Here is a 144,179-nt window from a genome sequence, read left to right on the forward strand (position 1 = left end):
TCTGCCTATGTCTCTGCCTCTCTCTCTGTGTGTCTATCATGAATAAATAAACAAAATCTTTTTTAAAAATAGAGCTACCCTATGACCCAGTAATTGCACTACCAGGTATTTACCCAAAGACACAAATGTTGTAATGCAAAGGGGCACCCGCACCCCAATATTTATAGCAGCAAAGTCCGCAATAGCCAAACTATGGAATGAGCCAAGATGTCCACTGACAGATGAATGGATAAAGATGATGTGGGATATATATAGTGGAATATTACTCAACCATCAACAGGCTGAAATCTTACCATTTGCATCGACATGGATGGAACTGGAAGGTACTATGCTAAGGGAAATAAGTCAGTCAGAGAAAGACAATTATATGGTTTCACTCAAGTGTGGAATTTAAGAAACAAAACAGGATCATAGCGGAAGGGAAGGAAAAACAAAAAAGATGAAATGAGAGAGGGAGACAAACAGTAAGAGACTCTTAGCTAAAGGAAACAAACTGAGGGTTACTGGAAGGGAGGTGTGTCAGAGGACAAAGTAAATGGGTGATGGGCATTAAGGAGGGCACATGATGTAATGAGCACTGGGTGTTATATGCAATGAATGAGTAACTTAGCTCTACATCCGAAACTAATGATGCACTATATGTTAACTAATTGAATTTAAACTAGTTTTTTTAAAAAAGAGGAAAAAGATAAACAAATCTTTAAAAATATACATAATTATTACAAAAAATACACAGTATTAAAGAAGATAGTAAATCTTTAACTTATACAAATATCTAAGTATTTTCACATTTTTAATGATATAATCGAGTATCTTTTGTGAATATACATTTTACATAAGGTTTCATGCTGGAATATGCACACTGTTCCTGATCAGGACTTTTTACTAATGACTTCTTCAAAATCTTGATTGTTGCTATTAATGAGAAATGCTTTTTTTCTCAAGTAGAGGTAGGTACTTGTAAATGGAAAAGAAGACCTTTTTTATTAGCCAGAATTTCTATTTCATTATTGAAATAATTTAAATCCAGTTGAACATTTTAATACTTTAAAAATACTTATTCTTTCTTCAAGTTATTCACAGATGTTACTCTACTTATTTCAATTTTTTCTTTATGATTCAAACTATAATAGCAACATTACCAGGGGATGATTTTTTTAATAAAATAATTTTTATTGGTGTTCAATTTACCAACATACAGAATAACACCCAGTGGGGGATGATTTTTTTTTAACCTCACTTTTCCAAAGTTGAATTTTTGCTTTGAAAAGAAAATCAAATCTTTGTCAGTGCACATTAATCTATTTTCACATGGCCCTTCCAAATTTTTTTTAAGATTTTATTTCTTAAAATTATTTATTTGACACAGAGAGACAGAAAGACAGAAAGCACAAGCAGGAGGAGTAAGAGAGGGAGAAGCAGGCTCCTCACTGAGTCAGATGTGAGGCTCAATCCCAGGACCTTGGGATCATGACCTGAGCTGAAGGCAGACACTTAACCCATTGAGCCACCCAGGTGCCCTAGTCCTTCCAAGTTTCTTTTCTTTTTTTTTTAAGATTGTATTTATCTATTCATGAGCGACACAGAGAGAGAGGCAGAGATACAGGGAGAAGCAGGCTCCCCGCAAAGGAGCTCGATGTGATACTCGATCCCAGATCTCGAGATCACACCCTGAGCCGAAGGCAGATGCTCAAGGGATGAGCCAAGGATGGTGCTGAGCCACCCAGGCATCCCTTCAAGTTTCTATAAAGTATATTCAGGGACCAAAAAAAGACAGCTAATATTTTTTTCCACAATCTACCAGGTGAGAATGCTTCATGGAAAAAAATATTTTGATTTTTTACTTACAAATTTTTGAAAATATTCTTTCTTTGGATCAGCTCACACACTTATGAAACAGTAAACCATAAACATTAGGATTATGTTCTAATCCTTTGTCTTAAAACAAAGATAAAAAAACAGGTGGGATGTTAGTACCTTGTATTTTAATTAGATCATCATACCAACAGTACCATTCCCCATGGAAATCAGATCAAAAGGCAGACTCTTACAGATAAAGATTCCTCTGTATAAAACAATAAATAAAACAATGTATTGGGCAGCCCAGGTGGCTTAGCGGTTTAGCGCCGCCTTCAGCCCAGGGCCTGGTCCTGGAGACCCACGATTGAGTCCCACATCAGGCTCCCTGCATGGAGCCTGCTTCTCCCTCTGCCTGTGTCTCTGCCTCTCTCTCTCCCTTTCTCTCTGTGTGTCTCTCATGAATAAATAAATAAAATCTTTTTTAAAAATGTATTACTAGAATCTCAGGGTTTTTAGAACAAACTCTAGATGCAAAGCCTTTACGTGTCCTTATCACTGTGGTCTCACTACACAAATTTATTTGTTTCAAAATATTCATAAAAATGTAATGCATGATCCTGGATTGGGTCCTTTTGCTATAAATTACAGACATTATTAGGAAAATTGGTAAAGTTTGAATGAAATATGAGGATTAGGTTGTAGTGATATATTAACATTGATGGTTTTATTGTGATTATGTAGGAGAATGTCCTTATTTATAGAAAGCACACGAAAATATTTAAAAGTGATGGGTGTGCAACTAGGTCTGCAACTTGCTTTCAAGTGGTTCAGGAAAAGAAGTTCTCTATATTGTTCTTGCAATTTCTCTTTAACGTTGTGATTGGTCCATAATAAAAGATAATTAATAAAATATTTTCTTGGATATTTTAACCTGGAAGCATCTGCTTAGCATTGTTGCTTCTCTTGATAATTTTCCATACAAATCAGACATTTAGCCTGAGGAATGAGGGCTTGTAGGGCACCCAAGTCCAAACTTTTTTTTAAAATAAATTTATTTTATATTGGTGTTCAATTTACCAACATACAGAATAACACCCAGTGCTCATCCCGTCAAGTGCCCCCCTCAGTGCCCGTCACCCATTCACCCCAACCCCCCGCCCTCCTCCCCTTCCACCACCCCTAGTTCATTTCCCAGAGTTAGGAGTCTTTACGTTCTGTCTCCCTTTCTGATATTTCCCACACATTTCTTCTCCCTTCCCTTATATTCCCTTTCACTATTATTTATATTCCCCAAATGAATGAGAACATATAATGTTTGTCCTTCTCCGATTGACTTACTTCACTCAGCATAATACCCTCCAGTTCCATCCACGTTGAAGCAAATGGTGGGTATTTGTCATTTCTAATGGCTGAGTAATATTCCATTGTATACATAAACCACATCTTCTTTATCCATTCATCTTTCGATGGACACCGAGGCTCCTTCCACAGTTTGGCTATCGTGGCCATTGCTGCTATAAACATCAGGGTGCAGGTGTCCTGCCGTTTCACTGCATCTGTATCTTTGGGGTAAATCCCCAGCAGCCCAGCATCATTTATTGAAGACACTGTTTTTCCCTATTGTATATTCTATATTATCACCTCCTTTGTTGTAGATTATCTTTTTTTTTAAAGATTTCATTTATTTATTCATTTATTCATGAGGGACACAGAGAGAGAGGCAGAGACATAGGCAGAGGGAGAAGCAGGTTCCCTGTGGGGAGCCCAATGCAGGACTTGATCTCAGGACCCCAGGGTCATGACTGAAGGCAGACACTCAACCACTGAGCTACCTAGGCGACGCTTTTGTTGTAGATTAATTGAGCATATAAGTGTGGGTTTACTTCTGGGCTCTCCATTCTGTTCCATGACTGCTCTACTTCAAAACTTCCTTTGAACTGCCCCCACCAATAGTTGATGACAGCAGATAACTTCTGTGGGGCGGAATGCATGTACACACCTGGTCAGACGGCTACAGCTCTTGGAGGGAGGGTGTGCAACAGCTTTGGCAGCATGTTTTCAAATTAGCCAAGCACAAATACTCTCACAAAGGCTCACCTGGACATTATGTCTTCAGGCTAATAGAGAACAGGTGGGGCTGTCTTCTCCTTACAGGAGGGCAGTACTAAAGGATAAATGCTGTGGGAGTGGGTGACTGAAGACAAAAAGGAATATACGACTTCTTTTTACTTTCTCTTTCTCATTTTATTTATTCTCTATTATCCACACTCCCGTTCCTCTCCAAACCCTGCCACATAGACATCTCTTTGAATGTGTTTAACCTACATCTTTTTGCTTAGTTGAGTTCTTGTAAGATGTGTATTTGGTATGTACGTGCATGCATTTTTAACTTATGTGAATAGTGGTTGGGTTTTTTGTTTTGTTTTGTTGTTTTAAAGATTTTTTTAAAGCAACCTCTACACCCAACATGGAGCTCAGACTCACTATACCCTGAGATCAAGAGTTGCATGGTCCTCCAACTGAGCCAGACAGGCACTCCGTGAATAGTATTTTGGTTTTTTTTTTTAAGATTTTATTTTTCATTTATTTATTTATTTTTGCTTTACCAATAGTCTTTAATAAATTTCAGGGTACATATAAAGTGCAAGTTATAAAACTTATGCCAGAAAATGAAATGAAGGATTCCCTTACCTATTTTCTTTTTTTTAATAAATTAATTTTTTACTGGTGTTCAATTTACCAACATACAGAATAACACCCAGTGCTCATCCCGTCAAGTGTCCCCCTCAGTGCCCGTCACCCACTCACCCCCACCCCCTACCCTCCTCCCCTTCCACCACCCCTAGTTCGTTTCCCAGAGTTAGGCGTCAATAGTATTTTGTTATATGGTTTAGTTTTTTCTGCCCAGTGCTATGTGCTGGAGATCATCAGTATTGCTCTGTGTATATCTAACTCACTGATCTAACTGCTGAAAGGCTATAGAGTGCATTCTTCACTATTTCCCTTTGCACTCCCCTGTGATGGGCACCCAGAATGCCTCCCTACCATTGCAAACCACACCATAATGAACATTCTCCTGCATTACCCTTTATGGATCTGTGTGAGAATTTCTTGAGTCCACGGGGGTAATGAATTTGACTGTGTACTGCCACATTCAGCAATGGGATGACTGCCAAAGTTTCTACAAGTGCATGGGGGTCCCTATGCCCCTGCATTCCCACCACAGGATTTGGCACGATTCAACTTTTTAAAATGTTGAGGGACCTATGAGACCTTAAGTGAAATCTCATTGTAGTTTTGTCTTGTATTTCTCTGATAACTAATGCATTTGAGCATCTTTTCTTCTGCCCATTAGCTTTTTTTGGATTTTAATTTCAGGAAACTGCTTGTTCATATCCTTTATAGACCTGTTTGTGGAGGCCCCTCCAGTGTTTTCCCTCTCTATGTGGGCTCCTTTCATTATCCTGATCCCATGGGAAGGCTGGATCCTAACCAAGGCTTCTGTGTGGTGCCCTTGTATTTTCATACAAATTTTAGGATCAGCTTGTCAAATTCTGAAAAAAAAAAAGCCTGCTGAGATTTTTATAGGTATTATGTTGAATCTATAGAGCTGTTAGAAGGAATCGACATGTTAGCAATACTGAGTTTTCCAATGAGTGAACAAGATATTCCTTTCCATTCATTTTGTTCTTTGTTCTTTCTCTTAGCAATACAGGTGTACACGTCTTTCACAGATTTTGTCAAATTTATTCCTAATTCACATTTTTAGATATGAATTTTAAACTGGAACTGGAATTTTAAAAATCTGGAATTTTAAAAATCCTTATGTCTAGTTGTTCATTGCTATATACATTTGGTATAATAATTGTTTTATGTATATTGATCTTGTATCTTGCAGCTTGCTGGATTCATTTATTAGTTCTAGAAGGGCTTTTTGTTGCTTTTTTGGTAGATACAATTGGATTTTCTACACAGATGATCATTTCATCTTTAAATACAGTTTTACTTCCTCCATTTCAATCTGGGTGCCTTTTACTTCTTTTGCTTGCCTCATTGCACTGGTGAGAAGCTCCAGTACAATGTTGACTAGAAGTAGTGAGAATGGACACCCCTGTGTTATTTTTGATCTTGGGGAAAAAAACATTCAGTCTTTCATTACTAAATATGATGTTAGATGTGGGATTTTTTAGATGCCCTGAATCAGGTGGAAGAAGCTCCTTTTCAGTCTTAGTTGGCCAAGTGGTTCTTTTCTTTTTTAATCAGAAATGGATATTGGGATTTGTCAAATGCTTTTCTGCATTATTGCAATGATCATATGGGTTTTTCTTGTCTTGGTTTATTGACATGGTGAATTGCACTGATTTTCCAATGTTAAACCCACCCTGTATTCCTGAGATAAACCCCACTTGGTCATGATATCCTATCTTACTAATATACTGTTCAATTTTTAAAAAAGATTTTATTTATTTATTCATGAGAGACACACAGAGAGAGAGGCAGAGGGATACAGGCAGAGGGAGAACCAGGCTCCATGCAGGGAGCCCGACAAGGGACTCAATCCCGGGACTCCAGGATCATGCCCTGGGCTGAAGGCAGGCGCTAAACCGCTGAGCCACCCAGACTGCCCTATACTGTTCAATTAAAAAAATTTTTTAAATGAAGTTCGATTTGCCAACATGTAGTATATAATGTTCAATTTGATTTGATAAAGTGTTAGTTAAAATTTTTGCATCTCTTGAGGTACCTAAGTGGCCCCGTCAGTTGAGATTCTGACTCTTGATTTCAGTTCAGGTCATGATCTTAGGGTCATGGGATCAGACCCCATGTCAGGCTGGGTGTGGATCCTGCTCGAGATTCTCTCTCGCTCGTTCTTTCTCTCTCTCTCCAAAAAAAAAAAAAACCCATTTTTTGCATCTCTTGAACTTTCACTTTTGATACTGTTTCTTCAAATTTGCCTCACCACCAAGTACTTATCTTCAGTATGAACCCCTCGTCCCGTCCAAATCCTCCAGATCTTGTCTGGGATGGTTACTAAGTCTGAGACTTTTCCCAAACTCAGAGAGGGTCCCAGAAAATTTAAGACAGAGACTGAAAGCATTTCTGATTGGCAAGTCCTACCTCTGGAAGCATGAATCAAATCCTGGCAGCAGCCTTGCCCCTCAACAGATGCAGGTTCTCAGTCTGAAGAGCTATCACACCCTTTAAAGCCTCTCAGTACCTGACAGGTTTGTTCTGAAAAGAAAAGCATTATTAAATGCTTAAGAAATCCCTTGCCCTGAAATAACGCCTCACTGTCACTGTTCCCCCACTTGGTATTGCTCTGCACTAAGGAAACAGCCAATATAGGTCATCTTCTCAAGAGGGGTCCACCCTTAAATACACTACTTCCTGTCTTCCCACTGAGGAATCCTATCCCATTCTACCTAATGAATTTGATATCCCACACCCTCAGGTGCCCAAAACACTGCTTCAAATTCTTGACTTTGTGGTTTTTGTGAATGACCTTTGTCTCCAAGACACTGGGAGAACACACAGGACAGGATACACTCTCTGCTTTTCTCATTGCACTAAAGAAATTCTACTTCGGGATGCCTGGGGTGGCTCAGCGGTTAAGCGTCTGCCTTTGGCTCAGGGTGTGATCCTGGAGTCCCAGGATTGAGTCCCACGTCGGGCTCCCTGCATGGAGCCTGCTTCTTCTTCTGCCTATGTCTCTGCCTCTCTCTCTGTGTGTCTCTCATGAAAAAATAATAAAATCTTTAAAAAAGAAAAAAGAAATTCTACTCCCTTCAAGCGCAAAAGTAATGATGGTAATAATAGCAAACACATAGAGAGCTGGACTTGGACTCACTGTGTGTCAGACACTATTCTAAATTAACTCATTTAATACCCTCAACCACCCTATGAAATAAGTACTGTTATTACCCTCATTTTTACAGGTGAAACTACAAATAAAGAAGTCCCCTGCCTCCCCTATGAAATGACAGATCTGGAATTTGATTCCAGGCAGTCTGCGCCAGAATCCACTGCACTACTAAGGTCTCGAGTGACAGAAGTGTGGCACTGTTCTGTACTTGCACACTAGGAGAGGGGCCCCTTCCCACCCCTACTATTTATACAAACTCTAAGACTTCAGAATATATCGTGTCTTTGGAATCTCTGGTGCCTCAGGTCAAATCTGACATCAGTGAGTTTCCCACTGCTGCTGACACCCAAATATACATATTTGGAAACAAAGACTTGGACTGAAGACTGAGGATTTAATGTCCTCAGAGTGACATGAAAAAATACTGCATTCATGAAGCAAGATCAGGAAGCTCTAAAAAGAAAGGTTCATCCCCTCGGTATTCTCAGGCCCTAGAACATGGCCTCTCAACAAATATTCACTGGAACATTTATCAGATGATCAAAATTATCAGGAACAAAACAGGACTACCTGCTACTACCATATACTCAACCTTGTCTTGGAAGCTATAAAGGAACAGTAGGGCAAAAAAATGAGGTGACTGGTATAACACTAGAAAAGCAGAGATAAAAAACCTATTTGTTGCTGATATTATTTTATGCCCAGGAAGCCCAAAAGGTTCTGATGAGAAAAATGCATTAAAATGAATATACTCATGAGGTGGCTTATAAGTTAAATGTATAGAAGTCAATAACCATTATCTATTTTAATAATTGCCTAGAAAAGCAATGGGGGAACTTTTTCCATTCATAAATAAAGGAACATATAGAGAATGACAACAAAAAGCTTTTAGCATCAACTCTGGGAAACGAACTAGGGGTGGTAGAAGGGGAGGAGGGCGGGGGGTGGGAGTGAATGGGTGACGGGCACTGGGGGTTATTCTGTATGTTAGTAAATTGAACACCAATAAAAAATAAATTAAAAAAAAGCTTTTAGCATCAAGCAATAATCAAAGAAGGATCTTCAAAGCATCCAGAGAAAAAGGACACCTACAAAAAAAAAAAAAAAGATCAATCAGACAATAGCAGACTTCTCAACAGCAATAATGGAAATCAGAAGACAATGTCATAATACCTTCTAAGGGTTTAGAGAGAAAAATATAATTTAGAATTGAGTACTCAGCAAACCTATCTTTCAAGAAGAATAAAAAAATAAAGGCATTTACACATTTACAGATAAATACAGTTTGAGGCAGTTTACTGTGAAGAGATTTGCACTAAAGGATCTTCTAAATTATATACTTCAAGAAGATGGAAAATCATCCCAAAAAAGGAAGACTAAGGTATAAAAAGGAAGCTGAGCAAATAAAATAGTAAACAAGTATTCAAATGTAAACAAGCACTGTGTGCATAAAATAATATTATTAACGTCTATTCTTTCAGTATGTTAATAGCTTCCTTAGGAAAGAAAGCACTAAAATAGTGAACAACAATAACATGTAAATTGGGAGACAGTGTTTCATGAAGTCCTTGTATTGTTTGGGTGGGAGATTACAATACTGGTTAACTGATTTTAGATTAAATACATATGGTAAAATTTTAAGACAAACCACTAAAAAATCTTTGGAAGGACCAATCAAGGAAAAAGAGAAAAGGCACAAATAAGTAATGTGAACAATGTAAAAGATATGGCCGAAATAAAAAAAAATAAGAGAATACAATTAATTTTATAACTTAGATGAATTGGACCTATTTCCAGGAAAATTCATTTATTTATTGGATGAGCCCACTCTACCCTTAACCAGACAAATACAGTAAGTGACCAAAGATGCAAAAATCCTAAACAATTTATTAGCAAACCAAATCCAGGGTGAGTAAAAAAAAATAATAAATAAATAAATAAAAAATAAAAAAAATTTAAAAAGATTTACTCTAACATGACAGGGTTGGGTCTAATTCCAGAAATGCAAGAGCAGTTTATCATTAGAAAGTCCCATTAACAAAGTGTCCCCATGACTCTGAGGGAGAAGCTCAGTCCTCTTTGTCAGCCCTAGGGAGAGGGGTAGCTGAGAAGGGGACAGATTTCCTGGGGAGGGGGTCTCTGAAGAGGACAGGCTGGGGAGAGGCCTGGAGCCTGTGAGAACATATTATACACTGCTATAATAATATATACACATGGCAACTCTGAAGTAGAGGCACTAACCTCCTTTTGAAAATGTAAAAAGTAAGGCTAAATGAGGTTAGAAAACTTGACCAAGGTCACAATGCTACTAAGTAGTCCAGCAGCAATCCAAATCAAGGTTGATCTAGATCTATGGCTCATGTTCTCCACCACTATGCTGTTTTTCCTTTACTGTTGACTGTGGTAGACATTCAATAAATGGTGGCCATGTGCCAGGTACTTGACATATGTTCTAACAGACACAAAAACTGTCCAAGGTAGGGGCACCTGGGTGGGTCAGTTGGTTAAGCATCTGACTGTATCTCAGGTCAGGTTTTGATCTCAGGGTTGTGAGTTCAAGGCCAGTGTTGGGCTCCCTGTTGGACATGGAGCCTACTTAAAAAAAAAAAAAAACTGTCCAAGGCATTAAACTCATTTTACTGATGAGAAAACTGATACTTGAGAGGATTAGTGTAAGGTCACACAATCAAGACATGGGGGTTCCTGGCTTGGAAACTGGGCTTGCCAGACTCCACAGCCCACTTGTCCTAGATTGTTACAAGGTGTGAATGAAACCCAAGTGGAGATGAATCTCAATGTTTGAAGTCAAGATAGGCAGGCCCTCTTCACTCCTTGAGAGATGAGGGTCTCTACATCACGGTTAGTGTCAGGAGTCAGAAAAACTCCTCTCCACAGAGATCTCTCTACCCATAGAGCTGAGGGAGACCCTAATCTCCAGGAGAGTGAGAATGACTCCAAACCCAGGGAGGTCTAAAGGAAGCAGGTCACATCAGCAGTATGGTCTAGATACGGAAGCCAAGGACATTGGAAGCTAGTATGGACAAGCTCATGGGAAGTCATGTCTAACCAACTTTTCATTACTTTTCTGAAGAGTTTGAACACAGTATGTCAGGAGGGCCACAAACTCCTCATATCCGGGTTTTAGTGTTAGAGTATCTTAGATGATCTCATGGACAGGTGAACAGTAAGTGTAGTTAGGCAGGTTAGTGCATATCATGCTGCTTCCTATCTTTGAGCCTTTGCCCATGCTGTACCACTTGCCTGGACTGCCCTCCTCTCCTCTTGTTAGTCATCCAGTAGATTATTACTCAACTCTTTAAAGCTCAGTTCATATGCCATCCCTTCTAAGAAATCTTCCCTGGTCTCCTGACTTGGGTCCTATATTCCTCAGAGACTCTCACGTCTATTGTACCCACTGTTACTGCACTGGCCACACTGAATTATGGTTCTGTGTCTGGGGACATATCCTGTTCTTTTCTGGGTCCTCAGTGTAGAGCAGGAGGCCTGACATGTAGTAGGTGGTCAGTTGATTTTGCTCAATTAGACTTATAACTAGTTGGATGGTTACATTGGTAGTGACTAATGAATTCATGTTGGTCTGGAGAGGGAAATCTCCAGTGGCGTGCTACAGGGCCTTGTTGTATACTGATAGCATTCTGATGAAATCAGTGGGTGACCAAAAAAAACTAAGGGAGTATGTTACATATTAGACAACAGAATTAGTATCCCAACAGTCATGGGCAAGTAGATACACTGGAGCGACATTGGTCCCAGGACCAACGAGTTTAGGGGAAAAGTCAGGACTGAAACCTCACAACCTATTGCAACCTTGACAATGGAAGAAAAGGAGTTTTGGAGCTGAAACTTAGCTCCCCATGTTGTCCAGCATTATAACAGTACTTACTATGTTCCAGGCTTTGTACCAGCCTCTGTACCACCACCACTTCCAGCCCAGTAACAGAAAAAGTCTAATGGGGGTGATTGGCTCGACCTGGGACCAAGAAACAGTTTCTCACAGAGCAGGGAGAGGGGGATCCTAGCTGGGATCAGACGGCTCAGTGAGAGCTGGGGTTTTGGTTTTCACCAAGTAATAGGCAGGCATGACAGTGCAGTGGTTTGAGGGCTGTTTGAGAAAGAGGTCCACCTTCAAGGCCCTCAGGGCAGAGAGCCAGTCATAGAGAACATGGGCCTTTGTCACCACCCTACCAACCAGGAGCTTGCTTCTCCAAAGAACCCAGGAGCTATCCTTACTGCTTCTTCAACCCTCACCCTTCCAAACAATGACATCCATGCTCCTTAGCATGGTATGAAGGGCCTTCATGACTAGCCTCATTCTCAATGCATTTCCCAATCATCCACATTAATTATTTAATTAGTTAATTAATTCAGTTTATTCCATAAATATTTATTGAATGTCTACTAAATATTACTATGCACTGTTCTTCTTGGAACTGGGGATACAGTTGTGAACAAAACAAAGTCCCTGCTTTGTGGAGCTTACAGTCTACTGGGAAACAACAAACACCAATCACAATAAATAAATACAAAATATATCAGGGAGTGATCATCACTTCGTACAAAAACATAAGACATCAAGTAGGATAATGGGGTTAGAAAACACTGGTGAATGGGACTAGTTTGGTCAGGGAATGCTTGTCTAGGGAGGTGACATTTGAGCATACGGGAAGTGGGTGGGAAACTCATGACATTATCTGGAAAGAAGAGTGTTGCAGGCAGTGAGAACAGCAAGTACAAAAGCTCTGAAGGGGGAGGGCACCTGACATGTTTGAGGAATATCCAGGAAGCTGGGGTGGCTGGAAAAAAAGTGAGAAATGGGAAGAGTAACAGGATAGGAGGTCAGAAAAAGCATGGGGACCAGACTGTGCAGGCTTTTGGGCCATGATGAGGGCTTTGACTTTTATTCTGGGGGAGCTGGGAGCAGGGAGAATTTCGAGCAGAAAAGAGACATGAACTGATACAGATTTTAAAAGGAATTTCAAAGAATTAGTAATACTAAGCAAAAGAAAAAAAGATGATTACTAAGAAAACAAAAAGGCATACAACAAAGGATCTATAATTAGAGTGTACTGTGTGGTTTAGACGTGAACAATAATTATAATGTCATACTTACGCAAACAATGATTATTGGTTGAACAAAATAGTATAAAATTTTTTTTTAAATGAAAGATGCAACCACAAAGATGAGCAAGCAACAAGAGACTATGAAGGATGACAAGGCAGATTAGAAAGCGAAAAATATGCAGCTTGTACACGTGAAAAATATACTTACTGAAATAAAAAACTCAGTAGTCAGATTAAGCACACAGAGTTGACAGAGCTGAAGAGAGAATCCATAAATTGAAAGATATATCTGAAGAAATTGCTTAGAATGAAATGTAGGAAGACAAGGAAATAGATTATATCAACAAGACATTATGAGATATGGAAGATACAATGAGGCTCAAAATATGACTAACTGGATTCTGAGAAAGAAAATATAGGAAGGATGGAAGAAAGGCAATATTTGAAAAGATAATGGCTGAGAATTTTCTAGAAATTATGAAAAACATGAATTCAAAAGCATGAAGCACATTTTTAAAGTAGAATAAAAAAGAAATACATGCCTAAACATGTTAGAATGAAACTGCATACCCTCTGCAGATCCCCCTCTGAGAGAGAGTGAGAGATAATTTCTTAAAAGTAGCTTAAGTATAAGAAAATAAAAACACCTACCAAAAATAGCCATTAGACAGCAGACTTCTAAATACCTATAACAAATTGTCTTTTAAGAATGAGGATAAAATAAAGACATTTGCATATCACAACAACTGGGAGAATTTAACACCAAGAGACCTGTTCTAAAAGAACATCTAAACATTGTATTTATGATAAAAGAAAATGATCCCAGAATCATAGTCTGAGATGCAAGAATGTATGCATGTAAATCCAAAAAAAATACTGTCTATATAAAATAATACTAATGATGATGCAGAATCTGTGAGGTTAAAAAAAAGGAACAAACTAACATACTCAAGACAATAGCATGTGGCAAAGAGAGGAATGATCAGAGATGAAGTTTCCTGCATTCTTCAAGAGGGAGGTTAAAATACAATTTCCTTTAGACCTTGTAAGTTATGCATGCATGGTAAAAGTTCAAGGATAACCACAGAAAGAATTTTTTAAAAAAGAATGCATAAATAAATTTCAAACAGTACAGAGGAAAAAAGTGAATAAGAAAGCAAATAAACAAATCTCCAAACTAAAAAACAGGCCAGAAAAAGAAAAATGAAGCATAGAAAAGGTGGTGGTAGGAAATAGAAATAAAAAAAGTATGATGTTAGAAACTAGCCCAAATATATCATAGAAAATGTAAACAGACTAAACTCACCCATTAAAAGGGATCATCAGATTAGATTTTTTTAAAAGGGTCCAGCTATATGTCATTTTTAAGAGATATTCAAGGATAAGGGTATGAGAATGTTGAAAAATGAAAGGATGGAAAATTCTTCATCACACAAATCCAAATAAGAAGAAAAGCTTGTGTTGTGTGATTAGATAGACTTCAAAAATGTGTTATTGAGAATAGAGAGGGTCATTACATATTTACCAGGAACGTATAACAATTCTTCATTTGAATATTCCTAATAAAATATCCTCAAAATATATAAAAATTGTTAAAAAGAACTCTAAGGAGAAACAGACAAATCCACCATCATAGTTGAAAATTAGCACACCTATTACAATTATTGGCATAGCACAACCAAAAAATCAGTGTAGAAAATTTGAATAATACAATTAACAAACTTGATACTAAACATAGGTGGAACTCTGTGTTCAACAATTAGAGAACACACATCTTATAAAGCACATAGGAAACATTCAAAAATATTTATCATGTACTTAGCCACAATACAAGTCTCATAAATTTTAGAGTTGCTACCACACAGACTGCATACTCAGACCACAATCCAATTACGATAGATTTCAATCACAGAGAGATACATTAAAAATTGCCCGCACATCTAGAAATTTAGAAACACACACCTCTATATAACTCACCAAAGAAGTAACCATGGTGGAAATGCTGAAGTACTCGGAACTGAACAATAATGAAATGGGACATGTTTGAATGTGTAGAAAAGTAGTATTTGGAATCTACATCCTTAAATGCACACACCATGAAACAAAAGAGGCTGAAAAATAATGAGCTCCATGTCCAACATAAGCAATTAGAAAAAGAACAACAGAATAAATCCAAAAAATGTGGACGGAAGTAGGTCAAAAAAGATGAGAGCAGAAATTAAAGAAATAGAAAACAAAGACACAATAGAGAGGAGTAACAGGGCCAAAAGTTGGTTCTTTGAAAAGACTAATAAAATGGACAACCCTCTGGTGAGATTGATCAAGAAAAAAAGTGAGAAGGCACAAATAACCAATATCAGCAATGAAAAAGGAGACATAGTTACAGATTATACACAGCAGAGGACTTTAAAAGGGGGGCCTTTATGCCAAAAACTCTGAAAGTGCAGATAAAATGGACCAATTCCTAGAAATTGATAACTTACCAAAATTGACTCAAGAAGAAAAAACAAATCCTGACTAGCCCTCTGGCTACTAAAGGAATTAAAGAAGTAGGTAAAACTCTTCCTAGCCTAAAACAAACACAAGAACAAAAAACAGGAGGCTGAATTTTCCAGTCGATGTGTAGATCACGGGTAGGTGAAAAGGTATTGGATCCCCTCAGCCCTGGAGGCATCCACGTAGGACGTAAGGCAGTGGAGAACCTAGGCAGGCCAATTCTCTCTATGGGCAGCCTCCTGTGGAGATCTTTACAGGGTGGCCCTTTGTGAGACAAGGCCTGACAAACCCCTCTACAGTTCCCGTAGGTAGTGAGCACGAATGAGTAACATCCAGCACTCAGCTACTGCTCTGTGGTAAATGTGCTAAGCAGAGTCAAGGAGGAGCTCTATCACTTGGACAGCCTCTTCAGTAGCCAGCTTCTGTAGTCTTCTGATCACTGAGGACAAGAGGGGCTGTGGAGCTGCTGGAGGAGTCTGTGTCCCAGTTGCCAAGAAACACCACACACAGCCCAAGTTGTGACTGGCTGGTGCAGGGCTGGGTGCAGGGAGGCCAAGCAGGGGTTGCTGGAGGGTGTAGCTCCAGGTGGTAGCCCTGAAACTCTGTCTTCACGAATACCAGACACTTCTATCCGTTTGTAGCTGATGAGCCCTTTTAATGGTGTCCAAGCTAGCTGCAGGGTGATGGTTCTAACAGTGATGCATGTTCTGCAAATAAGAGCTTCATCATTATTTCAAAATAATTAGGATGAAAGAGTTCAATTGGATTCGAAATCTAATTACACTGTCTCAAGAAATTTTAACAATACACTTGGTCAGTGAAACAAAAAGGGCTGATACCATTTCAACTGTTAAACATTTTTTAACAGGTTTTAAAATTGGCTTTAAATACTTTATTGCTTAATTGTACAAAGGAAGATTTTTGTTGAGGATTCAAATCTCTGTTAAGGATTTGAAGAACACATTAAAAAGTCTTGATTGGGATTTGTGTGTAGTCACTTCAAGCATAAAACCTGACATAAAAATAAGCATGTTATGGAAGCAGATGTCAAGTTTCTCATTTAAATTTTTGGAAAGATTTTATTTAGAAGTTTAATATTAAGTCAATGTTAAAAAGCAAAACACCAGGGAAAGATGGTTTTATAGGAGAATGTTACCAAACAAGTCATTCCAAAGTCATTTAGCATCTTCCAGAATATTGAAAAAAGGGAACACTAACTCATTCTATGATACCAGCAGAACTTGAGGCCAAAAGCAAATTATGATAGCAAAAGAAAGGAAAATTAAAGACTGATTTTACTCATTGACACAGATACAAAAACCCTAAACAAATATTGACAAACTAAATCTGGTACTCTATAAAAAGGAAAAGATCATGACCAGGTTGTGTTTAAACCAGAAATGCAAAAGTAGTCTTCCATGAGGAAAATCCATAAACATCATTTACCGCATTATTACATTCCTGGGGGGGAAAACCCCATGATCATCCTAAGAAATAGAAAAGGTAACTGACAAAAAAAAATTCAACACCCTTTTGTGATTTAAAAACAAAAATAGAAACTTCTTAGCATAGTGACAGGTGGGCACTTGCTTGAATCTGATAAAACCCAGAGAAATCCACAGCAAATATCATTCTTAATAGGGAAAAAAGTTAGTGGTGTTTCCTTGAAAATACCCAACAAGAGACGGATGACCATTACTGTTTTTTCTCTTGAACACTGTACTGGAGGTCCTGTCCATCTCAGTAACACAAGAAGAATAAATTAAGGGCATAAAGAATGGAAAGGAAAAAAACAAAATGATCATTATTTATAGCTGATATTGTTGTCAACATAGAAAACACAAAAGAATATACAGACAACTTAGAAGAAACAAGGGCTCCTCGAGAAATGGTCAATTCTAAGGATGGAGCAGGAAAATAAGATGAGTAGGGAGGATCTTATAGTGCCAAAGCAAGGAAGACAGTGCTAAAAAACAAAAGATGGAAGCATGTCAAAGGGACGCTGTAGCCAACCTGAAAGAGCCCCCAGTGGCCAAAGTTAGAACAATTTGAGCAACAAGACAAATGACAAAGGATTGGACTTATAAGTCAAATTCTTAAATAAATATGCAAGCGTTCATACGGATACAAACAGGCAACTGGGTACAAAAGCAAATGGGCAGGTAAATAAACAAATGAGAAGAAATAAATAGTTTTTACAGAAGAATTCCAAATACTACATGTAAATGCACCCCCCTTTCAGAGGGGGGGGCTTAAATCCTCTCCCTCTCCTTGAAGGTAGGCTAGATTCTTCTAAAGAACAGAAAATAAAAAGGGAAAAATAACAACTTCACAGCGGAGAAACTTGGTGAACACTGTTTTAACCGGTGATTAAGGCCAACATTGGTGATGTCATAGGGATATCACATACCTCTGATATAATGTGATGAAAAGGCCACTTCAACTCTATGGTATTCTTTCCAAAAACAACCCCAGTCTAATTATGAGGAAAACTTCAGACATCCAAACTGAGGGACATTCTACAGTACGCTTCAAAACTGTCAAGGGCATGAAAAGCATGGAAAGACTAAGAAACTGTCATAGACCAGAGGACAACAGAGGTGACAACTAAATGCAATGTGGTGTTTTGAACTGGATCCTAGAACAGAGAAAAAGACATTAGTGGGAAAACTGATAAATCCATATAAAGTGTGAAGTTTAGTTAATCATAATATACCAATATGGCTTTCTTAGTTTTGACAAATATACCATGGTGAGGAATACACAGGAGCTCTCTGTACTATCTCTTTACTTACTTTTCTGCTGTAAAATTAGTTAAAAATAAAAAGTTTGATTAAAAAGTTAAAGGTTAGCAAGGTGAATGGTTGTAATATTAATATAAAAATCAACTTCATTTCTATACACCTGCAAATGAGATAAAACATGTTAAGTAACAAGATCTCCTTTATAGTAACAACAAAACCATAGATACCAGGGAATAAGCCTAACACAAGATATGCAAGTCCTTATGTAGAGAATTAGAAAACTATACCAAGAGACATTCAAGAATTTATTTAAAATGAAAGGTATATCATGTTCATAGCTAGGAAGACTCATCTTCATAAACATATCAATTCTCTTCAAACTGATCTAGATTCATTGCAATTCCAATATTCTTGTAGGACATGACAAGATGATTTTAAAATGCGTTTGGAATAACAAAGGGCCAGGAACATATGATATTCCTGAAGAAGAATAAGATGGGAAGACTTTGCTGTACTAAATGTCGAGATCCTTTATGAAACCAAAGTAATTAAGGTAGTGTAATTAAGATAGTGTGATACTGGTTCAGGAAACAAAAAGTTGGCCAATAGCAGAGATCTCATAAATGGAACAATATAAATATGGGACTTTGGTGTATGACAGAGATGGCACTTCAGATCATTAGGTTATCAGTGTGGAAAGTAATGAAACTGGCTCCCTTGAGGCACCTAGGTGACTCATTTGGTTAAGTGTCTGCCTTCAACCCAGGTCATGATCTTGGGATTATGGGATCAAGCCCCTTGTCAGGCTCCCTGCTCAGTGGGGAGTCTGCCTCTACCTCTCCCTCTACCCCGCCCCCCTGCTCATGTTCTCTCTCTCAAATAAATAAAATAAAATCTTTAAAATTTTTTACTTATTTTTTATTTTTTAAAGATTTTATTTATTTATTTATTTATTTATTTATTTATTTATTTATTTATGAGAGACACAGAGAGAGAGGCAGAGACATAGGCAGAGGGAGAAGCAAGCTCCATGCAGAGAGCCCGATGTGGGACTTGATCCTGAAATTCCAGGATCATGCCCTAAGCCAAAGGCAGACGCTCAACTGCTGAGCCACCCAGGCTTTCCAAATGAAATAAAATCTTAAAAAAAAAGAAACTGGCTCCCTACCTTATATCTTTATACCACACAAAAATCAATTCCATTTGGATTAAGGACTTAAATAGGGAAAAAATGCTTTTAAACTTTTATTTGAAGAAAATAAAGAATGTCTTTATGATCATAGGTTAGGTAGGACAACACAAAAAAGTGTGCTGGCTATACAGAAAAGATTGAATTTTTCAACTCAACTAAAAATAGGAATTCCTGCTCATGCAAAGACACCATAAAGGAAAAAAAAGCCACAAACTGAGAAAAGATATTCAACACATATAATTGGCAAATGATGAGTATCCAAATGATCGACTCCTACAAACCAATAAAAATGATAAAAATACCAATTTTAAAAATAGGCAAAAGACATTAGCATTCACTTCACAAAATAAGAAACATGAATCGCCAATAAACATGAAAAAAATCTTCAACCACATTAGTGATTGGAAAAATGCTAATTAAGTCCACATCGAAATCTCATTCTACACTCACTATAATGACAGAAATTAAAAAGTGGGACAATATCAAGTACTAATTAGGGTGTGGACCAATGGGATCTCTTATAAATTGCTGAAAGGTATATAAATTGGCAGTCTTCAGATAGGAATACATTTTGGCATAATACTGTCAAGCTGAATGTTTACATTGCTACTAACTTAATTCTATTCCTAAGTGTATACATTAGAAAGATGGGTGTGCATGTGTAGTAGGAGACATGTAGGAGACAACGCACAAGAATATTCATAGTAGCACTCTTCCTAAGGGCAAAAAGCTGGAAACAATCCAAATGTCTATCATCAGATAAACAGATGAATAATTTGTTTTATGGTCACCCAATGAAATATTATACAGCACTGAGAATGAATAAGCTAGAGTGACACGCAAAAACACAGGTGAATCTTTGAAACAATAATGAGTGAAAGAAGTCACAGAAGAGTGCATACAATATGATGCTATTTTACAAAGCCAAATAAATAATCTATTCATTAAACATTTCCACAAATATGAAAAACAATGTATCAAAAAGAGCAAGGGAACATTAAACATAAGACTTAAGAGAATGGGACTTTATGGTGGGGGATAGGGGAGACTAGGACAGAAAATGACATAGGGATAGACACTATCATTAATGTTGCTTTTGGGTGGGGTTGTGACTTCTTCAATTTTCATCATATTATTTCTTTATAACTCATGTATATAATTTTTTATTATATATCTAATATATTTTTCATGAACAGAGAATAGAAGAGTAGGAGGAAGTGAGGAATGACAGCTCTTTTGGAGAGTTTTGCTGTTAGGGGAACAGGGAAAGTTAGTTGCATGGGGATGTATGATGAATACGGTTTTAAATGTTTTTAAAGATGGCAGCAATAGGATATTAATGGAATGACAGAATAAGAGCTTTGGTGAACTGGCTTTCCCTTTAACACAATAAAAATATGGGCAAACCAAGTAAAATCAACGATCTCAAAACCTGCAATTAATGAAAGACACAGAATGACTTGGAAATCATCTAAGAGAAACTACAGAATCTTGGTATGACAATGGGTTCTGTGACATTTTAACTTGTAGCTAATTCCATCCTCCTTCCCTCTCTAGCTCAGTAGTATATAGTAGGCAAAGGCTGACTATATTGCAGACAGCAGAGAGGCCCGACTGCTTTGGCCAGGAATTTTTTTTTAAAGATTTTATTTATTTGTTTATGAGAGACACACAGAGAGAGGCAGAGACACAGGCAGAGGGAGAAGCAGGCTCCTCGTAGGGGGCCTGATGCGGGACTCGATCCCAGGACCCCAGGATTATGACCAGAGCCAAAGGTAGATCCTCAACCACAGAGCCACCCAGGTGTCCCTTTGGCCAGGAATTTAAAAGGAAATCCCAGAGAATGAGACAACCATAAGAAACTTTGAAAAGCTCTGATACATTCCCAGGTATCTAAAGGGCTGTGCACATATTCAAAGCTATGCACATGCCAAAAAAAGAGCTGGAAAAGGAAAGGCCCCAAGTCACTCACTTCTGGCTGACTGTAAGCAGAGTATGAAAGTTAAGGCTGCCTTTTAAACTGGCTAAAGTTTGAAAGCATGCTTTCTTGCACAGATCCCCTTGGCAAAGGGTGGAAGACATGTGGACAAGACATTTTTTTAAAGATTTTTAAAATTTATTTATTCATTCATGAAAGACAGAGAGAGAGAGAGAGACAGAGAGAGAGAGAGAGAGAGAGAGAGAGGCAGAGACACAGGCAGAGGGAGAAGCAGGCTCCATGCTGGGAGCCCGACATGGGACTCGATCTCGTCTCCAGGATCACGCCCTGGACCAAAGGCAGGCGCCAAACCACTGAGCCACCCCAGGATCCCCGTGGACAAGACATTTAAAGGAAATCCAACCAATCACTGGCTGACCACCAAAGTATATTTACACAGGTGTGACCTCCTAGCAATCCAGGCTTAAAAATAAAAACAAGAAGTTTTTAAAAATAAGCTAGCAGAGAACTCAGACCACATAGTGCAAGGAATATAGAATCCACTGAATTAGTTGAGAAAAGTAACTGGACAACTAAACAGCAATAAGGAAAATAACAAGGATAACCATACATACATACACACACATTCACATATTCCCAGAAAAACAAACCTTGAGGGTTTGTTTTATACCAGAGTTGTTAGAATAGAGTATCTAAAATGCCCAATTTTGGGGGCACCTGGCTGGCTCAGTTGGAAGAGCAAGCGACTCTTGATCTCGGGGTCATGTGTTCAAGCCCCATGTTGCATGTAAAGATTACCTAAACAAATAAAAGCTTTTTTAAAATGCTCAGTTTTTGACAAAAAATGATGAGATATGCAAAGAAATAGAAAAATATGTTACATGTACACATAAAAAAAGCAGCCAAAAGAACTTTTCCCTGAGGGAGTCCATGTTTGGAACTTAATAAACAAAGACTTTAAATTATTACTATATTTTCAAAGAAATAAAAGAAAGTATATCTATAAGAATTAAGGAAAAGTTTGAGAACAATGTCTCACCAAAGAGAGAATATCAATGAAGACGCAGAAATCACAAAAAGAATCAAATAGAAAATCTGGAGTTGAAAAGTATAATAACTGAGCAGCCTGGGTGGCTCAGCAGTTTAGCGCTGCCTTCAGCCCGGGGCATGATCCTGGAGACCCGGGATCGAGTCCCACATCAGGCTTCCAGCATGGAGCCTGCTTCTCCCTCTGCCTGCTTCTCCCTCTGCCTGTGTCTCTGCCTCTCTCTCTGTTTCTTGAATAAATAAATAAAATCTTTTAAAAAAGTATAACCAACATATGCATAATGGGAGTACCAAAAGAGCAAGAGGAAGAGAAAGCGCCAAAACATTGCAAAATTGATGAAAAACATTAATCTAGGGGCACCTAGGTGGCTCAGTGGTTGAGCATCTGCCTTTGGCTCAGGTCATCATCCCGGGGTCCTGGGATCGAGTTCCACATTGTACTCCCCGCAGGGAGGCTGTTTCTCCCTCTGCCTGTGTCTCTGCCTCTCTGTGTCTTTCATGAATAAATAAAATATTTAAAAAAAAACAAAAATATTAATCTGTACACGTAAGAAGTAAATGCAAGTAGAATACGCTCAAAGAGATCCACAACTAGACATATCATAGTGCAACTGATGAAAGCAAAGACAAAAAGAAAATCTTGACTACAGCAAGAGAAAAATGACTTATCACATATATGGGACCCTCAATAAGATTAACAGCTGACTTCTCATCAGAAACCATGGAGATCAGGGATCCCCGGTTTGGCGCCTGCCTTTGGCCCAGGGCACGATCCTGGAGACCCGGGATCGAATCCCACATCGGGCTCCTGGTGCATGGAGCCTGCTTCTCCCTCTGCCTGTGTCTCTGCCTCTCTTTCTCTCTGTGTGACTATCATAAATAAATAAAAACTTAAAAAAAATTAAAAAAAAAAAAAGAAACCATGGAGATCAGAAGATAGTGTGATGGCATCTTCAAAATATTTACAGAAAAAGACTATCAATTCAGAATCTCTGTATCTAGCCAAACTGGTTCTTCAAACATAAAAGATAAGATAAACAAAATCTGAAATAATTTGTTGCTAGCAGACTTATCCTACAAGAAACGCTACTTTTAGGCTTAAATTAAGGGACACTAAATGGTAACTTGAAATAGGTATTATGAAAGTATTTTTGTTTTTAACTCTTATTTTCCTATCTGTTTTAAAATACAACTGTATAAAGCAATAATAATAAAACTGTGTTGATGGGCTTATAATGTAAGAAGGAATTCATATGATAATAACACTACAAAGAAGGAAAGAGGGAACAGAGGCATATTAGAACAAAGTTACTTTTGAAATCAGAATTAATTTGAAATAGATTGTTTCCAGTTAAGATCTTTTTTTTTTTTTAAAGATTTTACTTATTTATTTATGAGGGACACAGAGACACAGAGAGAGGCAGAGACACAGGCAGAGTGAGAAGCAGGCTCCATGCAGGAAGCCTGACGTGGGACTTGATCCCAGGTCTCCAGGATCACGCCCTGGGCTGAAGGCAGCGCTAAACCGCTGAGCCACCGGGGCTGCCCAAATATCCAGTTAAGATCTTAATTGTAGTCCCCAGGGCAACCATTAAAAACCTAAAAAAATATAATTAACAAGAAAATTTAAAAGTTAAGGTAAAAAATACTTAACACAAAAGAAGAAAGGAACTGAAGAACAAAGGAACAGAAAAGACAAATGACAAACAAAGCATATATTAATTCTTCACAAACTCTTCCAAAAATAGAGGAGGAAACACTTCTCAACTCATTCTATGCAGCCAGTATTACCCTGATACTAAAACCAGACAAAGACATCACAAGAAAACTATAGACCTATATACTATATGAATATAGATGTAAAAATCCTCAACAAAATACTAGCAAATGAAGTCCAACAGTGCATAGAAAGTATCATGTAGGGGATGCCCAGGTGGTGCAGCAGTTTAGCGCCTGCCTTTGGCCCAGGGCATGATCCCGGAGTTCCGGGATCAAGTCCCACATCAGGCTCCCTGCATGGAGCCTGCTTCTCCCACTGCCTGTCTCTCTCTGTCTCTTTCTCTCTCTGTCTTTCATGAATAAATAAATAAAATCTTTTTTTAAAAGTATTATGTAACACGACCAAGGGTGATTTATTTAAGGAATGCAACATTGGTTTATCATCTGAAAACTAACCAATGTAATATACTATATTAATAAAGTATAAATAACAGATGATCATCTCAATAGACACAGAAAAAGTATTTCAAAAAAATCCAACATCCATTCATAGCAAAAAGACAACAGAAAACTAGGAGGTGAAGGAAACTTCCTCAACTTGATAAAGGATATCTATATAACACCCACAACTAACATCACACTTAATGGAGAAAGACTCAATACCTTCTAAGATCAGAAGCAAGATAAGAATGTGCACTCTTATCACTTCTAGGCATCACTGTACTAGATAGATCTAGTCAGGGCAATTAATCAAGAAAAGGAAAAGAAAAGGTATCCAGATTAAGAAAAGTAAAACTGTATTTGCAGATGACATGATCTTATATATAGAAAACCCTAAGGAATCCACTAAAAAACTATTTGAACTAATAAGTTTAGCAATGTGACAGGACATAAGATCAAGAAACAAAAATCAAATATATTTTTATGAACTAGCAATGAACACTCTGGAAGTGAAATTAGGAAAATAATTCCATTTATAATAGTAGCAAAAAGAATAAAACACCTAGGAATAAATTTAACAAAAGAAGTGCAAGATGTGTACACTAAAAACTACAAAAACACTTCTGAAAACAATTATTTAGATCATGTTCATGGATTGGAAGGCTTAATATTGTCAAAGGCAATACTTCCCTTTTTAAAATATTTATTTATTTATTCATGAGAGACACACAGAGAGAGGTAGAGTCACAGGCAGAGGTTAGAAGCAGGCTGCATGCAGGGAGCCCGATGTGGGACTTGATCACAGAACCCCAGGATCACCCCCTGAGCTGAAGGCAGATGCTCAACTACTGAGCCACCCAGGTGTCCCAAAGGCAATACTTTCTAAATGGATATACAGATTTAATATAATCCCTATAAAAATCCCAGCTGTTTTTCTGCAGGAATTGACAAGCTGATCCTAAAATTCACAGGGAAATGCAAGGGACTTAGAATAGTCAAAACAGTCTTCAAAAGAAAAAGTTAGAGGACTCCCATTTCCTGATTTCAAAAGTTATGACATAGCTATAGTAATCAAGACAGTATGGTCTGGCATACTGACAGACCTACAGATCAATGGAGTAGAACTGAGAATCCAGAAAATTAACCTTTACATTTAAGATTTATGGTTAGTTGACCTTTGACAAGGGTTTCCAAGACAATTCAAAAGGGGTAAAAATATTCTTTTCAACAAAAGGTACTGGGACAACCAGATGGCCATATGCAGAAAAATGAAATGTGGACCTCTGCCTCACACCATACACAAAAACGAACTCCAAACGGATCATTGATCTAAATATAAGAGCTAAAACCATACAATTCCTAGAAGAAAAAGCAGGAAGAAACCTTTGTGACCTTGGGTTAGGGAGTGCTTTCTTGGGCTATGATGTAAAATACTCAAGTGACAAAAAATTGACAAATTGGACCTTCCTCAAATTAAAAACTTTTGTGCATCAAAGGACACCATCAAGAAAGTCAAAAGATAACTCACGGAATAGGAGAAAATATATGTAACTCTCATATCTGACAAGAGACCTGTGTCCAGAACATATAAAGAACACTTACAACTCAACAATAGGACAATCTAATTTTAAAAGGGCTAATGATTTGAATAGACATTTCTCCAAAGAAAATACTCAAATAGTCGATAAACACATGAAAAAATGTTCAACATTATTAGTTATTAGGGAAGTGCAAATCAAAAACAACGAAGTACCCCTTCATACTCGCTAGGATGGCTATAATGAAAAAGACAGACGGTAAAAAGTGTTGGTGAGGATATGAAGAAATTGGAACCCTCATACATTGCTGATGGGAATTCAAAATGGTGCAGGCACTTCTGCAAACAGTTCCCCCAAAAGTTAAACATAGATTTACCATAGGACCAAGCAATTCCCCTTCCTAGGTATCCACCAAAGGGAAAAGAAAACACACGTCCACACAAAAAAAAGACTTGTGCAGAAATGTTCAGAGCAATATTATTCAGAATGCCAAACATGGAAACAACTGAAATGTCCATCAGCTGATAAATGGATAGAATAAACAAAATGCAACATATCCATATAATGGAATATTATTTGGCAGTAAAAAGGAACACTACATCAATAACATGGATGAACCTCAAAAACATTATGCTGAGAGAAGTCAGTCATAAAGACCAATATATTATATGATCTCATTTATATAAAATGTCTAGACTATGGGACGCGTGGGTGGTTCAGAGGTTGAGCATCTGCCTTCGGCCCAGGGCATGGTCTTGGAGTCCTGGGATCAAGTTCCGCGTCAGGCTCCCTGCATGGAGCCTTCTTTTCCCTACGCCTGTGTCTCTGCCTCTCTCTCTCTGTGTCTCTCATGAATAAATAAATAAAATCTTTTAAAAAATAAAAATAAAACGTCTAGACTAGACAAATCAATAGATAGGGACAGAAAGAAGATTAGTGGTTATCTATGCGGGGATCAGAGGAATGTGGTGGTGTCTGCTAATGAGTAGGAAGCTTCTCTTTGGGGGGCATAAAATGTTCTAAAATTAATTGTAGTGATGGGTGCAGCAATTCTGCGAATATACAAAAACACTGAACAGTATCCTTTAAAAGGGCAAATTTTGTGATATTAAATATATCTCAATAAGGCTGTATAACAAAAAGATGGGAACAAGAGCAGAATGTCTGCGTGCTAATGGGAACAATCTCATAGAGAGGGGGAAATTGATGAAGCAATGTCTTCAAGTAGGTATAAGAGGGTGGAATCTAGTGCCAAAGTAGAGGGACTGGATTTTTGTGACAGCAGGGCCAATTTATCCGTAATAACAGAGAAGAAGGCAGAATCTGTGAATACAGATGCTGTTTGGTGGTGAGATGTGATGATGGGAATCTATGCAGGTTTTCTTCTGATGGTTTTAATCCCTCAGTCAAGTAGGCAGCTTGAGCAAAGGATGGAAGAAGTGGTAGCAGGAGATTTGAAGACAAAGAAGATAACAAAATAGTCAACCAGGAAGATAGGAGAGTGAATAGCCCAGGGAAGAGCAGTGGAGCCAACAGAGTTGGATTTAACCAGGACTGGGGTTCTGCCCTATAGATGGGCTGAGGTACAGAGGGCCAAGGAAGTGAGGATGTATGCAAGGGAATGATTGCCATGATGGACCTTGGAATCGAGGCTAGCTAAAGGAAGGACACATGAACAGGGAGGAAGTAAAGGGTAGTGAAAATTTTCCATCTTGGTGGTGTTGAGGGATCATTGGAGTTGAGGGGTCAGAGTACAGAGTACACTAGAGGATAAGAAGCACTGGCTGGATGGCAGGATGCCTGAAGCAGAGTATGGAGGCGATGCAGTCATAGGTACTGATAAGAGGGGTTAAAACTGTTGTAGAGGGTGGCTGTGGGAGGGTTGAAAGGCAAAAGCGTTAAAGGAAAGCAGATCACAGAACTGAGAAACAGGAACATTGGAAGGATCATCTATGAGGATATTAAACTACCCAAGAAGTGGGACTGGGGTAGTGTTCAAGAGTGTCAGTGAGCTGACAGCTAAATTCTAGGAATGAAGTATGACTGGGGCAGGTATGTGTGTATGTCTGTACCTGACTATAACACAGACGGGTGGGTAATGGTATAATGTGATGATCTGAGATTTAAAACAAGGTGGTTGTGGGATGCCTGGGTGGCTCAGTCGGTTGAGTGTCTGCCTCGCAATTTTGGCTCAGGTCATGACCTCAGGGTCAGATACAGTCCCATGTTGGGCTCCACCCTGGGTGTGGAGTTTTTAGAGTTCTCACTCTCTCTCTTTCTCTCTGCCCCTCCCCCACTCCCTCTCTCTCTCTCAAAAAACAAAACAAAACAAAACAAGGTGGTTGATATTTACATAATCTTAAAGTATCCCCCACAAATTACTTATTACAAAGGAAAAAAGAGGGGGATCCCTGGGTGGCTCAGCGGTTTGGCATCTGCCTTCGGCCCAGGGCGTGGTCTTGGAGTCCCGGGATCGAGTTCCACGTCAGGCTGCCTGCATGGAGCCTGCTTCTCCCCCTGCCTGTGTCTCTGCCTTTCTCTCTGTCTCTGATGAATAAAAAAATAAAAAATATTTTAAAAAAGCAAAGGAATAAATAAAAAATAAAAAATAAAAAAGCAAAGGATAAAAGAGTAACCATACTGGAGAAACCTGGCAGACATCACCTTAATAAATAAATAGTCAAAGTGAATAAAACTAGTATCAAGACAAACTGAAATCGTGTGCTTTTTGATATAAAGCACCGAAGACACATCTCTTCTGTGGTATTCTTGCCAAAATCACATAACTTAACTATAATCACAAAGAAACATCAGACAAACCCAAATTCTGTAAAATAGTTGGGCAGAATGCTTCAAAAGTATCAAAGTAAAAAAAAAAAGTATCAAAGTCATGAGAGACAAAGACTAAAGAACTGTCCCAGATTGAAAGAGCCTAAGGAGACATGACAACTAAATGCACTGTGGAATCCTGAATTAGATCCTAGAAGAGAAAAATTATATTTGTGGGATAACTGATGAAATCTGAATAAGTTCTATACTTTCATTAATAGTATTTTATCAAGATAAACTCTCTAATTTTGAGAATTGAACAAGAGTTGAATAATTTATTAACACTTAAAGAATCTGAGTGAAGGGAGATATGAGAATTCTTTGCCTTATTTCTACAACTTTTTAAATCTGAAATTACTTTAAAACAATTTTTTAAATTCTTTTTTATTTATTTTATTTATTTATTTATTTATTTATTTATTTATTTATTTATTTATTATAGACAGAGAGAGAGAGAGAGAGAGAGAGGCAGAGACACAGGAGGAGGGAGAAGCAGGCTCCATGCTGGGAGCTTGACGTGGGACTCGATCCCGGGACTCCAGGATCGCGCCCTGTGCCAAAGGCAGGCGTCAAACCGCTGAGCCACCCAGGGATCCCCCCCCCTTTTTTTTAATTCTAAAAGGAAAGTTGTTTGAGGTGGGAAGAGAGAAAGTGGGAAGATGAATTCAACTGAGGACACCTACCTTCACCTCTTGGCCTCCTGGCAAGAAGGATATGAGGGGCTCCTGGTGAGCAGCGTGCTCAGGGGAAAGCCAATTTCTATTCGAGCAATGGTTCTCAGCAGGGCCATAGACAGTCAAGGAATGTTTGGGGGCATTTTTTATTATCACAGTAATTGGAGATCACTAGTGACATTTAGTGGCCATGGACCAGGAGTGCTCAGTATCCCACAGTGCACAAGACAGCACCACACAGCAAAAAAATTGTACTGCATCCCATACAACTTTAGAATGTCCCACCAGACAATAATCTCAGTGAAAAACCTGTTCATTTCACTCATTTATTCATTCAACAAACATCTATCGAGAGTGCCTATTAGAGGCTAAGCACTGTTTTTAGGTAATAGGGGTACATCAAGCACAGAAAAGACAAAAATCTCTGCCCTTCTGGAGCTTACAGTCCAGTAGGAGAGTCAAACAATAAACAGCAAACACAATGAAGGTGTTGATGATACATTATTGAAGAGGGTGAGGAGTAGTATGGAAAAAATAGGTTGGGGTATATCTTAGGAGAGAGTGGTAATTTTAAACAGTATGGTCAGGGTAGGCCTCATTGAGAAAGTGACATCTTAATAGAGACCTGAAGGAAGTGAGGTCATGAGCCTTGTACATATTTGGGGGAAACGCATTCTAGGTCCAGGGGATGGCCCAGTACAAACACCTGAGGTGGAAGTGTGCCTACAATGTTCAAGTATCATAAAGGAGGCTAGGATGGGTAGAATAGAGGGAACAAATGGGGAGAATGGTAGGAGAGAAGGTCAGAGAAGTTATGGAGGCCGGACCATGGATTTTAATATGTACTGACTTTTCCAGAAATTCAACAAATTGAAGGAGGATTGCACTTTGTTTAAAACTTTATGAAGAATTATTCATGACATGGAAAATCACATCATCATGGTTTCTAAGTCAGCAATCAACACATATGTGTCACATTCCCAGATACAAGTATCATTACATGCAAGACCATTCGTTATGTCTTCTAGTAAAATTATATTTTAGTCTTTACATATTGAAACACATATTGTTTTATTAGAAATTACTCTTCCCTTGCTTCCTTCTTATATTACAATTAGGACATTACATTGGTTGGGGAGGGATTATGTGTGTAGGCAGATTATGTTCTCTATGCACTTCATTTCAGAATAGTGAAAGAATCTCAAAATATAAATTATAAAAATGGAATGTTGGGTCCAATAGGTATGAGAACCACTAAAGCATGACAAGACAACAAAGAAATTGTTCAGAAGCCAGAGTGAGGATGAAGATTTCGCTGACGCCTGATGGTGAGTTCCAGAAGGCCTGGTTAAAGAATTTCAGGATGGAGACAGAAAAGAGGGAATTCAGGGCTGTGTGGAGATGTAACTAGGAGAATCCTGGTCTTCTGGTGGTGAAAAAAATTATAAAGGATAAAGGGCCTGGTTCACTTTTTCATCTAAGTTGCTTCCCACTCTGGAGGTCTCTGCCTGTTTAACACAGTAAGGTGAGGAACAAAGAAGGTTCTCTCTACAGTGAGGCCAGAAGCAGACCAAGGCCAGGCTCCATTCCACACCCCCCCACACACACACCACAGAACAGTCTAGAGCCCCAGGCTAAGCTCTAAGGCCTAACTCATTGCTATAAACAATGCACCTCTAATCTGCTTAGAAATGGGAAAGAGACAGAAAGATGAAAAACAGGAACAGAAAAAAGAAGCATTCAGAAAGAAGAATCAATGAGAGTGGGTCAGAGACAGGGAGAAAAAAAAAGCCAAAGACCGAGAGAGATTTTTTTTCAGTCACGACAGTCATGATTTATTGAAAATGTTCTAGGGGCCCGGCACAGGGCAAAGTGATGCACATATATTCTCTCAGGTGGAGATTATTAGACTCCCATTTGACAGATGAGGAAACTGAGGCCCATACAGGTGATGCAGATGGCTCAAGGTCTCATGGTTTGTTTTAATTGGCAGGGTCAGGGTTCAGCCTTCTAGGTCTGAGCTGTCTAGTATGTCTCAGAGAAGGAAACGGGGAGAAATACAGAGACACACAGAAAGATGGAGAGGGAGAGGAGCGGCAGAGAGATGGAGACTTACAGGCATGCAGATGATCACGTGAGCTGCAGACCAGCACAGAACCCTTTCCCAAGAGACAGGGGTGGGCATGGGTAATGAGCTCCGCGGGGGTACTCACCTGGTTGTTGTCTGGGGCTGCAGGGGCACTCGCCATCCCTTTGCTACCCGCACGATCCTCCGATACCCGCTGACCTAGGGTTAAGAGGCCGCCCAGGTAAAAGCTCGCCCAGGCCCCACCCCTCATGCGATCCAGCCCGGCCTCTTTCCCTCACATCCCCAGCCCCCGTAGCGTCATAGCGTCTCACCGTCTCACCAGACACCTCCTGCCCTCCGCGCCACCGCTGCCGAGGGGGAGCAGATTCAAGGGGCCGGCGGCTGGATCTAGCGTCCCTCCGGCGGGCTGGAGAGCTAGCGGGGGTAGCAGGCCTCCACGGCCACTGACCGCTCTCGGGCTCCCATTGGAGGAGTGCGCTCCTGCCTTCTCTGGGATTGGCTGGAGGTGGAAACGTTTTAGTTTTACCCCTCAGGCAGAGATCCAGGCCAAAGAAAACTCCGCCCCCTTGGGGGTCTCTGATTGGTTTATGAGCCAAGCCCATCCTTTTATAGGATTGGCCAGGAGAGGAGGACTTGTCATTGCCTTTTGCCAGTCTGTTTGACAGGGCTTCGGGAATTAATTGGGAACACGCAGACGCGAAGCCCAAAGTAGGCTGGGCGCGAGTCACTCACTGAACAATCGTTGATCCTCGGCTTCTTGACGTCTTACTCTCTGTAAGCCACCTCGTGTAAGACAAAGCTCTGCTAAGAGACACTTTATCCGCCACCTGTAGGGATTTCTGAGCCAGATTTCTTTTGCTCAAAATAAGCGTAGTTCCTAATTTCATCCCTGGAGAATGAGGTGGTTATGGGGGGCTGGCCAGTCACCCACCAGCCCCTGCTGCTAAGACATTGGTCAAGTGACAACCTTGCTAGGAGCCTCTGTTTAACCATCTGTGACATGGGAAGATACTTTTAAAATCTTTCCTAACAAGGCCGTTGTGAGGCTTGAGAATACACAAAATAATTGCCTGGAGCATATATAGTTAAGGTCTCTCCTCTTAATTCTTGCCTTTCCCATTGTTTCAGAATGAGGGAACTATGGCTCAAAAAAGCAAACTGATTGGCTTGAGGTCACTCAGCAATAAGACCCTGAATAAAACCCAAGTCCTGTCCTCCAAAGGAAAGCTATTTAAGAAGGAAGGAGAGAGAGGAAGAATATTTCTCTTTTTTAAAAGATTTTTATTTATTTATTTGAGAGAGAGAGCATGGGCACAAACATGAGCAGGGGAAGGGGCAGAGGGAGAAGCAGGGTCCCCCTGAGCAGGGAGCCTGATGCAGGGCTTGATACTCAGGACCCTGTGATCATGACCTGAGCCAAAGGCAGCCACTTAACAGACTGAGCCACTCAGGCGACCCAGGAAGGACATTTCTATTATCAGGGGTTCTTACTTTGGGTTGATGGATTTCCAATCCAGTCCAGAGACAGGGTTTGGAGGGGTGCATGAATTTGGATGGGAAAAATATACACATCTTTATTTACTCTGATTGAAATTTAGCATTTTTTTCAGTAAAGAATGTAACATAGTAATAGTACTTGTGATTCTGTCACCAATAGAAATCACAGATTTTTTCTTTTTTTAAAAGATTTTATTAATTTATTCATGAGAGACAGAGAGAGAGGCAGAGACACAGGTTTCCTGCAAGGAGCCCGATGCAGGACTCAATCCCGGATCCTGGGATCACATCCTGAGCCAAAGGTAGACGCTCAACCGCTGAACCACCCAGGCATCTTGGAAATCACAGATTTTCATATCGCATTATAGATGTTGTAGATCTGCTGAAATATCATGTATCTCACCTCTATTTTAATATTATGATAGTCATTAGACCCTCCACTAAATCTTATGATTTAAGGGATTAGTGAGGAGCATATATATTATCATAGCACATATTTGCTTTTTCCATATTTTAATAACTGTATTTCAATATAATCAGTTTCTTTTGTAACTCTAGGTATTTTATGTATTTAAAAGACATTGTTTTCTAAAGAAAGGTCCATAGGCTTCACCAGATCATCAAACAGGTCCATGGCACAAATTGTCTTAAACTCTGGGAAGGAAGATAGACCTGGTTTATCATGTTTCTTTATTGAACCCCTATCACCCAGTTTAGTATTAGATACACAGTAGGTGTTCAATAAATGTTTACTGAATGAGTGGAATTCCTCCCCAACCACCCTCCAATCAACCAAGAGAGCCAGTGCTGGCACTCTTGGTCACCTGGGAAGGAGGGATTTTGCCGAATCTGGTTTTGTCCCTGCCAATATGCCTTTGTTCACAGAAGTGGGTGGAACTTTAAAAGTCTGGTCCCAGGAGAACCTGGTCCCTGGGAACCTCACCTCCGGGAGCAGGGCCCTCTGCTGCAGAGGAGTGGTATAAGTTGTGAAGGATACAAAGACAAGTAGCTTCACCATGGGAACAGGCCCTGGGGCTCATTGCACCCTTGACTCCTTATCTTCCACCTGGTCCTCCTGGTTTCTGTTTAGGATCCCAGCAAAGGGGGCCTGTCTTCTCTGGTCTTCTGCAAAGACTATATTTTGGAGTTGGATGTGACCTTAAAGACCTTTGAGAACAGCTCTTCCTTTTGGAGGCCAAGACTCGGCAGGACCTGAAACCACACCACACAGTGAGGAGTGAGGACACAGGGAAAAGATGTCACTCTAGGTAAAGAACGTCTCCTCCCGTGCCTTAACACAAAACATGAGCACCCTAGCAAACTACATTAGAATCCTAAAATGGGCTCCTAACAGTGTTCCTGAAGCCAGAGGGTGGGTCTCTGATAGGGTGAGGGAAAAGGAGCCTCAAATGCCAGGATGAGGGGCTGGGGATTTGATTAGGGAGCAGAGAGGAATCAGGGAAGAGCATGATAAGGGCCAGGCTTCAGAGGTCTGCTTCAAGACTAGTCTCCATCTTGGAATCCTAGGCAGGTTGCTTCTCCCAGGCTGGTCCTCCAGTAAGATTAACCTAAGTCTGAAGATGGGAAAACTCAGGCCCTCTAGTGAGGGTGATGGAATCATTGTGAGGCAGAGCACACTGAAGGAAGGATACCCAGGCCATCTGTCTCTCAGATTGGCTGGGATCCTCTTGCTAGGGTGACCTCTTCTCCTGGCCAACTCAAGGCCCTTCGCCCCTGCTGTTGTCCCCACGATGTCACCACCTGCTCATTGGGACTGGCTCCTGATACTGCATGTAGGTATCTCCTCCCTCTGCACAAGATGCCTTTGACTCAGGATCCTGCACTCTGAGCTCTGGCCCTGAAGCAACATGTTTTCCTTTCCAGGCCAGAGTCTCCTCTATCCATCTCTGACAGTGCAGTCCCAGGTCAGAACCAGATGCATCAGGATCTCCCCCAAAACATTTATCAGAATCATGAGAGTATATCCAAGATCTGGTATTCCAACTATTTCATAGAGGTGGCCCAGAGAGGGAAAGGGCCTTGCCAAAGGTCCCACAACAACCTGGCAGTCATCCCTGATGCTTCTCAGTCCCCTCTTTTCTCATATCTAAAGCCCATTGGTTCCAGCATCTAAAAAGCTTTCATAGACAGGTTTCTCATGCAGAATTCCAATTAATTTATGTAGATTCTTCCCCCCTCAAGGAGATGGAGCTTAACACCCCACTCCCTAAGCATGGGCTACATTTAGTGGCTTCCTTGCAAAGAGTAGGGTATGGAAAGGGGGTTGGGGGTGGGGAGGAGTAACTTTACAGTGGAAAAGCCTGACATAGACTATTACCTCGGTCAGGTGATCAGAGTTAAAATCAACAGTGATAAGGCATATTGATAGCATGTACCCTTGATATGAGAATGGCAATTTCCTTCTGTGGTCTTCCTTCCCCAAACCCATAACCTCAATCTAATCATGAGAAAATAAACATCAGACAAATCCCAATTCAGGGGCATTCTACAAAATATCTGACGAGCATTGCTCAAATGTTGATGATTCCAGGGAAGTCTGAGAAACAGTCAGTTAGAGCCAAGAGGAGACTATGGAGACGTGACAACTAAATGTAACATGATATTCTGGATGGCATCCAGTAACAGAAAAATTACATTAAAAATTAAGGAAATCTGAATAAAGTACGGAGTTTAGTTAATAATAATGTATTGAGGGACACCTGGGGGGCTCAGTGGTTGAGCATCTGTCTTCCACTCAGGGCATGGTCCCGGGGTCCTGGGATGGAGTCCTATATCGAGCTCCCTACATGGAGCCTGCTTCTCCCTCTGCCTATGTCTCTGCCTCTGTGTGTTTATCATGAATAAATAAATAAAATCTTTAATAATAATAATAATGTATTGATATCGGTTCATTAATTATGACAACTGTACTATACTAATGCAAGATGTTAACAATGGGGGAAACTGGCTGTGGGGTATATGGGTACTCTCTGTATTACCTTCACAATAACTCTATAAATCTAAAACTTTTAAAATGAAAAATGTATTTTAAAAAACTCCCAAATCCACCCATTATACCTCTCTCACCTGAGGAATAGCGTCAACTTCCTCATTGCTCTCCCTCCCTCCAATCCATTCTTCTGGCATCCAGCAGGGGGCATTCTCTAAAACTGAAATCTGACCGTGTCTGAAGTCTTCCATTAAAACATGGGCGTTGGATGGAAAATTCGGAAGGCATATTGCAGAAGGCTAATCTGGGTATTTGTATAAATTATTTTTATGAGCTACAAAGAATCTGTAGGTATTTCTGGTGTCTGCCGAAATAAAGGTACTGTATCCAAAATCTAAAACTTGGCCTTTCCAAGGTCTGCTTTCAGACGCCCACCTCCTGACCCCAACCACCCCCTCCCCAATCACACAGCTACATAGTAATTTCCCTTTGCTTTTCCCTCTCTATGCACTCTTTGGCTCGAGCCATCTTTTTTTTGCCTTCTCTTCTAAGCCCAGTTCCTGGGATCCTGCACCCTCTCTCTAAAACAAGAGTATTCCTGCATTATTAGGATGTAAACGTCTCAACAGATTATCATTTTTTAAATACTACATGCAAACAAGAAAAATGGATTCCAACGCCTTCTCACGCCCAGCTCACACCAGGCCTGAGGAAAGGTTTGACGCACGATAAATAAAAAGATGAATCACTGAACAAATGGGTATTCTAGGGCGCAGGGTATTTGTGCGCCTGCGCGAGAAGGGGAGGCGTGGGAAGCTGTTTGCTACCTGCCGGGGTCCACTGCAGCCACTGGTAGGGGGTGGAGCTTTCTCAGCCTCGCCCTGCCATTGGCCAGGATGGTCCGCATTGGTCTGACGCAACACCTCTGCGGCCTGCAGAGTTCTCCCCTCAAAAGCTAAACAGCCCCCACCCCCCCACCCCCCCACCCCCGCCCCAAGCACACCACCATCTTGCAGCCCAGCACGTAGAAGAGACAGCGATTTGAGGGTCTGTGGAAGGGAAACTGGTCCTCGGGATGGCTCGCCAAGCGGGACAAAAGACTGGAAGCAGCACTTTCAATTTGCTCAGAATTTTATTAGGATTAGGTTCACAAGGAACAAGGAGGGGCTTCTGGGGGAGGGGGACAGGAATACCGCAATGACAAGCGGCCTTGTATAGACACCACCAAGGCTGGCTGGCGGGCTTGCGGGCACAGCGTGGGGGAGGGGGCGAGGGACGGAGGGAGAGGTTTGGGAGAACAGGGTGGCAGCAGAGCCCCCCAAGGCCACAGCGGCCCTCCCCGCTTCGGGATCAAGGGTGTCCACTCCACACAGCACGAGGAGGGGGATAGAGGGGCCCTGACCAAGGCATCACAATAAATACGTGTAGCAGCACACAGAAGCCTGCAGGGGAGGAGGGCCAAAAGGAAGGGGGAAATCCCCCTTTCCCTCCCCCCGAAATAAGAATTCTGCAATTACTAAACCATAAAAATAAACTTTAAACCCGTGTACGAAGTCGGTCACCCCCCAGAAGTGCAATGTGGGGCCGCGCGGCCCTAGCTGAGGGGGAGGGCAAATGGGGAGGGGGGAGAGGGATACAGAGAGGCAGCCCCTGCAAAGGTAAAATGTTTATCCAGTTTTGCCCCTCTTCCCCGGGTTGGCCCAAACGTTCTGGACCTGAAGCACCTCCTCCATGTCGGGATCTTCAGAGTCTTCCCCTCCTTCTGAGTCTTCTTCAATCCCCTCCTCCTCATCACTTCCTTCCTCATTATCACTCTCCTCACCTTCTTGTTCGCTGTCTGCACAGGGGGAGAGAGGCAAGCAAGGAGGGTGATTAGATGAGCAGGTAGATGTCATTCTTTTTTTGTTATTTGTCTAAACAACAGAAATTTATTTTCTCACAGTTCTGGAAGCTGGAAGATACCACTCTTCCCGGGGAACAGAGCCCACAGCCAGGGCTTTGGGGACCTGGAACACTAGCCAAGCACCTGTTTGGAACAAACACCACTGTGTGCATCTGCGTGTGTGTGTGTGTGTGTGTGTGTGTGTGTGTGTATACTCAAGCAAGTAGGGGGTGAGGGAGGAGTAGGAGGGAAGCAGAAAAGCAGGGTGGGCTCAATGCCTCTGGCCTATCAAAATTGATACATCTCTGAAAGTAGCTTTTTCTCTCCATGTAATGTGTCAATGTGTGTGTTTTCCTGAGCTCTGACCTCAGCTGAATAAACCTACTGTTCATTTCAAGGCAGCTCCCCCGCTTCTTCTCCATAGTCTGATCCAAACAGACCCCAGTCTGTCTTCTTTAGTCCAATTCCCCACCCCCACTCCCACTCCCACTCTGGAGCTGGGCAGATAGCTCTTCCTCCCCTTCTCTCAAAGATGCCATCCGGGGGCAATTCCCTCAGTTTCCCTACTCTAACTGAATACATGTCTAGATTGAATCTACTCTTATTCAGTGCCTCCTTCCTTGCCTTTGCCCTCAATGGAAATTTGCCAGAGAACCCATGGCCAAAACCCCCAGGAATGGTTGGCCTTCCAGCTCCTTCCATCTCCCCCAGGAGCCTGCCTCTCCAAAGTCAGCCTGCCCACAGTCTGGCTCAAACATCTTCTTGCCCACACTCCATCGTCCCCTTCCTAGCTAAGGTTTGACTCCATTGCCTTGCCCCTTGCTCATTACCTCCCCCTACCCCACTGTGGTCTGACTCTGACCCCACTAATCCATTGAAACTAATCTTGCCAAGGTCACAGATAATCTGTTTAGTTCCAAATCCAACGGACACATCCCAGTCCTCATTTACCTAGTCTTTCAGCAGCACTGAACACTGCTGACAATCCCCTCCTTCTGAGAACGCTCCATGACCCAGGTATTTTCCTAATTCTACCCTCTCAGAGCCTCAGTTTCCTCATCTATAATAGTACCTACCTCATAAGAGCTGCTGTGAGGATTAAATGAATTCATAAAGTAAGTAAATCACTTAGAATAGTGCCTGGCACATAGTAAACACTAGGATTCTGCTCTGGCTTTACCCCTTTATTTACCTCTTCTGACTTCCCAGACATATAATCAATCACCTGCCTGGGCTACCTATATCTTATGTCCAACAAGCCTTTCCAACTCCATGTTCCTGCCACCATGTCATTTCCCATCCTAAGAAATGGCACCTCTGCTTGCCAGTCCAGTCATCCAGGCCAGACCAAACCTGGTAGTCACCTTAAATACTGCCTTTTCCCTCAAACCCCATATACAAACCTTTCTTAACATTTCCTAAAATGCATGCTTCAGTGAATAGTGAACAATGGCTTCTGTGGTCAAGAAGTTAGGGAAATGCTGAGATCCACAATATTTAAATAGGTTTCTCATAGCAGGACTTTTCAGAGCCTTTAAGGTACTAATATACACGTCACCCTACCTGACTATATTAATGTATGCAGTATGTTCCCAACATATCTGACTACTGGACCTGTTTGTGAGAAGCAGTTTTTAGGACTGGTGAAGGATCCTCAGAAGACAAAACAAGCCTGGGAGTTCCCTGAAGCCCTGGGCTGGGTGTAGAGTGTGCTAAATTATAATGTGTTTGCCATTTTTCCCCTTTCTGTGTGTGAACTTGTCCTCCTTTTCTACCCACCTTCTCCTTATCTCTTCAGTTTTCATGTATCTTTTGCTCTGTTACAAGTATCTACCCACCACCTACAAATGGTATTTGTTTCTTTGGTTCTGTTATATTTGTCAGTTAAAGGTTCCCTAGCCTTGCTTTATTTAACAAGCAAGTTGCACAAAATGCTTTTTCTTTTCTCCACAAGAGCAGACTGTACTCATGCCTTGATACCCTGACCCTGGCCAGCTTTTCTCTGTCTGAGAAGACTAAGGAGGGAAAATAAGAGGGGCTCTAGGCTCACCTTCCTCACTGCCCTCTTCTTCTTCCTCCACTGATGATTCTTCAGAGATGTTCTCTACCTCATCCTCATAGTCATCCTGTTTGTTGCTGTTATCTTGATCCTTGTCAGGGTCATCAGTGTTATTCTTGTAATCTTCAATGTCTCTGTCGTCATCGTCACTGCCTTCATTGTCACCTTCATTGCCATCATCATCACTGCCTTCGTTATCGCCTTCATTGCCGTCATTATCTTCATCATCACTGCCCTCATTGTCTCCCTCATTGTCACTGTCGCTGCTGTCCTGGTTGTTGCCGTTGCTGCCATAGTTGTCACCTTTGGGGTTCTCATCATCACCATCAGGGTTCTCATCATTGTCATCAGTATTCTCTTCATTGTCATCAGTGTTGTCTTCAGGGTTCTCATTGTTGTCATCAGGATTCTCTGATGACTGACTGTTGTCAGTGTTCTCACTGTCATCAGAGCTCTCATTATTATCAGTGGTCTCACTGTCATCAGGACTCTCGTTGTCAGTGGTCTCATTGTGGTCAGGGCTCTCACTGTCACAGAGGCTCTCGCTAATGTCAGTTATCTCATTGTCAGTAGTCTCAAAGCAGTCGGTGGTCTCCATGAAGTCAGAGATCTTGATGTCATGAATGGTCTCATTGTCGGTGATACCATCACTGTCTGAGGTCTCGCTGATAATGTCTTCCATTACATGATAGTCATCAGAGTCTTCCAGGATCACTACCTCACACTTGTCCCTGTTTTTACTGTGGAGAAGCCTGGGATTGAGTATAGGGTTGGTGGGAGGCAGGGAAGACACAAAGGTAGTAAGTAACTGGGGAGGCAGTAGGCTATGAGGAATCCCAGGGATGAGGTTAGGGTGGGGAAAGTCCCATTTCTGCTCCTGACTGACTCAAGCCAATTACACCCCATTTAGGGGCATCATTCCCCACTTGCAAAATGTATTGGACCGAATTCTCTCAAAAGTCCCTTTGGCTCTATAACCTGTGTGACACTAGCCTAATCTTCCTCCCATCTCTAACAAAGCACCTCTCAGCCACCAACCCCACTCACCTTTCTTCCTTTTCTTGCTTCTTTCTGTTTGCCCTGTAGCCCCCTTCTCCCATCATGTAGTAGCGCAGAGGGTTAACCCACAGGTCATTTTTGATAATCTGTGGAAAGAAAAGTGGGGGAGGGGAACAGAGTTACGAGTACAAGCCACAAGGCCTACTCCCAATTCCCCAGTATCCAGAGGCAAGCCTAGCAAGGCTTTCTCTGGCAATGCCAGGAGGGGCCCTACCTCAGCAATCCTGTCAGCCTCTGGGAGGCTATGATTTGAGAACCAGCTGAAGAAGCTGTGGTTGGTGTCCTGGTTCCTGTGCCTGCGGGCCTGGGGCTCCTGGCCCCGGTGCCAGCGGATTGGGGTTGAGTGAGACACCAGCCGGCCTGGGGGAAAAGGAAGCTATGGAGAAGGCTGTGGACAAGGACAGATGGGGGTGGGATGTGGATTTTCCCTATGATTGCCTCTTACCTGAGCGGTTGCGCTGGAACTCCTTGACAATCACCATGTTTGTGAAGTAGGGGTTTGTCTGGAAGTACAGCTTCATCTTGTAGCCCATGGAGATATGTCTGAGATCCTGTACCTGCTCAGGGTACAGGTAACATTGGAATCCCCACCGCACCAAGGCCCCTCCCACCCAAGCCCCCTCACCTCCAAAGGCCAGAGTCCTTGCCCGATCCTAGTAAGAAATATATCTTTGGCCTGACCTGCAGATTGGTCAAGTAGCGGAAAATGTCTTCATCTCGTTGGTTGATCAAGATTGAAATTTTGGGGTGGTTGAGGAACTGATGGAGGGAGCAGTTTAGGTCAAGGAGTGACTGTTCAATGAGAGAAGGAGGGAGGGAAGGCCAGGCAGGGAAGAGCAAAAGAGAGGCTGGAGCAGAATTTCTTCTGTGTTCATGAGATGTGTGTAGAGCAAATGGTCATGGGACATAACCCACATTTTTCTTCCCATGTGGTGAACCTGTGTTTATGCAACGTCAAACCTCTGTATTAGGTTGCCTTGCCTTGGCTCATATTTGCTGTATGTCTAGGCGCTAAGGGTCTCTGTCTCTGTGACATTGTGTCCCTGGGAGCTGACAATTTGTATTCAGGAAACATTGTGTGCCCGTGAGCTAAAGGCCCATACCCAAGTGATGTTACACCTAGTTGCTTAGGGCCTGTAGTCACATGATGTTGGTCATTTTGGTGTTACATGTCTGTGTCCACATGATACTGTGTATCTGGGTCTGAGGGTTTGTGTCTAAGTGATGCTGTGTCTGGGTGCTGAAGACCAATAGTCACACGATGCTGTGTCTGCATGCTGAGGATCTGTGGCCACATAATACTGTGTATGCGTGAGTTCCGACAGCTTGTGATCATGTGATACTTCGTAGGAGAATGCCAAGGTCTATATCTATGTAATTCCACCAGGAAGTTAAGCTCACATGTTCCTAACGTGTTGCATGTACGTATGTATGTGCCCCAGAGATAAGCTTTTCACCAACAGTGAATGAGATTCTTCTTACTCTCTTCTTCCCTTAATTTAACTTCTTGATCTTCAATTCTAGGTACCCCTTCGCCTGAGCCTTTAGGGGCTCCGGCCCCTTTCTCTCCAGCTAAGACTGGGATCTCCCTAATATCTAAGCAGAGATCTAGCCTTGCAGAGCCATGTGTGACTTAGGCACCCTTTCTGGGCAATTTCTCTGTTATGTGCCCTTCCCCTCCCTCTTCACCATCTCTGAGTCAGTTTATCTTCTCTGTGCCCCTCCCCTCCTCCTTTCACCATCTCTGGTCTAATTTTTCTGCTGTGTGACCCTCTAATACCCTCCCCATTTCACTGCCTGCGATTCATTTTTTTTATATTATGCTTCTCTTCTCCCCTCCTTCCCATCTGTAGTCCAGTTTTTATGCTATGTGACCCTCTTCCCCCTTCATTACCTCTAGCCCAGCTTCTCTGATGTTTTGCCCCTCTCCTTCCATTCCTCCTCCAACCAAATCTAGTCATTTTTCCAAAAGGGGTCCACCCCCACACTTTTTCTTTCCCCTCCCCTTCCCACCTCCCCCCTTTTTTGTCATGGGCTCTTGGTCCATGAATACAGATGACAAGGATACTGCTTTGACCCAGAAGCCTGGGATATGTTGGATGATGAGGTCTCTGCGCTCCAGGAAGGGTCTTCGCATCTGGATGAACTTGCGCTTCAGACGGAGGAAGGCCTTGCCTGCTTTGATGTTCACCGCCTCCAGGTCCAGTTGAATGTTTTCCAGTGCCTGCAGGATGCACTCTATCTTCTCGGCATTCCTCTCCTTCTTCACCTTCCTCTGCTTCCTCTTCCTCCTCCTCCTCCTCCTCTTCCTCACACTTTCCTTTTCATCCTCGTCGTCATCTTCCACTAAGATGATAGCCTCTTCCTTCCCCCTCGGGCCAGCTAACCCCTGGTACTCCCACTCTTCTGCGCTACAGGTTTCTAGGGCCTTCTCTCCAGCAAAACTGCTGGGCTCCATAACCTGAAAGTCAATCTCCAGACTTCCCCCAGAAGCCTCCGAAGGAGAGAATGTTTCTAGGCTCTCCGTGGGAGGGGGCGCCTCCCCGTACCCTGACTCCATCGCTGGCTCCCAGCCGGGACCCCCAGCACCCAGGGTGAAGTATGCGCGGATCCCTCCCTCCTCCAGAATGACATAGGGCGGCGGCGGGGGCAGAGTGGGGCCCAGTCCCACCCCCCTCATGTCAGCCAGCACCTGTGCCGCCTCGGTTTCCTCCCGGAGCCTCGGGCGCTGCTCTGGTGGAGGCAGGGGCAGTCGCAGGAGCGGAGGCGGCGGCGGCGGCGGCGGCGGCGGCAGCTGGTCGAGCTGAGTGGGCTCTGAGCTACTCAGGCGGCGGGCCTTGGCTGGAGGCCCCTCATCCTGGCGGTCCATGGTGACCGCGCTCACAGCTCAGGGGATCGCACTGGCTTCTTCGTTCTCAGCCAGGCCGCCGCTGCCTGTCACACCTGAAGCCGAGCCGCAGGACCTCACGCCACCAGCTCAGCTCACAGCCTCGCTCTGGCGTTCCCTCCCACAGCGCCTGCCCTACTCCCTCCGCGCCAAGCGCCCAGGACCCGCCCCCTCCCTGATGTAAGGGACCGTTCTGTCTCTCCATTGGCTGCCAGCCGCCGCCGGTCGCTCGCGCTCCCTCGACCTCTGCCCGCTCTCACGCAATCCGCTTGCCAACACCACACCTCATCGCTTTCCGATTGGCTTCACTTGGGCCTGCCAATCATCGGGCTGAATGCCCCAGCGACTAAAGGGAAGCTGCTGGGCGATTGGCTGCGAGGAAAGCTGAGGGAAAGGAGCCCCTCTCCCTCACCCAATGGGAAAAGTACCAGTGGCTCTTAAGACCAAAAAACAAAACAAAAAAACAAACGCAGGCTCTGAGCATAATGTGCTCAAACAAAATTGGGAGAGCCTCGCTGTCGTCTTCCCCCTTCTCTGCCCTCCCCTCAGCAACTACGCACTTCTTAAATCTGCCCTTTCCCCTAGCCCTGGCGTTAGCCCCTGTGGCGAACCGTGATGTGGCCCCCGGAGATAGGGTTGCCCTAAAGGAGCCTGGAATTTAGAAGGCTAGGACCTATGGTTTGGGGCCAGGTTTTGACGTGGCGTTTTCATCTCCGCAAAATGGCTCTAGAAATAATCGCACACAAAAAGTAACTTTCTCTGCGTCATTAAAATGATTGCGATTCCGTTCATCTGCTACATTTTTCTAGGACTTTATATCTCTTCATCCACTGAATACTTGGTCTCCTTCCAATCTTTTCCTCACCTTTTCCCCAGTGTATGATGTTTTTAATTGTATTTTAAATTTCGGGGGGCCAGATGGATGGTCTTTCCTGAGCCATGGTGGTAGGGTTCTGGCTTTAGGTCTGGGATTCACACCACGGGTCTGCTCCTTACTTTGTAACCCTAACCACATCATTGCCTCTCTCTGAGCTTCAGTTTCCTTTCCTCTAAATTAGGCATCCTTAAGACATGTAGGAAACTGCCCATTGTAGCCTTTCTGTGGTAGCATAAAATTGGAGGCAGCTTAGAGACCCATCACCAGGGGAATGGATAAGAAAAATGTGATATATGTAGAAGATGGACCACTAGAATGAATCAGATCTACGTGCAGCAACAAGGCTGGATCTCTCAAAAACTGAATGTTGAGTGAAAAAAGAAACAACAAGATTTATAGTACAATACTGTTTATGTAAATTAAAACACATAACAATACCATATATTTTTCACAGATACACAGATATGCAAATAAACACATGAACGGTGAATTGGAAGGACATACATTAAATACACGAGAGTGAGTGCCTATGTGGGAGAGGGGATTGGATCAGTGATGGGTGATGGAGGGTATGAAACAAAACAAAGAATAAAGGGGACTCGCATGGACCAACGATGATGTAGTGTGCCAAGAACTGAGGAGTAGGGTCAACTCAATTCTGTGCACCTGAGAGAATAAGTAAATAAATAGTAAAGTGAGTGCCCAGGGAGCAAGCTAGCTGGGTAGACTCCCGGGCTTGGCTTTCCCCCACCCTGTAACATGCCTCCTCCGAATTTAGTCAAAGCTTATACCGAAGTTCCAGCTGTATACAGTGGGAGCCCTCTTCAGAAGGGCTCTCATCCCAGACTGAATAGCCCCTCCAGAAGCCATTACTTTGTAGGGGGCATTTTCTAACCTCATTAGTTCCCCCTCAACTGTGATCCCCAAATCCCAGTCTCTATTCTCCAAAGTGGTCCACTTTTAGGAACACCTTGTGTGCGTTTTGGAGAGGAGACTGATACAGAAGTTGGAATGGTACCTGGGGGCTCCAGGCTTTGGGAAGAGGTGGGGTTCTCAAGTATCCTGTCCCCCGCGTTCGTGTTCAGAGCCTGGGCCACAGGAGGAAGATTTTACGAGATGGAAGCCCACCCTCTTGCTGCATACATACGTACATTTTAAAAATTCTATGCTCTGACCACTCTACTTCCTACTGCAGGCACATACTTTCCTTTGTCTTCTTTTAATTAGGTACATACGTGTGTGTGTGTATGTGCTATACGTCTCCACATACAGGCATTTGCTCACATGTGTGCACCAGGCAGTGGTGCCTTCCCACACAAAGTCACACAGAAACAGTCCCATTCAATCATACCTCCCCACATGTGGTCATGCAAACAGGACACACACACACACACACACACACACACACACACACAGAGTCAAAAAGAGAAAACATCCAATATAGCATTGTTCTTTTCAGTTTTCCATTTACAAAATCCAATGGTGAATCCAGGCAGTTAGAAAAAAGAAATGGAGGAAAACCCTCCAGAATGTACCCTATCTACTCCCACCCCTGTGGTCCCCCCACCCCACTCCCTGGGAAAGGCACTCCCATCACTATCACTGAGAGAACAGGTACCCTCACCCCAGCCTCTCAGCCACTCTGGCCTGCCTTTCCAGGGCCACCCCACAGCCAGGCTCATTAACGTCTCTCCTGCCTAGAGTGCCCTCCCCATTCCTCTTGGGCCAAGGCTTCCCCAGTTCTGGGGCTGTCTTGGGGATAGGGAGGGAGCTTAGGACAACAGCTTCTATCAGGAAGGGAAAGGGCGTAGATAAATACAGATCTCCCACTCCCCCAGGAAATGATAGGGGGACAAAGAATCTGGGCAAGGCCAGGCAAAGGAATGCCAGCTTAGCTCACCAGTCCATAAGAACTGGCAGTGATGTAAGCCCAGAGTGGACTCTGCCCTGGAAGGGAGGCTTGGGCTCTCCCACCTGGAGAATCTGGCTGCAGTCTGCTCCACTTTGGGTGGAGGGAGGAAGGGGGAGAAGGCTACTCAGGGGAAGGAAGTTGTGGGCTGAGGGCCCAGGAGGCCAAGGGCTACCGAGAGGGGCTTGAGGCCCCTGAGGCTTGAAGGGGACAAAAAGAGGTCAGATAGGAATGGACTCAAGTCCACAGTGCCTTGGAGCTTATACCACTATGTGTTACACCAAGGCCACCCCCTAACTTTTCATCTTCCATAGAATAGTGTGAACCCAGGAGACAATTCTGGGGTTGAGTTCTGCTCTGACCCCAGGCACTGGGATCCAGTTACTCTGGGGAGTTTGGCTCTCTCCCTACACTTCCCTGGGAGAAATGCTCCTGCCTGTATGGCACCCACATCAGCCTTAGTGGGGCTGGAGTGGATTTCCATCCTCAGGAAGAGGAGTTGGGGGCTGGGGATCCAGGAGGCAGCTCGAAAGAATGCAGCCAAGCTTGGGTCTCTTCAGCTTGAGGCGTGCAGCTCACATCCCAGGTCCTAGCCTGGGCCCATCCTAGGGGTCCTTCTCCCTCCACTTCTGGCTTCTTGAACAGCTGCTCAAGAAACATTTAGGAGGTCTGGACATGGTAGGAAGTGGGAAGAAACCAGGCTTGGGACCAGGGTTAGCTTAAAACAACATTGCACACAACATAGCAATTAAACATCTCTGCTCCCTGGGGACCCAGCACCCCCTTTGGTCCCTGTTGTAAGCAGATGAATTTCTCCCCAACATCCAGGCCTTGCTAAAGGACCCAGGAGGGGAGGGTGCATGGGAGCAGAGGGGGCAATAAGAGCTCTGGAAGTCTATTTTACAGGACAAATTTCTGCCTTCTGGACAATGTCAGAAGGAGAGACATTAAAGCAAGAAAGCCTGTCTTCTCAACTGTTAGTAGAAAACCCTGCATTTTCAGTCTTGTTTTCTTTTTCTGAATTGTCACTTCTGAGAGAAAGAGGAAGAAAGAGAGAGAGAGAGAGAGAGAAGAAAGGAGAGAGATCGTAGAAGTGGAGAAGGAGGCAGGGGAAGACAGGCCCCACAGAATTAGAAACACCTCTTTCCCAGTCTCCCACTCCAGGCTCCAACCCTGGGGAGGTGTTGGCAAAGGTGCCTAGATTCCAGGTGGTTCGAGGGGCTAGGGCTGGAGCTCAGAAAGAAAGGCTCCTGTGTGGGGCTCACCCTTCCCTTACTGCTGGCCCCATCACGGTAGCCATGACCTTCTCCCTGCCTGTCTGCCTACCAGCTTGCTTCACATGACACAGTAGGGTTCTCTGGGGGCCGGGGCACCTCCTGTGCCCCAGCAGGGGGCGTGAGTCCTCAGGCACTTCTTGAGGTCCTTGTTGAGCAGGAAGCAGACGATCGGGTTGACAGCAGCCTGGGCGAAACTCATCCAAACAGCGATTGCCAGGTAACGGTGGGGCACGGCACAGGCTTTCACAAACACTCGCCAGTAGCAGGCCACAATGTATGGTGACCAGAGGAGCAAGAAGAGCAGTGTGATTGCGTAGAACATACGGCCCAGCTGCTTTTCACCCTTGACCTCGTCCATGCCCAGGAGCCGTCGGCTGGCTGCGTGCCCATTCTGCCTGATACCCAGCAGGGTTGGTGGCATGGGCCCACGGCCAAAGCCAGCGATCCAGTTGGCAGCAGCCTGGCCGGTGGCCCCAGGGCCATGGAATGTCCAGTTCTGGCTGATGGCTGGCACCATCTGCACTGGCTTCATCTTGCGGTGACGATACTCGAAGAGGAGGAGCTTGCCATAGACAGCATGTGTAGCTGCCATGAGCACAGCCAACATAAGCATGAAGCCCAGCGTGTCATTGGCCTTGAAGTAGCGATGCTCAAAGATGCACTGGTCCTCCTCACGGATAAACTTGTAGGTGCCCACATCAAAGACGGGTGGGAAGGCCATGGCCACAGACAGGGTCCAGGCCATGCAGATGACAGCTGCGCATGTCCAGAGTGTCATGCGCTTAGCGTAGAAGCGGTGGTGGGCGATGGCCATGTAGCGGGTGACACTGATGCAGAATAGCATGAAGGCCGCATGGAAGCAAAAGAGCACGGCCATAAAGGCGACAATCTTGCAGCTGAGCGCACTGAAGGTCCATGAGGAGCCGTGGCGCACAGAAGCCAGCACAAAGGGGAAGCAGACAGCAGAGCGTATGCCGTCAGCCAGGCACAGGTCCAGTAGAAAGTAATAAGGAGCTTTGTGCAGGGCACGCTCCTTGAGCACCAGCAGGGACAGGATGGCATTGCCTGCCAGGCTTACGCACATGATCAGTCCCAGCAGCACCAGCTTCACGTAAGCTGATGCCGATGGTGGGGACAGTGCGCCGCTCACCTCTTCGGGCTCTCCAGTAGTGTTGGCCATACTGAGGGGCAGGTGCTGCTCCCAACCCTACGGGATCAGCCAGTCCAGTATTATTCGATGGGCCCTGGGGGACTCCATCAGTTGTCCTGCTCGGCTGCACCTGTAAATGGGGATAATGAGGGAGACACAGACACAGAGAGATAGAGAGATGAAGGCAGGAGAGAGCCAGAGACAAAAACACAGACAGAGGCACAGCATGAGAAAGGAGAGAACAAAGAGAAAACGGTGACAAAGATATAAATGGATACAAATTGAGATGGAAATGGGAGGATGAGTGTGAGAAGAGATAAGAAGAAATGGAACCAGAGAGACAGGGAAAGAGGGAGAGGGAATACGGAGATAGAGATGGAGAGAGAGAGAGAAACACAAGAAAAAGAAACAGTGAGAAACAGATGGAAAGGAAAGGTGAGGAAGAAACAGAAAGGGCAGTGTTAGTGGCCTCTGCACTTACTCCCCGGCTGGTGTCATGCCCTGCCCCTGGCCCATTGCTCTCCTACCCTCTCCTTGCTGGGTGAAGGAGGGTGCTTCACCTCTCTGGATGTCCTCTGTTACCTGTTTCCTCCATTGGTAGGTCTGTGAGGTGGGGATGTTGGTGCAGCTCTTCTCCCCCTTTGCAAAGCCCCAAGGTTATGTTCTTCAGACCATTTTGATTTCTGCCCATAGTAAGCCATACATTTTACATCATAACCCCATACATATACACATGCATGCACACATAACTGAATCAAAAGTTTCGCAAAACAGCACTGATCTTATGTGTGATGTACCCCATTAGTTCTATTCTATTTCATGATTTGTTTTCATTAATGCTGGCCACTAAATAGGTTAAATAGGTTTTTATATTATTATTATTTATGATCTGCAGTGTGCTTAGGATGCTCAGGAAAGAGTAGGAAGACTAGTGTGGTGGAAAAGGCTAGGCACAAAAACAGCGGTAGAAAGTGAAATCACAGAGATGTCTGGAGCCAGACTGTATAGGGCTGTGGGCCATGACAAGGACTTGGGTTTGTATTTTGAATGGGGCAGGGAGTACCATGAATATCAAGATATGTGTATGCTTGTGTGCACTCATTCATTGAAAAATGATTTATTGAGCAGCTACTGTGTGCCAGGTGCTGGGGACACAGCTGTGAACCAGATAGAAAAGGATCCTGGCCCTTATGGAGCTGATATTCTAGATAATAAAGAATATATACAGGTGAGGTACAGTAGGTCAGATGATGATAAGCTTCTAAAAAGAAAAGTAGGGCAGCCCAGGTGGCTCAGCGGTTTAGCGCCACCTTCGGCCCAGGGCATGATCCTGGAGACCCGGGATCGAGTCCCACGTCGGGCTCTCTGCATGGAGCCTGCTTCTCCCTCTGCCTGTGTCTCTGCCTCTCTCTCTGTGTTTCTCATGAATAAATAAATAAAATCTTTAAAATAATAAAAATAAAAAGAAAAGTAAATGAGGGAAAGAGGCTATGAAGTGCTAGGGGTGGGGGAAGTATACTTTTAGATGAAATGGACAGGGAAGGCTTCATGGAGGAGGTGTCATCTAAGCAAAGTCTTAAAGGTGGTGAGAGTGAGCCATGTGGATACTGGAGGGAAGAGAAGTCCAGGCAGAGGGTACAACCAGTGCAAAGGCCCTGAGGTGGGAGCACATGTGGTGTATTTGGGGAAGGCAAGGAGGCCACTATGCATGCAACGGAATGAGTGATCATAAAGTGGTGGGAAGTGAGGTCAGAAAGGTGGTGAGGCCAGATCACGCAGGCCACGGTAAGGATTGTGACTTTTACTCTGAGTGAGATGAGAGCCACGGGGGCAGAGGTGAGATGTGATAATGACCCGGGATTGAAAAGGATCCCCCTTGCTGTGAGGAGGCCAGGTGGGGCAAAGGTGGAAGTAGGGAAAACTACACAGGAGGCTCCTGCAATAATTCAGGTGAAAAATAAGGGACACTCTGTGTCTCTTACCCTGCTTTATTTTTCTTCATAAAATTAATTTTTCTAATGCACTATATAATTTACTTAAAATTCAGTTTATTGTCTGCCTCTCCGTATTTGAATGAAAGCTCCACAAGGGCAGGGATTATAGATTCAGACATCCTCCTCTAGAGGAGCAATGCACAACGCATAGTAGGCCCTTGGACAAAGGCTGTTAAAACAATTGGTTGAGGGACTAAATGGGCTGGTGGCTCAGGGAGGGAGGCCTGGAGGCATCCAAGGAGGATTTGCTGAAAAAGCAGCCTAGGAAGTAAAGGAGTGGGAGGACACGGGCAAAGCCTTCCTGTTGTGTGTGAGCTGGGGGCAGGGGAGGGGAGTGTGATAATGTAACATTGTAGGTCCCAGAGGGAAGCTGGAGAAGCTCAGAACTACTGTTAGGGCTGAGACGGCCTTGAGGTTGAAGGACAAAGGGCTGAGTGGAGCCTTTCTACCCTCTCCCTCCCAGGAAAAAAAAAGTCACCCCTCAATACTGTTTCCCAGCTCAATCCAGCCTGGCCTGCCACAGCCATCTGGGGCCAAGCTTTTTTGATGACACTCCGAAGTCTCAAATGCAATGCCAATAGACCATGAGAAGGTGCCAGGGCAGGGGCTTGGGAGAATTGGGGTTGGTAGACGCCCTTTTAGGTCCTCAAGGCCTGATAGCTCCCACAGAACTGCACCAGCTGACAGCTGGGTATGTGTAAATGTGTACACACACAAACACACACACACACACACACACACACACACACCTTAGCCTTGAGGAGAAGAAGGGGGAAAGCATTACAGACAGAGAGAGATTGGATATAAAAGAGAATCAGAGATACACAGTGTTCGAGAAAAGAGGTTTGTGAGAGAGAGAGAGACAGAGAGACATGGGAGGGAGAAGGGGGGAAATAAACAGAGAAAGGAGAGCAGGCCTTACCCACAAACAGGAAGAGATAGAAATAGAGACAGAAAAGGGAAGAAGAGTGAGAAAAAGAGACAGAGACACACAGAGAAACAGAGCACAAGAGAGAAGGAAGGAGGGAGGGAGAGAGAGACAAGGAGAGGGATAATGCCAGGAAAGAAAGGAGAATAATATAGAGATATAGAGACGGGTTGGAACAGAGGGAGAGATAGAGACAGGGAGAAGCAGAAATAAGATGGTGAGAGTGGGAGACACAGAGAAACACACTAAGATCAAGAAGGTGGATAATTCATAGCCCAGAGCTTTGGTGAAAACAAAACCAGACACTAAAATGAAACAAAACAACACAAAACAATAGCCGCAAACGAACAAAATCTGGGGTAGCCTGGAAAGCTGGGGTAGCTCTAGAAGGGAGAAGGTTCTTTTGAGCACACGGGTGGCCATGGCCTGGGCCCATCCTGGGCTAAAACTGTGAGCGCATGCACACAACATATACACACCTGCTCGTGCCCAGACCCCCTCAGAAAGATAGGTAGACACTCACAGACACATAGGCTACTGCTGTGGAGACCTATGGACAGTAACCAGTTCACTCACAGGGACATCGCCTTGCAAGCATGTACGTGGTCTAGGGGGCCTTCCGCAGGCACAGCATTCAGTCTGAACAGTGTGTCGTCTTCAACAAAGGCGTTACTGCCCCCTAGGGGACATTTCGGAAAGTTGTAGGAGCAGTTTGGGTTGCCACAATGCACGGGCATAGGATATCCTTCTAACCGAAGGGGTCCGGGGAAGGATGCTGGCCATCCAATGATGTGTGGGGCAGTCCCACACAGCCAACACATGTCTTGAATCCGTAGGACTTTGGCCTAGTAATGAACTGAACCTTGAATCTAATAAGTCTATTTCGCATATAAATACAAATTTCCCCCTAGTTCAATATACCCTGCATTACCCAGGAATACAGCTGACAAGTAAGTCCAGAGGAGACTGTACTTTGTTTGGGGGAGCACTTTCTTTGAGTTAACTATTTTGGAAAATCTTACCCTTAGGCCTTTGCCTGTCATTTTCCTGCACTTTGAGCAAGGGGTAGCTTCTGATTTTTCCTCTTCCAAACCCACATTTACTCATAAGATATTACAAGCCTCTAACTATCTTATTGAATTTCCTGGGGATTGCCATGTCTAACACATTCACATATCAAAATACAAATTACTTCCTTATAAATCACTTTCCATTTATTTATTTATTTGTTTATTTATTTATTTATATTAGAATTAATACAACATGCAGATTGCATGAAGTACTATAAGGATTTTCTTTTGAAATTATATGTGCAGAGAGACTATATTACCTAAGAACTTCATTTCCGTATAGTAAAGGGGTGTTACAAAATGTTACATAAAAGAGGGTGTTAGGTATGAGAGGGATGAGAATTGCTCATATACACAGACACACTCAGACACACCTATGTGCAATGGCTCATAAACCCACAATTCTAACCCCCCTAACACACACACGCACACACACACACGGATGAACACTCAAATCCTGACAGATACACATACTCAAACCTACTCACACATAGACTCATATATACAATTACTCGATTTTTCAAATCTCACATAGTCAGACACAGGCACGGACACAGTGGCATACCTATGTCATCACATACACTGTTACACAAATTAATACTCAAAGTCACTTACATATACCACCATATTCACATGCACTTGAACTCTGCCACATGCATACACACAAACACACACATGTATGTACACACAGACAGAATCCTCCTCAGATATCCACAAATATATCTGCATGGAGAAAAAAACAGACAAGCTAGCTCACATATACACACATGATGTACTCTAACACACAGAGGCCAAGTGATCCAAACTCTTTCACATACATTAGCCATACTTGCCAAAACAGACATATAAATTCTGGCACATGTACACACAGATACCCATTCATGCACACACTCACTTATACAGGAAAGTATACCAGCTCCAACAGACACAAAGAGAAAACATGCAATATATAACACAACCAACCACAAGGAGAAAAACTGCCCATGTATACAAACATACTATTGCACAAACAGACACGTGTACATACACAAACTTGCTCACATTACTTGATATACACACCCTGAAACAGGTATACACCCAGAGACAAACCCACATATGTGCACATACCAGCCAATTCCTTCAGGCACAGGTGGAAACAGCAGAGTTGCTCGGCTGGTGGGCACATACCATAGCAGGGAGTCAGACCAAGAAAGATTCTAGGGGGTCAAAGGGAGATTGTAAATGCTTGGATCCCTTTCTATTGAAACATCCCAGATAGTCTGTTATTATTTATTTTTATTTTTATTTTTATTTTTGTAAGATTTTATTTATTTATTCATGAGAGACACACACAGAGAGAGGCAGAGACATAGGCAGAGGGAGAAGAAGGCTCCATGCAGGGAGCCCGATGTGGAACTCGATCCTGGGGCTCCAGGATCATGCCCTGAGCCAAAGGCAGACGCTCGACCACTGAGCCACCAAGGTGCCCCAACTCTTTTGTTAATTGCCTTGATTTCTGCTTCTTTAGAAAAAAACTTTTTTTCCTTCTAAAACATTTCAGATATAAAAAAGTATAAACTGTAAAAAATCCAGTAATGAACTTCAGTGCACTCATCGCCCAGATTCACCAATGATCAACCCTTATGGTCTTGTTTTGCCTATAACCTCACTTATTTCCCCCACTTTCCAAGTATTCTGAAGCATATCTATTATATCATTCATCTATAAGTATTTCACGGTATTTCTGAAAGGACTCTTAAAAATGTTACAATATATTTTTTATTATTTCTTGGTTTATTTGCTGATTTGCTTGTGACTGGCTTTTATTTATTTTATTTTATTTTTTTGTGACTGGCTTTTAATGTTAAAAATTAGCCAAATCTGATTCTTGGTGGGATTTCATAATTTATTTCATAATTAATTATTACCTTTTGTTTTTAGGTAAAAATATTCGTCAATAAAAGAATAAAACCTGACTGCAATTGAATTGATTCATTAAAGGGAAAGCTAGGCCTTTTTTTAAAAAAAATATTTATTTATTCATGAGAGACACACAGAGAGAGGCAGAGACACAGGTAGAGGGAGAAGCAGGCTACACTCAGGGAGCCCAATGTGGGACTCAATCCTGGAACCCCAGGATCACGCCCTTGGACCAAAGGCAGGCACTAAACCACTGAGCCACCCAGGCGTCCCAGGAAAGACAGGCCTTTAAGGCTTTGCTTCCAGAGCACTACTCTCTTAAGAATGCAGAAGACCTCAAATTTGTTTTTTTAAAAAATCAGTTTTTGAAGATCTGCTGGCCCCCTTCAATACTTCACATTCAAGTAGATTTAGATTTTTTTGTATATTTTTTTAATTGGAGTTCGATTTGCCAATATATAGTGTAACACCCAGTGCTCATCCCATCAAGTGCCCCCCTCAGTGCCCGTCACCCAGTCACCCCATCGCCCTGCCCACCTCCCCTTCCACTACCCCTTGTTCGTTTCCCAGAGTTAGGAGTCTCTCATGTTGTGTCACCCTCTCTGATATTTCCCACTCATTTTCTCTCCTTTCCCCTATAATCCCTTTCACTATTTTTTATATTCCCCGTATGAATGAATTTTTAAGATATTTCTTTTCCCATCAAAATGGGCTTTTTGATTAAAGCTGGAAAATCAGGAGACTCAGAAACTCACAAGACATATTCCCTTCCCAAATAATCCAGGCTGTCCCTAATTTAAGCAATTTAATGAGGATTGTCCCAAATTTGGATTCAGTTGCCAAATAAGCCCTCTCATCCTCACCCTAAAAGTCCAATTTGCGTGGAAAAGTTATCAAAAGAAACTTCATTTCCCAGTAGGCTATGTTGATCAACTGTCCATGAAACAAACACTCTCACAAAGAGAAATATTTGGACTTTTAGAAGCATCTCAAAGGGGTACCTGGGTGGCTCAGTGGGTTAAGCATCTGTCTGCCTTCTGCCAGGGTCATGGTCCCAGGGTCCTGGGATAGAGCCCTGCATCCAGCTCCCTGCTCAGCAGGGAGTCTACTTCTCCCTTTCCCATTGCCCCTCCCCGCTGCTTGTGTGCTCTCTTTCTCAGATAAATAAATTAAATCTTAAAAATTTTTTTAATATTTTATTTGTTTATTAATGAGAGACACAGACTGAGAGAGAGAGAGAGGCAGAGACACAGGCAGAGGGAGAAGCAGGCTCCATGCAGGGAGCCCGATGTGGGACTTGATCCCGGGACTCCAGGATCACGCCCTGGGCCTAAGGCAGGCGTTAAACCGCTGAGCCACCCAGGGATCCCCTAAAAAATTTTTTAAAAATTAAAAAAAGGCAACTCAAAATGCAAATTAAGAAGCCTGGCTCTTTTATGAGATGGGTTAGAGTATTCTTTTTTCTTTTTTATTCAGGTTAGAACATTCTTAGATGGAGCTCAACCAACTCGTGACAGGGTTGCATGATTAACAAGTAAAGCTAAGATGTCCCTCCCAGTAGAATCTCAACGTTCTGTCAGGAACATTCTAGCAGTCTGCCAGGAAATTGTCCACATCATATTTGGGACCAATGGAGTAAAAAGAATAAGAAAGGGGTCACTTTCAACTATTGCTACTAGGAGACACAGTGATGACGGGTCAAAGGACACTGAAATGTCACTAAGAAGATTGAATCAAAAGGGTTTTCATTTTATATTGATGCATCTCTAGATGTTGATTAATTGTGCTCAGCTCATAGTAAGGAAGTGCTCGGTTCATAGTAAGAAAGCCTGAAGAGAAATGCAAGAAGCACCAAAATAAACTAAGGTTGAAATATTCAAAGTGATACATGAATATTTTCTAATATCATGGAAACTCTGTATTAGTCCATGCACTGCTGCTGCTGTTGAGATGGCATGAAGTTTACATTCTGGAATTTGTTCTGAAAATGCCGAGATTCATGCACTAAGGAGCATTCATGTATAAAAGTTTGCCTGTAGGTCTAATTTCCACAATAAATGATGCTAAGTGAATTTGATTAAATCCGAGCTACCACCCACCGGTGTGTTGGATTTCTGTGAAGCTTTGGGGTCAGTACACTTTTCTCTACTGTTTTAAATCTAAGTGTTTAAGGATTTTGTAAAAGATTTATGAGCTAAAAGAAAATTTTCAGCATTTTTTGTGAAAGACTCGCATTTGCAGCTTTGATGCTTACTCCTTTCAACAAATGGCTCTTTGAGCATATGAATAAAGTTATAACAAAAAATTTTTAAGACACCTGGGGCATCTGGGTGGCTCAGTGGTTGAGCACCTGCCTTTGGCTCAAGTTGTGATCCCATGGTCCTTGAATGAATCCCGCATCAGGCTTAGCGCAGGGAGTCTGCTTCTCCCTCCGCCTGTCTCTGCCTCTCTGTGTCTCTCATGAATAAATTAATAAAATCTAAAAAAAAATTTAAGATAGTCAAAAATATATGAAAGTATACTGTCAAGGTTTATGGATTCAAAGCAAAATTAAAACTTAGAAGCGAGGTTATATATGATTCCCTGGGCGATATTTAGTTGGTGTTTTTAAGTTGAATACTAAAAAAAAGACTTATTTGTCTGTGTCTACTTAGGACAAAGGTTTCATCAATTATCCAAGTTCTGATTATTGCAGAGAAGGGAGTTTTAACTACTAAAACAAAACAAAAAAATCTTTGACCATTTGCTGCCACCCACTCATGCAATACGTTTCCTGTTGATGGTGACCACTAAGAGACAGCAGAGATCATTAGCTATTTCGAGTATAAAACCTGGGTCTTGGGGCACCTGGGTGGCTCAGTGGTTGAGTGTCTGCCTTTGGCTCAGGTTGTGATTCCGGGGTCCTGGGATCAAGTCTCGCATCGGGCTCCCCGCGGGGAGCTTGCTTCTCCCTCTGCCTATGTCTCTGCCTCTCTCTGTGTAGCTCACGAATAAATAAATAAAATATTAAAAAAAAAACCTGGGTCTCTACCTGGCCATGGTAAAAACAAGTGAGTTATGAAAGGGAGGTGAAAGAGAGAGGGACTAATAAGCAGTTAGCTATTGTGTTTCTTAAGAAAGGTTGGTATGGTGTGAAAGCTTCAGAGAAACCAAAATGGCACCCGATGTCCTCAAAGCTAATGCTTTTCAGGTGAGCTTTGCTAACCTGCAGAATCATGCAGCTATGTTTCATACATTCAAGCTAATTACTGAGGACATTAGGGCTAACTGTGCCTGCACGACCACCATGGACTAAATCTTACTTTCAACACCAGGCTTTCCAAGATCAAGAAGTAGCAGGTCACAATATAAGCTTATATCTGTGTCAAAAGTACTAATGGTTATTTGTTTCATTTGTTTTGTTTGAATTTTTACCAAGAAACACAGTAACTTGATGTAGAATATCTATGCCCAGCACAAACTACATTACCAAGTCATGATGGAAATGTTCATAAATGAGTCAAATTACCATAAAATAAAGTAAGGCAGTCACAACTGAAGGCTCAGAAGTGGGCATGAATGTTTACCACTACAAACTTGCATGAGTGAATAAAAGTTATGTTTCCAGAAGTGAGTTTAACTGTGCTATGAAAAAATCCTGAAAAGATTTCACTTGAAAGTTGTATACAAATTCAGTATTTAGTAACTCCCCTCAAACTTTGCATTTTTGTATTTCTCATCATAATTCATATAATATAAAGAAAATATGGGGCACCTGGGTGACTCAGTCAGTTAAGCATCTGTCTTCAGCTCAGGTCATGATTTCAGGGTCCTGGGATCAAGCCCCGCATCAGGCTCCTTGCTCTCAGGGAGCCTGCTTCTCCCTCTCCTCCCTGCTCGTGCTCTCTTTCGCTTTCTGTCTCTCAAATAAGTAAATAAAAATAAAGAAAATGTAAGGAATTTCTTTTCACCCTAGTACCCCTAAATCTTCTTCAGTTTACTCTAATGTGCTATATAGATATTTCACCCTTTCCATGTGCCAAGTTGGGAATGCCCTAAGACATTCACATCTAGTCACATTGCACAAACACACTAGCACACATGGACAGATATGTGCATACAAGCACACATGTACATTGAGATTCAAATTTGCACTCACATCCAGACTTACGCCAGCTTATAAGCACAATCAGGTATATGCATATATGTACACACACACACACACACACACACACATCTCCTCTTCTACACAGAAAGTTAGGCATGTGTGTAGGCACCCACCTACCAGCAAATCATGCAAAGATATACAAAACATGCACACACACAGATAACCATCCTTAAATAGAAATATAGGGGCCTAGGCAGAGAAAAACTCCCCATACATATGGACACATGCAGACACATACATACCAAATCATATGGACCTGGGGTGCCTGGGTGTCTCAGTCAGTTAAGCATCTAACTCTTGATTTCGGCTCAGGTCATGATCTCAGGGTCATAAGACCAAGTCCCACTGGGGTCCAAGCTGGGCGTGGAACCTGCTTAAGATTTTGTCTCTTTCTGTCCCCCCTTGCTCGCTCGCTCTCTCTCTGTCTGTCTTAAGAAAAATAACCAAACTGTATGGACCTACATGCTTTCACATACAATCATGCATGCATAGACATAAGAACTGACATTCAGGCACAGGGTAAGTCGATTCACATCCTGTAGATCCAGTCCTTCCTCCACCCCAGGCTCTTATAGTAAGAGATTAAAATCCACTCTTTTATACAAACTTTGCCCTGGTACACAAACATTATACACATAGTACAGACATGCTCACACTTACTGGCATATCGCTCAGGTTCACTGCTACACACGCAGAGGCAGGCAGGCAAATATAGAGCAATGCAGACTCACATATACATAGCCACATAGCCACCAATGCTTATACACAGACACAAACCCTTAGATGCACACACCCATTCACACCTATGCATTCACTTACACAACACAAAAACATACATCCTGATACATGGCCATATAAGCACAAATCCTTTATACACACACACCATCATATATAAACCTGGATACTAACCTTATGTGTATAGACTCAACAGAAATTCACATGTATACTGTTTCAGCCTGACTACTACAAACCTATTTACATATTCAGATAAAAACACAGTGATGTGTGTGTGCACGTGCACAACACACACACACATGTGCACCCCTATATGCAGCATACCAGCAACACAGGTAACATCTGCACTCACAGGGACACACATCACCATAGATACAGATGTGTACATTCATACACCCAGGTGTACACTGGGAAATACACATGCATGGCCAAACCCCCTCCATTGACCTCCTAGACACACACTTCCTTTCTCATACACTCATGGGTTTATACACACACTGGGATACATATAAGTATAAAGCCAGTTTTATATACAATAACACATATACACAGAATCTGCTCACTTTCTTACACATACACATGGATACAGATGTGGCAAATATGCACATAGAAACTATTCCGTTGCACTTGAAGATGGACACATACTATTACTTATACACCAGGCACATGCAATAATTGTAGTACTAGGTAACACTTGATATGGCACAGAGGAGTTATTATGTGCCAGGCACTGTCCTAAGCACTTTTCAAATATTAACTTATCTGATCTTCACCCTATGAGATACATACTATTACTACCCTTACTTTACAAGTAAGAAACTGGCTTAATTTCTTACAAGTAAGAAGCTGACTTGCCCAAAGCCCCACAGCTAATAAATGGCAGAACTAGGATGCAAACCCAGAGCCTGGCTCCAGACAGCTTGCCCACTGAACTTACTCACATGGAAAAACACCTCTCTCTCTCTCTCTCTCTCACACACACACACACACACACACAAATACACACCACTCTAGCACAAACCCATGTACACATAAGCCATGTACCAACATACTTGGATACCAATAGCCACACACATGTAAGCACATACACAAACATGGATATGGTCACATTTACAGACACTTTAGCAGAGGCATATATGCCCTAGGAAAGATATACACATTCCTACACACACCCACAATCACACACCCCACCTAGATACACCCACACCATCAAACACACAAAACACCCAAGATATACCACCTACGCACCATCTGGATGAATCCACACTCACATGCAGATACACCCACATTCTCAGAAACATTCCCCACTCAAATACACCCAAACACTCTCTCACACACACTATCCAGATATACTCACATGCACACACCCCACACAGATTGACCTATATACTCGCTTTCACACACTACCCAGATCTACACTATCTGTCTCTCATACGCAAGCCAGAGAAGCTTCTTACTTAGATACACCCACACTCACACCCAGATAGGTGCACATTATCTTTCTTATACATCATTAAGACACACCCACTTTCATACATACCCAATACTGATACAGCCACACTCTCACATACATCCCATCTGAACACACTATCCTCATACACACACATCTCTAATACAAATACACCCACATTCACTCCACCCAGTTACACTCACACTCTTATATGCAATATTAGGTATACTCAGACCCACAGACATCCCTAACCTAGAGCCTTCATATTTGACCCAGGTGCACCTACAATCTCACACATGGTACCATGACACACACACCATTCAAAGACACCTACACAGAGCACACTCACAAATTCCCAACCAAGTATATTCACACACACAGATACCTACACATTATCCAGAGACACCTGTTAACACACAAATCCTATCCATTTATACTCATATTTTCTCTCGCTCACACACTCACATACCCCAAACACAGACCCACTCACACAGCCCAACCCAGACACGTCTACTCTCTAAAACATATATACACTATCTAGATTCATTCCAAATGGACCGCTGATACACACACACATCAACTAGATACAATTCACTACCCTCTAGATACATCTCCATTAACACACACACATCCCACTCAGATATATCCAATTCTAACACATGCCTCCCAGACGCATCCCAGATACATCCATGCTCTCATCCCCTCCATGCCACTCAGATGCACTCGTACTCTGAACACACACTTCCCACCCAGAAATGTCCCCCAAACTCTCTCACACACCCCATCCAGTTATAAACACACTCACACACATATCCAAGTACATACACACCCAGATACACCACCAAAAGCTCTTACAACACACCATCCAGATATAGTTTATTACACATTCCACCACCCAAATACACCTGTGCTTTCACCCACCCACCATTTAGATACATTCATATTCAAACACACTCTACCCAAACTATACCCATACAACACTGTCTCACACACAGCCCACACATACCATTACACTCTCTCTTACATGCCATCCAGGTATATCCACACCTCACACACATGACATCCAGATACATCCACTCACACCCTCCAACCCAGCAAATCCCACTTACAACCATCCAGATACACCTACACACTCCTCCCACCAGATATATCCATGCTGTCATAAGCCTAACCAAACTCAGAAACTCCTGCACTCTCTTTTACACATACACAAAATCCAGACTGTCCCCCTCTCTTAATCACCATCATCTAGAATACTCACACTCCACACACACGATGCACATACACCTATAATCTCTCACACACATTATACACACATCTCATCCACATACACACCCACGTACCAGCCATAGATACTCCAATTATATACACACTCACATATACCCCTATAATCACCCAGGTGTGCCCAAATTCTCTTTTACACACACACACCATCTAGATACATTCTATCATACATTTCCATTGCCTAATAGACTTATATGCTCACCCACTTACACACCATCCAGATTTACCCATACTTAAATGCTCCCACCTCATCATTACACTCATACTCCCTCATGCACACTCTACCCAGAAACACTCATACTCTCTCTTAACACAACACAGATACATCTACACTATATAACACATACACTATCCAGACACTACACCACTCTCTTGCACCATCCAGATACACCCATACCCACATACTCCTCGAAAACGCACATCTTCACACATATTCCCACCCAGCCATACCCAAACTCTCACTCACACCGTCCTCCACCCAAATAGGCTGATGTTCTCATAGCACCTCACAAATGTACCATTTCCATACTCCCACATTCACACTCACCCCTCCCAAATACAGCCAAATGTCTCACATACATATCTTACCCAGAAACACCCAGACTGTCTCTTACATACACGCAACCCAGATCCTTTCTCTCCCTCTGCCTCTCTCTCATTCTTTTACCAAATATACCACTTTCTACACACACACATAGCCCACACTCTGCCCAGATATACCGTTACTTATACATATATATTGACATCTAGATTTCTGCCTGGATGGCATAATTTGGGTGCTCTCTGTGAAAACCATTTACCAACCTTAGACACTATACAATGCCATTTTGTCCTGGCCTCTCAGTGGTGGGGGGTGGGGATGGGAAGGGAGGTCTTTGTGTTTCATGAAATCCATTTCTGGGATCCCTGGGTGGCGCAGCGGTTTGGCGCCTGCCTTTGGCCTAGGGTGCGATCCTGGAGACCCAGGATCGATTCCCACGTCGGGCTCCCGGTGCATGGAGCCTGCTTCTCTCTGCCTGTGTCTCTGCCTCTCTTTCTCTCTCTGTGACTATCATAAATAAATAAAAATTAAAAAAAAAAGAAATCCATTTCTAAGGTCACAGGCCCCCTTGCCTAGGAGGACATCAGTGATGATTGGTCCCTACTTCTTGAGTGTGAATGATGACAAGAATTATCCTGAGACACCCCCTCCGTCACTGCCCTGCAAAAGCCCAGCACATGGTTGAGGCCAGGGAGGTCCCAGAAAAGGGTCATGTATTGCTCAGGTGTTATAGCTTGCCATCCTGTAGGATGTCTACACAGAGCCAGATATGGTCTAGCAGGGTGCCACTGACTCTTAGACATGCACATCAGTATATGCTGGGGTGTACACATAGCATCACACAGACTCATAAGTACCCTCCTTTATCACTTCCTCAGGGATTAGGGCTATCTGCATAAGCCCAAGGCCAAATCTCTCTCACTCACACACATATACCATCAGACAGGCACATGCATAAATGCCTACACTTATCCCTACACATCAACACACTCATAGCAATGCACATTCACCTGCACTTGGTCCCACATGTGTACATCCATTTACTCTCAAACACAGGCATGCATACATGTGACATAATGCCCACAAATGACATACATTCACTCACAAACACAGGTATACATACAGGTATATTTCCACATGTCCACAGACAGGCAGACTCTACATCACACCCAATGAGACAATGAACAAATATGACACACAGAGGTGAGCTCCCAAATGTAGACACACACATTCCCAGACATGACCACATAAGCATTTTCACACATGCTCACGTGTGGGTGTGCCCACATACATAAACATCCAGATGGGTACATGCTTGTCAATGAGATGATGTATTCACATACAGACATTGAAGCACACGTAGACGTTTATACACAACTGGGCATGCATGCCTATAAGCATATTCATATGCACATAGATATGCACATCACTCATTCCTATATGTACACACAACCAGACACGGAGACACTAATTTACTGACAAAACACACTCACGCAATCATAATGAGAATGCACACTACGTATGTTCACATATGTTCATACTCATATAAGAAGCTATGCAAACAAAGATCCATTTATACCCACATTCTCAGATAGGCTTGGACACACACATGCACACATGGAAGAATGCTCAAATATTCTCAGATACTTGTAAGTCTTCATAGGAAGAATTGCTAACACTTATCACATACACATGCAAAGACATCCACACACACAAACATACATATGGCATGCATATACATTCACTCACACTTTTCTACAACATATGCTCCAGAATAAATATAAACATGCATATACAAATAATTAGAACTACACAAACTGGTACATTCACACACCTGTACACTCAGACAAATATAGGCAGGCATATTCACACACACACACACACACACTCAGATGTGCATGAACACATGGGCAAATATAAAGACATGTTCACTCAAATGCATACACAGCCAGATGTTCACACATCCTAGCATACACACACACATATACACTCATGGTCACTCACAGGCATATCCATACTCACACATTCACACTTGAGCTCAGAAAAACACATACTGAGCTCATACTGAGCACATACTGAGCTCAAACAAAACACATACTGAGTTATGCACACTAAATATTTTGAAATGTATTCACTCATGCATACCACAACCAGACTTGCACTCACACAAACACAATCAGACATGTATATAAATGCATTCTTTCACTTATGCACACAGCCTCTTGTGCATATATACACAGGCATAGACCCCCCTCAACAGCCATACCCGTATACATAATCAAATGTGTACACATGGGCACACCCACAAAATATGTTTTCATGCACAAAATGTGTGTTCACACACTCCCCCCACACACAATTAGTTCTCTTTATATAAGGGTGATCATCTACACTAACATTTCCCTAATTAGATGTGGACCTGTAGGTCCATCTATAGACAATAGGTACTCAGACACACACAGGCATACACACAATTCAAAATGCTGGACAATCCACACGGACATTAACACACAGGCCATATTCATACACATACATGACAGACACACCCACACAGAAGCATATTGACACACACATACCCTCCCATACATGCATGGACACACACACACACCCTGACACTCCCAAACACACCATTCAGATAATCCTACACTCATGTGCACACATAGGCACACACAAATTATGCAGATAAAGCTAGGCATCACCTAACTGGGCATGCATACCTCAGCATTCTGAAACCCTCATACTTATATGCATATAATCAGACATGTACACTCAAAGACAAATGGATATCACACACATATACAACTAGACATTCAACAGGCCTGTTGGCTCACAGAAACACAGTTTCACTCAGTCTCAGAATCAAACATGCCCATTTGCTTACCCACTCAGACATGCAAAGTCATACCTACTCCACTGTACACACACAAGCCTACCCAGACACTCACACACTTGCACACGCCATCGTGTGGTCTGGCTCACACACAGATTCATACACACCCACAATGCCCATGGACAGACACAAATACTCACAGACTGCACACATTCACAGTTATACATATATACCCATTCTTAGGCCCAGATGCATCCAAACCACAGGCTGGGTTCTCTCCCTTCTATATCAAATGCTTCTTCAGAAAAGTCTACTCTATACCCAGAAGCCCCACCCCTTCCTACACTCACCATGGGGTCTTCTTGGTCTCAGACTTTCCCCTCCTCCTCCCCTGGCCTTAAGGACCTTCCTCCAGCCACCCACCCCTCACTCAATGTTTCACCACATCTCCACATCCGGAAACCAGCCAGCAGACCCCACTGCCCCCCGCCCCAGTTCAGGCTCTAGGTTAGCAAATCCCTGGGACCCATCCCCCAAGGGTCTGGCTGCTGCATGGGCCACACCCCAGCTCTACCCAAAAGCCCTGTGATCTCAGAAGCTTCAGCCTTGTCTCCAGGCACTGCCAACCACTGACCACAGGCCCAACTCTTGCCAAGTTTCCCCTCAACAGAGAGATGCCTACATCACCAGGGCCAGGAATGCTGCAGGCTGTAAGCCAGGCCTCTGCTAGCTCATGGGAGTTCAAGCCTGTGTCTGTGTGTTTGTGTGTGCATGCGTGCGTGCACACACACACACACACAGGGGCAAGTGCAGGGAAAGGAGATTGGAGTGGAGTGGGGGTGGGAGGCTCTGCCTCTAGCCATCACTCATCACCCCCTACAAAGGAAGAGTGACAACATTGAGCCCCTCCTGCCTCCCTTCCACTCCCCAACCCCCATTTGCCTACCTGCTATCCTCCCTAGATCTCTGCCAAGACCCTGGAAAAGAGGGACCAGTCCCTCCTCCAAATAATCAATAACAATATTAATCATGAATAATCAGCAATATTGACTGTGAGCTTTGTTGTTGTTTCAGGGCCACTACGATGCACCTCCTTTATTTGCATGCACCAACTCATTTAGTCACCCCACACACCCATGAAGGGAGGGTTACTGGTCTCTCTGACAGATGGAAAAACTGAGGTCCAATAAGTGGCACACTCTCACTGAAGTTAGGGGGGTACTTGGGGGAAGTGTCCCAGAAGAATCCATGTTCTCCACATATCAGGCTTTCCTACTCCTCCAGACATAAAGACCGTTGGCCACTGTGCACAAGGCCATAAGACCTGAGGTTCCCAGATACAACATGGGCATCCGCAACAGATAGAGAGCCTTAGATAGAGGCTGGGGCCCCCACTGTGGCCCCTTGCAGGTTGTGTGGCATGGTCCTGGCCTCCCCAGAGCCATCAAGCAGCCTAGGGCCTAAAAGTGCTTCCCACATGCACCTCACTTTCCCAGCAGTGGCTTCCTCCCTTTAGCTGAGAATCACAGCAATATCCTCAATGGGGAGTGAGCACAAATCTGTGCTACCTGTAGGGAGATACAGGGCAAAGTAGAAAGAAAGGAAAGCAGGGAGGGCGGGGAGAAGGAAAAGAGGAGTGGGTGGTGGTCTGGGCTGGAATCAGCTTCTCTGTCATTGTCTACCTACCTGCCTGCTCACACACAGAGACAGAAGCACATACACCCTGCAAGCAGGCCAAAGAACCTGGAGAAGAGCGGAGGAGGAGGAGGAGGAGGAGGAGGGAGAGGGAGAGGGAGAAGAGGCAGCTGCAGGAGGCTGAGCCTGCCTGGGGTGCAGGCATTGAGGAGAGCACTGCAAGGTTCTCAGGCATGCCTTCCAGAGTCAGCACACTAGGGAATATTAACACGGCCTCTCACCCCAAAGCGACCATAATGATCAAAACAGACCCTGTGTGGGGTGTGGGGAAACAGGTGGTAGTTCCTCTCTCATGGGACATTTGGGATTGGGGAAGATGGAGATGGCTGGAGGACTCTCCAGGCTTGGGTGCCCAAGTAGTCCTTGTGGTAGAGCGGGAATGGGGCGTGGGGGACACAGTAACACAGTCAGAGAGAGAAAGAGAAAAAGAGAGAGAGAGAGAGAGAGAGCACGGCAGTGATGGAGACTCTGAAATATATGTGGGGAGACAGAAGAGAAGTCTCGGCCTCCCATCCTTGGTGGAGAGATGCTGACTACTTACCTGGGTTCTCGCAGCAGGGCTGTGTTGGAATCCAGGGAGGGGGTTCAGGCTGTCTCACCCACGATAAAACACTGCCCAGGCCACATTGTGGGACCCTCAGTGATCTGGCGGCCAGTGGCACTCCTGCTTCTGTTGCGTGGATATAGCAGCCGGCGGGTCTAAAACGCAGACATCAGGGGAAGCAGGCACCGAAGGGGTGCACCAGGCAGGATTGGGGGTGTAGGGGAACACCAGGGGGGCAGCACATAGCATTGGGGTGCCCAGCTAGCTGGCAGGTGAGGGTCCAGGCAGGTGCTTCCCCCACTACACACTCCCACCCCCATCTTCATGCCACCGCCAAGCTGGGAGGGGGGCCAGCGCTGGCCCCTGCCACCCGTCTGCCCGCCTGGCTGCCGGTCCCCCCTCCCCCGCCCCGTCTGCCTGCTGGCCGCCGCCTTTTGTCCTCAAAAGACACGGTCCCCGCGGGGCCTCTGCCAAGCTTCTAGCAGATGCTCAGGGGCCAAGGCTCCTCTCTGGGAGCACTCTGGCCATGGCCTGGGAGAGCCCCAGGCTGGGGGGCTCTCATCCAGGCTCACCCCGCTCCCTGGGCCTGATGGGGATGGGGAAAAGGTGCAGGTCTACAGCCAGAGGCAGCAGCAGAGGTGGTGTTGGGGAGGGGATGGACGCCAGAAAGAGGGGGTGGGGTAGAGAGAGAGGCTGGCCTGATAGCTGTGTCCCGGGTTTTAGATCCGGGTTGAGGAGGGTGGCTCAGAGCATCCGGGGGGGGGGTCCAGATGCAAAACGGGGGTAGTGTGGGTCTGCCGCAGGCATGCTCCTGGCCTGGGAACCACCCCGGCTCACGCAGATCCAGGTCCCAAGATGTTGGGGACACCCAGCCTAGATGGGACATCAGTGGGGAGCCCAGGGCTTTAAGCTGGACCCCATCCGGGCTGCCAGTCCCCCCTCTCCTCGATTTGCACGGTCCCTGCCTCAGGGGCGGGCGGGGGAGGAAGGCAGGCAGGGAGGGAGAGGGAGGGAAAGAGCGAGGCTGAGCAGGCAGACTCCTAGCCGACTGCTTGGTCCTCCCTGGGGCGGGGCGGGGGCGGGGGCGGGGGCTGGGGCGCAACCGGCTGGCGTGGGACCGTGCGGCCAGGACAATAGCTGGCTGGGGAAGTCAGACTCCCAGACGCCTTTCTGGGACACTTGAGGGAGGCACGCGTGGAGGTGGGGAGAGGTGGCCAGGGGGCTGCTGAGAGTGCAACTCACCTGGGCCACAAGAGCAGAGGAGGCAAGGATAGGGGTCCGGGGTCGGGTCGGGGCTGAAAGGTCCTGTGGAAGTTTCTCAAAAGCTTTGGAATGGAGGGATGCTTAGAGCTCCGCTAGGTAGGATAGATAACCTCATTGAGAATGGGTTCTGTGGGGATTTTCCCCCCAAGGCCCGTGGGCTGGTCTGGAAGGGGCGGGGTGCGGCGGTGGAGAGGGTCAAAGAGCGCTGCTTAGCTCTGAACAGCTGCTCTCAGGACGCCTCTCGTGCCACCCTACTTTCTCTGTGCTGATATACAGGCACATACTCATACCTAAAGCCACGTTCCAGGACCGCAGACCAACTGGGACAGGTGAGGAAGAAGCTTAGTACGCAGAGATTTGAAGACAAGTAAAAAAATATTTCTGTCCTGAATGGATTACATTGGGACCAAATGATGCCCTCATCATTTGTTCTTCACTAATTCACAGCACTCAAAAACTCCAAGTCTCTCAATAGAAACAATTTTCTTATATTTGTTTCCTTCTCTCACCCATTGTCTTACTCTTGCTAAGAGTAATGCTAAGCCCAGTGGTGGGCACTGGAGAAACAGGGGAATCAGACTTGCTCTCTGCCCTTAGGAAAGCCTTGCTGTGCTACCAGACTGTAGTCCTGCACCCCACCTGCATCCAAATGCCCTGCAGAGCCTGTGAAGTGTGGATCCCCAGACCTACTTCCCAGAAATAATAATCTAGGAGGTTTGAGATAAGGCTCCAAAATCTGTATTTTGACAAGGCCTTCAGGTGGTTACTTTTATGCCTACTGAAGTTTGGACACCGTGCTCTGGAAAAGGAGGAAAAACCCATGAGTCAAAGATAAATTCACAGTGGAAATTAGAAAATATTTTGAACTGACTGATCATGAAAATATTACATTTGAAATCCTGTGGGGTGCTGCTAAAGCTATGCTTAGCAATGTATAGCCTTAAATTATATATTATTTTTAAGAGGCAGCAAATCCATCTCAAAAAGTTAGAAAAGTAAACTACACTTAAAGAAAGTAGAAGGAGAGAAGTAACAGATGAGGGTAGAAATCAACAAAATAGAAAATAGAACTGTTACAGAGAGGATCAACAAAGCTAAAAGTTGGTTCTTTTAAAAATCTAGGAAAATGATAAATCACCAAAACTGATCCAGAAAAAATATGTAGAAGGCACATAACTAGTATCAGGAACAAAAGAAGGAAGCACAACACCGTTCAAGGGTATGTTAAAATCTAAGACAATATTATGAAGAACTTTATACCAACAAATTTGAAAATTTTGATAAATGGGAAAATTCCTGGAAAAATACAATACACTAAAACTCACACAGAAAATAATTTAAATAGGGATCCCTGGGTGGCGCAGTGGTTTGGCGCCTGCCTTTGGCCCAGGGCATGATCCTGGAGACCCGGGATCGAATCCCACATCGGGCTCCCGGTGCATGGAGCCTGCTTCTCCCTCTGCCTGTGTCTCTGCCTCTCTCTCTCTCTGTGACTATCATAAATAAATAAAAAAAAATTAAAAAAAAAAGAAAATAATTTAAATATAAATAAACCTATAACTATTAAACAATTGAACTTATAATTAAAAGGCTTTCTGCAGTCCTCCAGATTCAGAGACTGTCAATGGTGAATTCTACAAGATATTTAAAGAAGGAAATTTGGCAATTTTCTAACCTTGCACAAATTCTTCCAAGGAATTGAAGAAAAATTGTATGATCACTTCAATATATGCAACAAAAGGGATGCCTGGGTGGCTCAGCGGTTTAGCGCCTGCCATAGGCCCAGGGCGTGATCCCAGAGTCCCTGGGATCAAGTCCCACGTCAGGCTCCCTGCATGGAGCCTGCTTCTCCCTCTGCCTGTGTCTCTGCCTCTCTCTCTCTCTCTCTGTCTCTCATGAATAAGTAAATAAAATCTTTAATATATATATATATATATATATATATATATATATATATATATGCCAAAAAGCATCACAATAAAGTTTACTAAGAATATAAGGGAGGGGCACCTGGGTGGCTCAATGATTGAGCGTCTGCCTTTGGCTCAGGTCGTGATCCCAGGGTTCTGGGATCGAGTTCTGCATCAGGCTCCCCACAGGGAGCCTGCTTCTCCCTTTTCCTATGTCTCTGCCTCCCTCTGTGTGTCTCTCATGAGTAAGTAAATAAAAAAATTTAAAAAGAGTATAAGGGAAATTTCTTAATTTAATACGTGTTATCTATCTGAAACCTATAGCAAATATCATACCTAATGAGAGATGTTGAATGCTTTCTGTAAGGATGCCCATCATAACTACTTTTATTCAAATTGTAATGGAGTCCACTAATGAAAGAAAAATAAATAAAAGACATAAGGATTAGAAAGGAAGATGTGAACATACAACATTAGCCAAGAAAATAAGCAATAAGTCAACACCCTAAAGAGACTAAAAGAAAAAGACAATACTGAATATTGCTGAGAATGTGGAGTGACTGGAATTCTCATACAATGGTGATGAGAGTATAGATTGACGTAATAGTTTGGAAACTGCTTAGCAATATCAACTAAAGGTGACCATATGTCCACCCCATAACCCAGCAATTGTTCTAGATATATGCCCAACAGAAATGCTTATATATGTTTACCAAAAGACATATGCATCAACGCTCATAAAAACACTATTTGTAATAGTCCAAACTAGAAATGACTCAAATGCCAACAGAAAAATGAGAAATTAATTGTGGTATATTCTCACACTGGAATACTACACAATGAGAAGAATTGCCCCACATCTACATATATTATGGATGAATTCTACAAACATTATGCTGAGCAGAATTACCAACATACAAAAGAGCACCTGCTGTATGATTCCATGTAGAGAAAGTTCTGAAACAGGTGAAACTAATCTATGGTGATAGAAGTCAGATTCGTGATTGCCTTTAAGGACTGAGTAGGAGGCCTAAGGAGACTTCTGGAATGCTAGAACCTTGTGTTTCTTGATTTCCACGCTGATTTCAAGGGTGGTTACTTAGTAACAATTCATTGAGAGTTGTGTATTTATGCCTCCTTGTACTTTATGTGTGTCATACTTCAATCAAAAAAAGTTTTTAAAAATGAAGGAGTAAAATAAGCAGTCAGATTGTTTCATCCTAATGGGAGGTAAAGGTGTGAACTGGGAGTTGTGGGAGCTCAAGGATGTCAGGGGCAGTTGGGGAGAGGTATTGATACCCAAGATAAGTGTAGAAGAAGTGAAAGTGAGTTGAAAGAAGTTTAAGAGTCAATAGTGTATGCCTAATAGCATTTACTCTAGCTCCAGGCTCCTGGAAGTTAGGAATCCCTGCCTCTCACCCTCCTTTCACCTCAAGTTCCTTATCTGTTAACTTGGGGTCATAATAGTGCTTACAGCATAGGGTTGTGAGGATAAATGAGGTAATATTTGTAACATGTTTATAATAACGCCAGGAGGGCAGCCTAGGTGGCTCAGCGGTTTAATGCCGCCTTCAGCCCAGGGTGTGATCCTGGAGACCCGGGATCGAGTCCCTTGTTGGGCTCCCTGCATGAAGCCTGCTTCTCCCTCTACCTGTGTCTCTGCCTCTCTCTATCTATCTATCTCTGTATCTCTCATGAATAAACAAATAAAATCTTTTAAAAAAAACCAATATAATAATGCCAAGAGAGGGGCACCTGGGTGGATCAGTGGTTGAGCATCTGCCTTTGACTCAGGTTGTGATCCTGGGCTCCTAAAATCGAGTCCCGCCATCAGGCTCCCTATAGGGAGCCTGCTTCTCCCTCTACCTCTCCCTGTGTGTGTCTCTTATTAATAAATAAATAAAATATTTAAAAAAAATAACACCAAGACATATAATTAGTACCATGCACATCTTGATTAAATAAAAAAGTGGTTGTCTAGGTAAGCAGAACATCCTATGCAGAATTTTGAGGATCCCAAAAGGCAAGATGTGCTTGGAGCATGGAGAAAGCAATTTGCTATGGCCTGGATGAGGGATGTTACTCTGGCATGAGCCATACCCTGAATGCCAGGCTGAGGATCTCAGACTTTCTCTTGAAGACAGAGATACTGACCTTGACTTCTGCTATCTTGGTTTCCCCTCAGTTAGCTTCCAACCCATGTCCTTTAAGGCCCTCAGGAGAAAGGATTGTTCTGGTGAGGTCACTGGAGATAGTGAGGAACAGCGATGAGGAAGGAGGGGGGCATAGAAGAGGCCAGCCGAATTCAGGCCCCCCAACCCTATCCTCTGCCCTGAAGCAGACTTCTTCCCTTGGCAGGGGGAGGAAAGGGTTCTCTCAAAAGGCCTGCCTATGAGATAAGCACATAGGAACCAACAGGCAGAGCTGTAGGGGGAAAAGACAGGGTGAGTGAGTAAGTCATTCACTTATAGCTAGTCTCCCATCTTGAGCCAACTTCAACATTCTAGGAATGGGAGACCCCTGCCTTTCTTCTGCTTATGCCCCTCTGTTTACTCCCTGAGCAGGTGGGGACATAACCACATTTTTAAAGGATTGTAGAAGTTCCTTTTTCCCTGTTGTCCCTTTCTCTGAAATGACAGTACTCCACCACCAGGTGGGCAAAAACACCTTAGAAGGGCTGCTGTGTTCTGCTTAATGGGTCTAGTCTCTATCAAATTGGGAGAAAGAGTGCCATGTTGTACCATGCAGTTATGCTTTCAAAAGTTAAACATTTTAAAGTGTGAAATGCAATATACAGATAGAAATGTATATAAGATTTATGCATGCAGATGAACAAATAGTCATACAGTGAAGACCCATGTAACCACGGCTCAGCTCATGAAATAGAACGTTAATGGTATCCAAGCCCCTAGCATGAATGATTCTTTTATTTTAAAGAAGAAAAAAACCACATTCCTATCATAAGGAATGTTCTACCTGGTATCTACTACTGTCGTAGTTACTGGATCTAAACGAGACTTTTACTCCAGGCTTGAATAAAAATGCTTCTTTCCGATTTTTTGGACAATTTTCTTAGGGCTCTCGTTCATTCTCTTAACAAACTTTAATTTTTTATGAACGTTTCAAACATATAAAGTGGAGAGTAGCATGAACACACAGACACGCACACACACAGTACACCATGAAGACTGGACAATGAATAAAATTCTGCCATATTTTTCCATCTTTTCCATTTTTCTCTTTTTTTGAAGTATTTCAAAGCAAATCCCAGATATCACATCACATTCCGATATACCTTAGTATACATTTCTAATAAGGGACATAATTTAAAAACCCCTAGGCCAAAAAAAAATCCTAGGCCATTATTATACCTAAGCATAACAACAATTCCTTGTTAATGTCTAGTAATAAGCAAGTCCACAAATTGTCTTCATAATGAAATGTCTTTTTTCAGTGGGCTTGTTCTAATCAGAATACACTGCAGTGTCTGATGTGTCTCTTGAGGGTCCCTTAATCTAGAGCATGTCCTCTCTTCCTGCTTTATTGTGTGTCATGTTCTTGACTTGTTGCAGTTGTGCTATAGATGGACTCATATTCTGATTTTGTATGTTTGCTTCCTGGTGGTGTCATTTACGATGTTTTTTACTCTCCATTTTTCCTGGAGATGGAAATTCGCTCTGAGGCCTCTATTGCACTCAGATTATTTACTATTATTATTATTAGTCTTGCAAAAACACTTCATTAGTGAGGTTCCTATTTCATCACACCAGGAGGCATACGATATCTGGCAGGTCCTACTTTTAATGCTGTTAAGGTTCATCAGTGGGTTAAGGTGGTAATAGCCTGATCCCTCCATGGAAAATTTCCCCATCATCCATTTATCTAATGATCTCATCTGTTGATGATTGTTGCCTGAATCAGTAATGTTTTGAAAACTTTTCTAAAATTCTATTAATTTTCTACATTCTTATGTAAGTAAAAACTTTCCTTCATCAACTTGGGCTATTGTGTTACCAAAAATACAGTTAAGACAAGATAGAGATGTAATTCTCTCATTACAAATGCCCATTTTATTTATTTTTTTATTATACTACTTTTACTTTTTTAAAGATTTTATTTATTTATTCATGAGAGACACACACAGAGAGGCAGAGACACAGGCAGAGGGAGAAGCAGGCTCCATGCAGGGAGCCTGATGTGGGACTCAATCCCAGGTCTCCAGGATCACGCGCTGGGCTGAAGGCAGCGCTAAATTGCTGAGCCACCTGGGCTGTCCACAAATGCCCATTTTAGAGTAATTGATGTTTTATGGTTCTGATGGTTCAAATGAGGTTTTGTTTAGACTATTTCTTTGTTTTTTGCTCCTTCTTGGTTTTATTTTTTTATTTTTAAAATATTTTTATTCATTTGAGAGAGAGAGACAGGGAGAGAGAGCAAGAGCTTGAGCGGGGGCAGACAGAAGGAGAGAGGGAGAGGAAGAGGCCAACTCCCTGCTGAGGAGGGAGCCAGACTCTGAGCTTAATCCCAGGACTTTGAGATCTGGACCTGAAGGCAGATGCCTAACCCACTGAGCCCCCCAGGCCCCCCACACCTTCTTGTTTTCAATGTCACTTGGAACTTATGGGTTTTTAAAAGTACATATTTGGTGTGTTTCAATCCATTGTAATCATTATTCTGTTTGGTGTTTCAATTATCCCTCATTCAGCCAGTGGGAAACCCCTTCAAGTTTGCTGCTGTGCTTTTTTGACATAACACTGGTAGTTTCTGATAGTTTTCTTGGTTTCTAGTATGGAAAGAGTCTGGGACTCATATTGGGCATTTCCTGCTCCAGACCTGGAATATATATAACACTCACACTTTGCATTCCTCTCCTTTCTTAAGCTAAAGGCAGAAGACTGGATATACTTCTTTACACCTTCTACAAGCATCTACTGAGTGGTTATTATATTTCCAGCACTGGGCTGAGCAACTCAGGCAAGAACAATCCCACTTATCACCATGTTCTAGTGCATTTTTCAGTATTAGAGTTAATTAGGCTGCTGCTGTTATCTCTGTCTTTCAGGAGAAAGTGCTCCTGGGTGCCACCTCAGTGTGATTTATTTATCTCTTACTATCTTGCAGTAAGCACTGACAGTGACAAACACTTGTCCCTCAACATGTCAAAAGAGTAAACATATTTTTAATTACACAAGTTATGCATGAGAACATGCACATTGTGAGACGCTTGAACAACACAGAAGTGTATAGGATAAGAAGCCATTGTCTGCCTTCACTCTCATCCAATCCCACCACACTCGACTGAAATAATTATTCCGATAGTGGTTGCCAAATGGTGATTTTCTAACTCCATTATTCCTTCTACATTTATTAGTTCACGTTCTACACTAAGGAAGAGCTTTTTCTTCTCCTCCGTTATTTATTTATTTGTTTGTTTGTTTAATTTTGTCATAGGGATTTGTGGGCTCTCATTTATTTTTTTGAATGGGTTATACATTGCAGCATTCATTATTTATTTTGATGCCCAGACTGCCCCAGAATTTGACAAGGGGCATCGTTTCAAGCTTGTTTTTGTGTCCTTTTGATATGCCCATCATTCCTTGAACACTTCCTTATTTTCTGGAACAGTAAGATGTTCCAGGCTCATCTTGTACTGTTCCTGCCCTAGCTCTGGAATCAGCTATTTCTCCAAGAATTCAGCCTTGGTTCCTTTTGGTAGAGATACCAAGATATGGGTATCTAGTGTACTCGTTTCTTCTAGGCCATTTCAGCGGACAGAGCTAGTATAGGAACATATACATGTACATACACACTGCCTATGTCTATCTATCTATCTATCATCTATCTATCTATGCAATCTCTGTCTTTGTCTTAAAAATCATCAATTCATCTTGGTACTTCAATTCCAATCTCAAATCATGAGATTCATTGTAGCCTTCTCCCTTTCTATATTTCTAATTCCTTTCTCTAACAGTGAGAAACCTGGTTCTCATTATCCACAATACACTCACTTGTTCAATTCTAAGATACACATTCAGTACTTTCAGAACTGCCAACCCACACCACTATGAAAAATAAAGCTATTAACTAGGGTTTAATATTTGTTTACAGTTCTTTCTGGTTTTCCTCTTCAGTGTAGTTACGTTATTCTTTTGAATTAAGCTTATTTGTATCTGTTCATATTCCATTTCATTTCCCCCCCCATTGTTGATTGGGTGATTGTGTAAAACATGAACATAATTTAAAAAGTCAAATATATACAAAAAAAAAAAAAACCAAAGAAGTGGGTATAATTCCCATCCTCTGTACCCATTCCCAACCGCCAATTCTTTCCAACCCATTCCCACGCATCTTTTGTGGATAATAAATCCCACTAGTTTCAGATTTACCCTTACTGTGTTTCTTTTTGCACAAATAAACAATATGTATTTTTCATTTCTACTTCTTACACAGAATATAGCATACTATACATCTTGCACTCTGCTCTTTTTTGTACTATTTGTTTTACAAATACATCCTGAGAATGTATATACTTATAAAAACACTTTAGTGAAAAAAAACACTTTAGTGGTAAAATATAATACAGAAAAGTACATAAAACATACATTCATTTTTGAAGACTAATTATATAACCACCATGCAGTTTAAGAAATAGACATTGTCAGCACCCTAGAAGTCCTCTGGGTGACTTCTGTCAGTCATGGTTCCCTCTCTTCTCATCCTGAATGTTATGGTATTTATTTCCTTGCTTTTCTTTTTTCTTTCTTATTTTCTTTCTTTCTTTCTTTCTTTCTTTCTTTCTTTCTTTCTTTCTTTCTTTCTTTCTTTCTTTTTCTTTCTTTCCTTTCTTTCTTTCTTCTTTCATCCTTTCTTTCTGTTGTTGAAGTACAACTGGTAATTTCTTTGCTTGTCTTTATGGTTAACCACCTTAGTTTAGTTTTGCCTTTATTCAAGGGTAACACGCACAAAAGCACACAAAAATTATGGGCAACTTGATAAGTTTTCACAAAGTGAACATATCCAAGTCAAGAAACAGATCATGACCAGTACTCAAGAAGCCCCAACTGTGTTCAACATCCCGCCCCCCGCAACCGGTCACTTTCTACTTTAGGGTAGCCACTAGTCTGACTTCTAAGAGCATGGTTTATTTTTGCTCTTTATATAAGTGTAAAGCTAATGGAGTATGTGTTTCTTTTACTTATGTTTGTGAGATTTATCCACTCTGCTGTCTGAAGATAATTCATTCTTATTGTTGAGTAGCATCCCATTGTATAAACATACCACAATTTAAAAAATTGGTTCCACTGGCATTGTTGGGAACTTGAGTTGTATATATATAGCCTGTAAATGAAAGAAAAATAACCTGAAGATCACAGCCTCATAGGTGAGACAGACAAATGAGGTAGAGTTGCAGAACAAGCTCTCCATGAGGGCTATACATGTGGAGTTATGGATAAATGGACTTTGAGATGCTGAAGGTAAGTTTTGAAGGATGAGAATATAGGATCTCTCTAAGAAGATATATAGAGACAGACAGAAAGAGACAGGGAGCTTCCCGGCAGAGGGAGGGCATGGTGAAGATCGGGGAACTGGTAGCATTTTGGGAAGGCTGAGTCAGAGGGAGCTGCATTTAGAGGTGGAGGGGAAAGCTGAGGTTGCAGGGTCGGTTGGTAAGGCAAAGGATGTGTCACAAAAGTCCTAGGGTGCCAGAATAAAAAATGAGACATTATCCCTTAGGGAATTGGAATGCTACTGAAAGACTGTTTTCTCTCCTCATTTGTTTTTGTCCACTTATTTTTTAAGATTTTATTTACTTATTCATGAGAGATACAGACAGAGAGAGAAGCAGGCTCCACGCAGGGAGCCCAATGTAGGACTCGATCCCGGATCCCGGGATCACACCCTGAGCTAAAGGCAGATGCTCAACCACTGAGCCACCCAAGCGTCCCTGTCCCCTTATTTTTACAACGGGGGCATCATATGGACGAATTTGCAGTTTAGAAAGGTCCCTCCGACTGTGGCAGGAATGATGGACTGGAGGGGAAGAGCAGGAGGCTAGGAGACATATTTGTGGTTAAGAGTGAAAGTCTTGGAATCAGTCTTCCAAATTTTAACCAGCCCAGTTCTCTTTTGATCTCTAGACTCTCATATCCAACTTTCCACTCAACATCTCCACTTGAATGTCTAATAGGCATTCTCAAACTCAACACAACTAACAATGAACTCCTGACCTTGCCCCTAAAACTGGCTCCTCTTCCAGGCTTTCTCTTATTGTGTTGGCAACTTCATCCTTCTGGTTGTTCAGGCCACATTTTTAGAGTTCTTCTTCACTCCTCTTTCTTTCATACCCCACATCCAATCCATCTTAAAGTTTACTAACCTATCCATTTGCATTTCCTAGATTCCATATAAATGGAATCACACAATATGTTTTCTTCTTTTTTGCCCGCCTTCTTTCACTCAGCATAGTTTGAGATTCATCCTTGAGGTTGCGTGTGTCAATAATTCATTCCTTTTAGTGCTGAGTAGTATTTCATTGTATTTATACACCACAATTTCTTCATCCATGCACCTGTTGATGGACATTTGGGTTGTTTCTAGTTTTTGTCTATTACAAATAAAGTTGCTATGAGGGCACCTGGGTGGCTCAGTTAGTTAAGCGGCTGCCTTTGGCTCAGGTCATTATCCCAGGGTCCTGAGATGGAGTCCTGTGTTGGTCTCCCTGCTCAGTGGGGAGCCTGTTTCTCCCTCTCCTGCTGCAGCTCCCCCTGCTTGTGCTAGTTCTCTCTCTCTCTGTCAAATAAATAAATAAAATCTTTTTTTAAAAAGCTGCTGTGAAGATTGGTGCACACAGCTTTGAATGGACATATGCTTTCATTTCTCCTGGGTAAATACATAAGAATGAGTAGGCTGAATTGCATAGTAGATGTAGGTTTAATTTTTAAAATATTTTCTTTATTTATTTATGAGAGACACACAGAGAGAGGCAGAGACATAGGCAGAGGGGGAAGCAGGCTCCCTGCGGGAAGCCCAATGCAGGACTTGATCCCAGGACCCCGGGATCATGTCCTGAGTGGAAGGCAGATGCTCAACCACTGAGCCACCCAGGCATCCCATTTTTGTAAGAAACAGTTAAACTGTTTTCCAAAATAGTTGTACTATTTCATTCCCATCGGCAGTGTATGAGACTTCCAGTTCCTCCATATCCTTGCCAAAACTTGCTATCCTCAGTCTTTCACATTTTAGTCATTTTAATAAGTGCGTAGTAGTACTTAATCGTGGTCTTGATTGGCATTTCCCTAATGACTAATGATGATGAGCATTTTTTTCACATGCAGGTTTGTCATCTGTATATTTTCTTTAATGAAGCGTCTATTCAGATCTTTTGCCTATTTAAAAAAATTGAGTTAACTTCCTATTATTGAGTTTTCAGAATTCTTTACATATGTTGGATACAAGTTCTTTATTACATATATACAGCATTATTCACAATAGACAAAGCATGGAAACAACCTGTGTCCGTCAACAGATGAATGAGTAAAGAAAATGTGGCTTGTGTGTGCATTATATATGTATATATATTACATATATACATGTATACACATACATATACACAAAAGTTATATATATTTATATATGTGCATATATATGCATACACACACACACAGAAGAATACTATTTAACTTGAAAAGAGAAGGAAATCTTGGGGCACCTGGGTGGTATGAGCAGTCAGTTGAACGTCCCACTCTTGGTTTTGGCCCAGATCATGATCTCCCAGTCGTGGGATGGAGTCCCATGTCAGGCTCCATGCTCAGCCCAGAGTCTGCTTGAGACTTTCTCTTCCTCTCCCTCTGCCCCTCCCCCTTCTCTAAAAATGGATGCACAAATCTTTAAAAATAAAAGAAACCTACTTTAAAAAGAAGGAAATCTTGCCATCTGCAACAACATGGATGAACTTGAAGAGCATTATGCATGATATCACTTATATGTGGAATCTATTTTTTAAAAAGTTGAAGTTATAGAAATAGAAAGTAGAATGGTGGTCGCCAGGGGCTGAGAGGTGGGGAAAATAAGGAGAAGCTGGTAAAAGGGTACAAACTTTCAGTTATAGGATGAATAAGGTCTGAGGATATAATGTATAACATGGGGACTACTATAGTCACTAATGCTGTGCTATATAGTTGAAATTTGCTAAGAGAGTGAAACTTAAATGTTCTAAAAAAAAAAAAGAAAGAAAAAAAGAAACCACCAAAAATCAAACAGGTTAATATGTGAGGCAATGGACATGATGGTGGGAATATCTTCACAATGCAAACATATCAAATCATCATGTTGTACACTATTTTTTTCTTTTTTAAAATTTTACTTACTTTTAATTCAAGTACAATTAACAGTGTTATAATAGTTTCAGGTGTACAATATAATGATTCAATGATTCTATACATTATTCAGTGCTCATCACAATGAGTGCGCTCTTAATCCCTTTCACCTATTTCACCCATCCTCCCACCCATCTCCCTACAATTCCATTTGTCAATCATATCTCAATCAAGCCGGAGAATTTTTTTCTGTCACCCCTTTTTATTTCTTCCTTGACACAATATTTAGAAGTGTTATTTTGCTTCAAAATATTTACATATTTCCCAAATATCTTTCAAAAATTTATCTTCAATTTAATTCTATCGTGTTGAGAGAAAATATTTTGTATGATTTCAATCTTTTAAGCTTATGGAACTTTGTTTTGTGGTCCGCAATATGGTTGTATTCATTCCCTAAGGCTGCCATAATAAATCACCACAAATTCTATAGCTTAAAACAATAGAAATTTATTCTGTCAAATTCTGGAGGGCAGAAGTCTGAAGTCAAGGTATAGGCAGGGTTGGTTCCTTGTAGAGACTCTGAAGGATAATCTGTTCCATGCCTCTTTTCACCAGCTTCTGGTGGCTTCCAGTAATACTTGCCATTCCTTGGCTACTAGATGCATTACTTCAATCTCTGCCTCTGTATTCACATTGCCTTCATCTCCTTGTCTCAAATCTCCCTCCACCTTTATTTTGTAAGGACAACTGTCATTGGATTTAGAGCCCACTCTAACTGCCCTGACTAGAGCCTCTAGTCACTTTAGCTTGTTGCTCTCAGAGAGCCACCAGCTTTTTCTTAAATGCTTATCAGCAGGATGTCCATTGTTTTTGAGAGTATACTTAAGTTTGAACTTCTACAGATCCTGTTTCAAATAAAATCAGTTTCTTTGAGGATAAGCTGGAGTTCTCCCTTATGAACTGCCTCTCTTCTTGGGCAAAATCTCTGAGCCACGGCTCCAGGCACTGAGTGAGGATCATAACTTCTGCTTTTCCCAGCTGAAACCTCTTCTCATGAGTGAGCTGGGGCAAAGGCTATAGAGGCTCTAGTATTTTTGGCCTGCTGTGCCTGGGGTAAGGTTTCTACCCTAGGAGTGGAGGCTAGATGGAGGAAGGGAATACCAGACCTTTCAGACACTTTCACTAGGAATTTGGCCTCTGCAACAGAGTGGCAGTGGATGAGAAATGTTGGTATCAGGCCTTTTCCAGTGAGATATTATATCCCTTGATTGGGAGCTGAATAGAGAAAGAGTTCCCTTTTTTTTTTTTTGGCCACATCTTCCCAAAGTGGATCTTCCATCTACCTGAATTGGGGGGTGGAGGATGGAGTGGGTCATGGCTCAAGTGCCACAGACTCTCACTGTGAGATTTAATAGATTTTCTTGAATAAATATTTCCTTATTTGTTGTATTCCCTTAGGACAATTTCTGGAGACTTTAAATGTTTTGATTGTAAAACAATAATTTTTACTAGTCCGCAGAACTTATGTTGCCTTTCTGGAAGTGGAATCCCCTGAGTGGCCTGTCCTTTTACTTTTAACTTATTTGTATCTTTGCATTCAAATTGGGTTTCTTTCAGGCAGCATACAATTGAATATTGCTCTTTTATGTAATCCTACAATCATTGTTTTTTTTGAAGACTTTATTTATTTATTCATGAGAGACACACAGAGAGAGGAAGAGACATAGGCAGAGGGATAAGCAGGCTCCCTACAGGGAGCCCAATGCGGGACTCGATTCCCAGACCCCAGGATCACAACCTGACTGAAGGCAGACGCTCAACCACTGAGTCACCCAGGTGTCCCATCATTGTTTTTTAATAGAGTCATTTAAACTCTTCACATTTAATATGATTATTGGTATGTCTGGGTTTAGACATTCCATATTGTTATTTGTTTTCTATTTGTCCCATCTGTTCTTCATTCCCAGTATCCTCTTTTTTTTTAAAGATTTTATTTATTTATTTATTTATTTATTTATTTATTTATTTATTTATTTATTTGACACGGTGGGGGTGGGGGGAAGAGGCAGACAGGGAGGGGGAGAAGCAGGTTCCCCACTGAGCAGGAAACCTGATGTAGGGCTTCATTCCACGACTCTGGGATCATGATCTGAGCAGAAGGCTGACACTGAACCACCCAGGCTCCCAGTATCCTCTTTTTATGCTTTGTTTTAGATTAATGTAGTGGTTTTTTACTCCATTTTACCTCTTTGTTGATTTGTTGGGTTATTTGCTATACTCTTACTTTTTAGTAGTCAATTCAGGGTTTATAATATATATTACAATTTATCATAATATACTCTAAAGTAATATTATACCACTTTGAATAGAGTATAAGAATTTTACAACTATATAATTCTATTTTATTTCTTCTAGGCTTTTTTTTTTGCTTTTGTTGGCATATATTTTGCTTTTACTTATAACTCCCCGATATATTATTTTTGCCCTAAACTGTCAATTTTTAAAGTTATTTTTAAAATTAAGAAATGGATGGTTTATATTTATCACATATTTATCATTTCTGATGCTATTTCTTTGTGCAAGTCCTAATTTCCATCTGGCATAATTTTCATTCTATCTGAAGGATTTTTAAAACCTTTTTTTTTTTTTTTGAGAGAGAGCATGAGTGGGATGGGGGAGAGGCAGAGGGAGAGAAAGAATCTTAATCAGGCTCCCCGCCTAATGTGGAGTCCAACGTGAGGCTCCATCTCACAACTCTGAGATCATGACCTGAGCTGAAATCAAGAGTCAGACACTTAACCAACTGAGCCACCCAGGCATCCCTAGAACCTTTTTTTTAACCCTGCATATTTGCTGATGAATTGAGTCTGTATCTCTAAAAAAGTCATTATTTGGTCTTCATTCTTGAAAATTATTTTCTCTGTTTTCAATTTTATTTTGACAATTTTTTTCTTTCCCTACATTAATGATGTTGCTCCACTGTTTTCTGGTTCCCATTGTTTCTGAAGAGAAATGTGCTGTTATATTTTACCTTTGAAACATAATGAATCTCTTTTTCCCCACTGTCATCTTTTAAGATTTTTTCTTCTTTACAGCTTTTAATCATTTTGATTATAATGTAATTTGGTGTCGTTTTCTGTATATTTCTTGCACTCCAGATTCATTGAGCTTTTTGGGTGTAGGTTTCTGGTTTGCATTAAATTTGGAAATTTTTCAGCTAGTATTTCTAAAAGCATTTTTTCTGTCCACCTCCCTTTGGCAACTCCAATAATATGTATATTAAGCAATTGGAAGCTGTCCTATAGCTCATTATTGCTCCATTCATTTTTAACAAAGCTTTTTTTTTTTCCTATGTGTGCTTCATTTTGGAAGTTTTTTTTTTTAAATCCCATTATGTCTTCAAGTTCACTAATCTTTTCTTCTGAAATGTCTAATCTGCTGTTAACCTCATACAATGTAATTTTCATCTCAGGCCATATATTTTTTATCTCTAGCAGTTCAATTTGAATCCCTTAAAAATAACTTTATGTCTCCTATTAACATACTCACTCTTTCCTTTATCTTTTTCAACACAAAGAATACATTTATAATAGCTGTATTAATGTCCATGTCTATTCACTTTATCACCTGTGTTATTTCTGGATCTACTTCTATTGATTGATTTGTATCCTCATTATTGGTTGCATTTTCTTCTTCTGTGCATGCCTGATAGTTTTTTTTAAAGGATTTACTTATTTATTTTAGAGAGGAGGGGAGGGGCAGAAGGAGAGGGAGGGAATCTCAAGTAGATTCCTTGCTGAGTGCAGAGCCTGAGGTGGGGCTCCTCATGAGATCATGACCTGAGCTGAAATCAAGAGTGGGATGCTTAAGCAACTGAGCCACCCAGGTACCCCTGCCTAATAGTTTTTATTGGATGCCAGACATTGTGAATTTTACCTGTTGGGTTCTGGTTTTTATAATAGTAATAATTCCTTTAAGCAATTTCGAATGTGCTGGGATGCAGTTAAGTTACATGGAAACATGTAACTTTTATCCTTTTGAGGCTTGCTTTCTAGCATTATTAGATGTAATCAGAACAGTCTTTAGTCCAGGATAAAATTTATTGAGTACTGAGAAAATAACTGACTGAAAGATCTACCCCATACCCTGCATATTTGGGGATTTTCTTACTCTGGTAGGTGAGAAGGTGAACTATTTCCATCCCTCTGTGAACTCTGGGGTTATTCCACCCATTCTTTTTCGGTGGTACTTTTCCATGACTTGGGTAATTTCTTCATACATATGCACTGATCAGAATTCAGCTGGAGATTCCAGGGGAATCCTATGCAGATCTCCAGAGTACATGCTCTCTCTCTCTCTCTCTCTCTCTCTCTCTCTCTCTCCAGTTCTCTGCCCTCCAAGCAGCTCTCTTTTTGCTGGTCCTCTACTCAAGGAATTTTACTTGCCTTAGCCTCCCTGAATTCTCAACTGTTTCCTCAACTCTGGGAGGCCATGGGCCTCTGTTTGGGTTTCCTCTCCCTGGGCTGAGGCCTGAAAACCCTCTTCAGGCAGTAAGATGGGGGATATTATACTACTTACTTCATTTCCCCCCTTCTCTCAGGTATCAGTGTCCTGAACTGCCTGTTTTACCATGTCTAAGAATCATCTGTTCCAATTTTTAAAAATTATTTAGAGTGGGAGGATAAGTCCATACCTGTTTCTCCATCATGGCCAGACACAAATCCTAAGTCAGTCTTGAATTAATCCTTGAATTCTACGTTAAGAGGATCAGCTATCAGGGCACCTGGGTGGCTCAGTGATTGAGTGTCTGCCTTTGGTTCAGGTCGTGATCCCGGGGTCCTGGGATCAAGTCCTGCACCAGGCTCCCCTCAGGGAGTCTGCTTCTCCCTCTGCCTCTCTCTGTGTGTCTCTCATGAATAAATAAATAAAGTCTTAAAAAGACCTAACTCTGGGAAACGAACAAGGGGTAGTGGAACGGGAGGTGGGTGGGGCGATGGGGTGACTGGGTGACCAGCACTGAGGGGGGCACTTGACGGGATGAGTACTGGGTGTTATACTATATGTTGGCAAATCGAACTCCAATAAAAAAATATACAAAAAAAATCTTAAAAAGTAAAAGAGGGTGGGGGATGGGGTAAATGGGTGACAGGCACTAAGGAAGGCACTTGACAGGATGAGTGCTGGGTGTTATACTTACTATATGTTGGCAAATTGAATTTAAATAACACTTTTTTAAATAAAATATTTTTTAAAAAGATCAATTGTCTTTCTCAAATGACATGTACACACGTGTCCTGTGATGAAGAGGTTCAAGGAAACTCCCAAAGTTCTATCAATGTAAAGGTGTTGCTATCCTAACAATTACCACTATTTATGATAATGAGGATGTTAGACAATTTTGTGTAATAAAGCATGTGGCATGTATGCACCATTAAAGAGCATCTGCTACTAGAGACAGAAGGGAGTGCTGTTTAGGTCTGTATACCTAGAGTCACAAAGTACAGTGTGTGAATCCAGGCTTTGCTGTGGACTAGCAGGGGGACCCTGGGCAAGTTGTCTAACCCTTTGGTACATAAGTCTCCTCATTCACTGCTCTATCAACAGAATCAGGAGTGAATATGGGCTTTGCACCCACTCGAGGGGAAGAGTGCCAGGAAGGAGGTTGTAAAGGTTCAACTGGATCCAGGAGCAGGGTCTCTAGAACATGGGACCTCAGCATGTCCCACGTGGCATTGCAGGGAGAGGTGGGTGTTGCTTAGATCAGCCTTGGACATGATTCTGCAAGTAGCTAAGAGGCTTCTGGACAACAAGACCCACAGGATGAATTCTACAGCCCATGGGGCATGTACAGGGAGGAGTGACTGACTGAGGTTGAGAGTACTCTGGATATCTAGTCTTTCCACATTATATTGTGGGGACCATATTTGTTTCAGGGTCTTTGCTTGGCTTTGGCTATCTTTATGATGACAGCAGCTACTGCTGTCACAGACACTGCTATTAAAAAAGGCACAACCAGGGGTGATGGACAGGAGCTCCGGGGTCAGACATACCTGGGAGTGAGTGTTGGCATCTCTTCTCCTGTCTCTGGTGAGCTTGAGTGAGACAGTTAGCTGATACATAGTATATCAGTTACTCACCTGTACAACAGTTTTTAATAATAATAACCATCTCTCAAGTATGTTATGACTATTAAACGGAGTTAAATCTGGAATCGATAATAATGACAAAAACAATAATAATACGGGCTAGTGTTTATCTTCTGTTATTCTGTGTTGGGCCCTGTGAAAACCCTTGCTGGGACCATCTCATTTGCTTTTCACTACAACCTATGAGGACTGGCACTATTTCATGGTGGAGAAGACTGAGGCACAGAGAGAGTGAGGGAAGATCCCCAGTCACACAGCTGATATGAAGAGAACAAGCTGGGGCTGACACTCAGAACACCAGAAACCAAGTTCCAGGCCACTGCCAGGGATAAGGGTAGGGCATGGAGTGGTCCATTCCAGAAGGGGCTCTGCTGGGACTGAAAACTCAGCGAAGCAATCAGAATGGGCTGCTGGGGGCAGTGACTACTGGGAAAACACATCAAGAAGATGAAGGGGTTAGAGAGCAAGCGATGATGCCCTCCAGACAGTGGGGATCAGAGTACAGATCCAGGACTTAAGAACAAAGGAGAAAAAGAATTGGGATGCATTGGTACATACATTTATCATTTTAATAGCATTTCCCAACCTCTTGCTGTGTTCTGAAAGGGATCCAGAAGGGTTTCAGGAAAATCTGTCTTGGAACAGAGGCCTCAGAACCAATCTCACTCCCAGACACATTGTTCTGTATGACTTATACAGAGCTAGCTGAACTACGATTTTGTGAATTTAATTTATTTCTATCATTTACAACAACAGGAGATGACAAGTACTCAGATTTCTGGCTACATTGGGAAAATCACAACCGTTGGCCCTACAGGGATCTCATTCCTGCAAGGATAGTGGGTGGTAGCTGCACTGTGGATGCACCCTCAGATGGGGGCGCGATTAGTACCCACTCCAGAGGCTGATCGACAGGGAATGTATCATACCCAAGGGCTGCTCTTCCACACCTTGAGATGAGCTGGGTTCTCTTATGTACATTTGCTACATCGTCCCAGTACATGTAAGTTTGAGAACTCTGTTCCTGGACACCCTTCAGACGCCCTCACAAACAAATGCTCTGTGGAGCAGGTATTGATTTCATCACATGACTTTGCTTTATAAAAAGTTCCTCAGGGCGCCTGAGTGGCTTAGTGGTTCAGCGTCTGCTTTTGGCTCAGGTCACGATCTTGGGGTCCTGGGATAAAGTCCTGCATCTGGCTCCCCATGGAGACCCTGCTTTTCCCTCTGCCTATGCCTCTGCCTCTGTGTCTCTCATGAATAAATAAATAAAATCTTAAGAGAAAAGAGTCCCTCAAATAACATGTGAATATGGGCCAAGTGTAAAAGATTCCATCAATACATCAGTGCCTGCCTGGGCCTACCCCTAGAGTTACTTCAGGGTGTTTCTTTCAAATATATTTCTCTATATTTAAACCATATGTGTGGGTGTGTGCACGTGTGTGTGCGTGCACACACACACACACACACACACACTCACCCCAGGTCCCATTATGAGTGTCTCCCATTTGTTCTCTCCCCCATTATTGGCATATCCTGAAAAGATCCCTCTGATCAGTGTAAACTGGTCCCTTCATTCAGTTCCATAGCCAGTGGGCCCTCCATGGTAACACATGAACCCTTCATCTCTTAGCTACCATCCAACAATCACTGACTATGAATGGACACTTAGAGGTTTCTCCTGATTGAAACCTACTACCTTCCTTGAATATACAGCTCTGATCATGTGGGTGATGATTATACATTCTTTTAAAGGGAATTGCTGGGTCAAAGAGCAGTCATTCACTAATCCCAGTCAGTGCCCATTATACTATGTAGTGCTAGGCACTACAGAGACTAAGGATATTGAAAAGAAAAAGTCCTTGTCCTCATGAGCCTAGCATTGCAAGGTTTCTTTCAGGTGGATACACGCTGCCACGATGCCATCCCTAACTGGTCCAGGGGAAGAAAAGTGTATTGACTAGCATCCTCACATCTTTCTGGGGCAGGAGCTCTGAGGCAGGGTACTAGACACTTACAAATGTGACCCCATCAAGATCTTTAGGGCCTACGGATAAGACTGTTATCTAGGGGTGTGGTGGGGTGAGGAGGGTGAGAGACAGGAAAGGACTGGTTCACTAGTAATGAGGTGGAGAGAGATGGGAATCAGAGTTCACTCCGTCATTTGGGAGGGAGGGTGCGCCTGCTTAGAAATGAAAATTCCTGGGCCCCAACCCAGATATACTGGATCAGAAACTCTGGGGGTGGGGCACAGCAATCATGCCTGAATAAGACCACCAGGTGATCTTGAAGTTTCACATGAGCATCAGAACCACCAGAATGATCCACAGGACTTAAGTGAGAAATAGCCCCTCTGTGGTGTCACCTCCTAGGGGTGGACCAGGGATGAGGTGTGAAGATGAAACTGTGGCCTGTGAGACCTAGCACGCTGGTGCAGAGATGGACCACAAACACTACAGGATGTACCACAGGGGAGGGTGTGTTTATTATGTAACAATACAAATACTGTGTATGGAGGGACAATAAGTCCACCCTGCCCCAGGGTGATTAGCCCCAACCACTGACAGAGGTGAGGATGATGCCGTCTCACACCCCAGGCCCCAAGCCCAGCATGGGCAGACACCCATTCTAGGACATCCCCATGGGGCCACTCCAGTCCGATTTTTGCCACACCATCTCCTGCACATTTGAATAACACGGGAGGTGGCAGAGGGGGAGGTGGCAGAGGGGAAGGTGGCTGGGGGTGGGATGAAGCAGGCAAGAATGCAGGGTGGCTCTGGTGGTCCATCTGAAGACTGCCAGCTCTGGCTCTTGCAGGGCACAGAGGAAAGGAGCCCCAAGCCCAGTCTCTGCGCTCACATGATCAAGCGCTGTGCTCTATGGGCAGGCATTCGTAGTGAGGGACTGGAGGACCAGTTCGAGCCATTCTGCAGTAGTGGTCCCCTGTCCAGGCAACAGGGCTGAAAATGCTTGCCCACCAGTACAGGGTTTAGTGAGATCACTCTAGGAGTCAGAAGCACCCTGTGCACCTGGTTCTGAGTGTTAGGGGATCACTGATCTATTTTACAGGGTCCCGAGAACTTCCTAGGTGCCAGCTCACTTAATCCTCATTAGGCCCCCTTAGAAGAAAACCATGTCACACCGATGAAGACACTCAGGCCCAGACAAAGCAGGTAACAGACTCGGGTTGTCCTGCTACCTTAGGGCACAGCTGGCCAGAGGCTAAAGCCCATAATGACAGCCACTGGAACACTAATGTGATCATGCTGCCCCAGGGCCTCCCAGGGTCCCTTCTCCGTGCTCACAGACCCAGCCCTGCAGAGCGTCATCCCATATCCTGATGGGACACTTACTGCAGCTCCTTCTCTCAGAATACCTTCCCTTTACCCTCAGCCCAGGGGAATTGCCCCGGACTCCCAACGTGGGGCTAGCATTTCACCTGCATCCTGGAGAATGTCCAGTTCCTCCTTAACAGGGACCTTATGACAGACCCCTGCATTGTAGCAGGAAAGACTTCTATCCTGCCAATGTTGTGCACTTGCAGGGAACAGAAAAGGCCCTGAGTGGCTGCTCTGAGCCAGAGCTGGGGTGCTGGTTGACAGGACAAAAGGGGGAGAGACAGGGTGCACTTGAGGCCCTGTGATTAGGGCCGGGGAGGGGAGCTAAAGAGGCCCCTGGGGTGGAAGGGGATGCCTGGTGGCTGACAAGGGGAACAGGGAGATTTCTGCAGAGAGAAGGGGTGTAGCAGCTGCCACCAGAAAAGGTGGTTTGGGTGAAAAGACAGGGATGTTCAGAGGGATTTAAGGGGGTTGCCAGGGGCAGTGAGAAGGGGAGGCCTCTCCACTCTCCAGGATACTGTATCCTACAGTGGGTGCTAAGAGATGGCAGAGATGACAGGATCCATGGGTCTCCTTTTGTGGATATAGGATTCACCCTAACCCCGAGGGGCAGGATGCAGAAGTTACTATGAACACAGGTGACCCGGGTGGGTCAGGTAACAGTCATCCCCAGGATCTAGACTTGAGAGGTCACTCTCAGAACTCTTCAGTCCCAGAGAAATCCCCATCCCTGCGGTGAACCTGATTTCCCAATGACAATGACATGCTGCTGACTTCAGACAGCTGGAGGGCTGCAAGACACCAGGCCTCTCCCCCACAGGGTGGACGGAACAGAGATTCACTGTCACTGCCCACATGGCAGCCCTGAGCTGAAGAGCTGTGCCTCTAGGTCACAGAGTGCAGCCGGCAGCTCTGTGAGGCCTCTGAGCTGAAGGGGAGCTATTTCCTAAAGGAAATCTCTTAGCCAGTTGGGTCTATGTTGTCAGGTGTGACATTTTTGAGCTGTTTGTGGTTAGTGTCTGGGACGAGAGGTCTCTGAACGACTTGTGGGTCTCTATCCCAGGATATGAGGTCTCTGAACTACTTGAGGGAAGGGGGTCTTTGTCCAGAGGGTTGGGTGTCTGAGGTAGTTCACGTATCTGCATCCGAGAATGTTTTTGAGAGGAAGGCAGGATGGACCTCACTCTCACAGGGCTTAGCACTAGGTCAGGGACTTCACATTTGCTGTGCTTTCTCCCATGCCCGCCCTGCTACCACAGGGATGAAAGCTTAGGCTCCCCATGCTCAGGGAGGGCCTTTCCTCAGTCATATAAAAGGAATACCTGCTAACATTACCCCCATCCCTCCTAGGGGCAAAACCCTGTGACAAACCTACGTATATATGTATTAACTCAGTTAATCTGCCCGGTCCCCAAGTAGAAGATCATCATTTGCAGGTGAAGAGGCTGAGGCTCAGGGAGGAAGGGCAATCTCAGCTCGTGAGGAGGAAGAAACTGGATGACTTAAGCTCTCTGAAGGAGGCAGGCAGAACTCAGCACAGCAAGGCCAGGTAGAGGGTGACCAGGAAGGGGGAATGGATAGGGTTGCCCTGGGCCACAGGATCCTGTAACCAACTCACTTTCAGGAGGTCTCTTTCTCTCCCACTCACACACCCTGTTCCCCAGCTCAATACTTGATGTATGAAATGTGGAGGAGGTGGTGGAAGGTAGAGAGCTGAGGGAAGTACCTCGGTGCATCAATTCGCCTAAAGCCTCAAGCAAACCTAAGGATTCCTGCCTTCATTTCCCTCCTTGCAGCATTTTGGGGCTCTGAGATCAGCAGGAGGGCAGGCAAGGGCATGAGGGGATGTGAGGAACCATGTGTACAACGTAAGCCTCCCCATAACAAAAACAGGTCCTTGTCCTGTGGGCAGAGGGTCCTGATGTAGGTCAAGGCAATGCAACTGAGGCCAGGCCACAGGCAGCTGAGTTATTACCTCAGGGGCATCTTCTGCTCTGGAGAGACAGGCACATTATCCAACAGCAGAGCTGAGGGCCCATAGGTGGGTACAAATTCAGTGGGGCCAGTGTGCTGCCAGAGAGTCTCTCTGTCCTGGTCTCACTAATGTTCTTCCTTTCTGTCATCTCTGTGCTTGTAACTTTGTCTCCGTTGCTACCCACCTGGGTAGGGTCTCACTCATGCCAGGGGGCCCTTGCCTGGCCTCTCCTGAGGTTATTATCCTTTGACATGGATGCTCATGGGGAACTGTTGCGGAGATGCTCACGAGTCTATGGAATTGTCCAAGGAAGGCATGTTCAGCTGCATAGGAGTAGAAGAAAGGTTCTCCACTGGGACAAGCAAGGAGCTGCTCCCCATACACTGGGTGGCCTGGGCCTCTGAAAGAACCCTAGGGGGTTCTCTACCAAAAACAACAACAAAAAACCCTCAAACCAAACCAACATACAAAAAAACCAAAACCCAAACCTCCATGACTCAAACAGTTAAAGTCAAAGCCCTCACCATGGCCCTGAAGGTGCTACAGGATCTGGCCCCATCACCTCTCTCCCTCAACCGTGCTCAGCCAGCCGCACCGGCCTCCTCACTGTACTTCATACAGCCTGGACTAATGTCCACTCCTGCACTTTTCCACTGGCTCCTACCTCTGTCTGGGATACTTTTCTTGCAGATATTCATCTCCTCTAGGTGTCCGCTCAGGGATCACATGCTTTGAAAGACCTTCCTTGACCTGTTTCTAGAAATTGACCCCTCTATTTCATTATTCCGATTTAAATTTAACCGCAGCAATTGCCTGACAACTTCTTATATTTTTGTGCTGTATGATCCCAACAGAACGTAAGCTCTATGAGACCAAGGTTTTCTTGTGTTTTTTTTTTTTTCTATTTCCAGAGGATTGTATTCCTAATATCCATACTATTACCTGACACCTAACTTGGAGGGAATTAATGAATGAATAAGAGAATGAATAAATAAATGCAAGGCTGTGGTGAGACCCATAGCTGCACACGCCAAAGTATTTTCCTAGGGAACATATTCAGGGGCGACAGGATGGTGATGAACTCGGCGGACATGATCTCACTCTCTCAGTGTCCTCGGGCCTCCTGGGAGATGGCCCCTTCCCTAAGAGAACCAAAGCTCCTGCTCTCCTTCTGATCTATTACCGATAGTCAACCACAGAGACCTGTCCCACACCAGGCCCCTACCACAGTCCAGTGCTCTAATCCGTCCTGCCCGGTTCCCCCACTAGACCCATTCTGCATTCCCTGGGGAGACAAAAGCCAGCACAACGCCCAGCACATGAAAATCGCTTGTAACGCTCCCTGTTGCAATGGCGGCCATTGGAGGGAGTTAAATTTCAGCTTCGGAAGATTTTCTCCCGAGTCCAAGACTGCAGGGAGCTGTGGGGTGTGCACCCTGGCTTTGCCCTCCCTCCCCTTGGGGCCAGTTTAGAATGGCCCATAGCGGGTTGTCTCCATCAGCCAGCCGTTCCAGGTTCGCACCACCAAGGGGCGCGCGAGATGGAACAGGAAGAGTCACTGGACGAACCTCTCAGGGGCACAGAGGTAGGACCTTCCACACCTAGAGGGAGGTACCACTAGGGCAGGGGCGTCCGATTTTAGAATAATCCATTGGGTATGGGACAACACCGAGGGTCGGCATACCCCGCGTGTGGCATCAGCCACGGTTTCCAGCGCAGGCGCCAGGAGCCCCTCCGGGTACTTCCCCATCCGTCCCATTCCATTCTCCTGACGCATTTGAGCCCGAGTGGACACCCAGTCTGAGGTGGCAACCTCCATTTTAACATCGCCGACTCCACCCCTCCGTTTCTACTTGGTCTCGTCCAGCTGGGCAGCAACAGGGTGTGAGATTGGCTCTCCGACGTATGGGGCGGGGTCAGATACTTTCTAAGCGGTGATTGGTCCCGGCGAGATTGCGGGAGAAGGCCCTTCCGGGGCGCACCTTGCCTCCGGATAAACCCCCTAGTCCCCGCCCCCGTCTTCGCCTAGCCAGTTCCCACTGGCCCTCTGGCTGGAACAGGCAAGACCATGGCTGAGCGGGAGCTCAGGGTGAGGGGTCTGTGTGTGGTTTTTGTGCATGCGTGCCTCCGTGTGTGTGTGTGTGTGTGTGTGTGTGTGTGTGTGTGTGCGCGCGCGTGCGTCTGTGTCTGTGTCTGTCTGTGCGAGCGTGTACCTGTGTGTGGCCTTTCAGAATTTCTCTCCCGAGTCGAACTACTCACCGACCGACTGCCTCGAGGGGCTGAAGATGCTGTCCCAGTTGGTGGTTAGGTTCGGCGCAACATCTGGCTTGTAGCCAGTGTCTGGCGCTGGACGCGCGCGGTGACCGTGCCGTCTTCACGTGAGCTCTTTCAGCCTTGTTCAGCCCTAACTCAGTCACAAGCCTAGGCGGGTGCGTCTGGCACGGCACTGTCAATCGTACAGATGCAATCAATTAATGTCCAGGGCGAGGTCTGTGCGCTTGTTTGGCGTCCCTGTCTAGGAAGGAAAGTGTCAGGCAGTTTGGGGATGTGTATCGCTATAGATAGGACAGTACTGATGCAGTTTGGGTACATTAGATGTTTCTGAGCCTTTGGGGGGATTGTGAGTGAGTGGGATATGCCGTCTGAGTGGATTGTGTACGCTATGGGATAAGGTCTTTTAGGCTGATGTGCCTGTTCATCTGGGGGTGCACTTTCTGAGCTTTTTGTGCATTGGTGTCCCTGGGTCTGAGATCTCTATGTTGGCGTCTGGACCCTAGGGTGTGAGGTCTCTGAGCTGTTTGTGATTCTGGGTTTCAAGTTGTGATATCTCTGAGCTGCCTGGGGTGGGGGCATTGTCTTAAGGTATAAAGCATCGGAGCTGTTTGGGAGTCTGTATCCAAGGTGTAGGTTCTCTGATTTGTCTGGGGGCTTTATCTGAAGGTTCTGTGATGTTTCTGAGTTACTTGAACTTCTTTCTGTTTTCTGAGGTCTTTCCATTAGCTTGGGAGGTGTCTGCATGGTTTGGGAGTCTCTCTAGGATGTGACCTATCTGAGCAGATGTCTGTTGTGTTCTAGATGAAGACGTTGGTCTGTTGGGGTGCAAGAGTAGACTCCGTGTGTATGGCTTCTGTTGCTTTGGGGAGCCTGTGGCTCGAGTTGTGAACTCTCTGTGCAGAGATTTTTGGAATCTTTTTTAGGTTGTGTTCAGTGATCTCTCTTTGTTGTCTCTGGGTATCTCAGCTGTTTGGCGTCTGTGTCTCAGAAGTAAAATCTTTTACCTTTGTGATTGTGAGGTCTTTGTCCAGGAACTGAGGGTTTGGGAACGTGGCAGATAGGATGCCAAAGCCCAGAGCCCCAAATTCTGGTTCTGTGTCATCGGACAAGTCACCTGTCTCCTGAAGCCTAAGTATGTATCCTCTTCAATAAAGTGGGGCCAGGGACTGTCTTGGAAGGTACCTGTACAACTTAGAAGTGTGTGTAAAGGTCTTGACTCCCAGCCATCCTTCCCCATGAATTTTCTGATCACCTGCCGTGTGCCTGAGTACTTTTCTAGGAGTTAGGAATGCAACACAAGACAAAATTGACAACATCTCGCATTTTGTAGACTTAGCCAGTACGTCTATATTGACTACCAGAGGGGCAAGTGCTACATAGAAAGATAAGGCCGGTTAGAGAACAGAGCATGTAGGGAGCATGTTGTTATCTATTCAGGGTGATGAAGGGAAGGACTCCCTCAGACGGTAGTGACTGAGCAGAGAGCGAAGGAAGTGAAGGAGCAGGGCTGTGGAACTACCTGCATTGTTAGATCACTGCAGGCAGAAGGTACAGCAAGCGCATCAGCGCTCAGGGGAAATCCACTGGGTGTGTTCCCGGATATCAAGGAGTCCTGTGATGCTGGTAAAAACCCTCATCACTAGGGTTGAAATCAAAAGGTGTCTGGTATTGCTGTCTCTGTTTCTCCCACAACCTGGGAGGGAGGTGGTCTTCATCCCCATTTTACAGACAGAGGACCCAAGGATCCAAGAAGTATGTAGAATCTGCTCTCCTGCTTACCCTGAAATTGCTAAAAGAGGGGGAAACCTTGTGCTCTGTCACAAGAGACAGAGGGCTTAAGTGTCAGAGCTCCAGGGTGGACACCGTCCACGCTGGCTGTTAGCCAGCCAGCTGCTATAAGCGTTAATACAGGCGTCATGACCCTCATTACGTTTCTACACTTGATGGAGGTCAGGACTGAGAAAGAAGTGGGGGTAGAGAAGAGAGGCAGGAAGGGAAAGCTGAAGAGCAGTGAGGAAAAAAAAAAGCACTGGCTTCATGATATTGCCCAGATTTGGCCCAATTCACCTTAATTAACTGATCAAATTGAGATATATTTACCTCTTCCCTCTCCCCTTTCTTTCCCTTCCCTTCCCCTCCCCATTCATCCCTAAAGCCATTCGGTGCTACAGAGCAAGGCAAGTGTACGTGCATAGGGGCATCTTGTACTTGAGGAGTCAGAGCCCAGGCACGGTGAGAAGGGCATCCGTACAGAAGAGCAGGCTGCCCTGGGGACAGAGCCCAAGGTGGTGAGGAGGATGTCCCTGGGGGTTGGGTGGGAAGAAGGCTGACTGGCTCAAGGATCCCAACTTGAGGGCTGTATGGAAGTCAAGGTCAGAGAATGGTTCATCAGAGCATGTGGGGGTGGGTGTCTGTTGTGCAAGAGGGCTGGCTTATATGCATTGGGGTTCATCAACTCAGTAAATGTGTAAGGATATTGGGAGACACAACTCTCACTTTTGGAAAAGGGAATTTCAAATACAGAAAGGAAGGAAACAACAAATGCTGAGGTGTTACATTGGGATTGGAGGTCTCCGCGTGAACTCATGCTTTTCAGTGTGTATGTGTGCGTATATGCATAGATTGAGAGAGAGAGAGGTATGAATGTATGTGTGTTGAAATGGGAGAGGGAAAGGACCAATGAGCCTGGCTCAGCTTATGGTACCAGGAATAAGGGACAGTTCAAGGAAGGATTGGGTGATGTCAGAAGGACACAGAAAATTGCCTGAAGGGTTCCCACTGGAACATACTGGGGATAATTTTATTTTTTCAGCTTTATTGAGATACTACTGATATACAACTTAAGTAAATGTAAGATGTACAAGGTGATGATGTGATACATGTATATACTGTGAAATATTCACTATGTGAGGTTAGTTAACACTCTGTCCCTTCACATAATTATCATTTCTTGTGGTGATAACATTTAAGATGTCCTCTCTTAACTTTCCCTATATAATACAGGATTATTAATGATAGTCATGCTATCTATATTACAATAGATCCCCATAACTTAATTATCTTCTGGCTGGAATTTTGTACCCAAGACCAACGTGTCCCCCCCCCCCCCAACCTCTGGCAAACACGATTCTAATCTCTTTCTGTGAGTTTGGCTTTTTTGTTGTCCACATATGTGAGAACATACAGTATTTCTCTTTGTCTGTCTGACATATCTCAGCATAAAGCCTTCAAGGTCCATCCAAGTAGTTGTAAAAGGCAGAATGTTCTTCCTTTTTTAACGGCCAAATAATATTTCATCCTGAATCTATGGCACATTTTCTCGATCCGTTGATCCCTCCATGGACCCAAATGTCATATCCATATCTTGGCTGTTGCTGCATAGTAAATCATAAAATTGGTGTTACTCCTCCAATTTTCTTTTTCTTTTGCAAAATTATTTGACCGTTCTAGTTCCTTTGCCTTTCCACATAAACTTCGTTATCAGTGTATATTACCAAAAAGTCCTACTGGGAGTTTTGATTGGAATTGTATTAAAATGATGGATCCCTTTGGGACTTGTTGACATCTAAATGATACTGACTTTATCGACCCATGAACACAGTATGTGTTTCCATTTATTTAGGTCTTCTTAGACTTCTTTCCTCAGCTTTTTGTCGTTTAAGGCATACGGATCCTGTGTGTGTTTTGCTAGGCTTGAGGGGAGGAGGCTGTTGTAAATATGGTATGGTATGTGTAGTTTCGGCTTTTTGTTTTGTTATGTAATCGCTCATTGCTAGCATGTAGAAATTTGCTTGACATTTTGTGTTGAGCTTGTATGCTGTTACAACGTTGAATTCATTATTAGTTCTAGGAGGTTCTTTTTTAATTTTATGGGATTATTTCTGTACATAATCATGTCACCTCTGAATTGGAATAATTTTATTTCCTCCTTCTTGATTTTTCTTTTTTCTTTCCTTTCTGCAATGGCTAGGCCTTCCAGCAAATATTGAATAACAGAGGGGAGAGTGGATATGTTAGCCTCATTCCTGGTCTTTGGAAGAAAGCACACTGTCCTTCTCCATTAAGAAGGATGGAGGGTGTAGGTATTTTTGTAAGATGCTTTATATCCAGGTTAAGAAAGCTCCCTTCTGTTCCCGGTTTGCTAAGTGCGTTTTTCGTGAATGGCTGTTGAATTTTGTCAGATGCTTTCTCTGCATGAATTGATGTGATCATGTTCTTTTTTTATATGATTTACTAATTATTTACTAATAATTACTACTATGATTTACTAATTATTTTTTAAAAGATTTACTTATACTTAAGAGAAAGAGAGAGAGAGAGAGAGAGTGTGTGTGTGTGTGTGTGTGTGAGTGTGAGCTGAGGGTTGGGGGAAGGAAGCAGAGGGAGAGGGACAAGCATACTCCCCGCTGAGCACGGAGCCCAACATGGGGCTCCATCCCAGGACGCTGAGATCATCATGACCTGAGCCAAAACCAAGAGTTGGACGCTTAACCGACTGAGCCACCCAGGCAGCCCTATTAACTGATTGTTGAATACTACACTGCCTTTGCAGTTCCAGGATAAGCCCAATTGGGTCAAATTGTATTATTATTATTTTTTTATATATTATTGAATGTGATTTTCGTACTCTCTCTGATTTTGGTATCAGGGTAATGCTAATCTGATAAAATGATTTGAGAAATGTTCCCTCTCTTCTATTTCCTTGAGGGGGTTATGTAGAATTGCTGTTAGTTCTTCTTAAATGTCTGGTACGATTTTCCAAAGAAAATCACGGCCTGGAATTTCATTCTTGAATGTGTTTAAATTAAAAAAAAAAAGTAAATAATGTGTTTTTCAGATTAACCGGGTGATTTTTTTGTTCTTTGGTTTTTGGTTGAGCTTTATTTTTTTTTAATTTGTAAATTGTCTTTTTTTTAATAATAAATTTAGTTTTTATTGGTGTTCAATTTGCCAACATACAGAATAACAACACCCAGTGCTCGTCCCGTCAAGAGCCCCCCTCAGTGCCTGTCACCCATTCACCCCCACACCCCGCCCTCCTCCCCTTCCATCACCCCTAGTTCGTTTCCCGGAGTTCGGAGTCTTTATGTTCTGTCTCCCTTTCTGATATTTCCTACCCATTTCTTCTCCCTTCCCTTCTATTCCCTTTCACTATTATTTATATTCCCCAAATGAATGAGACCATATAATGTGTGTCCTTCTCCAGTTGACTCATTTCACTCAGCGTAATACCCTCCAGTTCCATCCACGTTGAAACAAATGGTGGGTATTTGTCGTTTCTAATAGCTGAGTAATATTCCATTGTATACATAAACCACATCTTCTTTATCCATTCATCTTTCGATGGACACCGAGGCTCCTTCCACAGTTTGGCTATTGTGGACATTGCTGCTAGAAACATAGGGTGCAGGTGTCCCGGCGTTTCATTGCATCTGTATCTTTGGGGTAAATCCCCAACAGTGCAATTGCTGCGTGGTAGGGCAGGTCTATTTTTAACTATTTGAGGAACCTCCACACAGGTTTCCAGAGTGGCTGCGCCAGTTCACATTCCCACCAACAGTGTAAGAGGGTTCCTTTTTCTCCACATCCACTCCGACATTTGTGGTTTCCTGCCTTGTTAATTTTCCCCATTCTCACTGGTGTGAGGTGGTATCTCATTGTGGTTTTGATTTGTATTTCCCTGATGGCAAGTGATGCAGAGCATTTTCTCATGTGCGTGTTGGCCATGTCTGTGTCTTCCTCTGTGAGATTTCTCTTCATGTCTTTTGCCCATTTCATGACTGGATTGTTTGTTTCTATGGTGTTGAGTTTAATAAGTTCTTTATAGATCTTGGAAACTAGCCCTTTATCTGATATGTCATTTGAAAATATCTTCTCCCAACTGTAGGTTGTCTTTTAGATTTGTTGACTGTATCCTTTGCTGTGCAAAAGCTTCTTATCTTGATGAAGTCCCAATAGTTCATTTTTGCTTCTGTTTCTTTTGCCTTTGTGGATATATCTTGCAAGAAGTTACGGTGGCCGAGTTCAAAAAGGGTGTTGCCTGTGTTCTTCTCTAGGATTTTGATGGACTCTTGTCTCACATTTAGATCTTTCGTCCATTTTGAGTTTATCTTTGTGTATGGTGCAAGGGAGTGGTCTAGTTTCATTCTTCTGCATGTGGATGTCCAATTTTCCCAGCACCGTTTATTGAAGAGACTGTCTTTCTTCCAGTGGATAGTGTTTCCTCCTTTGTCGAATATTAGTTGACCATAAAGTTCAGGGTCCACTTCTGGATTCTCTATTCTGTTCCATTGACCTATGTGTCTGTTTTTGTGCCAGTACCACACTGTCTTGATGACCACAGCTTTGTAGTACAGCCTGAAATCTGGCATTGTGATGCCCCCAGCTATGGTTTTCTTTTTTAAAATTCCCCCGGCTATTCGGGGTCTTTTCTGATTCCACACAAATCTTCAAAAAATTTGTTCTAACTCTCTGAAGAAAGTCCATGGTATTTTGATACGGGTTGCATTAAACGTGTAAATTGCCCTGAGTAGCATTGACATTTTCACAATATTAATTCTGCCAATCCATGAGCATGGAATATTTTTCCATCTCTTTGTGTCTTCCTCAATTTCTTTCAGAAGTGTTCTGTAGTTTTTAGGGTATAGATCCTTTCCCTCTTTGGTTAAGTTTATTCCTAGGTATCTTATGCTTTTGGGTGCAGTTGTCAATGGGATTGACTCCTTAATTTCTCTTTCTTCAGTATCATTGTTACTGTGTAGAAATGCCACTGACTTCTGGGCATTGATTTTGTATCCTGCCACGTTACCAAATTGCTGTATGACTTCTAGCAATCTTGGGGTGGAGTCTTTTGGGTTTTCTATGTAGAGTATCATGTCATCGGTGAAGAAGGAGAGTTTGACTTCTTCTTTGCCAATTCGAATGCCTTTAATGTCTTTTTGTTGTCTGATTGCTGAGGCTAGGACTTCCAGTACTATGTTGAATAGCAGTGGTGGGAGTGGACATCCCTGTCTTGTTCCTGATCTTAGGGGAAAGGCTCCCAGTGCTTCCCCATTGAGAATTATATTTGCTGTGGGTTTTTCGTAGATGGCTTTTAAGATGTCGAGGAATGTTCCCTCTATCCCTACACTGTGAAGAGTTTTGATCAGGAATGGATGCTGTATTTTGTCAAATGCTTTCTCTGCATCTAATGAGAGGATCCTATGGTTCTTGGTTTTTCTCTTTCTGATATGATGAATCACATTGATTGTTTTACGAGTGTTGAACCAGCCTTGTGCCCGGGGATAAATCCTACTTGGTCATGGTGAATAATTTTCTTAATGTACTGTTGGATCCTATTGGCTAGTATCTTGTTGAGAATTTTTGCATCCATGTTCATCAGGGATATTGGTCTATAATTCTCCTTTTTGGTGGGGTCTTTGTCTGGTTTTGGAATTAAGGTGATGCTGGCCTCATACAACGAATTTGGAAGAACTCCATCTCTTTCTATCTTTCCAAACAGCTTTAGTAGAATAGGTATGGTTTCTTCTTTAAACGTTTGATAGAATTCCCCTGGGAAGCCATCTGGCCCTGGACTCTTGTGTCTTGGGAGGTATTTGATGACTGCTTCAATTTCCTCCCTGGTTATTGGCCTGTTCAGGTTTTCTGTTTCTTCCTGTTCCAGTTTTGGTAATTTGTGGCTTTCCAGAAATGCGTCCATTTCTTCTAGATTGCCTAATTTATTGGCGTATAGCTGTTCATAATATGTTTTTAAAATCGATTGTATTTCCTTGGTGTTGGTAGTGATCTCTCCTTTCTCGTTCATGATTTTATTAATTTGAGTCTTCTCTCTCTTCTTTTTAATAAGGCTGGCTAATGGTTTATCTATCTTATTAATTCTTTCAAAGAACCAACTCCTGGTTTTGTTGATCTGTTCCACAGTTCTTCTGGTCTAGATTTCGCTGAGTGTGCTCAAATCTTTATTAACTCTCTTCTTCTGCTGGGTGTAGGATCTATTTGCTGTTTTTTCTCTAGCTCCTTTAGGTGTAAGGTTAGCTTTTGTATTTGAGTTCTTTCCAGTTTTTGAATGGATGCTTGTATTGCGATGTATTTCCCCCTCAGGACTGCTTTTGATGCATCCCAAAGATTTTGAATGGTTGTATCTTCATTCTCATTAGTTTCCATGAATCTTTTTAATTCTTCCTTAATTTCCTGGTTGACCCTTTCATCTTTTAGCAGGATGGTCCTTAACCTCCATGTGTTTGAAGTCCTTCTAAACTTCTTGTTGTGATTTAGTTCTAATTTCAAGGCATTATGGTCTGAGAATACGCAGGGGACGATCCCAATCTTTTGGTATCAGTTCAGACCCGATTTATGACCCAGTATGTGGTCTATTCTGGAGAAAGTTCCATGTGCACTTGAGAAGAATGTGTATTCAGTTGCGTTTGGATGTAAAGTTCTGTAGATATCTGTGAAATCCATCTGGTCCAGTGAATCATTTGAAGCTCTCGTTTCTTTGGAGATGTTGTGCTTAGAAGACCTATCGAGGGATCCCTGGGTGGCGCAGCGGTTTGGCACCTGCCTTTGGCCCAGGGCGCGATCCTGGAGACCCGGGATCGAATCCCACGTCGGGCTCCCGGTGCATGGAGCCTGCTTCTCCCTCTGTCTGTGTCTCTGCCTCTCTCTCTCTCTGTGACTATCATAAATAAATAAAAATTAAAAAAAAATAGAAGACCTATCGAGTGTAGAAAGAGCTAGATTGAAGTCACCAAGTATAAGTGTATTATTATCTAAGTATGTCTTAACTTTGGTTATTAATTGATTGATATATTTGGCAGCTTCCACATTCGGGGCATATATATTGAGGATTGTTAAGTCCTCTTGTTGGATAGATCCTTTATGTATGATATAGTGTCCCTCTTCATCTCTCACTACCGTCTTCGGGGTAAATTTTAGTTTATCTGATATAAGGATAGCTACCCCTGCTTTCTTTTGAGGACCATTCGAATGGTAAATGGTTCTCCAACCTTTTATTTTCAGGCTGTAGGTGTCCTTCTGTCTAAAATGAGTCTCTTGTAGACAGCAAATAGATGGGTCCTGCTTTTTTATCTATTCTGACACCCTACGCCTTTTGATGGGGTCATTAAGCCCGTTCACACTCAGAGTTACTATTGAAAGATATGAGTTTAGTGTCATCATGATATCTATTCAGTCCTTGTTTTTGTGGATTGTTCCACTGGACTTCTTCTTAAAGGGGAATTTTAAGAGTCCCCCTTAAAATTTCTTGCAGAGCTGGTTTGGAGGTCACATATTCTTTCAGTTCCTGCCTGTCTTGGAAGCTCTTTATCTCTCCTTCCATTCTGAATGAGAGCCTTGCTGGATAAAGTATTCTTGGTTGCATGCTTTTCTCATTTAGGACCCTGAATATATCCTGCCAGCCCTTCCTGGCCTGCCAGGTCTCTGTGGAGAGTTCTGGTGTTACCCTAATACTCCTCCCCATAAAAGGCAGGGATTTCTTGTCTCTTGCTGCTTTAAGGATCTTCTCTTTATCTCTGAAATTTGCAAGCTTAACTATTAAATGTCGAGGTGTTGAACGGTTTTTATTGATTTTAGCGGGGGGGGGGGGGATCTCTCTATTTCCTGGATCTGAATGCCTGTTTCCCTTCGCAGATTAGGAAAGTTTTCAGCTAGGATTTGTTCAAATACATATTCTGGCCCTCTGTCCCTTTCGGCGCCCTCGGGAACCCCAATTAAACGTAGGTTTTTCTTCCTCAGGCTGTCGTTTATTTCCCTTAATCTATCCTCATGGTCTTTTAATTGTTTGTCTCTTTTTTCCTCAGTTTCCCTCTTTGCCATCAACTTGTCTTCTATGTCACTCACTCGTTCTTCCACCTCGTTAACCCTCGTCGTTAGGACTTCTAGTTTGGATTGCATCTCATTCAATTGATTTTTAATTTCTGCCTGATTAGCTCTAAATTCTGCAGTCATGAAGTGTCTTGGGTCCTTTATGCTTTTTTCTAGAGCCACTAGTAGCTTTATAATAGTGCTTCTGAATTGCCTTTATGACATTGAATTGTAATCCAGATTTTGTAACTCTGTGGGAGAGAGAACTGTTTCTGATTCTTTCTTTTGAGGTGAGGTTTTCCTTCTCGTCATTTTGCTCAGTGCGAGTGGCCAAAAACAAGTTGTATTGGGAAAAGGAGAAAAAGAGAGGAGAGAAAGAAGGAAAGAAAAGACAAAAAGAAAAAAGAAAAAAGAAAAAAAGGAAGAAAAAAAGAGGAAAGAAGAGAAGAGAAAGAGAAAGAAAAAGAAAGGAAAAAAAAAGCGTGGGGGAAGCAAACAGAAATCCAAAAGCAAAAAAAAAAAAAAAAACCTTGGGGGAGTATCTTCTGATTCTGTATACTGTAAGTCCCTTGACTTCCCCTGGAACTTGTCCCTCTAGCTGGTCTTCTGGGGGAGGGGCCTCTTGTGCTGATTTTCAGGTGTTAGCACTTCGGGGAGCTGCTCAGCCCCCTGCCTGGTTCAGGGTTCAGTGAGTTGTTTATCCTGTTTATCGGGTGAGGCCACCATGAGGCTCAGTGCGGGTTGTTTACCTTGTGAGGCCAGCTCTGGAGCCCTGGATTCAGCTCCCGCAGTAACTTTGGAGCTCTCCTGCAGGGGCCTGGAGGCTCCGGGGGCGGGGCCGCTGATCTGCTCAGCTTGGGGCAGGAGTGTCCTTGCTGTCCTGGGACCTCCTGGCCTCTGCCTGTCCCCGGGGGTAGTTCGGATCCTGGGCTGTGTCCCCGGTGCCCTGTGCTCCCGAGCCTGTGCTGTTGGATTTGCGCTCCCGGCAGGGCAGGCCCCTCTCCGCGGAGCCGCTGCCAGAGCCCCTCCGAGCTGCTCCCGGGTCAATGCGTGTGCGCCCTCCAGCCCTTTAGGGAGCTCGGCGCACTCTCCCCGGGGCACAGGTGTCTGTTAGTGTCCCAGGGAGCCTGTGGGCATCCCCGCCCTCCTGGGGTCCTGCTCTAACTCCCTGGGAGCGCCTTTCCGCCCTGGGAAGATTGGTGAAGCTCCTGCTTCTCCTGGACGGGGCTTTCCTGTCCTGGGGGCACTCGCCCCGGCCTTTGCCCGGCTCCTCGCAGGGCCCCTCCCCCTTGGATGCCTTTTGTTTCTTTATTTCTCTCTCCCTCCCCCTCCCCCATCTTCCTGCCTTGATAGAAGTGTGAACTCTTCTCACTGTAGCATTCCAGCTGTTCTCTCCTTAAATCTCAGGCCAAATTCGTAGATTTTCAGGATGATTTGAAGGTTATCTAGGTAATTTGGTGGGGACAGGTGACTTGGGGACCCTACTCTTCCACCATCTTGCCCCTTCTCCTGGTTGAGCTTTGTTTGTGCCTTTCAAGCAATTCTCTGTTTCATCTAAGTTGCCAAATGTAGGTCCATAGAGTTATTTTGTTCGAATCCTGTTAACTTTTTTGTATATTTTTTATTGGAGTTCGATTTGCTCATCCTGTCAGTGCCCGTCACCCAGTCACCCCATTGCCCCGACCACCTCCCGTTCCACTACCCCTTTTTCGTTTCCCAGAGTTAGGAGGTTCTCGTGTTCTGTCACCCTCTCTGATGTTTCCCTCTTCTTCCCCTATAATCCCTTTCACTATATTTTATATTCCCCGAATGAACAAAACCATATAATGACTGTCCTTCTCCAATTGACTTACTTCACTCAGCATAATACCCTCCAGTTCGATCCACGTTGAGCAAATGGTGGGTATTCGTCGTTTCTAATGGCTGAGTAATATTCCATTGTATACATAAACCACATCTTCTTTATCCATTCATCTTTCGATGGACACCAAGGCCCCTTATAAACATTGGGGTGCAGGTGTCCTGATGTTTCACTGCATCTGTATCTTTGGGGTAAATCCCCAGCATTGCAATTGCTGGGTCATAGGGCAGATCTATTTTTAACTCTTTAAGGAACCTCCACACAGATTTCCAGAGTGGCTGCACCAGTTCACATTCCCACCACCAGTGCAAGAGGGTTCCCCTTTGTCCGCATCCTCTCCAACATTTGTTGTTTCCTGTCTTGTGAATTTTCCCCATTCTCACTGGTGTGAGGTGGTATCTCATTGTGGTTTTGATTTGTATTTCCCTGATGGCCAGGGATGCGGAGCATTTTCTCATGTGCTTGTTGGCCATGTCTATGTCTTCCTCTGTGAGATCTCTGTTCAGGTCTTTTGCCCATTTCATGATTGGATTGTTTGTTTCTTTGCTGTTGAGTTTAATAAGGTCTTTATAGGTCTTGGATACTAGCCCTTTATCTGATAGGTCATTTGCAAATATCTTCTCCCATTCTGTAGGTTGTCTTTTAGTTTTGTTGACTGTTTCTTTTGCTGTGCAGAAGCTTTTTGTCTTGATGAAGTCCCAGTAGTTCATTTTTGCTTTTGTTTCCCTTGCCTTCCTGGATGTATCTTGCAAGAAGTTGCTGTGGCCGAGTTCATAAAGGGTGTTGCCTGTGTTGTCCTCTAGGATTTTTTTTTTGTTTTTTTAAATATTTTATTTATTTATTCATGAGAGAACAGAGAGAGAGAGAGAGAGAGAGAGGCAGAGACACAGGCAGAGGAAGTAGCAGGCTCCATGCAGGGAGCCTGACGTGGGACTCGATCCCGGGACTCCAGGATCACGCCCTGGGCTGAAGGCAGGCACTTTAACTGCTCAGCCACTCAGGTGTCCCATGTCTTCTAGGATTTTGATGAAATCTTGTCTCACATTTAGATCTTTCGTCCATTTTGAATTTATCTTTGTGTATGGTGTAAGAGAATGGTCTGGTTTCATTCTTCTGCACGTGGCTGTCCAATTGTCCCAGCACCATTTATTGAAGAGATTGTCCTTTTTTAAAAAAATAATTTTTTTAAAGATTTTATTTATTTATTCTTGAGAAACAGACAGAGGCAGGCAGAGACACAGGCAGAGAGAGAAGTAGGCCCCATGCAGGGAGCCCAATGTTGGACTTGATCCCGGGTCTCTAGGATCATGCCCCAGGCCGAAGGCAGACACTAAACCACTGAGCCACCCAGGAATCCCCAAGAGACTGTCCTTTAGCTAGTGGATAGTCTTTCCTGTTTTGTCGAATATTACTTGACCAAAGGGTTGAGGGGCCATTTCTGGGTTCTCTATTCTGTTCCATTGATCTATGTGTCTGTTTTTGTGCCAGTACCACACTGTCTTGATGACCACAACTGTGTAGTACAACTTGAAATCCGGCATTGTGATGCCCCCACCTCTGGTTTTCTTTTTCAATATTCCCCTGGCTCTTCGGGGTCCTTTCTGATTCCACACAAATCTTAAGATGATTTGTGCCAACGTTCTGAAGAAAAGTCCATGATATTTTGATAGGGATTGCACTGAATGTGTAAATTGCCCTGGGTAGCATAGACATTTTCACAATATTAATTCTCCCGATCCATGAGAATGGAATATTTTTCCATCTCTTTGTGTTATCCTCAATTTCTTTCAGAACTGTTCTGTAGTTTTTAGGGTATGGATCCTTCCCGTCTTTGGTTAGGTTTATTCCTAGGTATCTTATGCTTTTGGGTGCAATCGTAAATGGGATTGATTCCTTAAATTCTCTTCCTTCAGTCTCATTGTTAGTGTATAGAAATGCCACTGATTTCTGGGCATTGATTTTGTATCCTGCCACACTGCCGAATTTCTGTATGAGTTCTAGCAATCTTGGAGTGGAATCCTTTGGGTTTTCTCCGTATAGTGTCATGTCATCTGCGAAGAGGGAGAGTTTGACTTCTTCTTTGCCAATTTGGATGCCTTTTATTTCTTTTTGTTGTCTGATTGCTGAGGCTAGGACTTCTAGTACTACGTTGAATAGCAGTGGTGAGAGTCGACATCCCTGTCGTGTTCCTGATCTTAGGGGAAAGGCCCCAGTGTTTCCCCATTGAGAATGATATTTGCTGTTGGCTTTTCGTAGGTGGCTTTTAAGATGCTGAGGACTGTTCCCTCTATCCCTACACTCTGAAGAGGTTTTTTTTTTATAATTTTTTTTTTATTGGTGTTCAATTTGGCAACATATAGAATAACACCCGGTGCTCATCCCATCAAGTGCCCCCCTCAGTGCCCGTCACCCAGTCACCCCCACCCCCTCGCCCACATCCCCTTCCACCACCCCTAGGTCCTTTCCCAGAGTTAGGAGTCTCTCATGTTCTGTCTCCCTTTCTGATGTTTCCCACTCACTTTTCTCCTTTCCCCTTTATTCCCTTTCACTGTTTTTTATATTCCCCAAATGAATGAGACCATATAATGTTGAACTCGAGGGTATTATGGTGAGTGAAATAAGTCAATCGGAGAAGGACACACACTCTGAAGAGTTTTGATCAGGAATGGATGCTGTATTTTGTCAAATGCTTTCTCTGCATCTATTGAAAGGGTCATGTGGTTCTTGTTTTTTCTCTTGCTGATATGATGAATCACATTGATTGTTTTACGAGTGTTGAACCAGTCTTGCATCCCAGGGATAAATCCCGCTTGGTCCTGGTGAATGATCTTCTTAATGTACAGTTGGATCCTATTGGCTAGTATCTTGTTGAGAATTTTTGCATCTATGTTCATCAGGGATATTGGTCTATAATTCTCCTTTTTGGTGGGGTCTTTGGTTTTGGAATGAAGGTGATGCTGGCCTCATAAAATGAGTTTGGAAGTATTCCGTCCCTTTCTATCTTTTGGAACACCTTTAGTAGAATAGGTATTGTTTCTTCTTTAAATGTTTGATAGATTCCCCTGGGAAGCCATCTGGCCCTGGACTTTTGTGTCTTGGCAGGTTTGTGGTGACTGCTTCAATTTCCTCCCTGGTTATTGGCCTGTTCAGGTTTTCTATTTCTTGCCTTTCCGGTTTGGGTGTTGGTGGTTTTCCACAAGTGCATCCATTTCTAGATTGGAATTACCTAATTTATTGGCATATAGCTACTCCTAATATGTTTTTAAAATCGTTTCTATTTCCTTGGTATTGGTTGTGATCTCTCCTTTTTCATTCGTGATTTTATTCATTCGAGTCTTTTCTCTTTTGTGTTTAATAAAGCTGGCTAATGGTTTATCTATCTTATTAATTCTTTCAAAGAACCAACTCCTGGTTTTATTGATCTGTTCTACAGTTCTTCTGGTCTCTATTTCATTGAGTTCTGCTGGAATCTTTATTAACTCTCTTCTTCTGCTGGGTGTAGGTTTTATTTGCTGTTCTTTCTCCAGTTCCTTTAGGTGCGAGGTTAGCTTGTGTATTTGAGTGTCTTCCAATTTTTTGAGGGATGCTTGTATTGCGATGTATTTCCCTCTTAGGACTGCTTTTGCTGTATCCCAGAGATTTTGAAGGGTTGTGTCTTCATTCTCATTAGTTTCCATGAATCTTTTTAATTCTTCTCTAATTTCCTGGTTGACCCATTCTTCTTTTAGCAGGATGCTCTTTAACCTCCACGTGTTTGAGTTTCTTCCAAACTTCTTGTGATTGAGTTCCAGTTTCAAAGCATTATGGTCTGAAAATATGCAGGGGACAATCCCATTCTTTTGGTATCGGTTGAGACCTAGAATCCTGTTAATTTCTGTGGAGCCTGTAACCTTTTTCTTTTCTAATATTGGTAAGTTGTGTCTTTGCTTAACTTATGTTTCTTTTTGCGTCCGTATGGATAGAAATTAATGAATTTCATTGACCTTTTCAAAGAACCAACTTTTGGAGTTAAAAAAAAAGATTTTATTTATTTATTTGAGAGAGAGAGAATGAGCATGAGAGAGAGAGAGCACGAGTAGCACGGAGGGGAGAGGGAGAAGCAGATTCCCCGCTGAGCAGGGAGTACGACCCTGGGATCATGACCTGAGCCAAAGGCAGATGCTTAACCTACTGAGCCCCCCAGGCGCCCCCCAGCTTTTGGTGTCATCGATATCTCTGTTCTTTTCCTGATATCTGCTCTAATGTCTATTTCCCTTATTTGCTTGCTTTGAGTTTATTTTTATTTTTTCTAGTTTCTTAGGGTGGAAGCTTTCATTATTGATTTGGATCCTTTATTCTTTTTAATACACACACTTGATGCTGTACATGTACTGTTAAACACTGTTGTAGCTGCATCCTGCAAATTCGGATATGTTGTATTTTCATTTCCATTCGAGTCATCTGATAAAGGGTTAGTATCCAAACCATTTTCCAATTTCCCTTGAGACTTGCCCTTTGTGCCATGGATTATTTAGAAGCATATGGTATAATTTCCTTGTGTTTGGTGATTTTCGTCTTAACTTTTTCTTACGTATTTGTAGTTTTTCTCTTTTGCTCAGACAGCATTCTCTCTGATTTCAACAATTTTATAACTCGTAATATGTGTTTTATGACCCAGGATGCAGTGTACCTTGGGGAAACTCCCATATGCACTGAAAGGAATGTATATTCTGCTGTTGTTATGTGAAGGGTTCTATACTTGCCACTTCCATCCAGGTAGTGCATGGTGCTGTTCAGTTCACCCACATGTTGCTAATTTTCTTTCTGTTCCTTCTGTATATTACTGAGAGAGTGTTAAACTCTACAGCTATCTTTTGTAGATTTGTTCATTTATCCTTCAGTGCTGTCTGACTTGGTTATGTATTTTGAGGCTTTGCTGTTGGTTGTTGTGCAGAGAAGAGTTAACGTAGCAGGCCTGACTCTACTGTCCTTGCAAAGATCAGCATGTTGGCCCTCTCTTTGAAGCCAGGAACTTGAATTTCAGAAAGTTTCCCACCATTCCCTACCTGAGCAGGATGCTTATTCTTCCTGAACTTTCCAAACAGTATGTTTCATGCTAAACACCTGCTTTCCTTCTGGGAATCTGAAATCTCGGTACATGCTAGGCAGAGAGTGCCTATGTGACCAGCCCCCAAAACAGCCCTCAGACACTGTGTTAGTCATGAGCTTCCCTGGTAGGTAACATTTCACATGAGCTGTTGTGATTTCTTGCTGGAGGCCCAAGTAATGTGACTCTACTGGGAAAAGGACTCGTGGAAGCTTGCCCTGATTTCCTCCAGATGTTACCCAGGGCACTTTTTCCCCTGGGTCCTCTGGTGTAATAAATCTTAGCCTTGAAGATGACTGTATGCTGAGTCCTTTGGGTCCTTCTGGGGATTCACCAAAAGCAAGGGTGGTCTTGGGACATCTGAAACAGTAGTGGCAGCCATGGGACACACTAGCAAGAAGACCTTGACTCGCTAGAATATGGTCAAAGACTTCTTTGAGTAAGGGAAGGATGATGTGATAGAGATGATAAGCCTTTGGTGCCTTGGTGACTATAGATGTACCCATGGTATGAAACAGCAGCTGAGCTGTTCTGAGAAGGAAATGTTAAAGAATGTAAAAACAAAAGAGCCAACTCCAGGGCTGTTAGCACACAGTGTGCCTTGGCTGCTTTAGCCATGCTGGATGATATGAGGGAACAAGTGTAGCCACCATATGACTTGGGTCTTTATTTTCTCAAGGCCAGGAAGAAGGATACAAACCTTCCCAAAGATGAACTTTGGGTCAGCCAAAAATGTTGAAAGTTCAACTTGTTCTCTCCTCCCAAGTGGGAGAAAACGAACCTAATCAGTTCCCTGAGCCAGAAAGAGCTTTCCATAAACTAGAGGCAAAGACGGGGGGGGGGGGGGGGGGGGGGCGCGCGGGAGCACTCCAGCCTTCTCTTCAGCTTGCTTATTGCTGCTGTGGCTGCCCCTCCCAGCATTCCAACAAGGATGTCCTCTGGCCCTTGTATGGTCACCTGGTAAGTGTCAGGCTACTGCTCTGAGTTTCGATAAACTTTCAGTGAGAGGGGAAAAGGGAGGATTTCAAAATGGCTTCTGACATTGTGGCTGTTGGCGTCTGGATGTATGAGAAAATTGATTGAAGGTGTGAGGCAGGGCCACTATTCAATGCAGCTGCTCCCAGCCAGGGAACCACCTATTGTAGCCTGGTGGCTGCGTAAATGAGAGAGACAAAAGGAACAGGAGGCGATGGAAATCCATGCTGAAAATTTTGAAAAGTCAGAATTTCATCCTGACCAATTCCTGACGATCATGAGACTTTATCGTTATGTAGTAGGTTTTTCTACGGAAATACTTTTGTCCCTTTTGGTTTTTTTTTTGTTGGTTTGTTTTTTAAAGATTTTAAAAATTTACTTATTCATGTAAATCACACACACAGAGAGAGAGAGAGAGGCAGAGACATAGGCAGGCTCCATGCAGGGAGCCCTATGTGGGCCTCGATCCCAGGACTCCAAGATCACGACCTGAACTAAAGGCAGACGCTCAATCGCTGAGCCACCCAGGCATCCCCCTTTTGTCCCTTTTGATAACAGCCCCTCCATACAAAAAGTTTGGAGGAGAGTAGGGGATGAGTAAAGAAATATAAAGGTTCAATTTCAGAATTGTACACACTGATTTTGTAACCGTGGAGAACACACAAGCCTGGCACCTGGGGAGACTCAAGGGAAGGAAGCAAAGACATTTAATGTCCTCTGTTTGCCCAGATGGTTCCTCGAAACTTGCTATTTTTTTTTTAAAGAAATACTCGCAGTACAGTCCTTCCAAGCTGCTGTGAGCGCTTTGAATGCAGACTGGCTGCTGCACCTACAGCCACACCTGCCAGAGTGCAGACTGTGGGACAGCAGGCCCAGCCCCAGCTCTTGGGATTTGTAGCCACAATACCTCTACATGACCTCCGCCCTCAGAAAGAGGGTGAACTGGTGTTATGGACAGAACAAACTTTTGGAGCTGACTGCCTCCAGACAGCCCTCTGAAACCAAGAGCTCAAATGAATATTCCGACTGGACAGGAAGTCCTAAAGGGGAAGGTCCCAGAGTGGGAGGCCACAGCGGGGCCCTGGTGAGCTGTGTTGCCTGATCCCTGTATGTCTGGCTCTGGGCTCCCTAACAGTTGTAAACTCTGTTTCAGGAGTATCCCGTGTGCCCACTGGGGTTAGACTTCCTGTGTGTGTGTGTGTGTGTGTGTGTGTGTATGTGTGTGTGTGCTCTGACTAGCCCGACACTGCCTCAGCCTGGAAGACTTTCAGGTCAGCTTCTGCTTCCTGACCAGAGCGTGCTGTGCCTGAATTTGGGCCTTGGGCCAGCTAAAAACAAGGTTCATGCAAAAACTTAAGCAGTAAAGTTATCTCTTTTTCTGCGTTAGACCTTTATGGTTAGAATTGTTGTAACTGGTTAAATCTAGGACCCCTGAGGGACAGAAGGGAGATCAGTACTGTAGGCTGGACTTACCCTGTTGCATGGCTCCTAAGTCCAAGATCTGTGGCACTTCCCTCCCACCCTCTGCAGCCTGACATGGTTCAGCCTGGACATGATTGTGTCATATGGTTCATCATTATGACACCGGGTCCAGCCATTCCCAGTTTACTTCAATTCCACGAGCGTGGACTGGTCTTCTGCCAAGTGTCAGGTCCTTTGCCCTGAGGACACCAAGATGAACTGGGCATGTTTCCAACCTTCTAAGAAGGAGTAAGAGTCTGGTGAGGGAGACAGACATGGAGACAAAGCGGCAGTGGTTAAGCTCATTTTGTTCAGCCACTCCTGGCAGATGTTCACGTTATGAACATCTCCCGCTTATCCTGATATTTCCCAGCATATCCTGGAGAAGATCCATCAGGTCCATACAATTGCATTCCCCTCATTCTCCTTCCTCCATGCACAGCCACAGATATCAAGTGATACGGGCATGTGGTCGCAGACTCAAAGCCAAGAATCCTCCCTGAGCTGATTGTTTTCCAAAATAGTCCAGGGTTTTGGGTTTGTTTCCAGGTGGAACAACATGCACGTTTCCCTCATTTACAAGGAAGTTCCACTTACGGTAAATCCAGTGTTTTGAAGTCTCTGCAGAAAAGGTTTGCATCCCTACAACTTTCCCTTCCTAAATGCCAGTACCTCCCTTTCATCATTTCAACAATCAAAATGCCCTCTGAAATTTTCAAAATGCACCAGTGTTTTCGTTTAGATATGAAGTATTCCGTGGTTTTAAACCACAGGAAGGTGATTTTATGCAGGTACCCCCCAAAACCTCTTATTCACAGCCAAAGGATAAGAATGTTGCGGTCCTTGCCTGGCTTTGGTCAGGGGAAATAGCATGGCAGTGTGGGGTAGGGCACAGTACTGCCCAGTAAGGATTCCGGGCCCCTTCCTCTTCTGTTTGCTTACTGTGATAAGAAAATGTTTCAGGGACAGCTGGGCTGTGAGGTAAAGGTTTGTTTCAGGGTCACCAGTGCCATGGCATGTCAGTGCCCAGGATGGTTTGATGGTAGTTATGGCTCTTAGCTCCTGGGACTGGGGTTCTCCTCATTGATGAGAAGGCTTTCCCACGTAGGGACAGCAGAGTGAGGGGCTAGGCTAGGGCTTTAAGCTACTGTCCTGTTTGGGACAGCAGATGAGACCACAGAAGTACAGTTGAAAGAAGAGGGACACGATCTCTGAAGGTCAGGGGCAGGTTTCCGGCAGGTGAAGGGAAGACGTTTGCCCCAAGTTCTGGTTGTTCCAGGCTGATGTGGACTGGAATGTGGGTGCAAGAACAAACCTAAGGCTGAGAGGAGATGGGGATAAGAGATCACATGACCTCACATCATATGAGTTACATGGTCCCCTAGAAAAGTCTGTGCCATCATGGGATCAAAATGTCATCTCCTGTCACCACTCCCACCGGCCGGCCATGAAGGGAATAGATTTGAGATCAATAGTGAAGCCTTCAGGGAGAAAGGCCAGTGGGAGCGTGATGTCTTCTCAGAAAATCCACTGCCCTGCCCTGGGTTTGACTCTCATGCTGTGTTCCTTAAGTCCTGTCTTCCTGCGTGCTTTCAGGCTGGTCTTCTCATGTGCATGTCTGTCGGGAAAGAGTCACTCCATTGGAGACCGGCTTGCTGCCAAAGGGATTTAATAAAGTTCTTGACAGTTTCCTAGGCAGAGTTAAAAATCACAGATTCTAGGGCACCATTGTGGCCACACTAAACGAGATTCGCTGGGTGTGGATCACAGCGTGTGCATTTTTTAAAAGTTCCTGGTTTCTGACTTATGTGGACAGCTTGTCTGGGAACTACTGGGGCAGGGGAATGGTCCTGTTTGTCCTGCCACCTGGCCTCTCTCTCCATTGTGAAGGTGGAGAAGTGACAACAGTTTGATGCCTTCGCTGATGCACAAACCCAGGACCTTCAGCTAGGAGCCTGACATGCTGGGTGCTGTACTAGGGAGGCTGAGAGTACTGTTTCCATACAGTACCCTGAATCCAGTCCTGTCGAGCTTCCATCTAAGTGATTGCTGTTGAAATCACATTTCTGTTTACTGCACAGTTCCATGCTACAAAACCAGTTTGTGTTAGATGTTAGCTCTTACTCTAAATATTTTCCAGTGGCCATTGGAGGTTGACATGGATTGAAGAACTACGTGGCACAGTGGGTCTTCCACAAAGCCTTCAGACCTGTGCCTCCAGCACTTAGAGCTGGGCAACACTGAGCAGGCTGCTTAACGTCGGTGTGCCCCATTTCATTTAGCAACAAGGAAACACTAGATAGTTCTCGGGGTGGCTTAGAGCACTGACTCTGTTAAGACAAGCAAGGTTGTCAGGACAGTGCCCAGCATGTGGTGAGCTGCCAGTCAGTTCTAGCTGCTGCTGTTCCTGTTTTTTTTCTCCACATTTCCCCGAAGCATGTTCTGGACAGATGGTGGCAAGACTACCTTTGACTCACCGGCCGGACTTGGCACTATCACGTCAGCTCCTCAGGGACTCGAGAATCAAGTCTGGGGGAGGGGGGCCACAAGGGAGGACGTATTTTTATGAGCATGATGAGTATTCAGCTCTCCTTATGGGCTATTGTGATGCCTGAATGCAGGGCTGGACTTCATCATCGTGTGCTCCTATGGACAGTCTGAATGGAAACCTCTCGAGGAAATTAGACCAAATGACCTGTTCAGACATTTTGTGTGATGGTTGGAAAAGTGAGTGGTCACTGGATAAGGATAGAACATGAGTCCAAGAGTTGGCGTAATCCTTTCAGGGAGAGAAACTTAAAGGCCAAAGAACCTCCTCACGTGGCTTCTTTTATTGCCATTAGTTCTCTGGAGTCCAGTTCTCCTGTGCCAGATTGGTCACATTTGAATCTGGGAACGACATGACACTGCTGTTGCTAGTCAGCTCGTCATCGGTAATACTTCATTTCTCATGGAGTTTTCATATGGCCACTTTCATTGTGTTGATTTTTCTCTTCCACTAGCATTCATTATTGATTTAACAAAAGGCCGATGCATTCATATTTTCTGAGCTCAATCATGAGGAGGTGGTAAACAGTGTTTGTGGAGAGTCTGAGGAAAGGGGCAGTGGGGAGGGAAAGGGAGAGGGTGAGGTGAAGGTGTCTGTGGGGCAGGAGGAGAGAAGTTGGTGCAAACAGGAGGGAACGATAATGGGCACCAGTAGAAAGCAGAACTAGAGAGACTTAGGAATAGATGCTCACACTTGAGGAGGCTTACTCTAGGCCTGGCATTGTTTTTAGCCCTTTATCTACAGATACAATTTTCAAAGTCATCAATACTACATCATCACTACAATACTGGGAGGTATTTTTAAAGTTAACATTCCTTTTTTTACAGACCAAGAAACTGAGTCACGTCGAGGTTGAGAGGTGAGGTAACTTACCCAAAGCCACCAGGCAGCAAGGGCGGAGTTGGAGTTGTACATAAAGAGACATGGGATTTGGCCCTGACCTGCGATGCACCTCGGTGTCAAATGTCCTGTGGCTCAAAAAGCAGGTGAACGTGTGCAGCAGCTTAATCTGATTATGCGGGATCTGTGTATGGAGTGAACAGGATGTCTCTTCAGTGCAGGAAACACTATGGGGTGATAAGTCGGTATAGGTGCATCACTAAGTGGATATCTGGTCTGGATCAAGGTCTGTACCTGTGGATGTGAGCATCAGTATCCTCATCGTTGTTATCGTGATGGACAGTAGTTTATGGTATAAAGTTAGGAAACAAAGCAACAGATGAAAGAATGTAGATGACCTCCCCACTCCAGTCTCATAATTCAAAAGATGCATAGAAAGAAGCCTGGAAGGGAGTACACCACATTGAGTCATTTTCCCTAAGTGTGAAACTCTAGACAATTTTCAAATAACATTTTATTCACTGTTTTATTTGCTGTGTCTTCACTATTGTTGCACAGCCATTGTGTTTCTGCTACAGGTTTTAGGTCGTTTCTCTTGCATATCTTGACGTTTCAGGGTAACAGATTGCTTTTATATCCTTGCCAGGTGAAAAACCAATCAGTACATTTAGAGCATAGGAGAGAGCTGTGGTACAGTAATGAAGCAGTAATGAAGTGGGGGAAGCAGAGAGGTTTGGATGGAAGGCTAGCCACGTCTGCAAGTGCAATGAAATCGCCCCAGATGATGGAGGCCAAAAGCAAACCAAACCGGACAACAACTTCATGTCCCTAAGAGGAGACAGTTGTGATATTGAGATGAGTATCTGCATTAAGATTTCTCAGGCCTTTGCTCTCTTTGGTTCTTATGAGGCAGCACTGGTTTGCGTCATGCTGTGGTTGAGAGTGGCAGCCTCACCTGAAGCATTCTCCTTTTGTGGACCAGTGGAGTACTTTTCTTGAAGTCTGGAAGCCTACGGATTCAGAAGAGAGAACAGAAAATATATAGTACAGTAGTTGGATCCAGCCCTCCTCCGGTAGATCCCTACATCGCAAGTGAAATACAGGCACAGGTGTTGTAGTAGTTGGTTGGAGTTAGCAGGGTTGGGTTGAGTGACTCAAAGAAGAAACACAGAAGTGAGTAAAAGGAGAGAAAACACATCAAGAGGGGACAAACAACAAAAAGCCTGATTTCTGGTCTCGCTTTTCTGCTAAGAAAATAGTGTGCTCTATTATTTTGCGGAGAGAGCACTGTAGTCCAAGGTCTGGGAGGGAATCACTGCACTTGGTGATGAGCATTCTGAGGACCCGCCATCAGCAGTAACAAGGGGACACTGAGTGTGTGAAGGCACAAAGGTCTCAGCCTCTACCGTAGACTCAGAAAGCTTCTTAGCCCTGCCGAGAATGATGCTGCTTCACCTTACTACAGAAGCTCAGAGCTGCCATCTAGCAAAACTCCTGGTGCTCCTCCACCTCCTAATCCAGCTCAGGGTGGCTGCCTGGGCATTGCACACTGATCTGCATAAGGATGATGGTAACAGTGTATGTGTGTGTGTGTCTATGTCTATGTCTATGTCTATGTCTATGTCTATGTCTATGTAAGAAACACAGGAAGAGAGACTCTATTCATTTAACTGTGACTCACCAAGCTCCACTTACTATCTAGACAGTGTGTTGGGTGCCTGTGGATACAATAAAAAGCAGTTCCCTGATTTCAAGGAGTTTATGCCAAATCATAAGAGAATAATAATCATACCCCGAAATAGAAAAATTACACTTGTGATTAGTGGTACCAAAGCGGTACTTTTTATTGAGGTATGATTGATAGGTAAAGCTGTACGTATCTCGTGTACAACTTGAGTGTGTATGCAGATGTATGCCATCACTGCATCAAGGTCATAGATGTAGCCTTCACCTCCCAAAGTTTCCTCCCACTCCCTTTGTTTTTTTGGTGCAGTTGTTATTATATTATCATCATCAGTGGTAAGAACACTTAACATGAGATCATCTCTTAGCAGTTTTAAGTATACAAGACAGTATCATCAGCTAAAGGTACTATGCTGTAGAGTAGATCTCCAGAAATATTCATCTTGCACAATAGTAACTTTGTACCTTTGACCCTGCCTGACCATTTGTCCCTGCCCCAAACCCTGGCAACCATTGCTTCTATGGGTCTATTTTAGATTGCATAGGTAAGCGAGAGCATGTAGTATTTGTCTTTCTGTGTCTGGTTTATTTTACTTAGCCATCATATCCTCCAAGTCCAGATGACATAGAAGATCCTGAAGACTCTGACAAGAAAAGCAAAAACAAAAAACAAAAAATAAACCACAACTGTTAGAACTAAGGAACAAATTCAGTAACGTTGCTCTCATTTTTAAAAAGTGTTTACTGGATTTGAGGTTCCTGGACGTTGAACATGTTGAAAATAGTATCCCACTTCCTTCTGGCCTCCTGAGAAATCGGCTCTAATCTGATTGACTTGTCCTCATAAGTGATGGGTCCTTTTCTCTTGTTGTTTTCAAGAATTTCTCCTTGCCTCTGGCTTTCAGCATTTTTACTATGATGTGTCTGTGTATCTCTTCCCCTTTATCCTGCTTGGAATTCGTTGAGCTTCTTTCAGGCGGTATCTCTGAATATTTTTTCTCCTTTCTGTCTGTGTTCTGGCACATTCATGCATCTCTGTTGGAGTTCTTAGGAGTGTCCCGTATTTCTGTGCAGCTCAGTTCATTTTCCTCATTTGTTTTCCTCTCTTTCTTCAGATTATAATGATTTCTCTCCGTCTTCAAGACTGCTCAATCTTTCCCTGGTAGCTCAACTGCTGTCGCTCTCCTTGAGTGAATTGTTCACTTCCATTATTGCACTTTTCAGCTCCAGAACTTCTATTCGGTTCTTTTTGATAATTGTTCTCTCTTTATTGTTATGTTATTCCCTATTTGACGGGACATTTTCATCATACCTTCCTTTCCTTCTTTGATTGTGATTTCCTTTTGTTTTTGGGACCTATTTATAACTGCTAGTTTGAATTCCTTGTCATATCTGCCATCTGGGGGTGCCTGGGTGGCTCAGTGGTTGAGTGTCTGACTTCAGCTCAGGTGGTGATCCCGGGGTCCAGGGATGGAGTCCCGTATTGGGCTCCCTGTGGGGAACCTGCTTCTCCCTCTGCCTATGTCTCTGCCTCTCTGTGTGTGTGTGTGTGTCTCGTGAATAAATAAATATAATCTTTTTTAAAAAGAAAAATCAGACATCCGGTTGCAACCACTAACAATTTCTGTTGCTTGCTTATTCATACTTTCCTGTTTCTTTGCATGTATCCTAAGTTTTTTCTTGTCTGGAAACCTGACTATCTAAAATATTCTTATTGCTGTACTATCTAAAATATTTAAAATATGGTAGTGATCTGATTACTAGACCATCCCACCCCTCCCTGTGTTTGTTACTGTGATTTGCTTGTTTAGTTGTTTAGTGTCTGGCTGGTTTATTTAAGTGGAGTCTGATTTCCCTGCTTACTCTCCCCCGCCTCCCTCAGGGAGAGCCGACCTGGGTATGCCCACTGTCACCCTGGGATGACTGGTTTTGGCAGAGCTGTCTTTGATTGTCTCTTCCCCTGACCAAACCCAGCTGTTCAGGTCCACTAACTGGGGGCTGCCTGTTCTAGTGTTTTCAGCAGTGCTCTGGATATATTGCTTCATAATGTAAACCAGTGAAATCCGTGGTCCTTTGAAGGGCTAGCTATCCAAGTTCACGTTTGAGATTTTTTTCTGACCCTAGGCAGGTTCCTTCCAGCTGTCTCTCTCCCTGATTGTCTCAGGTAATCCACCCAGCCTGCAGTTGATCCTCTATGTCCAAGAACTCCATCCATCTCCTCCAGGTTGCCTTTTACCACAGCCTCCTCTGTTTTGAAAGTGCCCCTAGGCTTCACCTTCTCAGCACTGCATTGCAAATCAAGTTCGTTCCTTTGAGAGGGTCAATCTGCTTCAAAACCTCTGAGCCACAGCTCTGTAGTTGGGTAGTGGGGACTGTGGTGGCACACTTCTCTGTCTTGTTTTTTAGTATTACACTATGTAGTGTTGCTTTTTTTTACAATCTCCCGTCTTTTAATTATTTATGGCTGGTATATAGAAACAGTTTACTTTTGCATACTGATCTGGTATCTTGTTACTTTGCTAAACTGGCTTCTTAATTCAGATAACTTTTCTGTGGATTCTTTTTATGGAGTCAGGTTTTGCCTGTGCATAGTGACTGTGTTACTTCTTTCTTTTTTCTTGACTTTTTTATTGGCTAGAACAGCCAGTAGACCATTGACTCAAAGTGGCGAAAGTACACCTACTTGCCTTGTTGCCTTAGAGGGGAAGCATTCAGATCTTCATGATTAATGATTAGACTAGCCTTAGATATTTTTGTAGATGCCAATGATCAGTTTAAGGATGTTGCCGTAGAGAGTGAATATTGCCATCTCCCCAGCATTCATGTTGAAGCCTTTCTCCAGTATGATCGTAATTGGAAGTGGGGCCTTTGGGAGGTCCTGAGGTCATGAGCATGGAGCCCACATGAATGGCATTAGCACCCTTATCAGAGAGACCCCGAGAGCTCCCTCGGCCCTCCTGCCATGTGAGGACAAGAAGTCAGTAGTCTGTGTGATGGGAAGCCGGGCCTCGCCTGATCCAGAACTTGCTGGTGCCTTGATCTTGGGCTTCCGAGCATCGTAAATGTAAGAAATACATTTCTCTTGGTTTTGTAAGTCCTCTGGTCTATGTTAGTTTTGTGACATCCACCCTAAAAGACTAAGAGAGAAACCCCTCTCTACTCCTAGTTTGCTAGGAGTTTTTATCAAGTGCATTTTATCAAATGTTTTTTACGCATCTGCTGAGATGTTCATATATTTTTAGTCTGTTATTATGCTCGGTTAGAGTGATTGATTATCAAATACTCAACCAGCCTTGCAGCTGTGGAGCAAATGCCATTTCACTGGTATTTTCTCTTTTTTATATATTACTGGTTTCAAAGAGCTAATATTTTATTTTGGATTACTACATCTGTGTTCATGATTTCTGTTGTTCTTGTTAGCCTTAAAAATAATCAGCCAGTTATTTTACCAGCAAAAGTGGGTTTCTTCAAGAATAGCAGAGAATTACAATTTGGAACAAGCCACCTAAGGCAAAATCCTAGGCAAGTCCAACAAACAAAGGGGAGGTACATTATTTTATGGAGGAGGAAGTTGGAAGGGGTTGTTTTGAACAAAAGTCTGTTGGAGAAAAGCAAGAGTTGAGGGAGCTGATAGTTTCTCATTGGCTGAGTTGCAGCGGTAGTCGATATCTTTTTTTTTTATTAAGATTTTTATTTATTCATGAGAGACAGAGAGAGAGAGGCAGAGACATAGGCAGAGGGAGAAGCAGGCTTCCTGCGGAAAGCCCAGTGGGAGACTCGATCCCAGGACCCAGGGATCACGACCTGAGCCGAAGGCAGGCGCTCAACCACTGAGCCACCCAGGCGTCCCGGGGTAGTTGGTATCTCGTAGGAGATGCAGTGTACATCTTTCCTGTTGGGGCCTGTAATGGAGGATTCTTTCATGTTGATCATTCTGTTGGGTCTGTAATGGATAATTGTTCCTGTCAGTGATGTTGAGCAGTATGGCTCTCCCTTCTGGGTTCTGGACACTCCTTTACAGTGAGGTTTCCCTTTATTTTTTTCGCAGTCTGTAATTTATTTTCTTAAAAAGTTTTTGTCTCGCTTTGATACCAGGATATTGCCGGCTCTGTACAAAACTGGCATTATTTCTTTTACATAATGTGTGTGTGTGTATGTGTGTGTGTGTGCGCGCGCGTGTGTGTGTGTGATGTGTGTGTGCATATTTGGTAGAAATTAAACAGTGAAGCTGCTTAACCTTGAGAGTTTTATGTGAGGGAAGGGTTTTTGTTTTGTGTTTGATTTACTGAATTCAGTCTCTTTGGGAGAGATAGGACCATTTGGTTAATGTCTTCTTGACTGCAGTTTGCTAGCTGCTATCTCTCAAGGAGTTTTCCCATTTCATCTTTTTTTTGGATCATATTTTTAATATTTTCTTACCTAGTTCATGTCTGCAGGATCTGTATTGATGTCCCCTCTGGCAGTACTCATGTGACTCCTCTGTGTCACTCTGCCCTCCTTCATTTTTAGCAGTCTGGCTGAACCTATTAGATTTACTGATCTTGTCAGAGAACCAGCTCTTACTTTCATCGATTTCTTTGTATTGATTTTGTGCTTTCCATTAAGTCGATTTCTGTTCAAACCTCCGTTATACTTTTTCCGCTTGCCTTAGGTTTAAATTGACTTTGCTTCTCTAGTTTCTTAAGGTGACAGCTTAGATAATTGATTGGAGACAATTGTTCTTTTCTTTTCTTTTAAGATTTTATTAATTTATTCATGAGAGACAGAGACAGAGAGAGACAGAGATACATGCAGGGAGCCCTATGTGGGACTCGATCCCGGTACTCCAGGGCCGAAGGGAGGCGCTCAACCACTGAGCCACCCAGGCGTCCCCAATTCTCCTTTTCTAATCTAAGTATTTAATGATAAAAATGTCCCTCAATGCAGTATTTTAGATCCACCTCACAAATTTTGATACACTGCCTTTTGGTTTTCAGCTTCCTGCGGTTTCTTCTTTGATCTCTGCATTACTTAGAAATGTCATTTAATTTCAAAATATTTTGTGGTTTTCCAGCTACCTCACTGCAACCTCTTTCTATTTTAATTCTTTGTGGTGAAAGTACCTAGTTTGTATTATTTCAGTCCTTTAGAAGTTGTTGAGTACTTTATGGCACGGCATATGGTCTGTCTAGGTGAACAATGTATGTGCACTTCAAGAGAATGTGTATGAGGACGCCTGGGTGGGTGAGTGGTTGGGCGTCTGCCTTCGGCTCAGGGCATGTTCCCGGGGTTCCGGGATCGAACCCCGCATCGGGCTCCCCACGGGGAGCCTGCTTCTCCCTCTGCCTGTGTCTCTGCCTCTCTCTGTGTGTCTCTCAATAAATTTCAAAAATCTTTAAAAAAAAAAAAAAAAGAAGAAGAAGAATATGTCTTCTGCCGTCCTTCTGTAAGTATCACTTAGGTCTTGCTTGTTGATGGTGTTGCTCCCATGTTCCATAGAGTGTCTGATTGTATCGTCCACTTGTGCTGTCTGTTGTGCACAGGATAATGCTGAAGGCTCTCCCTATAACTGATTTGGGTCTGTTCTTCCTTTTAGTTTTTTCAGTTTTCAGCTCTTGTGTTTTAAAAAAACATGCACAGGGCACCTGGATAGCTCAATAGATTGAGCATCTGCCTTCAGCTCAAGTCACGAACTCAGGGTCGTGAGATTGAGTCCCGCATTGGGCTCCGTGCTCAGCAGGGAGTCTGCTTCTCCCTCTCCCTCTGCCCCTTCCCTGCTTATGCTCTTTCTCCCTCCCTCTCTCTTCTCTCTCTCTCTCTGTCTCTCAAATAAAGAAAAATCTTTTTTTAAAAAAACCTATTTAGTGTGGTTCCAATTAAAATAAATAAAATAAAAATGCATGCCCATTCATGATTTTTAGATCTTCTCGATGACTAGACCTCTCTTTTATTGTGTAAATCTGTCTTTTCCCTTGTGATAACCCTCATTCTGAAGTATACTTTGTGTAATACTAATTTAGCCCCTCTAGCTACTCACTTGGTTCGCGTTTGCTGGGTATCTGTGTCTTACTGTGTTTGGGAGGGAGAAACAAAATACCATAGAGTAGATGGCTTCTAAACAAACTTCCTCCTCATGCTTATGGAGGTTGGAGGTCTGGGATCAGGGTGCCAGCGTGGTTGGGTTCTAGCGAGGGCCCTCTTCCAGGTCACAGATTTGTGGTCGTGTCCTCACATGGTGGAAAACAGAGGATCTGTCTGGAGCCTCTTTTATAAGGGCCCTAGTCCCATTTCTGTGGGCTCTGCCCTAGGGCCTAAACCCTTCCCCAAAGCCTTACTGCCTAATACCATCATCTTTGGGGGTTAGGATTGAACATGAGGGATCCCTGGGTGGCGCAGCGGTTTGGCGCCTGCCTTTGGCCCAGGGCGCGATCCTGGAGACCCGGGATCGAATCCCACGTCGGGCTCCCGGTGCATGGAGCCTGCTTCTCCCTCTGCCTGTGTCTCTGCCTCTCTCTCTCACTGTGTGCCTATCATAAATAAATAATAAAAAAATTAAAAAAAAAAGGATTGAACATGAATTTTGGAGGAGACATCTTCAGACCATAGCATTATCATTTTCCATTCAAGTCCTTGTGACTTCTTTATGTGTTTATATTTAAGGTGGGATTCTTCTGGACAGTATCTACTTGGGTCTTGCTATTTTTATCTAAAGTGACAACTTAGGTCTTTGAATTGATGTGTAGGCAGTGTACATATAGTGTGTTAACAGTTTACATGTAAGTCTACCATCTGGCTGGCTGTATATTTCTATCATATGCATTTTTAATTCATATTTTCCTCTTCCCTTCATATTTTTGGATCAGTTGAACATTTGCTGGTTTTCCATTTTATCTCCACTGTTGGCTTACTACTTCTACACCTTTAAACATTCTTTTCAAATTGTTGCTCTAGGGTTTACAGTATATATTGTTGCTTTTCACAGCATGCCTTCAAATGATACTATACTGCTTGGTGTACGCTGTGAGAACCATACGACTGTATGCCTCCGCTTCCTATCTCCCATCCTTGGTGCTATTGTTGCCTTGCAGTTTGTTTCTGCCAGTGTCTTAAAACTCCACAGTGCGTACATCGTTATTGTTATTAATTTAGATAGTTATCTTTCAAAGAGATTGGATATAAGAGAAAAATTCACATTCGCCCACAATTTACCATGCCCAGCACTATTCAATTCTTTGTATAGATCCACGTTTTCTTTGGATATCATTTGCCTTCTTCCCGAAGAACTTCCTCTAACATGTTTTGTAGGGCAGATCTGCTGGCTATGCGTTTGCTCAGCTTTTCTGTTTGTTTTAAAGTTTTTGTCTTACCTTCATTTTTCAAAACCATTTGCGTGAACCCGAGATCTGAGCCACATGGATTCTGATGAGTAGCCTGCCATCCTGTTTGATCCCTTGTATGTAATGTGTCTTTTGTATTTGCTTTTACTATCAGAGGGTGTCAGTGATGGTGTTTGAGTCAATCTTTTCGTTAGTCGACTTGGCCTTCAGTTCTGTTGTTGCTATAATTCTTTTAACCTTAGCAAAGACTTCAGATTCTTCAGGTTGCAAGACAGATTGATATACAAAAATCAGTTCTGTTTCTATACATTAGCAGTGAAAAATCCAAATAAATAACCGAGAAGATGATTTCACTTACAGTAGAGTCCAAAGAATGACATGTTTAGGAATCAACCAAACAGGTGCAAGAGTTAGACACTGACAATTATAAAACACAGTTGAAAGAGATTAAAGCAAACTTGAATAAATGGAAATGGCTCCTGTGTTCATGGATTGGGAGACCTGATGTTAAGATGGCAGCATTCCCTAAATTGATCCAGGCATTCAGTATAATCCCTATCAATATTCTAACTGCAGTGTTTTAGAAATTGAGAGGCTGATCCTGAAATTCATGTGGAAATTTCGCGGATCCAGAATAGCTTAAATGATCTTACCAAAGACAACCAAAGTGGAGGACTCACACATTCCGATTTCAAACATTATTTCAAAGCTCCAGTAATCAGTACAAATGTAGTACTGATGTAAAGATGAACATAGAGATCACAGAATAGAATTGAAAGTCCAGAAATAACCCATACATCTGTGGTGGGTTAATTGTTGACAGCAGCGCCAAGACAATTACATAGGAAGACTCTTTTTAGCAAATGGTGCTGGGACAACTAGATATTCACATTTATTTTTTTTAATAAATTAATTTTTTATTGGTGTTCAATTTACCAACATACAGAATAACACCCAGTGCTCATCCGGTCAAGTGTCCCCCTCAGTACCCGTCACCCACTCACCCCCACCCCCCGGCCTCCTCCCCTTCCACCACCCCTAGTTCGTTTCCCAGAGTTAGGAGTCTTTATGTTCTGTCTCCCTTTCTGATATTTCCCACACATTTCTTCTCCCTTCCCTTATATTCCCTGTCACTATTATTTATATTCCCCAAATGAATGAGAACATACACTGTTTGTCCTTCTCCGATTGACTTACTTCACTCGGCATAATACCCTCCAGTTCCATCCACGTTGAAGCAAATGGTGGGTATTTGTCATTTCTATTGGCTGAGTAATATTCCATTGCCTACATAAACCACATCTTCTTTATCCATTCATCTTTCGATGGACACCGAGGCTCCTTCCACAGTTTGGCTATTGTGGACATTGCTGCTAGAAACATCGGGTTGCAGGTGTCCCGGCGTTTCATTGCATCTGAATCATTGGGGTAAATCCCCAACAGTGCAATTGCTGGGTGGTAGGGCAGGTCTATTTTTAACTCTTTGAGGAACCTCCACACAGTTTTCCAGAGTGGCTGCGCCAGTTCACATTCCCACCAACAGTGTAAGAGGGTTCCCTTTTCTCCGCATCCTCTCCAACATTTGTGGTTTCCTACCTTGTTAATTATCCCCATTCTCACTGGTGTGAGGTGGTATCTCATTGTGGTTTTGATTTGTATTTCCCTGATGGCAAGTGATGCAGAGCATTTTCTCATGTGTATGTTGGCCATGTCTGTGTCTTCCTCTGTGAGATTTCTCTTCATGTCTTTTGCCCATTTCGTGATTGGATTGTTTGTGTCTTTGGTGTTGAGTTTAAGAAGTTCTTTATAGATCTTGGAAACTAGCCCTTTATCTGATAGGTCATTTGCAAATATCTTCTCCCATTCTGTAGGTTGTCTTTTAGTTTTGTTGACTGTATCCTTTGTTGTGCAAAAGCTTCTTATCTTGATGAAGTCCCAATAGTTCATTTTTGCTTTTGTTTCTTTTGCCTTCGTGGATGTATCTTGCAAAAAGTTACTGTGGCCAAGTTCAAAAAGGGTGTTGCCTGTGTTCTCCTCTAGGATTTTGATGGAATCTTGTCTCACATTTAGATCTTTCATCCATTTTGAGTTTATCTTTGTGTAGGGTGAAAGAGAGTGGTCTAGTTTCATTCTTCTGCATGTGGATGTCCAATTTTCCCAGCACCATTTATTGAAGAGACTGTCTTTCTTCCAATGGATAGTCTTTCCTCCTTTATCGAATATTAGTTGACCATAAAGTTGAGGGTCCACTTCTGGGTTCTCTATTCTGTTCCATTGATCTATGTGTCTGTTTTTGTGCCCGTAACACACTGTCTTGATGACCACAGCTTTGTAGTACAACCTGAAATCTGGCATTGTGATGCCCCCAGATATGGTGGCTTCCCAGGGGAATTCTATCAAACGTTTCAAGAAGAAATCATACCTATTCTCCTAAAGCTGTTTGGAAAGATAGAAAGAGATGGAGTACTTCCAAATTCGTTGTATGAGGCCAGCATCACCTTAATTCCAAAACCAGACAAAGACCCCACCGAAAAGGAGAATTACAGACCAATATCCCTGATGAACATGGATGCAGAAATTCTCAACAGGATACTAGCCAATAGGATCCAACAGCACATTAAGAAAATTATTCACTATGACCAAGTAGGATTTATCCCCGGGACACAAGGCTGGTTCAACACTCGTAAAACAATCAATGTGATTCATCATATCAGCAAGAGAAAAACCAAGAACCATATGATCCTCTCATTAGATGCAGAGAAAGCATTTGACAAAATACAGCATCCATTCCTGATCAAAACTCTTCAGAGTGTAGGGATAGAGGGAACTTTCCTCGACATCTTAAAAGCCATCTACGAAAAACCCACAGCAAATATAATTCTCAATGGGGAAGCACTGGGAGCCTTTCCCCTAAGATCAGGAACAAGACAGGGATGTCCACTCACCACTGCTATTCAACATAGTATTGGAAGTCCTAGCCTCAGCAATCAGACAACAAAAAGACATTAAAGGCATTCAAATTGGCAAAGAAGAAGTCAAACTCTCCCTCTTCGCTGATGACATGATACTCTACATAGAAAACCCAAAAGTCTCCACCCCAAGATTGCTAGAACTCATACAGCAATTTGGTAGCGTGGCAGGATACAAAATCAATGCCCAGATATCAATGGCATTTCTATACACTAACAATGAGACTGAAGAAAGAGAAATTAAGGAGTCAATCCCATTTACAATTGCACCCAAAAGCATAAGATACATAGGAATAAACCTAACCAAAGAGGTAAAGGATCTATACCCTAAAGACTATAGAACACTTCTGAAAGAAATTGAGGAAGACACAAAGAGATGGAAAAATATTCCATGCTCATGGATTGGCAGAATTAATATTGTGAAAATGTCAATGTTACCCAGGGCAATTTACACGTTTAATGCAATCCGTATCAAAATACCATGGACTTTCTTCAGAGAGTTAGAACAAATTATTTTAAGATTTGTGTGGAATCAGAAAAGACCCCGAATAGCCAGGGGAATTTTAAAAAAGATATTCACATTTAAAGAAATGAATTTGAAAGGCACCTGGGTGGCTCATGGTTGAGCCATCTGCCTTTGGCTTGGGTCATTGTCCCGGGGTCCTGGGATCGAGTCTCACATCGGGCTCCCAGTGGGGAGTCTGCTTCTCCCTCTGCCTCTCCCTCTGCCTCTCTCCCTGCCTCTCTCTCTCTGTCTCTCATGAATAAATAAATTAAATCTTTTAAAAATAAAGTAATGAATTTGAATCCAACCTTCATACTACAGACAAAAATTAAGTCAGAATGGATCAAATTGAATAATAAGGGCTAAAATGAAACTTCTGTAGAAGAACATAGGAGTAAAAACTTGTATCATTGGGTTAGGTGATGGAATCTTAGGACACCAAAGGGACAGGTAATAAATGAAAAATTAGATTAAAATTACTTCATCAAAATTAGAGAAGATTTTGCTTTAAAGGACACCATAAGAAAGTGAAGAAGCGTGGGTGGATCAGTGGGTGAAGTGTCTGCTTTTGGCTCAGGTCATGATCTCAGGGTCCTGGGATCAAACCTCACTGTGGGCTCCCTGCTGAGCAGGAAGTCTGCTTCTACCTCTCCCTCTGCCTCTCCCCCACTCATGCTCTCCCTCTCTCTCAAATAAATAAATAAAATCTTTAAAAAATAATAAAACTTTCATTAGAAAAAAGAAAGTGAAAGAACAAAACCAAGGAATGGGAGAATATATTTGTGTATATGATAAGGGCCCAGTATTCAGATTGTAGAAAGAACTCTTACAAGCTCAAAGGAAAAGAGAACCCAATTAAAAATGGACTAAGCGTCTGAATAGACATATCTTTAAAAAAAAAAAAAGATGTACCTAACAGTATTCTTAAGGACATGAATAGGTGTCAAAAAATATTAGTCATTAGGGAAACAAAAATTGAAAGCATGATGAATTACAACTTCCCACCCAACTAGTGTGGATAGCATTTCAAAAATGAAAATAACAAGTGTTGGGGAAGATGTGCAAAATCCTCATACATTGCTGGTGGAAATGCAAAATGACACATCTTTGAAAAACAGTTTGGCAGCTCCTCAAAAAATTCATCAGAGTTGCTGTGTGACCCAGTTATCCCACTCCTAGGTATATGTCGAAGACAAGTGAAGTCATAAGCTCACATAAAAACTTGTATACAAATGTTCCTGGCAGCATTAATCGCCACAGTCGAAGAGTGCAAACAACCCAAATGCCAACTATGTAATGAATATGTCACATGTGGTGATTATATCTATATAGCAGAATAATATTCAGTCATAAAAATGAATGGAGTAGTGATACCAGATGAATCTTAAACACGTTATGCTCAGTGAAAGAAGCCAGATGCAAAGGCCACGTAATGTATCATCCTATTTATTTGAAATATCCAGATTGGAAGATCTGTGGAGACAGGAAGCCGATAAGTGAATGTCCAAGGTTCCTGGGATGGGATTGGGGATGGACTGCCAATGGTATGTTTTTGTTTTTGTTTTTTTCCTGGAATTAGATATTGGTGACGGTTTGTACAACAAACCATTGTGGCATATACAATGAAAAAGGGTGAGTTTGATGGTACCTGACTTACATCTCAATGAGATGAAAAAAATTTAAAGGAAAGCATGTACCTTTGGATAGGTTTTTGGCCATTTTTAGAAACACAGTTGGCTACACCCAAAGACATAAAAAGCTGTCTGAATCTTGCCTTCATCAGCTTGGTCATCTGAGGTAAGCACTGTGGCCTAATATGGTGGTGTTTCCTTCTTGTCCCCGTTATCTGCATTGACATACTGCACGTGCATATACATGTACGTGTACAGTTAGGGGGACCTCTTACATGCTACCCCCTTTTAAAATATATATATATTTATATATATATATATATAATTTTAAAAAATTATATATTTATATGATAAATAATAAAATAAATAATAAAAAATAATAAAAGCTCTCTGGCCAGTACAAAATTGCTCCTCTCATTCTGTTTCAAGACCAGGGGGAGCTCCATGGTAGGATATGAACACTTACATCTCTCATTTCCCCTTCCAAATGTTGTTGACTACCAATGGCTATTTAGGATATCTTCCCCCCAGAAATTTGCTCTTGTCATTCTATATACACAGCTCTGTGCCTCTGTGAATATTTCTTGAAGACCGGTTTGTAGCATGGTAATTGCTGGATCAAAGAATCCTTTGGCTACAGAAACATCTCTGAAGTACCTACTTGTGTACCTGATACTGTTCTAAATGGTGGGGAGGCACCACAGAAGACCCATGTGTGTTCCTTTTCATGAAGCCGAAACTGTAGCGAGGATGGGGACAGGGTAGAGTCAAATTTTGAAGATGCCACCCTGGAGTCTGCAAGGTTCTTTTACCTTCATGCTTCTTCCCTCAGGGGGGCTGGGGTAACAAATGCCCCTTTGCTGGCATCCTCAGCGCCCCATCGTGCAGCAGGGGCTGTTGACAGCAGGCTGGTTTCCTTATCCAGGCTCTCTACAAGATCTTGGAATCTGCAGCCGGAATGATGCCTGTGGGGATTTTAAGAGTGGCGAGACCAGGATAGAACAATCCACTACCCATTTAGGTGTATCTCGGGGAGGAGGGGAGCTGGGAATGATGTGACCCTGTCTGGGCAAACTGCCAGAGTGTGGCGTGACAGGAGCAGGTGAAAGCTCGGTAGAGGAGCAGTGGACAGTAGGTACCTTCCCGTACTAGGGTGTCCCACTGAGAGGCCCAGAAGCAGCAGTCCTCTCTGGGAGGTACAGCTAGGGGTGAGGGAGCCTTGTATTCCCAAACCAACCGTTGGGTGCAGGGTGCAGGGGAGCTCACCGGCATGCAAGGACCTCCACCTCTCCTGAGGTCACCATCATCCAACTTCTGGCCTCAACTCGTCAGCTCCACAGATTCTAATCAAGTGGGGACCGGGGAAGATGGCAGCGGAGCACATGAAAGGTTCCCTAATGGGTGAGCAGGGCAGGGATTAAGGGCAACACTAGATCTGATTGGTCAAGATGGGATTGCTTACCAGGATCTTCCAGGGGAGAGAACCCCCACTGGCTGGAGGTGGGGGTGTCCTCAAAAGAGTTTATGAGTGCAGAAGTGGGGCTTGGAAGAGTGGAGGTGAAAGTGGAGGGTTTGGAATCCTGCTCTGGAAACTCCAGCCACTCGTCCACAAAAGGGGCTGAAGATACTAGCCAGGTCAGTGGGATCACTGGCTTTTGTTGTATCCTCTAGTCTATCTTCCTGTTACGTTTTTGAACAATGGGACTGTGGGTACTGGCCACGATGTGGATATCAGAGCCCAATAACAAATCACTAAATCTTTCTCCGGTGTCCTGTTATGTGCCCAGCAGACACCATGTAGGTCCTAGAGGGGCAGAGACATTTCAGAGAGCTCGTGACATACTCCAGGCCAGGTTTCTACAGGGAACCAGACGGTGAACTACTCATCCCAAAGAAGTGAACGCTTCGATGATGGGACTTTAAGCATTAGATAGGGGAGATGTTTGGGTGAGGGTAGATAAGTAAGACATAGGTGGGTTCTCAAGTCCCTGAACTTCTCACCAGCCAGTCCTTAAACCCTGACTGTATTCACACCTGTGTCTGAAAGGCTGCTGAAGCAAGACTGGGTTCCTGTGATCCTGGGGGACTGAAAATCCACCATGGCCTCAGAAGTGGCCCAGTGTGTGTGTCCGCTGAGGAGGACAAGGTGTACAAGTCGAGCCCACATCAGCCTCTGCCCTCAAATTCCACAGCCTTGAGTGGCTACTGCCCATGAGCAAATAGCCCTGCTCTGGTTGTTGGCCTCATGGTGGGAGAAGAAGGGGGAAATGAATGTGCTTCAGAGTTTGGACAAAGTCCGGCAGGAACTGTAGAGGCCCTCGTGCCACCTGCCCTTTTAAACCAGAATTAGGCATTGAGAGGAGGGGACAGGTTTCCTCTTTGGGGATGGGGGGGGGGCGGGGGTTGGGACAGGGGCGTCCCTCGGTGGTATGGTATGTGGTCTGTGGCATGTCTGCCTGGCAGGGCAACGTAAACCCCTTCACCATCTCCTTCCCCCACTGGTATTCACTGGCTGCAAAGGATCTGCCGGCTGAAGGTGTCCTTCTGTTCGGGGTCAGGTGGACACTGGGAAAACCAGGTGGCTGCAGTGCCTCCAAGCTTTAGGAGCTGAGAGGGCTACAGCAAGCACTGTGTTCAGGGTGAACAGGATATGGGCCAGACCTTCCACAAGGCTGGAGGCAGGGCTGGGTCTACCCTGAGCAGCGTGGGACTGTCCTGCTCCACTTTTCCCACAGCTTCCACTCAGCAGGAGGGCTCTGGGGCCTTAAGGACAGCATGAGTCTCCTGTGGATGGTATGAACCTTTCAAACCGAGAAGATAGCCCCATTTTGATGGGTGGAAGCCTCTACTGTGTGTCAGGCCTGGGGGCTGCCCTCTTCAGTGTTGCCTGGGCATGCTGCAGCTGTGTCAGTGTCCAGAAACAGCCAATGATGGCAAAATCTTGGGGGCATCCTTCCCTTGGAAAAGGAAGTTCCTCAGTTGCCTTGAGGGGCGCACTGGGTTAGGGGCTAATAATGTGGAGACACCTGTGTTCCAGAAAGGCTCTTGGAATTCTGCCTTTCAGTCTCTGCGTCTCACTCAGGGCCTGGGTGAGACCTCATTGCGTCTCTCATTAGCATGTGTCCTGTATGGGCTGACTTTTTGTGTTGAAAACCAAGATGTCATTTCTCTGAACTGGTTTGGGGTCTGTCCGCGATTTGAGGTATCTGAACTGTGTGAGGGTGTGTGCGGTGCATGAGATCACTGAGCTGTGAGGTGTTGTGTGTCCAAGTGAGAGTTCTCCGGGCTATTTAAGGGCTCTCTCCAAATGTATGTGGTATCGGAACTCTTTTGGGTGCAGTGTGCAGAATGTAAGGTGTCTGGGGCTGTTCCCATGATGTATTTCAGTAATTAGGGTTTGAGCACTCCTGAGGGTCTCTGTCGAGGTTGGCATATTTGAGCTCCTGGAGGCCCATCCTCTAGGTTGTGAGGCCACAAAGGTTATTTGTCACAGGGCAGGAGGTTTGGAGCAAGCTCTGTGTTCACAGTACGGGTGCCCTGTGCTGCTTGTGTGTCTGCATGCAGCATTGTGAGCTCTGTGATTGTGTGGTATCGACATGCGGGGTGTGAGGTCTGTGAGCTGTTAAGTTTCTATGTTGCATGTTCTTAGGTTGTTAAAAAGCATGTGGGTCTGTATTTTAGAATTCATCGTCTCTGAGCTGCTTCGGGTCTCTCCTCATTTCTTGAGTTCCCTGGAGTTTGAGTTCTGTGGGTTGTTTGATCTTGTATGTGCAATGCCTTGAGGTCTCCTAGCTGCCCTTTCCTGAGTCTGTAGCTCATCCACTTCAGCTCCTAACAATCTGGCTTCCTTGTCTGGGCCATTGAGTCTAAGTGGTTGGCTTCCCTCAGTCTGTTCTTGGGATAGTTTGGGTTTTGCGAGCCATAGTGTGGGGTCCATGAGGTAGTTGGGAGTCTGTGTCCAGGGCGTGATGCCTCCGATCTGGAGGGAGATCCAGGTCCTGGAGTGAGGTCTCCTTTGTCTTTGGTGCTGTGAGGCAGGCACTGAAACTTGAGCCAAGTTGGAGTTTATATCCCGACTGAGAGACTTGGTCACACACCAGAGTTCAGACCTGAGGTGTTTGTGACCTCTACCCAGTGTTTCAGTCTGACAACTGTCCAGAAAGACAGAGCTTGATCTGGGTTGACTGACTGAACTCAACCATTCCAGCTCCCAATCACCTGGCTTCCTTGTCTCCACCGTTGACTCTGTGTTTGGCCTCCCTCAGACCCTTCCTTGGGGTTGGGTTCTCCCAATCCAGGGCTGTAACTTACCTATATCATGCAAATCTCAAGTGCAGATTGAAATATAGTCAATATCCAAATAAAAACAGCAGAAACAGCGCTTTCACAAAAACATTTTACTGAATCCCAAGAGGTTCCAGGTAAGAGACCTTGCCTTTCATAAGGAGTTGTTGCAAGTCTCCTTAAAATGTGGAATCTTTTAAAAAATTTCTGTCCTTTCTCTCTCTATTGCTGGTATCTTGAGAGGCTCAGACAAGAAAGGACATTCAACTTTACGTTTTTGACAAGACAAGCAAAAAGAAAAGAAAAAAAAAAGCCCTAACACACAGACACACACACACACAGACACACACACACACACACACCCCAGAGTACTCAGTATAAGGAAATTGTATTGGAAATGTAAATGGAATCCTGTGATTAATTATAAAACCAAATTTCTGATCACACGATATGTCTACTGTCAGGATGGGCCATATTCCAGGACTGGACAACCAAAAATGCCTTCTTTCTCCACATCTCATACACTGCAGCTTGTAATCTGATTACAACGGTCTAAATAATCCTAACCAGTGTGGGAATCACAGAGCCTATCAAAAGCATGTCTGTTCCTGTGTCACATGTTCTCTCTCTCTCTCTCTCTCACACACACACACACACACACACACACACACACACCTCTCTCCTACACAGAATTTCTCTGATGGTTCCATACAGAAATGCAGGAGGCAATGCCAAGGAAACACACTCTTATCTGAATCTCTGGAACACTGACTGGAGCCCAGTCGTGTCCTGGAGTCTAAGCCGATGCCCATTAGAAGTCTCAATCTCGTCTCTGCCAAAACTGGCAACGGTAATTAGAGAAAGAGAAATACGCCACACGTAGGTTGTCAAGCCGCAATTCTGATACTGCAGAGATAGGGCTTGTGCGAAAAACATCTATTCTTTCCGACAGCACCGGTCACGCGTGGCCAGAGAGGACGCTGGTCCTGCGACACTTAACGCGCACCCGGCTTGTTCTAGGGAGATTCTCCCTCTCTCACTCTTAGGCCCTCGCTTTCGCTCCTTCTTCCCTGGGATCGGGTTCCCGCCATCCCGCCTCCAGTGCACCCCCTCCAGTCCTTAGCCCTGGCGGTGACGCGCCCTCAAGAACAGAAGGGTTAAGTCCACCAAGAGAAGTCCTCCCGGCTTCCTAGAGAGGCGTGTACACGGCCCACGGGAGGAGGGGCTGCGGGACTGCCCGTGACGTCATAGAGATGGGACCCGGTGAAGAAGCCGGGTTCTCTAAATTTAGCCTTCCTCAGGTTGCGCGGGACGGAGAGGGAGACGGGAGTGGCCCGGAGCACAGTGGGATCTTCGCGGTATTTGGAACCCGCGACGTAAGCACCCGTGGAATCGAGAAGGTTGAGCCCGCCCCCACGGCGGCGCTCCTGAGTGACGGCCCAGGGCGAATGCTTCCTGAGGTCGTAGGGAGAGTTTCCGGGCGGTGCAGGTGACATCGCGGACCATGCACGTGGTGCTGAGCGTGGAGGGGGGCCAGTACGGAAGGTCTCCGTGACCACGTGATGGCGTCCCTTGTAGCGCGCACGCGTGAGCAGTACCTGTTAACTGATTTTTGTTTTCTTACTAGGTTTTTTTTTTGCATGGGCTCTACATGCACAGTAGTAAAGACAAAACCCATACTAGTAGAGAGCTTGTCTGTTAAGGCTGTTGCGATCCGTAGAGCAGCCCGGATCTGAAGATTAGAGTGTCTAGACTGTCTTCGGCAGGGTGGTTTTGCCGTCTCTCCATGGGGATGAGTAGACACGTTGTAGTGGGGAGATTTAAGGTGGGAGTGTTTCTGCATTCAGGATTAGTCTCAGCCGAACAGGGACTCCGTGAGCCAAAGAATGACGGCATAAATGTCTCTCTCCGTGTCTAGCTAGTTTCAGGAGAATGGACTTTTGATCACAGTGCTATTCCTGAGACAGCAGGGAGCTGCAGGGACTGTGTCTGGCCCTTCAGCCAGAGGAGGAGGGTCTGTGTTTGGCCTTGTCACACGTGAACCCAGGAGTCGCCCGAGAGACTTAGGGCAGGTAGGACGAAGAGTGAACAGCAAACCTCCTCGCAGTTATAAGGGCAAGAGTATTCCTTTGCGATAAGCTATTTCTGGAACACGAGAGCCTACAGAGATTTTTTTTTACCGTGGCTTTTTTCAGGGCTCAGGTGAAGTTCAATATTGTGTACAGAGTAAAAAATGGGCTTGGTGACTTTCGTGCCTGTGCAAACAGATATCCAGATAAGCAGAGATCTCTTTTTAGCCCTGGAACTTATTATCCATACTTGAAGAGCACTTTATGGTTTTTAAAAGGTAGTATTTTCCTGATCTAAATGAAGGAAGCATAGGATCATGGTCCTCATCTTACAAGTGAGGAAACTGACCAGAGAGAGGTTAAGTGACCTGCCCAAAGTCACACAAGGAATAAGCGGTGGGGCCCTGATTTCAGATCTCCGTATGGATGGCTTCATCACCTTTTGGCTATGCATGCACACCCTGTTGGTTTCCAGACCCACACATCTGGCTCTGTCCTCTCCTAAACTACATGCTGCCTGAGACAACTGGCAGCTCACAATCAGATTGCACTCAAGTGCTAGCCACTCTTTGGGACACTGGAGAGGACTTCAGAACGAAGGCAAGTGTTGGAGAAAGTAGGTCCCAAAGTCTCACCTGCCACCCCTGAGGGGGTGAGGCTACAGGAAGAAGACTGGAGGGTCTGAAGGGGGCTGAATCTCTGAGAGACAGGCTGATGGGCTAACCTACGGCACACGTGTGATAAAACAGGTTGCTTTGAATTCATTGTTTTTCTTTTAGCACTGGCAATGCATGCTGAATGCTGAAAACACACAAGGCAGTTAAACAAACCAATGAATATATGGATAAGTAGAGAGGGGCCCATTTCCCTAGGGAGTACTTAACTATAAAACAGCACTCTGCTGTGCAAAGGGAGAACATTATCCTAGAGGACATGAAACCGAAATTAGCTGTTTTTCCTAATTTTTTGCTATCATTCTTCTATTCCAAATGAGGCATCCCAGGCACAGAGAGGCTAGGAGAGCTCCCCCAGTTCACTGGGGGTACTGAGTGACTACTTAACAGTCAGTCGTCCCACGGGCTAAGAATACACAACATCTCCAAAGCTGAACGTGCCCACCCCCACTCCCCACGCATCTCCATGTCCTCTGGTGTTGCCAAACTCAGTGAAAAGCAACCTTCTACCCAGCTGCTTAGGCCAGGCATCCTTAAAGCCATCCTTCCCTGCTGCCTCTCTCACCATCCGCTCAATCACCAAGCCCGGCCAATCCAACCTCCTCCACCCTTCTAAATAAGATCTTGACACTTAGTTCTTCCATCACTATGGTTAATTCCCTAGTCCAGATGACCTCATCTCTGCTTGATAATTACCACCAATCTTAACCCTTGGCCACAGATTTTTTCATCCCACTGCCTGAGGGACCTTTCTCAAATCCTAATCTGGTCTCGTCTACCCTGCTCAAAACTCTGCAGGGGCTTCCTGCTGTTGTTAGGATAACGTCCAGCCTCCCGGACTGAGCACAGTCCCCTTCCTTACTCCCTACCCTCCAAAGCCTCATCCTCAGCAGACCGCCTCCTGCTCCACCACCACTCCACATTCCAGCCCCCGTCAACCTCTTCCTGTTCAGTAGATGGCCAGTGGACTCTCTTCTCCCTGCCTCTCATTTCCCCAGCCCCGCACATGCCATCCCCTGTAGATCGAACATTCACTTCATTTGCCTGATTCCTACCTATGTTCAGCTGTCAGGTTCAGTAGAGAGCAATTTCCATTTAACCTGAGGAGTACCTGGATGAAAAGGCACTGTTCACAGAACTTTTTACTGAATAGAAGTGATGGAGACTTCATTATAAATTCCCCAAATGGGCAGATATTTTACTCTGGTTCCCAGTGAGCTAATTGGAAATGCAAGCGGACAGCCCAGTTTCTCTGGAAAAGAATAGGATTGCATAGAATAGGATTACACACAGCAAAGATCATACCTCAATTTATGTGGCGCCTGTGATGCATTTGAACTCGGAGTTTGGAATGTGGCACACACTTTCCTGATGCCTAGGGGTCCTACCTTCCAGTGAGGAGGGATAAACAGAAACATGGAAAGATTATGTCACTTTATGGCACCTGTGACCCAGGAAATTAAGCAGCCCTTCAGCTGCCTCCCTTGGACTTTGTCTTGATGAGCTCATTTTTCCACTGTGAAGTGCCATTGGAGTTTTCTGCTAGGACAAGAGGAAGGATTGTAACTGGTCTTTCCTTTACAGCGGGTTGGATTTATTAGTCGCTGTGGCCATCAAGGAGGCTAGCTGCCTGCACCTATGGGAACTCTCCAAGGGAGTCTGACAGTGCCTTCATATGGCTCCCTAGGGGCCCCTACCAGGTGTCAGCAACCCCTGGAGAAAACTATGTCGGTTCCTACAGCGTCCAGTGGAGAGTGTGAACCCACTGCTGGTTCAACATGCCATAGGCTCAACTGTGAGGATTAACCTCACTCAGTACAACCCCTCTGAACACAGCACACCTCGGTATGAGATGAAGTGTGTGCATTGGACAAAAGAAAAGATGGAACCACTCATCCAACCAGCACTACCCCAACCCCCAAGCCCGGCCAGAGGGTGGAACTAGACTCCTAGGCGCCTGGCATACTTCCCTCTGTCGCTGGCATGTCCCTAACACAGGGCACGGTGTGATGGGCTCTCCCTGCAGCCTAGCTTGAGGAACTAAGGTGTGCGGGGTATATACAGTTTGATTCCCCAAAGACTCAGGTCTTTGGTAAGTGTCAAAGCCCACCTTCTGTAGACAGGAAAACAAACTGAAAGGCGTTAGGTTGCTGAAGCAGGAGAGGGTGGATCTGGGAAGCACACCTCCTTTTTGCCTGACTCCAAAGCCAGTCTTTGCACTCACAGTGACACAGCGGGGTTGTGTTTCAGGTGCTGAAATGCAGATACTGTTCCATGATTCCATAGTCATCATGGTCCCAACACCATGTCCACCTTGAAATGCAGGCACCCAGCAGGGTATAAAGCAACCCCCAAAGGTTCTAAGACTCTGCCTCTGCCCTGTGAGGAGCTGCCCTGAAGCAACAGATCTGGAGTCCCTTAGCATGGAAGGCTTGCCTCAGAGCCGACAGCCAAGCAGGACCTCAGCTTCCAGGGTTCCCGCAGAGAGATCCTTTGTCTTAATAGAGAGACTTTTGGGGTCAACCCCACCCCACAAATTAGGTCTCCACCAGTCTCGTTCTGTTTATCAGATATGAACTGAGCGACAATCAGAGGCAGAGGAAGTACTTTCAGTGGCCGCATCACGGTTGTGGAGCTGGCCGAACTGCAATGGTGGATTGGAGCTCAGTAGACCAAGGATTGAAATCTGGCTCTACCTGTGGGGAATCTCTCGGTTCTTGAGCTTGCGTGTCTGTAAAATGTGGGTGATCGGAGTGCCTACCGCCTCAGCATCCTGACCCCTGAGAAGTGGTCCTGACCAAACACACGCACGTACAGGTAGGTAGGGGTAAGATGCCCTCCTCTGTGTACCTGAGGTACCATGACTTAAATTCCGCCATCACTCTTCTCACAGGACATGTGGTGGCTATCTGCTGGCAGGCTATAGCTAACTCGTCCCTGCGTCCCCAATCCGTGTTCAGTAAACAGACACATGGTTTGAGGTGGTGCTTAGAACGTGTTTCTTCAATGAGTGAAGGACCTTGACCCAAGGTGACATTATAACTTCATGATAAAGGGTAGTTATTGTGCCAGTTATTTCTCTCTTACAAATGACGTGGAGGGTGGAGCACCTGGGTGGCTCAGTGGTTGAGCATCTGCCTTTGCATCAGGTCATGATCCCAGGGTCCTGGGATCGAGTCCTGCATCGGGCTCCCTGTGGGAAGCCTACTTCTCCCTCTGCCTATGCCTCTGCCTCTCTCTGTGTGTCTCTCATGAATAAATACGTAAAACCTTTTAAAAAAAAATGACACGGGGGAATGGCGTAAACAAGACATCTCTGTATTCTGATTCTTTTTGGGAGGTGGAGGAAGATTGCATCTTTTGTACCAACTTAAATTGCAGATGCTTACAAAAAGGAGGTCACACAGGTATTTTAATTGTGTGGGTCACTCTGTTGCCCCATTCATTAGTCACAGTTGTGATCTCACGGTGGAACGTGGGTCAAGATCCTTGGAACATCAGTCAGCTCAGAGAATGTTTTCCAAGTACCAAAAGTTACCAGTGCACATAGTAGGTGCGCACAATGACCTGTCCAAGAGGTGGGCTGTTGAGTGAATCCAGACTGCTAATTAAGTGTGTGATGCTGTGGCTAGAGCACAGCTGCCCTTGGAGACAGGGATGTGGGCACCAGGTGAAGGGGGTGTCAGTGCAGATGAATGCTGTCAGCCTCGGAAGGAGGCGCTCCTCCTCACTGTCCTTCCAGCCCTTTGCCCAAACCTGCCTCTCTCTGAATGGTCTTCTCCGTGTCCCTCCTCTGCCTGACTTACAGCCTGATAGAGGTTGTCACTCAGCATCTGTGATCCGTGGGTGTCCTTTGGGGTCCAGCTGGCTGAGTAGAAGCCTGTCACCCTCTGCTCTCCCCACTTCCTGTGAGGCTCTCACTCTCTGCCCCTGCCCCCAGTGGCCCAACCTCCTGGCAGCCTCTGCTTCATACACTTCTTCCCAGCTGTTTCCCTCTTGTCTGGAAAGTCCTGACCCCAGATGTCTGCTTGTCAGGCTTCTCTCCCCGTTCACATCTTTGTTGAAAGGTCGCCTCCTCGTGAAGCCTGAGCTCACTCCCTAGGGCTAACTTTGTAGGTTAGACTGTGGGGATCACAGATAATCCAGAGAGGTATTGCCACTCCATACATCTGGAGTCAGGATGCACCTGGGCTGGGGTTCTTCTCTTGCGGGAGGTGAGGCCTTGTGCTGTCACTTAACCCCACCATGCCAGCATTTTCTTCTTTGGGACAATGGAGAAAATAGATTCTGCAGGGTTGATACACCAAATGAGATGTTTAGGAAGGACCTCACATTCTCCTTTATTCCATTTGGTAGGTATTTGTGAATGCCCACTGGGGTTAAGGCTCTGATGGGTGAACAAGACAAAATCTCTGACTGTGTCAGCTCATGGACTAGTGAGTGATACAAATAATCCGCCTCTGATGTCTGGGTGGGGCTGAGGCTGGGAGAGGGGAAATGCAGGGTGTTGTGGAAGTTCAGGGGAAGGCCTGCTGTCCAGGATGTTAGGAAAGTGGGTGAAGAAGGCTTTCTGGTAGAAACGCTGCATGAGCCCCCAGAACGAATATGAGGCGAAGGTGTTCCTCACAGCCGTTACTTTCCCAATCCATTCATGCAGGACAGATGTGGCGTCACCTCCCACTCCCTCCTGACTGAGGGATGGGGGTGTGGCCCACGCTGGCCAGTGGGAAAGGAAGAGAATGTTTGCTGGAAGACTTCTGGGAGACTTCCTTGTTCATAGGAGAGGTGCAGGATTAGAGAGCCTCTTTCTGCACTTGAACATTGCCCTATCTGGATGTTGGTCCTGGAACATCTATTTCAGAAAAGGCCAGATCAGAGCTGGAAAGAGCCTGTGTCCTTGCTGGCATCACTGGATCCCAGAGTGTGACCCGCGTGCGCCCACCCTGCCTTCTGATTTCATTTTGTGTGACTGTGCATTGCCTTTGTGCCTAAGCCCGCTTGAGGAGGGGGTTCCTCTTTACTCACAGCACAAAGCAGACATCCTGATATGGTGAGCATCATGGGATTTGGTTATCTGTTGGTTTGTGGGAGCCATGCTGTGTAGTAAGGACACAAG

The 144,179-nt window shown here is 43.7% G+C and overlaps 3 protein-coding genes and 2 long non-coding RNA genes across 18 annotated transcripts in view; 2 read left to right on the forward strand and 3 right to left on the reverse strand.

Annotated features, from left to right (window-relative positions):
- Positions 1-8,453: 8,453 nt before the first annotated feature.
- On the reverse strand, positions 8,454-31,968 carry KANTR (KANTR integral membrane protein). Of its 8 annotated transcripts, none has more exons than XM_072815135.1 (4): positions 31,773-31,968; positions 31,578-31,651; positions 17,652-17,778; positions 12,028-15,948 (listed from the first exon to the last, which is right to left on the reverse strand). In XM_072815135.1, exon 4 carries the CDS (start codon positions 15,121-15,123, stop codon positions 14,893-14,895), a length of 231 nt encoding a protein of 76 aa, XP_072671236.1. In that variant the 5' UTR covers positions 15,124-15,948; positions 17,652-17,778; positions 31,578-31,651; positions 31,773-31,968; the 3' UTR covers positions 12,028-14,892. The 8 variants fall into 8 exon arrangements, 7 of the variants coding, with proteins under 7 accessions (XP_072671236.1, XP_072671232.1, XP_072671233.1 ...); XM_072815131.1 differs by having other exon boundaries at positions 31,765-31,968; XM_072815132.1 differs by having other exon boundaries at positions 17,652-17,879; positions 31,765-31,968.
- A 5,045-nt stretch (positions 31,969-37,013) lies between these two features.
- On the reverse strand, positions 37,014-43,958 carry TSPYL2 (TSPY like 2). 2 transcript variants are annotated; one of them, XM_072816898.1, is made up of 7 exons: positions 42,969-43,958; positions 41,582-41,659; positions 41,346-41,457; positions 41,115-41,260; positions 40,889-40,986; positions 39,833-40,581; positions 37,014-37,737 (listed from the first exon to the last, which is right to left on the reverse strand). In XM_072816898.1, the coding sequence occupies exons 1-7, from the start codon at positions 43,767-43,769 to the stop codon at positions 37,568-37,570; spliced, it is 2,154 nt and encodes a 717-aa protein (XP_072672999.1). In that variant the 5' UTR covers positions 43,770-43,958; the 3' UTR covers positions 37,014-37,567. The 2 variants fall into 2 exon arrangements, with proteins under 2 accessions (XP_072672999.1, XP_072672998.1); XM_072816897.1 differs by having other exon boundaries at positions 39,833-40,593.
- A 1,098-nt stretch (positions 43,959-45,056) lies between these two features.
- Positions 45,057-69,084, reverse strand: GPR173 (G protein-coupled receptor 173). 4 transcript variants are annotated; one of them, XM_072816903.1, is made up of 4 exons: positions 68,115-69,084; positions 58,646-58,786; positions 54,100-54,188; positions 45,057-49,130 (listed from the first exon to the last, which is right to left on the reverse strand). In XM_072816903.1, exon 4 carries the CDS (start codon positions 49,028-49,030, stop codon positions 47,909-47,911), a length of 1,122 nt encoding a protein of 373 aa, XP_072673004.1. In that variant the 5' UTR covers positions 49,031-49,130; positions 54,100-54,188; positions 58,646-58,786; positions 68,115-69,084; the 3' UTR covers positions 45,057-47,908. The 4 variants fall into 4 exon arrangements, with proteins under 4 accessions (XP_072673004.1, XP_072673003.1, XP_072673000.1 ...); XM_072816902.1 differs by having other exon boundaries at positions 58,646-58,792; XM_072816899.1 differs by lacking the exon at positions 58,646-58,786.
- A 25,932-nt stretch (positions 69,085-95,016) lies between these two features.
- LOC140628710 (uncharacterized) lies at positions 95,017-120,944 on the forward strand. Of its 3 annotated transcripts, none has more exons than XR_012026718.1 (3): positions 95,017-95,154; positions 117,920-119,502; positions 120,214-120,944. It is a non-coding gene; the product is annotated as an uncharacterized lncRNA (long non-coding RNA). The 3 variants fall into 3 exon arrangements; XR_012026719.1 differs by lacking the exon at positions 120,214-120,944 and having other exon boundaries at positions 117,920-118,078; positions 118,579-119,701; XR_012026717.1 differs by lacking the exon at positions 120,214-120,944 and having other exon boundaries at positions 117,920-119,701.
- A 16,772-nt stretch (positions 120,945-137,716) lies between these two features.
- The window catches only part of LOC140628709 (uncharacterized), a 6,841-nt gene continuing 378 nt past the window's right edge, over positions 137,717-144,179 (forward strand). Inside the window, exons 1-3 of the long non-coding RNA XR_012026716.1 lie at positions 137,717-137,907; positions 138,804-141,880; positions 143,721-144,179. The exon at positions 143,721-144,179 is cut by the window's right edge and continues 378 nt beyond it. This is a non-coding gene — a long non-coding RNA (uncharacterized lncRNA). The remainder of the gene's footprint in view (positions 137,908-138,803; positions 141,881-143,720) is intronic.

The sequence above is a fragment of the Canis lupus genome, chromosome X, assembly GCF_048164855.1.
Source record: "Canis lupus baileyi chromosome X, mCanLup2.hap1, whole genome shotgun sequence".
In the NCBI taxonomy this organism is placed as follows: domain Eukaryota; kingdom Metazoa; phylum Chordata; class Mammalia; order Carnivora; family Canidae; genus Canis; species Canis lupus.

Excerpts from the sequence above, each read along its gene's own strand:
- TSPYL2 (XM_072816897.1), bottom strand. The coding sequence starts at position 43,769 with ATGGACCGCCAGGATGAGGGGCCTCCAGCCAAGGCCCGCCGCCTGAGT. Across the intron at positions 41,458-41,581 it reads GCTACTTGACCAATCTGCAG|GTACAGGATCTCAGACATAT; the intron begins GTCAGGCCAAAG and ends TACCCTGAGCAG. Across the intron at positions 41,261-41,345 it reads GTTCCAGCGCAACCGCTCAG|GCCGGCTGGTGTCTCACTCA; the intron begins GTAAGAGGCAAT and ends CTTTTCCCCCAG.
- GPR173 (XM_072816899.1), bottom strand. The coding sequence starts at position 49,030 with ATGGCCAACACTACTGGAGAGCCCGAAGAGGTGAGCGGCGCACTGTCC.
- KANTR (XM_072815134.1), bottom strand. The coding sequence starts at position 15,123 with ATGTCTCCTTTTTCATTGCTGATATTGGTTATTTGTGCCTTCTCACTT.